This window comes from Anabas testudineus, chromosome 13, assembly GCF_900324465.2.
Source record: "Anabas testudineus chromosome 13, fAnaTes1.2, whole genome shotgun sequence".
NCBI lineage: Eukaryota > Metazoa > Chordata > Actinopteri > Anabantiformes > Anabantidae > Anabas > Anabas testudineus.
Window position 1 is genome coordinate 14,843,379 of NC_046622.1, and position 120,235 is coordinate 14,963,613.

The 120,235-nt window shown below is 38.3% G+C and overlaps 2 protein-coding genes across 8 annotated transcripts; one reads left to right on the forward strand and one right to left on the reverse strand.

Annotated features, from left to right (window-relative positions):
- Positions 1 to 8,858: 8,858 nt before the first annotated feature.
- Positions 8,859 to 18,052, reverse strand: LOC113147748. 3 transcript variants are annotated; one of them, XM_026338969.1, is made up of 8 exons: positions 17,996 to 18,052; positions 15,783 to 15,811; positions 15,041 to 15,093; positions 13,663 to 13,971; positions 13,259 to 13,549; positions 10,433 to 10,564; positions 10,268 to 10,301; positions 8,859 to 10,165 (listed from the first exon to the last, which is right to left on the reverse strand). In XM_026338969.1, the coding sequence occupies exons 1-8, from the start codon at positions 17,996 to 17,998 to the stop codon at positions 10,120 to 10,122; spliced, it is 897 nt and encodes a 298-aa protein (XP_026194754.1). In that variant the 5' UTR covers positions 17,999 to 18,052; the 3' UTR covers positions 8,859 to 10,119. The 3 variants fall into 3 exon arrangements, with proteins under 3 accessions (XP_026194754.1, XP_026194761.1, XP_026194747.1); XM_026338976.1 differs by lacking the exon at positions 17,996 to 18,052 and adding an exon at positions 17,089 to 17,989; XM_026338962.1 differs by lacking the exon at positions 17,996 to 18,052 and having other exon boundaries at positions 15,783 to 16,615.
- Positions 18,053 to 22,152: 4,100 nt separating this feature from the next.
- Positions 22,153 to 117,438, forward strand: LOC113169761 (cytoplasmic dynein 2 heavy chain 1). 5 transcript variants are annotated; one of them, XM_026371444.1, is made up of 97 exons: positions 22,153 to 22,285; positions 23,045 to 23,234; positions 23,320 to 23,493; positions 23,633 to 23,771; positions 24,007 to 24,125; positions 24,505 to 24,649; positions 25,470 to 25,615; positions 25,769 to 25,855; positions 26,548 to 26,682; positions 26,801 to 26,914; positions 27,040 to 27,151; positions 27,959 to 28,083; positions 28,406 to 28,581; positions 29,010 to 29,205; positions 29,472 to 29,567; positions 30,130 to 30,291; positions 30,433 to 30,531; positions 30,669 to 30,808; positions 31,138 to 31,366; positions 31,991 to 32,118; positions 32,701 to 32,816; positions 33,066 to 33,193; positions 33,402 to 33,551; positions 33,695 to 33,900; positions 34,145 to 34,300; positions 34,400 to 34,514; positions 35,054 to 35,224; positions 35,939 to 36,097; positions 37,219 to 37,287; positions 37,546 to 37,700; positions 37,888 to 38,020; positions 38,114 to 38,231; positions 38,490 to 38,602; positions 38,765 to 38,878; positions 39,267 to 39,417; positions 41,715 to 41,920; positions 42,723 to 42,905; positions 43,196 to 43,378; positions 43,589 to 43,812; positions 44,113 to 44,228; positions 45,946 to 46,145; positions 46,278 to 46,409; positions 46,623 to 46,755; positions 47,004 to 47,211; positions 47,308 to 47,437; positions 47,811 to 47,966; positions 48,122 to 48,381; positions 49,484 to 49,730; positions 50,322 to 50,473; positions 50,625 to 50,769; positions 51,619 to 51,721; positions 53,214 to 53,378; positions 54,196 to 54,320; positions 54,707 to 54,955; positions 55,294 to 55,402; positions 55,827 to 55,940; positions 56,213 to 56,355; positions 56,742 to 56,826; positions 58,525 to 58,688; positions 59,036 to 59,173; positions 60,122 to 60,235; positions 61,542 to 61,702; positions 62,355 to 62,478; positions 62,648 to 62,769; positions 62,984 to 63,070; positions 64,573 to 64,699; positions 65,583 to 65,724; positions 66,538 to 66,647; positions 66,936 to 66,956; positions 67,858 to 67,956; positions 68,694 to 68,817; positions 69,742 to 69,905; positions 70,198 to 70,317; positions 71,909 to 72,043; positions 73,117 to 73,260; positions 75,191 to 75,280; positions 80,008 to 80,073; positions 80,154 to 80,204; positions 80,280 to 80,333; positions 80,561 to 80,692; positions 81,444 to 81,516; positions 88,228 to 88,388; positions 89,440 to 89,565; positions 93,939 to 94,049; positions 96,071 to 96,140; positions 96,671 to 96,756; positions 100,076 to 100,151; positions 100,411 to 100,634; positions 101,454 to 101,558; positions 103,966 to 104,082; positions 106,007 to 106,114; positions 106,649 to 106,750; positions 110,896 to 110,985; positions 114,706 to 114,815; positions 114,894 to 114,975; positions 116,132 to 116,248; positions 116,612 to 116,773. In XM_026371444.1, exons 2-97 carry the CDS (start codon positions 23,052 to 23,054, stop codon positions 116,771 to 116,773), a joined length of 12,936 nt encoding a protein of 4,311 aa, XP_026227229.1. In that variant the 5' UTR covers positions 22,153 to 22,285; positions 23,045 to 23,051. The 5 variants fall into 5 exon arrangements, with proteins under 5 accessions (XP_026227229.1, XP_026227238.1, XP_026227247.1 ...); XM_026371453.1 differs by lacking the exon at positions 22,153 to 22,285 and having other exon boundaries at positions 23,052 to 23,234; positions 116,612 to 117,438; XM_026371462.1 differs by lacking the exon at positions 22,153 to 22,285 and having other exon boundaries at positions 23,052 to 23,234; positions 58,528 to 58,688.
- Positions 117,439 to 120,235: the final 2,797 nt, after the last annotated feature.

Consider the following 120,235-nt stretch of genomic DNA (forward strand, 5'->3'; position numbering starts at 1 on the left):
AGAAGGAGGAAGGCAAGGAAGAAAGAGGAGATTTTTAAAAAATGGGGCCCATGTCTGAAAGTCAAAGTAGGCCCCATCTTTCTGTCTCTTTCTCTCTTGCGCTTTCTTTCTCTGGGAGCCGTCAAAATAATGGATTGTCACGCTAAATGGCCGGATACAAGAGGGTAAAGAGGTTGCCTGGGCGGGGGGGCCAGGAAGGAGGGTGTAATTGTAGGAGTTAGGGGGTGGGGGGTAGGGGGTGGGGGTGCAGTTCGGATAGACAGGGGGGTGGACAGGCTGACGAGTCGGGTATGCTTCCAAGTCAATTTATTCCCTATTAGGGAGCATTTCCAACAACAACATGAAAAGACAGATTATCATTTTGATTCTGAGATCATGTTTTCATCAGTTGCGCTCCGCGCTCCATTTGTTTGAGCAAATGACTTTTAGAAACACTGCGGTATCCCACAGAAACCCCACACTGACTGTTCAGGGTTTGGGAAAGTCAGGTTTGTTTTCCAGTTGACGGCAGAGCGAGTTCTGATATTTGACCGTGCATTTTCGGCGGTTTGGCCCGGCCTCTGGGTCATGCAATATTGTCATTATGCCCCAGTGTTACAGTTTAAAAAATGGCATACAGTAAACGGATACACACGTTTTGTTGCAAAACACCAAGACAACCTTTGGTTTCTATCAAAATTCTGGACAGGCCTTTTGTTGTTATGAATATAATTTGGCGTCCTTCTGTAATACTTCTGAACATGTAACAATGGTTCTGAGCTGTTCAGTACTTTCAGCAGATTTTTCCTGGCACTCATTTTGTGTCATTTTGTGGATTTATGAAGCTTCTTGGTAACTCGACTATCTTAAAAAAAAAACGGTGATCAAACGAATATACTGTTTCACAGATAAGCCACGTCCAGCCATGCCATAATTCTCCTTTGTGTACACATTTCTATTTATTATACGTGCTCTAACAGTGCCACTTAATTCACATTCTGGCATTTCTCTTTGTCCGTCTCTGAGCTCCACTGCTCACAATAACATCATGTGGTTATCAGAAATTGGACCATGACACACATTTTTTTTTACATTTTTGAACAATGACTCCTCTAAAAACACTGGTCAGGACACCAAAGCAACATACCACAACAAATTCACCAGCTAGTATTTTAAACTATGATATTTTCTTTAGTTGATTGTGCATGTATTGGTGAACAGTGTCTTAATTTATTGCAAACTATAACTACTGTTCTGGAAACTATAGGTATATCTGCAGAAGAAAATAAAGCCTCATCCTTGTTTATTTTTTGTTTCTCCCTTGCCAAGTCTTCAAATCAATGTGGCCCTTTGATGTATATTTGATGGAACTCAATATCCAAACATCAAGACGTCTCTATTGTTATTCTTACTGACGATGCAGGATCAATAACTGACAAACTGAGGGCCTCAAGGAGAAAAGGTGCTTTGACTTTGTTTGGGGTGTGTGTGTGTGTGTGTGTGTGTGTGTATGTGGAGATGTGCATTATTTACAACAAAAAAATGAACAGAAAACAGAGTAAGTGGATCTATATGAGAGCAATAATGTAAAGCACTAATAAAAACTGAATAAAGATTTCTGCACAACCTGAGCCAACTCAGGCCAACGGAGATGTTAACCTCATTATCACTCAACATTTGATTTGGTGGAAAGGTATGCAGCATATTTTTTCATTTCCCTAACCTCCTCTCACACATGAAAAGAATGAAAACAAAGGGGGAACAGTCGTCGAAAGAGTCAAAATAACACAGTACATGGAAAAGGGAACTTAGAAATATTTGAATACAAAAAACTGAAAGTATAATCAGGACTGTTTCGTGCAAGAGATGATGTAACGTTCATAAACAATTCACGAACGTAGTGACTTTAGCGATCCTGACCAGGATTATAGGGCAAGTAGTGATCTCAGACTTACACAGAGTCACGACACACAGTTCTATTATCTTTCAGTAGCTTTTAACAACGTGTTAACAAACCCAAAAATCTGTTTACACTTACTCCAATATCTGGCTTCATGTTGCTTTTGACTCGTTCGCTTTTTCCAACGTGTAAGCACTTTAACGACTGACGATATGTATTGAGAAAATGAAAAGAACAAGCGCACCTTAGGAACTGTCTGCGGTCTGTGGTGCATCCAAATAAATAAAATTATTGACATCATGTTGTTTTTTCCTTCAGAAAGATTTTGCTGTTCACAGATGTGGGTAGTACTGTCTCACAGGAACAACAAGAAATTCTGATTTAGTGGAGACTCAACTTGTCAGTATTCCCCCTCTGTCTTGTTATAAATTCTCTGTTTGGCTCACAATCCTCCCCATCCTCAGGGCTTCCCATTTCCCCCGGTCTGTTTGCATGTAAGATGCTTTTGATTCACACCCGCTCCCTCGTGAGTACGTGTGTGTGTTCAGTGGTTGTTTTTTTCCTCCGGCTTCAGACTGAACGCCCGCGTGTTTGGGTGCATTTGTCTCTTTGTGAATGTTCCGTGTTGTGAAACAGGAAGGTGAGCCCGATCATGTCCCACGGTGACGCGCTTTAACGGTTTCTATTCTGCTTCCAGATATTGGTCTCACTGGAACTGTTGTGAGAGTCGACCGAGCATGCGTTGCATCCTCCCATGATGCTCTGTTGCGCTGAGCTCTGAGAGAGATGAGATATCGCCATACCTTCATAACGGATTGATGGTGCCTGTGGGCCTCTCGTTGATTTGAAATGCAACCAAACATGGTCTCTGTGCACAGTTTCAAACAAAGATACTCCTTTTTTTCTGGGCATCTATTCAAACAAGCATTTGCTTTTCTGTGTAAGAGCTCCAAAGCAGAACAAAGTCCTCATCAGGCAAAGGTTAGCTCTCTGAAATAACCATGTTTGGTTGAAATCCGAGCAGAACAACCCACCAAGGGAGCATCAATCTAATGAGAGGTTGTTCTTCTCTTTCCCTTTGCCTTGGACCTCATATCTGGTGTAACACCTGGTGACTTGTTGCCTCCACAGAATCCCCTGCTTTATTCAGATTAGGAATCCTCCCAATAGCATCAGAGTCAAAGGCGCGACTGCCAGCACATAAAGATTTGATTGATTTCACTTCAAACACGTACTATCTTTTTTTTTTTTTTAGTAGACAGCTTGTATTTGCCAGTGACAACACAGTCCACTCAGGAGGCCTGGCTGAAGCATTTGTCATTTTGTTTTAATCCCATAAATTGCTGTCCAGTGGCAGCTGGACTTGCTTTAAGGACGTGAAGATGTTTCACCTTTCATCCAAATGGCTTCATCAGTTCTGAACTGTCTTCAAGAACTTAAAGCAAGTCCAGTTACCACTGAACAGCAATTTCAGAGATAACCACGGCCTGGAAATCCTCACAGACATTTTGTGTTAATGTCACGTCATGAGTTTGAGTACTTCCATGACACCTGCTATGATGGAAGGTGACTGAGGACGTAACATCTAGGTAACATACATATTGCATAACAATTTATTGTCTCTCCAGCCGTTTAAACCTGACTGCTGTTTCCTGACTGCTGTTGCCGACCTGATCTGTTTTTGAGCCCTGACTCTTGTTCTGACCTGATACTTGTAGGTCTGATCTTCTGATTCTGACCTGTTTCTGTGTTTTTGGACATCTCTCTTGTAGATTATGGATTTGGATTATGTCTCTGACTGTGTTTACTGGCTTAACCAGCTTATCAGTCCAAATCCCAGAAACCAGTCCATACAAAAGAATCATGGTGCATTGCACAGTTGAAGGTCAGAAACAGAACCAGGTCAGCAACAACATAGATTCAACATGCAGATAAACAAGGCTGAAGAAGGCCTGACACATGTACTGCAAGAAACGATCTGGTCGCAAGTGAGTGAGACAAAACAGGTTAAACAGTCAGGTGCACAGGTATGTGGAATAAGGAGATAATCACAGGAGGATTAAACCACTGCAAAGGGGAAACCACAGGTGCAGAGAGGAAAACCAGCCAAGAGTGCAATTAGCAATCCGGTTTTAAACTGACAGATGCTGTAGTAGATCATATTTTAAGTATAAGTATACACCTCTGAGCATCCCTCAGACTGCCTCTCTCTGCTATAGTGTTTTCTCCAGCAGGGCAGCTCTCAGAATCTGATCTGAGACTCCGGCTTGATGTTTTTTTTTTTGTTTGTTTTTTTTTTCTGGTTTTGACAAGTTAAGAATTTAAACCACAATCACACCTCTTAACATTCGCATGAGTGATCACACACACACACTATCCCCTCTAGGCATTTGCATACATGTGCATGGACACATTCACGCAGCAAATGCAAGCGGCGGCAAACAAAGGTACATGTGCAAATGCGTTAGTGCAGTCATGCAGACACAGGCACTACAAACAAGCACGGATTCCCTGTCAGTCTAGGCTGTAGTCTGTTGGACCCGTGCTCTCCCTCGGCCTCTCTTTTAGTCACTCTCACACACACACACGCACACACACATGGAGGGAGAGTTTGTGCCAATCCTGTCCCTCTCTGGTCTATTTCTGAGGCGACGAGAAAATGATCAAAGCTATGTGATCAGACTCCAGGAATGACCTTCTAACTGTCTCAGGTGTCTCTCACACACATGCAAATACTCCTGTATTTATACAGTCAATCCCCCAAACATACAGTACGACTAATAAGAAGGAAAACATACTAAAAAACATTAGTCCACACAAACCGCCTCTGTCTCATTCCACATTAGCGCCTGTACACCCTGTCCCTCCCCAAATCCCTTATGTCTGGTGTGTAGAGATAAATTTAAGAGGAGCTAGCTGTAGGGACCTGTTGGTGTCAAGTATCCCCAGCTTGCACAGCATGTCAGCAATTCTTCTTCACATCTTTTCTCAGTTTCAGTTGCTAATTGTATCCCCTTCATCTCCAGTGCTTCTGTCCAAACACAAACAACAACATCCCGAACCATTTTTCAGCGTTCTCTTCTCAACACTTGTCTCTTCCCATATAGATTTGTTTGCAGAATAAATACAGAAGGAATGTCACATATCTGTCGCAACAGCCATTGCCAGATGTATTAAGACACACACACACAAACACACACAATTACCTTGACTTGACTCTGATATATGAGAAGAATAAAACAAACATTCAAGCTCGGCCAGTTGTTAGTGAAGTATGGCCCATTATTGTGCACTGGAGTAATTAAACCCTTCCATTTTTACTGTCTCTTCTCTAATAAACCATACGCTGTTGTTAATCTACCAGGGTGCTCTTATTCATGCAGATGACACGAGGAGCAACACGAGCCAAGACTGTGCAATTTATGGCGGTGCAGTTGTCTACAGTGCGCTAGAAAACAACACGGTGGCCAAATAAGGTCACAGCTGTGGAATCTTCACAGTAGTAGGCTGTAAAATGTAAATATCCATCCTCGGTTATCACACAGTGGAAAAATACCGCGGAGAAGCAAGTAGGAAAAAGTGAATTTAGCAAGTAGCAAACATCAGTGTGATGTCTCAGTCTTCGACAACATACGTTACACACACTAACATGGGCTTTGATGTTAGCCTCTGCAGAAACATGAGGCTGCAAACCGTCTGCAGCCAACTGGGCATCTTACCCACCAATTCCTCATGCTGATCTCTGTTCCTGAGTTGGCTCCCTTCATACAGACCCGCTCATCGGACAGTTGGCTTCAGCACCATCACCTGTCTGAGTGTTTCAGGCAGCGGAGCAATGTCTGCAGTACCATTTCCTGAACAGATTCTCCAGACATCTTAAGCAGATCTATAAATATTCAGATGAGATGTCTGCTCTAGTGAATGTCTCAGATTTCACACATGCGCGTGCACGCAAACACACACACCTACACACACGCACATAACTTAAGGTGTTGATTCACACCCTAGTCGAAAAGGCCTTGGTCAAAAACTCCTTTGGTGTATCACCATTACAAAAATGCATTAATAATTTTATTGGGCTCTAAGCTAAAAAGCATCTCTTCCTTACTGTATCTATCTCTTTTTCTATCAACCAGGACCACACACATATCAGAAGTGTTTTCATTTTCAGACCAAAAGAAATATTGTCACTAAAGGATTCTCACAGCCAGCAGCAAGTTTTTAAAGTGCAGTAACTTTCAAATATACAGCGCAGAAATTGATTTGTCTTCTAGAAACACAGAAAGAACTCTCATAAACAGTTTAAATTATTTAATTCAGTACAACCTCACCCATCCCTACCTTTCTTTCTCCTCTCCCCTCTCACCTCTGGTTTATTTGTGTTCTTTTCCCATCTCAGGCCTCAAGTCATGGATCGGGCAGCACACAGGTGATAAATGTTTCCAGGTCACCTCTCCTGTCTCCGGGGGTCAGGGAGAAGGTTTCTGCAGTGACAGCAACAACACGATCACTCAGCTGAAGCCCCAGTGTTGAACCTCCTGACCTGCACGGCCCCTTATTGTCTGTGCTCCATCAGCCTCGTTCTTTCTCTCCAGACAGCACCATCAACAAAAGACATCTAAACTCCTCAAATCTGCACAAAAGAGCCACACAACAACAAGAATCAAAGTGGAAAACCACCTAAATCCAAGATACTGATATTCTGACTTTTCTAATCAGCTGAAAAACACACAAAATGACTCAGTTCGTGTCTTATGCAGGCTAAAAATATAAACGAGACTCTATTTCTGTGGTCTTCTTTTGACCATGTGTTCTCAATTGTTATTGCCCGGTGGGATCGGTTTTCTGAATATGAAGCAAGTATCTGATATTTATACTGTCAGCACATTATTAATCCTTAAAATAAAAAATGCAATGAGTTTCCAGGATTTTTTAAATGAAATGAAACCTTTATTCCAAATTGTTTGCATGGTTACACTTCATAAAGACACGCACAGTCGCACACTTGTCTAATTCAGACGCAGCTAAATGTCTGGTGTCATTCTGAGAACAATACGACCCAATCTCCCTCATGCTGATCAGCTCCCCTCTCCTGCTGGGAATCGGTGCCTTGTGCTCCGGCTGCACTTGAACATATCTAGTTGACTTTCATAACTAGTTTAAGCTGATTATAAATCCTCTGCACGCCACACGGAACAGTGTGGCAGAGGTCACACACCGCTTGCAGAGAAATTGTTACAGGACTGGAAAAGGGTTCAGGAGGTTACACACTGCGTCACTGGATTGTTCATTAGATTGTTCATTATTATCATGACTATCAATACACTTGTTTTTTTTTTTTTTTGCATTGACTCTTATTGTGACTGATTTCAGCTCTCAGATGCACAATTCTGTTTGGAAACAAATAGTAAGTCCAAGTTCAGCGTTAATTTTCAGTAAATTTTAATCTCACATTACACTTTGTCCATATACACTCATTTAAGTCTACTTTTTGTTTATTCCAGTGGTAAATTTTAGCGTTCAAATTTCCTAATAGTAGCTCTATCTCATGTTAAACTAAGCGCCTCATATCCTTTTCCAGTAACTCAAATTGACTGATGTTTATGTTTAAACCAAGTCTGACATGTGCTGTGTTTCTCCTACAGCCACCACAGAGGAAAGTCCTCCCTGGTTTGTTTGGGTTAGACAGCAGAGGAATGAGGGGAGGAAGGACAGAGAGAGGGGGAGGAGTGGGAGGTGAGGGGATGATGACAGGGGAATGGGGGGTGTGAGTGAGCTTGGACAATGCGCTCTGAATTTTAAAGAGGGAATAGAAAAGGCAATGGAGAAGGGGAGTGGAGGTCCACAGGAGAGAAAGGAGAAAGGGTGGCTAAAGGACGGAGGAGAGAAAGGTGGCAGAAGGAGAGAAGGGAGCTTGGTGGAGGGTGGGGGGTTGATGAAGCAGATGGGAGGATAATTACATGGAGGGGAGAAAGAGAAGGGAAATGGTAGAAGTAGGAACAGAAGGAAAGTGAGGAGAAAGGGAAGTGGTGAGTCAGTGCAATGAGGGAATAAAAGAATGAAGGAGGGAAAGAATAAGATGGGGAGGATAGAGGTGGGGAGAAGGGAGGCAGAGGGCAGGGACCTTTGGGTTGCATTCCTGAAGTGCAGCCTCCTCAGTGCTGCTCTGCTGCCCAGTGTAAGCACAGGGCAGCAGAGGTAGACTGACAGCCTGCCACGCTGACTCATGGGATCGAGAGATAGCGAGTGAGACAGAGGGATGGAGGTGTGTTTTGGAAAAATCAACATCGGAAAAAGGACAGAGACATGCGACTAGAGAAATAAAAAGAAGAGAACGACAAAGTGGAAGATGTAGTGTATTTACACAAAGTCAGTTTAATATGATGGTGAACTATAATGTTGACAGAATCCTACAATCTCAAAAGGTTTCTGATAGCAAACAGCCTTACACTTACACACTCGCCTCCAGTTTGACAAAATCTCTCTTCAATCTAATCTTCTGATCTTCCCTGCTCTTATTCCTCTTCTTTTACTTCAACATACCCGTGCTAATTCTCTGAGCAGGGGACCAAGTCAGTGAGACATCATGTGGCCCCTTTATAAGCATAGTTTTCACATTATGCATCATACTGAAAGCACAAACGTTATTTCATCCTCCAGACACGAGGAATTTGACATTGCAGGGCTATATTGCGATAAATGTCATCAGACTCGTGGATGTGCTAGTTCAAAATAATACTCAGACGTTAATGCAGCAGTACTCAGTCATCAGCTAAGGCAATCAATCATGACACCAGAAGATTTCAGTTTCACATGTAGGTGCAAGTACTACATCTAGTGGCTTTCATGTGCATTGCAGCTGACAGAAACATTGGACTTTATATTATTTTACATTACAGTAATAGCTTTTTTCCCCTAATGCTGAATACCTCAATTCAAGTTAAGTGCCAAAGTAAGTATAATTGTTCCCACAACACAATAAAAAATAAATTACACGTTTAATCGATTTTTCACATTTTAGTGGCAAAGACAAATGAGGTACAGACAGGACTGTCAAAAGACACAAGTACAACAGGAATCAGCCAAGACAGTTTTCAATTTTGGGAAATGAAAGCAGCATTTTGAGACTGTTATGCAAGGAGGAAGGAGAAGTACCAGCAGCCTCTTTATCCATAAAGATGATGTGAACAAAGCAAATGAAAAAGAAATAAATACATAGAAAAATAGAATACAAAAAGAATAACGTAATAAAGAATAATAAAGTTTTATCATATGAGAACAATCACCTGAGAAAAACACAGAGTTGGGAAAAAGAAAAAATCACAAGGGTTATAAACGGTAATTCAAATATAATTCTTTTCATCTTTTGCATTCAATATTGCACATTATAGCAAAGTTATGGAAAACTGCAACCTACTGCACGCGTGTACAGAAACGTTTGCTGAAACAGCAAAGTGCAGAGAACAAATTCATGTGCAGTTTTCTGACATTCATATTTGCTATCTTTCCCTGCTACACATTATTTATAACCAAAGAGTAAAACCCTGGACACAAATTAGGGAACTTAAGTACATTTATTCACAGCAAAAATAAATGACTACTCACTGATCAGGACTAACATAGCCTTTATATTATGTCAATTAAATAAACAATACATTTACATCAATATAAATCTGAACACACTAAAACAAATAAAAACTGGCTACCCTAAGAAAATGTGCAGGTCAACTGAGAAGTGCAACAATGCACTGTATTTAAAAAAATGCCACACAGTACAAAGTGACAATTGTGTCAGTTCTGCCCACAGAGGTCAGTGTAACAATGAAATGAGACATTACGTTCCATCCAACTTAAAACACAGTTTTTGATTTTGCTTTTACTGCTCACGTTGCTGAGAGGTGTTTCCTCTTTGGTGTTTTCCAGTTCGCAACGTCACCAAAACCATTAGAAAAGTCCTTTTTTTAGGAAGTAACTTACTCTCGGATGACGCGCTGTACTTCACCAGTAAAACGACTCTAATGATGAATACTTCCTCGAACACGTAAAAGTCACAAGTGTGACTGAAATGTTGACACCATCTATGTGTATCAGTGTCTGGTGAATCACTGACATCCGTGGACCCTGGCTCTTCATGCCTTATATGTAGCCAGACTGTCATAGTTGTAGCATAACTTCAACTGGCGTAGAGCTTTGGTTCCAGTTCAATAAAAAAAAACAAGTCTAATGTTCCTCTTTAGCACTCAAGATGTTTCTTTTCTTGTAAGTTCATTAAGAAACGTTACCTCCCTGGAGAAAAACGTAAAGGAAAAAAGGGGAAAGGTTTTAATTTGCTGAGCTCTTCAGTTTACATGTATTTAAGTTAACTGTGTATAGTATACATTGACTTACTCTGTGCATGTGTTTACTCTTCCCTCTACTGCACCTGGAAACCAACAAAAAGACTGATTTGAATATAATACACATTTCTATAGAGTCATTCATACTGAACTCTTTATATTCTTACAAACATCTATGCAAAAGATACTTTGTGATATATGCAACTTCTTTTCTTACCTGTCTGTCTTTTCTTGTATTTATGACGCAGCCATACCCCCATAACAATGAGGACACCCACCATGAGACAAACAACTACTGCTACTATCACATACGGACTGTATGGCGTAACAGTGTTGTGCACGTGATTACCTACACATGAGAAAAAAATGTAGATCACAGTTACAATCCGGATAAGTTTGTTTATTATTATTAAAGTAAGTGAAATCAACAAAAACTCTACTTCAATATCCATGGTTACTGCAAAAGTAGATCCTAGTGTTGGCTCAGGTTTAAGACGTTTAAATTTAAAAACTCTTCACACAGATTGTGTTTGTATGCCTCTAAGATCCTTTCCACCCAGCTATAATGAGGCTATAACCTGAAGCACCAGTAGTTCATCATTGTGAGATTTTCTGTATCTAGCAAAATATGTGTGATATGAATTTAGTTTGAAGTTTTTTGGCTAAAATACGAAGAAGCTAATCCACTGTAACATCAGCCACATTTTCATACAGATTTTTGGGGAGGCCAGATGCTGAATATCTTTTTTCTCATTAGGGTCATCATTAGGTCAATATCTTAAGCTGTCTATTATTTTGGTTTAAAACCAGATACAATTAGAGATAATTTGTAATTGATAGCAAGCTTAAAAAGCATAACCAACACAGTGAACATGATAAACATAAGTCTGCATCATGAATTTGGTTTTGTATTATGTTTATCATGTTCACCAGCTTAGTTATGTGTCTTCCACCAGCTCCTGTAACTCAAACAATCTTTCAGTACTGAGAGATTATAAAAAGAGGTCCATTTAGACTTTCTGAGAAAATACATGTTTCTGTGGTTTATTTAGCAGAAGCACATGCGCTAAAATTAGATTGCAACATACAGTAGCAAGCAAAATTATGTGAAGCCTTTGGCATTTCATGGTTTTCTACATTAATTTGTCATGAAATGTGATCTGATCTCATCTAAGTCAAGTGTATTAACAAATAATAATAATAACACAAAAAAATTCAGATCCTTTATATCTGTATTGAGAACAACCATAAAAATCAGTTCTGTAGTTGTGGATCAGAGGAATTTTAGGTCATTCTTCCAGACAAAACTGCTTTAGCTCTGTCATATTCTTTAGATGTCTCATGTGTGGCCGTCTTTAAGTTGTTCCATAGCATCTCTATTGGTTTGAGGTCTAGGATCTGACTTGGTCACTCAAAAGGTGAATTTAGTTTTTCTGAGGCCATTCTGTTGTAGCCTTGGTCTGGTGTTTTGGATCATTGTCCCGCAGCATCACCCAACTTGTACAGAGTTTCAGCTGATATACAGACATTCTCACATTATCCTGAAGAACGTTTTGATTACACTTGGGAATTCATCTTTCCCCCTAATCCATGTAAGCTGGCCAGGTTCTTATGCAGCAAAGCAAAGCAGGCCCTAATCATGATGTTTCCTCCACCTTACTGCCGTTGGTATGAAGTTTTAATAATGATGTGCAGTGACTTTTCTTATGCCAAATGTAGTGTTTCTTATTCTTTTCAAATTGTTGAAAAAAATAAGCAACTGTTCCATGTGGCATGCAGAGGATTTTTAATCAGCTTAAACTAGTTATGAAAGTCAACTACATATGTTCAAGTCCAGCTGAAGCACAAGGCACCGATTCCCAGCACGAGAGGCGAGCTAATCAGCATGAGGGAGATTGGCCGTTATTGTTCTCAAAATTACACCAGACATTTAGCTGCGTCTGAATTAGACGACTGTGCGACAGTGCATAATTACTCTTAGTTTTGTCTGTCCACAAAACATTTTGCCAATACTGCTGTGCAGTGTCAATTTGGCAAACTTCGGGTGTGCAGCAATGTTCTTTTTTAGTAAGCAGCAGCTTCCTTCGAGGTGTCCTGCTGTAGCTCCAATTAGCTTTTTTGAGGTCATTTTATGCCAAATGAATGCAAAAAAAACATACATTTCCAGAAGGTTCACATACTTTTTCTTGCCTATGTAAATGTGCAAGTCTAGTAAAGATTTTTAAATGAACTTTCAAAGGCAAATATTGTGCAGAGAAAATGCATATTAATTATTTAGTTATTTTAGCATCTTGGTATACAACAAACATCACTGGAATGGGTGGAACTCATTTTAACCAGTTCATGTCCTGACAGTTGCAAAAAAGTAACCAGTGACTAAAGCTGTAAAATAAATATGGCAAAGTAAAAGTATGTTTCTATGCAAATACAAGTGACAATAACATATAATGGAAATACCCCAGTATTGTACAAGTTTTGAGTAATAGTATTTGAGTAAATGTGCAGTGATATTAGATTAATATTTTAATTGCTACTATCCTTATTTAAAGAGATGAGGCTAAATGTACAGCTGAGAAAACTCTGTTTCAGATCTTAAGTTCTTAACATTGTCCCAGACATCAACAAGCTTTTGAAAAAGGTTTTTTTCTTTCCTGGAAGACTGGGGAATTTGACTGAACTGACTACACCTACTTAAAATCAGGATTTTGGTATTTGTTGTTACCATTCTGCCATTAGCAACATCCTCACAGAGCATGTGCAAGTATTAGTCATTTGTATGACCTCTAAGTCTCTTTTTAGAAATACACAAACAAACTCTTTACAAGAAAAGCCAACATTCAAGATGTAAAGAATAGGGACAATGTGTAAAAGGATGCAAAATTTCCCTCTCTTATTCCTTTAAAAATAGTCACCAAAGCGGATCTATGCCAAGGGGTTTCCATTGCCTTTCACACTTCCCAAAACTTGCCCAGCTGTTGAAAACGTAAAGCACATTCTGGAAAAGATAGCATTAGGAGTGGTGTTTTTTGAGTTCACTACTCACAGACTGAGAATGTGTCTGAGATGATTTCTCCCACAGAGCAGCTAAGAAACTTCAGTTCTCCATTGGAGCAGTTGAACTGTGCTGTGCTGGAGCTATTGAACATCTTGTTGGCTGGATCAGGCACTTCACTGTTGTTCAAAACCCTCCACATCCGACTGCTTGAATTCCTGTTCACGTTTACATCAAACTTCATCTTGGTCTGTGGGTACCCGCCATGTGAGGCACATGTCACCAGGCAACTCAAGCCACCGTCTTCACAGGACGTGATAACTGTAGGTTTGCTGTAGTTGGCTAGAAGAAGGAGAGACATGAAGAGAGAGATGAAGTTAGACTCTTACAGGATGATGTTTTGTTTAACAGTTTAGACAATCAAATAGTTAAAATATTATTTAACATACTCATACCTGTGACACTTAGGCGTATGTCAATTGTAACAGTATTTTTAGTGTCACTGTACTGGATATGGCACTGATAGTCCCCACTGTGTGAGGTGTTCAGTCTGTACATGTGCACCATGTTCTCACTGCGGTTCACTTCTGTGTTTTCCCATGGTTTGGTATCGTGTGGCATATCTTTGAATGCATGGTAGCCATTCACAAATGTGCTGCCCCTTTGAAAGTAGAATAAACGAACTGTCCTTTGATTGTCAACAGAGCAAGGAAAAGTCACATTTCCACCAATCTCCCCATGGATTTGAATGGGAGCAGCACTTTCTAGAAAAGAAATGTAAGCAAAGGTTGTGGGTTAGAGCATCCTGAGAAGTCTTTCATAAAACAGAAGGAAAGTGGAACACAATCTGAATGTTTGATTTGGCAGCATTTTCATGAAATAGACAACATTTAGGTAACTGAATGGGAGTGTGTAGAGAAAAACTAACCATCTTTGCAGTGTAATTAAAACGACAAAAAGTTGGGACAACATTTGGTTGCTTTATTACTGAGTCAAGCAAGAACGCTGATTGTTGATTGATGCTGCATGTCAGACTGTTAAATCAAAATGGTTTACTATCTTGAAGCAAAGTATGATTACAGTTCTTACTTTATAAAGTGAGTGAATGCGAAGGTCAAGGGTTTAGTGTTTTGGTGAGAGTCCCGCTTTGTGACGCATTAGACTAATTTCAGTTCCCTTTTAGCCAAGCTGCCCTTTACTTTTGTGTAAAATGCACAACTAGTAGTGTCCCTTTCATGTCATGTCTGGCCTAATCTAAAGGTCACAATTTAAACGGGATGTTACGGTAAGCTTAAGGTGTTTTACAGTTGTTTTAAATTTTTCTCCAACACTTGAGAAAAAGGTCTATGTCTTGAGCTTTCTAGATAATCAGTGTCTTTACCAGAGAGTTACCAACTTTTGCCTGAAGTTTGACGATGAGCAATTGACTTATTTTCATGCATCACATCTATCCTACTGATAACAGAAATGGGGTAGGTGAAGACAATGGGGATGTGATAGTAAACTTATTGAGGAATTATTAGAAAAGGTCCAGGTAATACACTTAGCTGACTTCTTGCTGAGGGTTAGAAGATGGATACCACTTACAAACAAACTCTACAATTAGCTCAGCACAAAGTCTGTATGCCAGGGAAACAGTCTGTCTGGCTCAGTTTCCAGGAAAGCGGTTGCCTTGTCTTACTGGTTACTGTGACAGTCAGTAGTTGGCACTGATATTTTCATGTTCAGAGCAAGTTTAGTGATGACACTAGTCTGTGTTCCTATAATCTCCTTAGATAAACAATTGTTTTTGTAAGTATGTTATTGATGAACCGACGAGACAGAACTGCTCACCTGAGCTAGAAAAGGTCCCCATTCCAGTCGAAACCAGAACCAGCAGCCAGAGCCTTGGGAAGACAGGAGCATAACATCACTACAATGACTGTTTACATGGCACAGACTAAACCACAAATATGTCCTTATGGTTCTGTTCCAAGATATAGCCTACTTGAGAAATAGTTGAGCTCACTCTGGAGCCAAATGAGCTCATAATGACTAAGACCTGACTAGACTTACTTCTTTCCCTGTCATGTCATGTAAACACATTTCTGTCTGGATACATATGGTGCATATCATGTCAATAGTTCCTCCACAAGGAGAATCCAACTTAGAGAAAACAGCTAACAACTTCCAGAGTTAAAAACAGTGATTCTTATGGTGTGTGTCTGTGAGACCATGAGTAATAGATTGATGAGCTGTTCAGTGTACCCCTAGTCTCACTCTGGAAAAAAGACTTAAGAGTATAGCTAATGTACAGATTGATGTTTGGAGGATGTTCTCAGTGTCGATAATGGTAATAGTAATAATCTGGCTGCATGTTCAGTGATTTTCATCTCTACTACTACTACTAATGTCAATAACAGGATTATATCAGTATTACTCCATCCAAGGTCAAGCTGGTTCCTTTACTAACATATTTCTTTAGAGCTACTAAGAGGGTGCAGACAATTTGCAAATACTTAACAAGCAGTTCATATCATTGTAATGTATACTGCCAACATTTCAAAAGAATGATAAGAAAAGGAGCGGTACTCACTGAAAATACTTCAGGTTGCAATTGGATGCCTGTTCAAAGAAAAAACAAATGTGTATTTTCATGCAATTTATTATTAATTAAATCAGTGAACAATAGCATTAATCAGACAGAAATCCACTGGAGTGGCACGTTCATGGTAGAGCACTCATGCAGCAAACAATAGTGTCCTGTGATGCAGAGACAATGCCCTGTGGTGCAGAGACATGTTTCATTTGTATCATTTGTCTGTGCATCAGATTTGATTTTGGGTGATTTTTAGCATTTTTTTAGCAAATGAGCAGCTGATTTGGTGATTGTTCTTTTTTTCATTACGTAGTAGAACCCATGGATTTATACACAAATAAAAAATGATCCTATCTGAAATATATTGACTATCCACAGTGAGACTTGTGTGGGAAATAAGTTCTCTCATCCTGGAAGAACACACCCAAAAGTGTTTTTAACAGATAGCAAACTCTAGGAAAGTCCCAGTGAGTAGTATGAGAGACTGGTTGTTTCTGTTGTGTAGGGGGGTGTATTCCTGTTCCTGCATGGGGAATAACTTCAGACTTGAGACAGGACTTCAAGTTTTAAATCGTTTTTATGTGGTGTCATAGAACGCAAGTTCTAAAAGTCTCAGATAATGTATAGATTCAGATAATATATATTTATAAAAACAATTTCTTACTTTTTAATTAGATAATTTAATTTAAAAAGTATCTAAAAGGTCTGCTGAGTGACCTAGAACTTCAGGAAATTCCCAGGTCAAAAACAATATCTGAATTGTTTCAGTTGGGATAGACATTGGCATTACAGGACAATTACAAACAACATTTAAAATGTATGACACATTTTGACTCCTTGGATAACCCCAGCCCATCCACCCCCCCCCCCCCCACACACACACACACCCACACCCACACCCCCACACACACACCCACCACCACCCCCAATCATACACTCAAATTAACTGTAGAAATTACATAGACTGATTTTAGACCATGGAGAAAAGTTCTTTGTACTAAATCTTTGCACTGAAAACACCAGTTAACTGAATTTAAGTTAAAAGAAATCACTGGAGAAGAAGCGAGGACGTCAGGGAAAACACCTTTTTATAGAGCACGTGTCGTGATGAATGGCCTTACCACTTGTGTCCTAAACCGAAACTACAACAGAGGGAATTCCCAAAGGCAAAGTAATTACCTAAACTCTTGTACATGTTTTAGTTTCAGGAAAAGTGATACCAAGTAGATTAAGTAAGTGATTTTAATAAAGTGGAATTATTGATCATCATCATGAGATAGATATAATAATAAAAACAACTTACATCACGCCTTTTACAGTAACTGAGCAATCAAAACAGTAACTTATTTATTTTTGTCACTGCTGTCACTTTGCTCATCTGCCTGTTAGACCTATGAATATTAATTATCCAATCTAATAATATTACAACTGTGCATTAAGTGCCACTTTTGTAAAAACTATGTGTTAATGTACTTTGTTGAGACAGGTGACAGGTGTTAGGAGGTGTCAGTGTTGCAGCTACATTTTGATGTATCATACTGCATTATATCAAAAGATAGTCCTACTTTTTGTCACTTTATATAGGGGTGAGAGGTGAATTTAAGAAACTGCATGCATCCCCTATAAGTAACTAAACTTAACAGGCTGTTCAAACAATGAGAACAATAAGTAGTAGTGTGGGGAATCCCACGTGGTGTAACCTAATTTATAACATCTGTATTGACCTGTACTGTTTCACTCCATGTGCATGTTCTTGTACGAAAGCAAATACCTTCCTCACACACTTAGTTAGGCTTGTCTCACGCGAGTTTCGCATCTGTTTGCTGTGGGAGTTCTGTGATTCTTCATGCAGAAAACAGGACTGCAAATAATCATGTAGTGTGAAAATACTCAAACTGAGACAACAACACAACCTGACTGTCATGACTTCTGCTAAACGACATGTTCCAGGAACTCAAAAACAACTGTAGCACAATTAAAAATCAGGCTTTTTCCGGTTTGGATTGACACAAATAAATGCCAGAGGTTCGCCTTTCTCTGTGTTCAATAGTCAATCAAGTATTTCTTCTACACAGAACATATAGTTAATACAGAACTATCTTCCTTGGTGAAATTACATGAACAATTACATTACAAGTTACTTGTCAAAGTGACAAAAATAATGTTTTCTAATCAGGCTTATGGAAATATAGGAGGCAAAACAAACTTACCATGTCGCTGTCTTACCCACTGTTGCTGCTGTGAAAGTATGAAGGCATGGACTTCCTCTTCAAGCTAACAAGCTCATGGGTGGAGCTACAGTATGAGTCATTTGTCTTTTTTATCTTTTTTTTTTTTTTTAAACACCCATGATTAAAAGGCTGACGTCAGTCTGAGCTTTAGTTAAAAGCTTTATTTTATACATAATGCAATACAATAATGTGTATAACTGATTTTGAATGTATTCCCATTTAACCAGTACAACCATTGTAACTTACCGTAGAGCACTTTGAATTGAAGTTTTACACAGCATTATGTTACTATTAGAATTGTACATGTGTGGGTGTGTATCAGTGTGGGCGCGCGCATGTATTTTAACGTTCGCCACATTTATAGTGTCGTCACACAAGACACCAGTTAGCTTTAAAAACTTCCCGTTTGCTTACCAACTCAGACTTGCCTACCCATGTGGTCTGTGTTCTTTGGAAGTTATTGCAATAATTTCCCTTGACAGCAACAATCGTGTTGACTCCTAATTGCGGGGGAAGAAAAAACTGAAGTTCAGAATTGGCCATAGTTGAATGACCCAGTCAACAATCACCAAGCAGTTTTTCTATGGACCCGACTTAAGTTGTTGTAAAATAAGCCACAAGCAAGGAAACAGTCTTTGCTCATTTTCCAAACTACGGGTAAAGTTTGCTTCAGTCTAGCTGTAAAAAGCTGTAATCTTAAGATGTTTGCTCACTACACGACACCTTCAATAAATTCACAACAGCAAATGGGGCATAGTTAGTTGAGATGTGAAACCAGTGTATTTCCTTACTGTGAGAAGTTTTTGGTTTTCAGTTCAGATGTGTCTGACAACATGTGTACTCTTGTAATTTCTCTACTGTAAAAGGAGAAAAATCAATCCACTGATACAGGGCAGTAGTAAACCTGCCATCTAGTCTGTTTTGGGGTCTTAATTTGTCAATATATATTTAACCTTTTTAGCTGTAACACTAACCTCTTTCGAAACAGTGGCACCAAAGTGGCCACTGCTGCCATTTAACTAATTTATTTTTCCTCACTGTTGTTGTTTTTTTTATTTTAACAATCTCATCCTTCACATGATGGTTTATCCGTAGAGGTCAGTGTGTTGTGATTTTGTGTGTGGTTTGGAGTAAGATAGGTGCTTGTGACCTGTGGCTTTGGTTACAAAGTGATGTCTTTTACGGTTTGTTGCAGGTGTTTAGCCATTTTCTCAGAGACTTACAGTATACTCCTACATGTGGTTTGATCAAAACAGCTTTGCTGCTAACCACAGAGCGTTTCATATTCATGTTTTGATCTTCGTTCTTCTGTTGCATTGTACAGAGCATCATTTCACTTCTGTTTTTCAATTTGCTTTGCTGTCTGTCTGATGACTGTACCTGTAAATGATCAATTTTCATTACCCACTTTCATTCCCCTCAATCACATTCAGAAAGTTTATATTTTAAAGGTTATAGTCTTCATGACTCACTACGCAAAAGAATTTTATCCATTGTCAACTCACAGAGGTTGTCTATGAACTCTGGTTCACAGCTCACAAGTTCTTCTTTTTAACTTTCATTGACCTCACAACACTTTCCACTGAAGTAAAGGAAAAGTGTCTACAACCAAAAAGTATATTTCATCAGTAAACACCCATATCTACATTTTGGAAGGGATCTATGACAGCTGGGTGGACAGCAGGAAAAATGTTATGGGGGGTTAGTAGTCAGCATAAAGCAGTGGCTGAGAGTAGTAATCCCCCAGGAGGAGTGTAAATAATGAACTACTGTTTTTCTGGGAAACATCCACATAACTTAGGGAAGATCCACAAAATGGATTTCGTGGGATTCCTGGGCACCCCTTACGATAAAAAAGAAAAATATAATTTCTCACACACACGCACACTGACCAATATGTGGGATAATAATAAGAAAAAGAAATTGCGGTTGGACAGCTGCTACGGGGTTCCTGTGTCTTGTCCGAGGACACCTCAGCAAGTAGCCAGGAGGAATCGGGACTCGAACCACTCCCCCTGGGATGACTGACTCTGAGATCATGATGAAATCATCACCACATGTTCAAAAATAGTTAATATCGAAATCAGTTCTTATAATTGTGAATGATTCTGAAACTGAAAAGCAAATGTGAAAATGCTTCCCTAAACCAAAGCACATGCACAATACCAATGCTAAAATTAAAATATGAGGCATACAGTATATGATGCTAAAGAACTGCTGTTGACTACTGCCTAACAACTCACACCTTATAATTATGTATCTTAGGACTAGGACATTACATTATCATGTGTGTTGCTCCCAAAATGGGCTTGTAACCAGATGATTGTTGCAGCTATAGCTATAGCATGTAGCTATAGTAAGGAAGTGACCCACAGGCTGATAAATTCAAGGAATAGGAAATAGAGTGTAGAGTGTTGTAGTTTAGTAACACTGGTCAACTATAAACACCATCATACCTACTGGGGCAGAAAAGGTATGTGAACCTTCTAATATTTCATGGTTTTCTGCATTAATGTGTAATAAAATGTGATCTGATCTCCATCTAAGTCAAGAGTATGAACAAATACAATACATACATGTTTTTATTGAGAAAACCACAAAAACCTTTGGAATAATGATCTCAAAAAAAGCTACTTGGAGTCAGGTGTTGGCATATCTGAAGTCTTCTTAAGATAATTAGTTTGTAGTTATCTTAAGTGTGTTTGTTCTGAAGATCTGAAGGCATCATTGAAACTGGCTAACATCTGTGTTAATGAGTCTACAATAAGTAAAACATTTAACTAGCAGGGTGTCTATAGTAGGACAGTTTGCCACAGAGCACATTGATACTCAGCAATAACATTGGCAAATGTTTTATGGACTGATGAAACTAAGACTGTACTATATAGAAAGAACACACAGCACTACATCTAGTGTAAAAAGGTCACTGCATATCATCATGAAAACATCCTCCCAACTGTAAAGTATGGTGGAGGAAACATCATGATTTGGGCCTGCTTTGCTGCATCAGGACCTGGCCAACTTGCAGTGATTGGGGGGAAGATGAATTCTCAAGTGTAAAAAAAAAAAAAAAAAAAATCAGGATAATGTGAGAATGTCTGTACGTCAGCTGAAGATGATGCTACAGAACAATAACCATTCTCAGGGATACTACACACCCTGGACACTCTCTCTTTGAACTGTTGCCATCAGGGAGAAGGTTCAGGTCCATCAAAACTAGGACTGACAGATTTAAGAAAAGCTTTTATCCAGTAGCAATAACTACATTAAACACCATAAAGAACGGACCATAGTGACAGTATGCTCACTTGTGGGAGTGAGAGCTGGTCTGGAGCACAATGTGATGTGACCTCTTTGATTACTTGAAGGGTTGTTTGTGTCTTATTTTGTCTTTTGACTGTCTCTGATTATTTATTCTGTTTTTTTGTTTGTTTTTTTATTCCTTTCATTCTATATATATATGGCACAGACTGGTTGGCACCTTAATCTCGTTGTACGATGTTGCAATGACAATAAAGTTTATCTTTATCTTTATCTTTATCTTTCTTCTTTAACCCAAAACACACAACAGAATGGCTTCAGAAAAACAATATCTGCCTTTTGGAGTGGGAATCATATTTTATGACAAATTAATGCAGAAAATGCATGAAATGCAAAAGGTTTACATACCTTTTCTTGACACTGATCTCTGTGTTTTTAACTTACCATTCAAGATTGCCTGTGAATACTGATACCAGGTCTGTAATGAGGAAATTTGCAATGATGTGCAATGTTGCGCAATGCAAACATCACTGTGATGTTTACCTTAACAGTTTTGTGAGGTTTCTATTTTTGATTACAAAGGTGAGCAATATAGATCTAATCTATTCAGCTTTCTGTTAAAAAGGTGCCTTTTATTTTAAATATGTTTGTGCTCCCTATGTTTTTGAAAGTCATGTCTACAGATGAATAATGCTGATTAGAAAATTAGAGAGCAATGAATTTTGACATTTAATTTTAGATTTAGAAGTTACGTTTTCTTATCAAATAAAAAAAAATAATTTAGTTTTCACAGCTTCCAGTCTGTGCGTAAGTAATGGCGTAAGTAATGGCGTAAGTAATTGCGTAGGACTCTTGTTGCTCTGTGTCACGTGGTACACGAGGTCGTAGTTGCTACGTGGTAACCACGAAGCGTAATCTTGGAGAATATGCACAGACACGAACGACTGAAAGCTAAAGCTTCTGTATATGGATTAAGTTACAGCAAGATCTGACTGTGTTGGCAAATCGGTATGGAACCAAAGTTTCATTTAGTTTGTCACCATACTGAACTCAAGCTGGGCAGCTAAAGGGCTTCACTTGAATTTTCAGAGGCAGTAAGCTAACTTTAGCTTGCTAGTTGATGCTTTTTCTTCTCTCCCATAGCCACTGATAAAGATGCCTTGAATGGTGCACCATATCGTTGCTAACTTGTTGCAGTATTGCTCACAGAAATAGGAGAAGCTCTGTGAACAAATAAGACTAAAGGCTAAACCCATCCTAGTTCGGTTAGCGGTAGCGGTAACGTTAACGTTTGTTAAGCGTTAGCTCATTTACCATCGTAGCTAGGCTAAGTTATCGTTTAGTAGCGATATCGGCTCTGATAATACTGGTCAAGTAGTCGTATTAGGACAGACACAATGAGCCAGGGATTGAGTTTGACTAAAGCTGATTTACTTTAAAGCTGGTCTACTCTTTTGCTTTGGGGTCGGCAGAAATTATGTCAGGTTAAAAAAGTGAACGACGCCAGGTGGGGGTAAGTGAAGTTATGCTGCATTTGATGCAACGTCCGAGCTCTGATATTAGTGAAGCTATAATAAGATCCAGTAGTTAGTATGAACAAGTCAGATTGTTTGATGCTGCAACATCTTAAACAGATTGTAGGGATATATATCTATATAGATAGATTTGAGTATATTTTTACATAATTACTGCCATGTCTCTACCATGTTGTAAGGTTCATTGTAGTTTTTTTTTTTTTATTAAGTTTTCTCAATTAAACTGTTTCAGCTGAAAGATGTCACACAGTTCCGAAGATGCTCGCAAGAAGTTTATCCTGACTACAACTGGGAACTTCCATGGGATAAAGCCTTTGCCGTCTTTGACTGACAGCCCAGAGTTGAATAACTTCTTAGACGATGGAAATGAATTTGTTCTGTCCATTAGCCGACACGACAATGACCTTCACATGGCCAACAAGGTATAATGTTAAATGATGAAGGTGTCTTTATGATGTTCTAAAGATTGTTTAAATGAATTTTCATCATTTGATTCTCTTCTGGCAGATTGAAGCTTCAGGGGACAGTAAAGAGAAGGTATTGGTGTTCTTCAAACTGCATCCAACGGTGATCACTGAAGATAACCTTCACCAGAGCCTGCTGGTGTCTTCCATGCTGGAGTCTCCCATCAACACCTTGTACCAGGCTGTCAGACAGGTCTTTGCACCTGTACTACTAAAGGTGAACTTGTTATTTGTTGAAGAATTTCTTAGTGAACACCATTCAGATGCTTTAAATAGTTTCTTCTAATTATTTTATAAATATTTTTGGCTGTCCAAATAATTTTTCAAAACAAGTCTCTGCTTTTTTCTCCCCTAAGGATGAGCACTGGCGTTCAGCATTTGACCCTAAGCTGGCAGACCTGCTAAATGAGCTGGAACGTGGGCTGGGATCAGTAGTCCGCCAATGTGGAGCACAACCTTCGGCCAAGAAGGGCCGCATGGAGGAAGATGTTCTTGGTATGCTTAAATATAGTTTTGCAGGAATTCCACAGGTCAGGACAATAGTAGAAACAGAAAGGTAATACATAGTTTTTCAAACATTTTAATTTGGAGAGAATAAAACATTATGTGCACCACTTGGTAACATATTTTGTTGGTCTGCATGAAATTAAATTGTTATTTGTGGAAAGGTTTATCTTTACTGCCCAGAGATAGATGGATAGGAGAGATGTTGATTTTCTACTCCACACAGGCATCCTGACTCCCAGTGATGAGTTCCTGTACTGGGCTGATCTGTCTGAGTCTGCAGAGAAGAACAATCTGAGAGAAAGGGCGGCGTATTTCAATGAGCAGTTTAAACCCTTACAAAAGGTACCTATGCTGACAAGTTATTATTTATAAGGATGTTTTATGTGTAAAAAAAAAAAAGAATAAGTTGATTTACTGTGTATCATTTCTGTATGAATATATAGTGTTTGATAATTGCAGTACAAGTATTATTGAAATTAATGTGTTACTCTACCAAAACAATAATTCTAAAGAAAAATTGGTGAAAGACAGCTATCATATTGTTTTATCTTGAATCGTTTAAGAACCTTAAAATTGTAAGTATTAATATTCTTTGAAATACTGTTCATATTTACTGTGACAGAGTTGAATAATAATTCTTGAGAATCTGATGTGTGACATTGAAATGAGAAAACATTAAATATGAAACACCAAATGATCTCTTTGCCTATTTTTCCACTAGGAGTATGGTGGTCTTGATGGCTTGTCTATGGTTGATGTTGGGGATCTGGTGGAACAGAGCAGAGACGCGCTGGATGATGTTTGGAGGCAGACTGATTTTGAACCTTATCCAGAGTCACGCATGGTTCGACTCATGGATGTCATCGGTAGGACTGTCTGACAATCAATCAGGACGTTTTTATTATGCTATGTTACTGTGTCTTCACTTACTCTGGCTGTTCATGTCTTTTTGGACTTTTTGTTTTCTTAAGAACCTGTTCGCATTGTATGCATTTACAGAAGCAGCCTTTGAACCTTTTGGAAGTTTCAGTTTCTTCATACATATGATCCAAAACATAGTTGAATTTTAATGTCACAAGAACAAATTAAACATATCAGGCAACCAGCCAGAAAATCTGAAAGCCTAATCTAACATTACTCTCCGTCTATAGTTTGCTCAAAGCCATATGGATAAGCTAAAAGAAAAGTAGAAACATGTTCTGTGGAAGGAGGAAACCAAAGTAGATTTTTTTACTTAAATGAGAAGTGTTATGTCTGGTGAGTGGTCAGGTTCACTTGCTTGTGCCCCACACACATATTTAAGATTGGATAATTTTCTGCATAAATTAATTTATTTTTTTATTTTTCATATGTTAACCTGGCTTGCCTTGGTAGCCCATCTAGTTTTAGGACTTAAATATTTATGTTTTTTGCACAAATAGAGAAACCTTTCTATGGTTCACAAACTTTCAAATGCCAATATACAGTACATGAAAATACTTAAATGTTGACCTGGTGTGACTGATATTCTACACTGACTATAATCTAAAAAAAAAACAAACACAAAAAACAATGCATTTCCACCAACTAAAAGTAATTCGGCAGTCTAGAGTAATGTGTGCATCCATAACCTTTCTATATATGATGTACGCTGCAGTTTTGTTATCCTTTCTTTTGTCGTTGTTTGTTTCTTTATACATGGTCAAGGTGGTGCCCTGGGAAGGTATGTCCAGAGGAAGCTAAGTGATCTTAAAATCTTTGAGGAGCCATTTGTATCAATGAGAGAGAACCTGAGAATGGGTGTTAACATCTGTGAGCAGTGGGTGCTATCTTGTGAGCATCTGACTGGACAGGTACAGTATAGAGGAGATCAGACTGGAGAAATCTTGGTTGGTTCAAAATCAAAATACAAAAAACACCTTTCCTATTAAAGTGCTAATATGCCTCACAAAAGAACAGTCAGTTTGAATTTGATAAACACTGAAATTATATTTACATTTTCTCAGGTGTGGAAGAGACATGCCCCCCACCCATGGAAGGGAAATAAGCACTGCCCGCAAACACTTCATTCTCTTGCAAAGAGACTGGAAGAGGTTGGTTCATGCTTAAGCATTTTATATACAGTAAAAAAAAGAAAATATATATATAAAACAGAAAAAACAGCAAATTTCTAATTTTACACTTTATGCTGTGCTCCAATGGTGACGTGCTAAAAATACATCAGTGTGTATCCTTTTAGTTGTCTTTTTCCTTGTTTCTGCATTTTTCTTGTTTCAGCATTTCACATTTAAGAGAAATTTCCACTTAATTTCCGTTTCTTTTTAGAACAAAATGAGGAAGAAAAAGTAAACCAGAAAACGTCTTTTGCGACACACTTTGTTTCTTTTATATATAGTAACATTGCTCAATTAATAATTCTCCTTGTTAAATACCTTATTGATGTTTGAGTGTAGGTTACACCTGTCCTATCTTTTGACATAACATAAACATAACTAAAAATAACTAAACTTGATGGGTTTGAAGGGGTCAAAAAAACATCCTCCTTGCCAGTTGTATGTTAAGTGTGGTAGTAAAGGATTTTACATGAAGGTGTGTCTGATTGCCACATGTTGGAATTTCTCTGTTGTTTTGAATCTTTAAAATCTTTTGTATTGCATTATCCATATACAGATTAAGCTACAGTAGAAAATGTAAGAAGTTGCAATTCATATCATAAACTGTGAGCCTGATAATCAGATACTATACATACCTGACATGTAAATACAGTGAACTGTCCGTTTACCAGGTGGTGACTATGCGTGTGGTTCATGAGAAACTGCTGCGTTTGCTGCCAGGAGGGAAGCAGCAGGCTCTGACTGCAGATCGTGTATTTGAACCTTTTTCTGGACTCAACCCTCTGCACTATAACCCTTACACTGAGGTTACTAGTTTTACAGACTTGTTCATGTGTACACAAACACCTCTTTTACCTGTTTGCGTCACTGCATCTACATATTTTCTAGGCCTAGTCTATGACTGTCTACTGTATGTTTTTGTAGCCTCTTTGGAGAGCAGCAGTGACTCAGTTTGAGCGCCTATTGGCTCCATCAGAACAGGAAGTCGCTGGCAGACTAAAGAGCTATATTGCTGATGTGCAGGACAACCCACAGCAGGTAATAAAACACACTGTTTCAGCAGGTCAAGTTGTAAAATACTTTGTATGGGTGTGTATGGAATATCATATTTATGGCATATTTTGACTTCTTTTTCCTGTTTATGTGTGTTCATGTCTGTCTAGCTGTTGCAGGTATTTCAAAAGCACAAGGAGTTAATCAAACGTCCCACCATCAACAAAGAACTTCAATCAGAGAGAGAGACGCTACTGGCCAGACTACTGGATTACAACAAGGGTACATACTGCAATTTCGTCGCTTATGTTTTATACGACAGTATATTTTTGTCTTTAGACACAGCAGCAGAATATGGAAAGATAGATAGATAGATCGATAGATAGATAGATAGATAGATTGATTTCAGTTACCCCTCACAAGTAACTTGTTTTAGTTCCATCCAGACTGTTGAATAATGTTGAGTAATTTCTGAAAATTGCTGTATTTACTTGATGATTTGATTGATATGAAAATGCATTAGTGGTATCTGCACAGAGAACATTTCAGTCACATCTTTCAGTCGCTGGTCTCACGCTCATGTGATGGCACCATGGCACTTTTATAATAATACACTGGCTAACAGCTTACATTTTATTTAGGCTTAAAACCCCTAAATGGTTTGCCGGCTTGTAACTCTTCCACTCCTCCTGAAGTTAGAAATAAGTGGAAAACACACTTCATCAGGTGACAGGGAAAGGCAAATACTAATGTTCTAAAAAAAAAAAAGAACAAAGGTTGTACCAGGAAGTTGGTTGTGGTAATTTCACAATTCAACATTGTCATGCGCTGATACAAAGCTTGTGGAGGAAACCGGAATTTAAAACACAATGCCTAAATGGCATAATTTGACCCACAGGCATAATGCACATATATTTAGACATATTTTTTTTTTCTATTTTTATACACAGCTATCTTAATTTTGTTTGAGAGATCCCACCGTGCCATATTCTGAAATAAAAGTTTTTGTCTAACAGAGATCTATAGAAAAAGTCTGACACACTATTGTTCATCGTCTTTGACCCCTCTCTGCTCTATTGATTTTCCCAGGCCTAAAGATTGACTTTGAGAGTCGTTGCCATGGGGGCCCTGGAGAAGAGTCTGGGCCACTTATTGGCAGGAATCTCCCAGAGGTGGTTAACAAAATTGTCTGGGTCCGACAGCTCATACATAAGGTAACTGAGCATGTATGTTTGTCTTATGCACTCATGTGGACACATGCAGTATATCATATGTGGCTGGCCACCAAAAAGCATGTACTGTACTTTGTGGCTTGTTATTGGGAATGAGAATTGTTTTTCATCAGATAATTAGACTGTAGAATTTTACTAATGTTACAAATACACAAATCCATATGACAATGAAAAAAATATAATAATAATAATAATATAATAAGAATAATCAATATTCATAATGAAAAAAATTCCTAATTTCTTCATTACAAATTCAATATTTTAATTTTTCCTTTATATTTCTGTGCATGCATTATTTCTTTAGGTGGAGGACTCTGTCCGCATTGCTGAGGCTCTGCTCCCAGACCTGTCCGGGTTCAAATTATTCCTGCATTTCTGTGATGACCTGCTGGAAGTTCTAAGGGCGTATGAGCAGGAACAGTTTGAGGATTGGTCAAGAGATATACTCTCTGGACTGACTGATTCAAAGTCAGGGATCAGGTTGGAAACACTGCACATTGTAACCATTTACATTTAGTCATTTGGCAGATGTTTTTATCTAAAGTTACTTACAAGGCAAGCAAAATGTCTAATGCAAGGAAAAGAACTTTAAAGTATTTAAAAAGAAGTGTTTCTGCTTAAGGTGTAAGTGCAAAACTTTTTTTTTAAATTTAAGTGCAGATAAAGTTGTTGAGAAGGGAGTGATAAAACATACAGAAATCTTCAGAACACCGAATTGATTGTAATTTAAGAGATGAAAGTAATTTATATTCTATGTCCGAAGAATATCTTAGACAGCCAGATTTATTTTATTGTTAAACTCCTTTTCATTTGTGAATGTACATTTACTTGCCTTATGTACAAAAAGGGGTGATGAGCTGAGTGTAAGCTCTATCCTGTCTAACTGCAGTGTAAATGTCTTCCTCTAGTCTCCAGGCCAGTAATCGTGTGATGGAGCTGGACCACGTGGATGGCAGGCTGAAGATCCAGTACTCAGACAGACTGGTTAGCCTGCTCAGGGAGGTCAGGCAGCTGTCTGCCCTGGGTTTTCCCATCCCCGCCAAGATTCAACAGGCTGTGAATACTGCAGACAAATTCTACAGACAAGCTATTGTGCTAAAACAGGTCACATTTTTTTAAATGCTCTTTTGTACTCACATCTTCACAAATTGCTCTTTTGTACTCACATCTCTTGAAACAGAAACAATTTTTTGATAGCATGTTTTTTCTACTTGACTTAGATTTTATTTGCTTGCCTTGTTCCTCACTTGTAAGTCGCTTTGGATAAAAGCGTCTGCTTAATGATTAAATGTAAATGTAAATTTCATTTATTTCTCTTTATTATAGTTTGTATCATGTTTATATTGTAACAGAGTGTTTCTACATTAAAGGTGGCACATTTCTACAACACCATTGACCAGCAGATGATTCCCTCTCAGAGACCCATGATGCTGGGTCTTGCCCTGGCCTTTGAACAGGTCATCAAGGTACCTTCTATGCTTTACATGTTTATTTCTGTAAAAAAAAAACCTCTTAATTATAATGTGATTATAATTATAATATTTTTGTTTAAATTTTAAATGTTAAAAAAAAGGTAGAACATGTGAGCATGAATCATGCAAAACATAGAAGTATCATCATGTTGTGTACTTTTTTTTTAGTTAGTAGAAGTAGATAAGAGGAAGAAATAGTTAATAGTAATAGCTATTACATTTATTTACCACAACAACATTTGAAATGTGAGACTCTGTTGTTACTAGTCAACTTGATTTATGGATTTACGTAAACATGCAGAGATGTATCATCAGCAAACATTACTACTGGCTTTGCACATTGTGTTTGCTAATGCAAGTTTAATAATTGAAAAGGATAACTGATCATTAGAAAACCCCCTTTGCAATGATGGCAACACAGCTGAAATCGTACCCTTTTTTTTAAAAGAAAAACATAGTAATTACTATGCCTGTTCAAACATTTAATTGTATATCGTATCGATGTGTGGTAGTGTAGATCTCGCACACATATAACCTTTCTGCTTTTCTTTGTCAGAATCCTCGATTTCAGTCAAAGGAACTGGGTAGTAAACTGCAGATCTCTTGGGACAACCCTAAGGAGTTGGATGTTTACATTGCCAAGCTGCAGTCAGTTGCAGAGAAACTCTCTGTTGAGAACAGGAAGTTACGCAAATGGCACACTGACTTCATCGACAAGGTTGTAGCTTGGAGTTATATTCTGACCTCAGAGGCTGTTAGCATGTTGCGAATTTATTTCAAAACACAGTATAAAGTTATATCACTTTAAGTATTGCTATTCTGTGTATTGTGTTCACACATTTGCATCAATTTTTGTCAGGTGGTGACACTGATGAACGTGGACCTACTACGACATCAGCTGCAATGGAAGGATGGCCTGCAGGATCTCCGAACTGGATTTGCCACTTTGGAGGCTCAGGTATGGAATACAGTCAGAACTTTGTGTGTTTGCTGCTTTACTTACACATTTTTTTTTTTTTTACAATTTTTTGACAACATTTGAACAGATCTTAAGTCTCGTTTCTGCAAAGTTCATGAGTTCATGTGTGTGTGTAGGGCATTAGGTCTGATGACATGCGGGCATGGCGACAGCACTGGAACCACCAGTTGTACAAGGCTCTTGAACACCAATACCAGACGGGACTGGAAGCTCTGAACAAAAACCTGCCTGAAATATACGTTGATCTCACTTTCAAGTCAGTCTGCACCCGTTCATTTTTCTAACGTTTCTCTCACTCTTTGCGTCTTTTCACTTTTCAGTCTTTCTTTCTTATTATACTTTTTGCGTGGGTTGTTATCTTTTTCTCTTCCTCTCACACATACTGTAAACAGTGTTTCCCCTCATTTTGAATTACTAACACTGACTTGTCACTGTGTTTTCCCACTGGTTAATTCTCAGAGCTGGCCATGACCACTACTTTTTTGTCTACTTTACTATCAGTTTCTACAAACATTTTACTGATTAGTGTGGATTAAAGAATAAATAAATAAACTTTTTCATCTCTCCTGTCCTTCTTGGGAACAGACAAGGCCGCTTGCAGTTCCGCCCTCCATTTGAGGAGATACGAGCACGCTATTTCAGGGAGATGAAGCGCTTCATCTCAATTCCAAACCAGTTCAAAGGAATCAGTACCCAGGGGGAGGATCCTATCTTCCGTGTCATGATTGATAGAAATGCCTCTGGGTTTGTCACTATCTTCAGCAAAGCGGAGGACCTCTTTAGCCGCCTGAAGGATATACAAAACAAGTTTAAGGTGCCTGAACAGATGAATTTATGTAATTCATTAATATATTCATTATTGTGACAGTGATAATTACTAACCTTCATATAGAAAGGTATATAGTGCAGTATAAGTGGTTAAGCTAGTTAACTTAATTGATTAACTTGCTTTTATAACCCTTATGGCTTTACTGTGATGCTGTATTGCAGTAGTGGTCTATGTTATTTTTTGACTGGTTTACCTTATCTGACTTTTTGCTTATTCAAGCGTTGTAATGTTCCATTGCCCCCAATTACGTCTGAAAGGACTTGGATTGCTAATGCTTTTGTATTTGCATATAGAGACAGTTTTTATTGTCACTAAATCTACACTTCACACTACCCTAACAGTACAGTGAGGTAGCACAGTATATTATCTTTCCCCAATGTGTGCAGCCATGCATGTATAAATTGTTGGGGGAACCCCTCAGCCCACACTAGACTTCTCTTTTATCTCCTTGTTTGTTTAGTTCTGTTTTTATTTAGTCATCAGCTTTTCATTATGTGTGGATTCTGTTACCTCTGACACAGACACATTTAAAATAGGGAAGTGTGTGTTGCATGCAGTCTCACTGTGATTCTGTAGCAACGTGTTTGTGGTTATATATGTATGTTGTAGGTGTGGGTGGTTCTGGGCCAGGTGGATTTAGAGAAGTTAGTGGAAAAGCATTTGAAGTCTGTGCAGGACTGGGAGAGAAACTTCAAGGCCCTGAAAGCCCGGGGGAAAGAGTCAGAACGTCTGCCCAGGTACATATCACACGTACTGTAATAAATACAAATAAATATGACAAATGTATACTTACTCAATCAAATGAACACATTTTATTCTTTCAAAACAGTTTAGAAAAGGTTAGTGACCTTACGTTCATGAAAACATCTTAATTTCCAAAAGGCGAGAAAGATCTGCAACAGCAGGAAAGCTGATATTAGTTGGTTTCAGCTATTTTGACATTTAAAGCAACTTTACTTTTTAAGAGTAAATATTAACAAACCTCTTATGCTGAGACATTTGACAGTTCAGCAGCGGTGTCACTGTAGCTCTAAAGCCAGGCATCAAACTTAAAACTGATAATTTCAAGTTTTTTTTTTTTTTTGTTCTTTGTTCAAATCTAAGGAAACTTGAACAACCCAGGCTTTGTGTTTGTGTCTGTGCTACCAAGCAGTTCTGAATGAAGCAGCTAACCCTTTATTTCCCTTGGCAGGATTAATTAATCTCTTTTATTAGTTTTGAAGGTGGAGGGCATATAATAAATAATATACCAACTACAGAAAACTTGTACATTAACAATTTAGTGATAACCACCAATCTCCTCCCTTTGCCCCTGACAGTCAGGAGAAGGTAGACTGTATCACAGTCAACTGTGAGCCAGTAAAAGCCATCATTGAGGACCTGATTCAGAGACTGTTTGATATGCTGCTGTTATCACTTAGGAAGTCCATACAAGGTAAAGTTAATCTTTTTAATTCCTGTTTTATTTTTTTACTTGTTTTTATTTGCAGTGATACATGAATTTACACCTTTTACTTTTATCAAAATATATAAAGTGATGCTGTATTTTACTCAAATGTTTTGTTCCCCATTTCAATTTCCTTTTCTGTTCTTGTTTGTTTGCCCTATGACAATCCCGTAATCTTAATTTCTCTTTTCTTTTCTGTTTCCTTTCCTCTGTGCATGTAATCTCCCTTGTTTTCAGGCCACATGCATACAATTGACAGTTTTGTGTCAGAGTCAATGGAGACCTTATCCATTCGACCAGAAAACATGGAGGATATTGCTACAGCTGGTGGCACATACAGCCAGATACTAGCCCGCAAGCCTGACGTAAGACAAACACACTGCTAAAGTCTGGCTAAGAACCTATGATGTACTAGTGCCTGAGATTTTGTGCAAACACTAGAGGTCTCTTTTACTCAATTTTTCTTGGTCAGCAAGGTGGTTTTCAGACATATGGGTTAGGTTTCCTGCACTTTGCTAACAAATGAAAATATTTGACAACTAACAACCAGCTATACTGTATGTATGTGTATAGATCCTGCCTCAATTCCAGTATGCTGAGGAGAAGAACCGCTTGCTGCGAGCAGTGGCTGGGGCAGGCTTGGACTCGCTCTCTTCTCTCAGAGCGAGGTGGGACAAACTGGAGCTCGTCATGGAGAGTCACCAGCTCATGATCAAAGAACAGGTGACATAAAATCACAAATACACATATGCAGGATCAATGTTTAAAAAAATCTCCATCTCAGTTGATGGGCAGTTTGTCTTCTTTCTTTCATGTTTTAAACCATTTACTGCAGTTATCTCTTTCTCTGTTTGTTTCACTCTTAGGTGGCAGTAATGCGGAGTAATGCTGCTGGTCGTATTGATGCCTACAGAGCAGATCTCGAGCGGTTTAGGGCTCGCTGGGACCAACTGAAACCAAAAGATGAGGTGCTTGAGAGTGGTAATCATGCTGCCCTTCTCGTGTGCCTCCAGACCATCAGAGACAAGCAGCAAGAGTTTCAGGACCTTGAGCTTGTGCGCAATAAACTCCTGTAAGTTCATTTTAATATATTGAATTTATATGATGTTTATTGCCTTCCTCTTTTTAGAACATGCTGCAGTTATACATAATGTAGTCCTGCTGTGGCCAGGGGAGCATATACTTTATATAGCATTTATATTTTTTTCTGTAGTGATTTTAGTAACCATATTAAATCTAATGTAATAATGTGAGGATTATGGCCTTGTTTCACAAACAACTTAGCTCTCCTCTCCTTTCCATTTTTGTTTCTTCAGTGAGGACTGTGCCTATTTTGACCTAGAAGCACCAGATTTCTCTCTGGCAGAACAAACTAAAAGAGACATGGAGGAGTACAGCCAGATGTGGGGTCTGTATGAAGAGTGGCAACAGGGCTTTACAGAGAAGGCCCAGGAGGATTGGATCACCTTCAGGTAGGGATTCCGGCTTAGGGGTGTCATGGTTTACTTGGAGTTGTATTTATTTTTTGTGTTAATTTGTTTGTTAATATATATGTTTCTGATGTTTTACAGGAGCAAGACATATATGTTTGAGGAGTTTCTGTTTGCCTGGCAGGACAGACTTAGGAAGTTAGAGCAGCCTACTGCCATGTCTGTTAAACTACAAGGAGAAGTGGACAAATACAAGGTAAATAATATTACAATTGAAGAATAGAAGCCTACTTTTAAAATAGTCCCTAGTGCTTGGAGGTTACATTGTTCATTGCAGTCAACAATACAAAGGCTATGGGCTATATACTGACAGTTCAATGTTTCCTTGAGCCTGTCTATGTGGTAAAACTATAGATTAGTCAGTGTACTGTACCACAGGACAAGTTGTGCAATAACCACATTCTAAATGGTTCCTATTTTGGATTGGTAAATATCATGCCAGACAGCCTTTATGAGCCTGCTATTATGCAATGACAGACAGATTTTTGTGTTATATCTGCAAAAAAAAAGGTCATAAGTGGTTTCTTGTTAAATTCAACTGTAAGTTGTGGTACTGCTGATGTGTCGATTAGTGTGAGTATTGCTCTTAAAGTGAGATTTGAATATCATACACATATGTGCAAGAAATAATTGATTCTGATTTAATAGGCCACCATGCTCCAATTCTTCATTGCTCTTTGCAGTTCTTTGTGTTTATGTCCGTGTATTTTCACACATACATATCTATATGCCTAGAACATGGTTCCAGTACTGAAGTATGTGCGTGGGGAGCACCTATCTCAGGACCACTGGTTGGACATGTTCCGTTTACTGGGTCTGCCAAGAGGAACAACCTTAGAGAGACTTACCTTTAATGACCTCCTCAATGTATCAAATACCATCATAGAAAAGGCCTTAGAGCTCAAGGTGTGTACACACACACACACACACACACACACACACACACACACACACACACACACACACACACACACACACACATATCTGTATATATCAGTATATATCTATCCATCTATAAAAAACATACATATGTTATATGTATGTTTTTAACCATACATATTGCAATAACTGTCCAAAGACATAAGGGGGCAGTAACAGGCAAGAAACTGTCATAAGAGAATGGACATTGCAGGCCCTATTTAAAACATTTACAGCCATCTTCACATATAGAATATAATTAAAGCCTGTCGTATGTTGACAATGCTGCTATTTCTGAACTGCTCATAGTTGAAATAAAAAAAATCTTTTCTGTAACTCCTGCAAATATTCCAATATTGAATTTTAACTTTGGGCTATTGGCCAACATTTTAGTTTTAATTTGGATCTTAGGTAATGCTTTTAAAAATGTGTTTGATGTTTGTGTTATGTGGCTATAAGCAATAGTTTACCTTGTAATTTGAATATTTATTTATTATCAGAATTATTTAGTAATTATAATCACTAATAATATTATATATTGAAATCATTTTGACAAAGATGGATTTTAATCCAAATCTATGCAATTTGTAATTGAACCCTCCACCTCAGTGAACAGGCACAGATTGACGTAATCATTCTATAAGATAGCATACTGGTTTTGCATTGTGCACAAATTATTATAGCTGTGTGTGTTGATTGTAGGATCTGAACAGCCGTGCCCAGGCAGAGGTGACAATCAGAGAAGCACTGAGGGAGCTGGATTTGTGGGGAGCGGCAGCTACCTTCAACCTCACAGAGTACACAGACAGCAGCGGGCGCAGTCTCACCCTCATTAAGGACTGGAAGGATATAGTCAACCAGGTAGACATATGGGCACACTGTATATATTCACAACATACATGTCTGTTAAATTAAATAGAATTGACTGTTACTGACTGTATTTGCTGATTATAACAGTACTGTGACTACTTGTACGAACCAGATGGCATCCACCCACACACGAAGGGTGTGTTACTGGTTCTTATTCTATACACCCTTCTCTCAGTCTGACTGTCATGCCGGTACCCAAGGAATTTGTCAGCATCTGTCTAGTGATTTGAGTAACAAAAAAACACACAAACACACACACACACACACACACACACTAGTTTCTTGCTGCTGTATCTCTGTTATCTTAGTGGCAGGTTCCAGTCTACTCGATGCCTTCTTGTACGTTGCACTCTGTTATAAAGTCTAAAATGATCAGTTTTCTAAGTCACTTAATAAATGACTCCTCACAGGATGAGGAACTTGAAAACGTGTCAGCTTTGGTGAAGTAAAGAGAGAAACCCAAACCATGTTTCTTAGTGCCTAAACCTGGGGTTGCTCTTATAATTAATGCATGATATGCAACATAGATGGGCATTTAGGTTGAGGACTTTTTTAACTCTCCAGTGGTAGTGTAGCCAGTTTTGAAGCAACCTTTAAACCCACACAGATGTTTTACTGGACCAAATTCAGTAAAAGAAATTGTATCTAAAGCATCCATGCATTCAGTTTCTTGGGCCACGCCAACTAATGTACTAGACTAGTAGCATCACCAAAATCAACCTTATTCAACACTTTCCTTATATGCTGTGTTGTGTTTAATCTTCATTGAATGCAGATTCCTTGTCAGTTTTATTATATTGTTGTTATTGTGGTGTGTTCCAAGTACCTAATAAACGTAGACCAATGAAAGACAACCAGTGAGCCAGCGACAGAGTCATAGGTGCCTAAGGTTTAGTGATGCATATGGGGAGTCAAGGTTAGCTCTTCTTGTTCGACCTTCGATGCGTCGTATGGGGCTGCCTAGTCACAAAGTGCCCATACCGGTTTTAATGTTGTGGCTGATTGGTGTGGACAAGGCACAAAATGGAGAATGTCTGCTGATACATTAAGACATTAATGAAATCTTAAGAATCTGCAAAGTCTGGCTTTATGACCATCCTTTTCCTATCCAGGTGGGAGATAACCGCTGTCTGCTGCAGTCTCTGAAAGACTCTCCATACTACCGCAGCTTCCAAGACAAGGTCAGGTCAACGAGTTTAGTTTGTAAATACTTTCCTATAATAATATAAATATTATTAAAAATAAAATATTTTATATACCATTTTTAATTTTGGAAATGTCCCTTTTTGTTTATTAGACATTCAACATTTTGTTTAGTAATTAAATTAGCTGATGTAGTCTTTTATTGGTGCATAGTATTGGTATGTGTCTTATACCATATATCAAGGTTTACAAACACTTGTAACCATTGTAACTAGATGTACTTTTTGTATCTGCAGGTCAGTTTGTGGGAGGTTCGTCTGTCAGACTTAGATGAGTACCTGCTGAGCCTGAATGCCATACAGAGACGATGGGTTTATCTGGAGCCCATATTTGGACGAGGGGCGTTGCCCCGGGAAGAGGCCCGCTTCAAACGAGTTGATGAAGATTTTAGGTACTCTGTCTGTGTTTGTGTGCATTGTGGAACTAAAGTTAAACTTAAAGTTGACTTTTAGATTTCAGTCATTATTTGATTTGATTTTTACAGTCAAATTGTATACTATCCTATTTGAATAAAATTCTTTCTCGTGTTCACAGCATATATGTTTACATGTACTACACTTTCTTTGTATATATAACAGGTCCATAATGTCAGACATTCAGAGAGACAACAGAGTTGTTTCTCTGAGCTCAAGAGCTGGCATCAGAAACTCTTTGGTCACCATACTTGATCAGCTACAACGTTGCCAAAAGTCTCTCAATGAGTTCCTGGAGGTATGCACACACCTGCAGTTTTGTTTGCAAAGACAGCTGCACATGTATAACATGGGTTGCAAGCATCAAAGCTTCTTTTAATGTTTCTTTCAGGAGAAGCGTTCTGCCTTCCCACGGTTTTATTTTATAGGAGACGATGATCTGTTAGAGATTCTTGGACAGGCAACCAACCCAACTGTCATCCAGTCACACCTCAAGAAACTCTTTGCAGGTCAGAAACCTATGTTTTATTATTCCGTCCTCTCATATGTTGCATCGTAGCATATTGTGTGACATTCACCATTTGAGCTCCTGAAACTGGAGGTACTAAAATGACTACATGTTAAAAGAAATATTTTTGTGATACCTCTTAAAATAAAACCAAAGGTCTGCACCTTTATTTCAAATCCATTGTAGTGGTGTATAAAATCTAAATCATAAAACCCAATCATTATTCAACACGTCTGAACCTAACTGTGTCATTTCACAGGCATCCACAGTGTTGTATTTGATGACCAGTGCCAGCACATTGTCGCCATGTGTTCTTTGGAGGGAGAAATAGTGCCACTCAGAAACCTTATACGTATCTCCAGTAATGTGGAGGTAAAGTGTTTTTTTTCTTAATATGTAGTCTCTGTTAAGAATTATTATTATGTTGTTTTTTTCAGTGTGTTCAGAGAAGACCATATTGCTTTCATTTAATAGTTTTACATACTGTTTTGATTTGCACGTCTGTGCTTAAACTGTGCTTAAACATCTTTGTAGGTGTGGTTGAGTGAGCTGTCAGCGGAAATGAAGGAGACACTAAAGCACCTATTATATGAATGTGTGTCAGCAGGGAAGAAAGGGAAGGTGGACCCCTCACGCTATCCATCACAGGTCCACACTTTTTCATACTTTATATATATATATATATATATATATGTATATATATTTGTTTGTAAAGCCTAATGATTATCTCATTCACTTGCATAGACACCTCTTTGGACATCTTGTTGAGGGTTTCAGTGATCAACAACCAAATTCAAGCGTAACACTCAGAACCACCTGCAGGCCTTTGCTCAGATCTTGAGTGTTGCATGTTAAATTCAGTGTGGTGGTGCTCAGAAAACAGATTCTAAAAAACTTTTCTTTGTACCATTATTTATGGTATATTTTTATGTATGTATTTATGTATGTCAGTAATGTCTCAGCCTTACTCAAGACTGTGACGCAGATAATTGAATTTTCATGTGTTTGTATTTATTTATTTATTTATTTGTTGTAGATTCTGTGTCTGGCTGAGCAAATTCAGTTTACAGAAGATGTGGAAAGAGCTCTAACAGAACAAAATCTGCAGCAGCTGGAACTGGAGCTTAGTACGAAGTTAGAACACTACACTACAGTGGATACTAGCACTGATGATCACGCTAACACAGGTAGTGCTGTCTAAGTTTGTATGTGTGCTTTGTCATTTCAGACTGTTTATTTGAAATTTTCCAGCCAGTACACTGACTTAGCAGATGTTAAGTGCCTTTTAGTTATCTAAAACATTGCTTCATGCACTTCTTCCAGCTATTGGACTCACCAGCAAAAATAGTAACAGAGATTATTGCCAAATGACCATTCTTATCTTATCTTATCTATACACTATCTTGATAGCCTCTCAAGAAGCGTGTGTTTAATGCTCACAATGACATAGGCCACTTGCGTAGTCCACTGTGTAGACTGTAATCACATTCTTAACAATATTAAACTCTCTGTGACTGCTCCTATAAACAGTTGATTCTAGACACTTTGTTCCACTATCAGTCTGTCGCTTGTGTTGTTAATTATGCATTCTGATCTTGTGTCTTTGCTTGGAACTGAGAGAAAAATGCCAAATCACTGCTTGTCTGTGAATCTCTTTATATCCAGTGAGACACAAGAAGCTGCACAGGGGCAGTACCCTTTAAAGTTACAGATAAGTACAGTAGCTGGCAGGCTAATTTAATGACCTGGGGTTGAATATGTGGCTACATAAATCATGACAGCAGGGCTTTTTTTTCAGAACTTGGATTTGAAAAAAGGACTTTTAAATTTAAATCAAAGTTTCTTATTCATGCATGAGATTAAAAGCTCCTCCATAACCCTGGTAGTGACATAATTTCACGGGACATTGCTACCAAATTCTAAATATCTGTGTCATATAAAAATGTATCTATGAAAGAAATGTTTGTTTTACTTGGCAAATTGTCTTAAATTGCGAGTTCATCAGATTAGATTTAAGACTTTTTGACAATTGTAGAATACCAGAGATTTCTGTATGATACTGTGAGAAAGACAATTATTTATCTATTATAGTATAGATACTGTGGTTCATTTTGTCTCGCAACTCCACTAGTTATACTTGAAATAGAAGTCATTTCCATGATAAGTTCTCATTAAATTACTGGCTTCCTTTAAACAACCACATTACTGAGGAGGCTATACAGTCACAGTACTGATTAAAGGAGCTAAAGTAATGGCAAGAAGGATAATCTAATTACCGAGTCTACATAAACGGGCCATAAACCCAGGCAGGGAGTGGGAGCTATCTCCCCTTTGGCACAGAGACAAGACAGAACGGTGTACATGTGGCAAGGTTCCTTGTAGAGTTATGGGTCAAGGCTGACTTCAGTGATGCATTCATACGTACCTGCAATGCATCTAAAGCACAGAGCAGATGGCATTTCTTCCCTTTATAATTTACAATATCAAATTCCAACTTGTCAGATGTATGTGGTAAAGTAATCTATACAGGTTTATGATTAAAAGATCCAAGCTAAGTTTAAAAAAAATACTTCCACACTATAGCCCTACTGAATTTTCAAGTTTGGCAATAAAAAGAAAAATTGTACTGATTTTATATGTACCCTAACACTCGTGTGCATTAATCAACAAATTTAGTATGCGCTTAAAGCATGGCATCTCAGCCAGTCACATCTTTAGTCTTGCTCTGAAACAGCTGTGTCAGTTAAAGTGTAACATATACTTTCATAAACATCAATGCAATAGACAGCTGTATGTCACTCGCTCTTATGCAGTATTTCTCAAAACGGAGGCTACAGGTTTATCTCTACGTCTCTACGTCTCCTGCTACCTTTAGATGAATACTTGAATTTAATGATTAGATAAACTTCATCAGTACAGTATAAAGCAGCTTATACAGAATGACTCTTACTATTGATTTACTCATGTTCCTGCTTTAAACACAGTTAATTTTATTTTGTATTCTAAAATAGCAGTAACTAACAAGTCATGTGAAGGTCAGGACATTACCGAACTGCTGGAGCGCTGCTTCTATTGGTCATTCTGCTACCATTAGAAGGGCCCATTCTTACTATGTGCTACATAGCTCAGCTGTGATGCTCCTCTACAAATTAGTAACTATGACTAATCTCCTAAATAGCATTGTGCCTTTTTATGCATTTTGTCCAGTCATTTATGACTGTTAAGCCAGTATTGGTTGATACCGATAATGACTTTCTAGGATAGCATTGCATCTGCTTTCTTGTCTGGCACAGGTCTTCTTTCTAAATTGTTTTTATTTTATCTAAGTAACCTCATTCTTTGAAAGAGTGAGTGATCCCATATACAGTATTCTTCTCAGCTGTCAATATTTTACATCTACAAAGATATCATCTTGTACTATTAAGTTTATTTACAGAATTTTACCAATTCAGCCATCTTGTACTGCACATGTCTTTCTGTATAGAGTCCAGTGTCCTGCAGCTGAAGCTAAAGGCTTTAATCCTTGATATCATCCACAACATCAGTGTGGTGAAGCAGCTTAACCATACAGGCGTTACCGGTCCAGATGCCTGGGGATGGAAGAAGCAGCTTCGCTTCTACATGGGACCAGACAAATGCTGCCACATACACATGGTGGATGCGGAGTTCAGCTATACATATGAATACCAGGTGTGCTCTTCTTTTTTGGAATTGGGTTGGGAAACACATACATTTACACTAATGTTTCTAGATCTGCAACTAACCTTTATTTTCAAAATAGATTTTATTCTGATTAATTTAGAATAGGGAATCCAATTCTGAAAAGACTCCAAAGAGATAATTAATAATGCTTACTTACTACTTACCATTAGTGTGTTGAAGCATACATAATGTATTTAAGTTTACTAAAATAACTTAAATAATTTCAAATTTTCAGAACTTGATCAGTAATTGATTTGTACTTCGACTTGAGGGAAGAGTCTGATGGAATCAGCTTCAGTTTATCATTATACTTATGAAACCATGACAGACAGCGTGGCCTGTCTCATCAAACCTTGCTAAATAAATAAACTAAATACATTTACGTACCATCGAATTAAGTAAAAAAGGAAGAAATATAAGGAAAATGTTAAGTTTGAAAAAGCAGGTTTACTCTGACTTTATATTTCTCACCTTTTGGGGGCACTGTTTATGCAGAGATGAAGAGCATTAAGCCGTCCTACATCCCCCTCTTTAGTTCCCTTAAAATCACTCACTCATTTTTATTTTCTTTTGTCTTTCCTATATTTGTTTTTCCATTCTTCCCTCTTTCAATCCATTATCTGTTTGATTTGTCTCCTCTGCTGGATTCTTACACCTCTTTCCCCTCTCTTGTGCCAATCCATCCTTCTACCACTTCCCATATCTTTGCTCGTGCCTGGCCATCTCACTGTGATTTTCAATCTCGTTATCACTCTCTTTTTTTCTCCATCCTACCTTTGCTATCTCACAGGGGAATGCGTCAAAGCTGGTGCACACTCCACTGACTGATAAGTGCTACCTGACCCTGACCCAGGCCATGAAGATGGGACTTGGGGGGAATCCCTATGGGCCTGCTGGCACAGGCAAAACCGAGTCAGTCAAAGCCCTCGGCGGGCTGTTTGGACGCCAAGTGCTGGTGTTTAACTGTGATGAGGTATAAAGATGCTTTTAGAGAGTATTTGAATGGTTTAACATCTATAACTTTGACTCTCTAAATCTAAGACTGTACACATTTTATTAGCCATGACTGTATATGACTGGCCATTACAAACCCAAACACATACGTAGATAATATCTCCATAAAATGTATATCCACAAGCAGACTGACTCTCTTGATTTCTAATCTTTCAGCTGCCACTCACATGCACATTAAACAAGATTAGTAGTTGAGATCGACTGTCATTGAGAGCACATGAGAAGTTCTATTTTGCTTCTGTTTTTCAGGGTATTGATGTGAAGTCAATGGGACGAATCTTTGTGGGCTTGGTGAAGTGTGGAGCATGGGGCTGCTTTGATGAGTTTAACCGTTTAGAGGAAGCAGTGCTATCTGCAGTTTCCATGCAGATTCAAGCCATTCAAGACTCTCTCAAACATCACAAGCACACATGTGAACTGTTGGGGAAGGAGGTCAGAATATAAGAACACACACAGACAAAACCATTTTTCCAAGTACTGATTCCAAAAAGCAATTATTCAATTTCTCAAGCACATTTTATGATATGTTCCTAATTCATATATATACGCACACATAGTTATACACAGCGCAAGTTTTTACCTTTAACCTTCAGAGCTTCCTATTGTGTCAAATTAATCTGTCAATAAATCTTGATCTTCCAGGTGGAATTGGATCCAAACTCTGGGGTGTTCATCACATTAAACCCAGCAGGAAAAGGCTATGGAGGCAGACAGAAGCTTCCAGACAACCTAAAGCAGTTGTTCAGGCCTGTAGCTATGAGCAGACCTGACAATGAGCTCATTGCTGAGGTCATTCTCTACTCTGAGGGCTTTAAAAATGGAGAAATACTAGGACGGAAATTGGTTGCAGTCTTCAACCTGGCCAGGTAAAAACTGTGGGGTAAAGTCTTAGTTCAGTATTACTAGGAGTATGAAGTCTGTTACATTATCCAAAAACATGCCTCTGCACAGTAGTAGTAGTAAGGGGTGTTTTCCTGTTTCAGATTGAATTATTTTGTGAGTTTAATTGAATTTAATTAAATATAAATATTACTCCCACTACAATCTATTATAGTCTGTTGATTTTTGTGGATAAGTTAGCCTTTCTTTCTCACTACCTTGGTTCTGTGACTGCAGTCCACTGATGGTGTATATGTGTGAGAATGTGCCTTTATTTGTCTGTTCAGGGAGCTGTTGACTCCCCAGCAGCACTATGACTGGGGTTTGCGTGCACTGAAGACAGTGCTGAAGGCCTGTGGCAGTCTCCTGCAGCAACAGAGGAGGAGTCATGACAAGGACAAGAGTAAGACCCCTCTGGCTATTTTTTATTTTAAGGAGCACCATTACTCTGAGCATTTTTTTTTTTTGCTTTTCCTGTATTGCTGTGTGACAGGAAAGTTAGGAGAAAGTGGGTGTTTAGTACACAGTACCAGAGCCACAGTAAAACAACATTTATGGTGCAAACATAGAGAAATAGAGTGTACATTTTGACAAATGTGGCAAATATATTTATTGACAGTGTAACATCTCAACATTTATAATCATATGCCATCAAGTGCTGAAAAATGCCAGGCCAGCTCATCACCACCTCTGTGCCCTCCTCCTCGTCTCTGCCTTAAGTTAGCCGCTTGGAGGTTACAGGTTACAGTTTTATTCTCGTCAAGCGTTGCATTACCTTTTCACCAAGATCTTGCATTGATGATGGGAGAGTCAAAGTCAGCACATCCCAAAGATTCTCAAAGTCCGTATTAACATTGAAAGCTGCTAAAAACGACGAGTTAGTTTGATATGTCATTATTTAACAGTATTTGTGTATATATGATGTGTGTTCTGGTGTACTGTGATTAAATGTTTTTTCATTTTAGTTTTTGTCACATAAAGCCATTAATAAGACAGCTGTCTGGTTATTTGGTCAAGGTGTCTACAATGTGTCCCCTGAGAAGTGCTGAAACTGCTGCATTGATAGTAAGCTGCTGACATGAGAGGCACAAAGTTGTAGAGCTGATGAAAAGGATTAGAGGATAAAGTGAAAATTCGACTGGTCTGGAGATGCTTATCCTGCACCCAACAGGGTCACACTCCAAAATGTTTTAACAATCCGCATCTCTATGTGCGGATAGCTCTTAAATTCAGTTTGATAAATACCATGCATGAGTGCACTTGAGCATCTGAAAAGGTCTATTGACAAGTACTTTCTCTGTACTCCTGCTGTTGTCCTTGCTCTCTTAATCCCCTAACACAGACACACCATCAATTGACATTTAGCCCAAATACACCCTTTAAAAACTTTTCTTTCATCAGCTTTTCACTTGTTTGTACTTTTGTCCTTCTCGCTTCTTCCATTCCCAAACACTTGGCCAGAGTTCTATTGTTTGTTTCCTCAGTACCTCTTTCCCCACCTCCCTCCCCCTCCTCCTGACCTCTTGTTAGCTCTCTCCCTCTGATACCTGGCTATCGATGCCACTCTCGTCCCACTCTTTTTCACTCACTGCCCTTTGTTTCTCATCCCCTTCTCCTGTTTATGCCTCTCATTTTCAATACTCTCCCCCTGCCCCCTTGTCATTTTCATCTTTGCCCCTACATGAACAGACCTCTCTCTCTCTTTGAAATCCTTCTATTCCATCACCTGCTTTCATATATAAACACACACACCACACACACCTTCTGTCTGTTGATGAGTCCCCAAGGTTTTGCTGTGTTTGTTTTGGTGTGTAGTCTGGCCAAATGTGTGTCTCTGTTGTGAAAAGCATCTTTGGCCTTCCCTTCACAGAACAAAGTATTGACAAACTCTCAGATCATGACAGGCTTTGTTAATTAGAACCTTTAATGTCTAGCAAACAAGACTAACCAATAATGAGTTGACACGTTAAGTTTCATAAATTACTTTTAGGTGTTCTTCATCAATCCCGTATCATTTTAATGCTTCTCATTAATAATTTGAGTCATATCCTTTAAATGTTTTCTATGTTTCTGCCCTTCTTGTAATAGAAATTAAGCCCATCTTTTTCATCCACATGCAGTTCAAGAGAGTAGCCTGGTTGTACAGGCATTGAGACTGAACACCATGTCCAAGCTGACGTTTGCCGATAGCTCTCGATTTGATGCTCTGGTGAGAGATGTTTTCTCTGGGGTTAATTTCACGGATGTGGAGGACCAGATCCTAATGCATGCACTGGAACATGTCTACAAAGAGGCTCGACTTGAACTTATACCCAGCCAGGTAAATTAAGACATATTCGTATTAGCCAAATACACACTTTGTTGTGATGATACATGTTGTGAAGCTTTATTCAGCCAGTGTTTATCAGTCAAACCACTGATAATGTTTTTCTGTTTTTCCATCTCCATATAGCTGAAGAAGGCATTGGAGCTGAATGAACAGCTCAGACAACGCATGGGTGTAGTCATTGTAGGGCCAAGCGGAGCAGGGAAGTCAACGCTCTGGAAAATGCTGAGGGCAGCACTCAGCAAAACGGGCAAAGTGGTGAGTAAGAGGAGCTGCCTAGTTGGATTGTCAGTCATTGATGTATAAAATTATTGATGTATAAACTGAGTACATTTACGCAGTAAGGCTTGAGTTTTAGGATTTTTTACTGTATTAAGAAGCTCAAAAACATTTACTCAAACGTTAATGGGTCAGTAAAAATATCTTTTTCCCAAGCTAGAGTGCCATTTTTATGATGCTGTATTTTTGTAGGTGAAGCAGTACACGGTGAACCCCAAGGCTATGCCCAGAAAACAGCTACTAGGACATATAGACATGGACACCAGAGAATGGGCTGATGGCGTCCTTACACACAGTGCCAGGAATGTGGTCAGAGAACCACAGGGTAAGAAGACAACACCACTCAAATGGTGCAAAGAGGTCCCTGATAGACTTTTCACAGTTTGGGTGAAATGTGGTGCTACTTTAACTCGTTGATTGCATTTTACAAAGAACCTTACAAAGTCCTCTACATGGACTAGATAAAGTGGCATCCAGTGGTCTACATTCACTTTACACTACTCTGTACTTTATTGAAATAAATTAACTCTGTGCATCTACAGTATGTACTGCAATTACTGTATCTTTTTCTAGAGGTGAGCTCGTGGATTGTGTGTGACGGTGATATTGACCCAGAGTGGATTGAAAGTCTGAACTCTGTGCTTGATGATAATCGGTTGTTGACCATGCCTAGTGGAGAGCGCATCCAGTTTGGACCCAATGTTAACTTCCTATTCGAGACTCATGACCTTAGCTGTGCCTCACCAGCCACTATCTCACGCATGGGCATGATATTTCTAAGGTCAGTCAGCCATGTAGACTGAGTTCAAAGTAGTGTGTCCAAATCCATCTTTCTTGTTTCTTCGTATTCTCCAATTTCTCCCATATGTGTCTTTAGTGATGAGGACATAGATGTGGGTGCCTTGGTGAAGTCATGGTTGAGGGCTCAGCCAGAGGAGTGTTGTGGTAACCTAGAAAACTGGCTGGGAGACTACTTCCAACGAGCTTTGGACTGGGTCATTAAACAGGTAATCTTTCCCCTAGCCTACATCTGAACATTACTCAAAATAAACTGTTTTATTGCACTTTTATTATTCATAAATTATATTTATATATGTTATATATAAATGCTATATATGTTTTTCCAATATATATGATGATAATAATAACAAAAATGTTGTACTCTCTTCACAAATTATGTGTTGTGTGTAATTAATTCTTTAGACTGAAATGATCACTTTTAAAAATCATTAGACTTTGTAGATACTATAGATTCAGTCCTTATATCCCGTTTAACATTTATTGTGGCCCTTGTATGAAAGAAAATTTTCTTTCACACATCTAGGTGCTTTAATACAACTTGTGTTTTTATCCATGTCTCTTGATGTCTGCTTTAATCAGAATGACTTTGTGGTGGAGACTAGTTTGCTGGGAACAGTGTTCAATGGTCTGTCACATCTCAACAATGTGACAGAGAGAGGTCAGTTCATTGTTGGTCTTCTTAGAGGTTTGGGAGGAAACCTCAACCTCAAAACACGACAGGAGTTTGCCAAGGAGGTAAGTACCCCTGTGTTTAGTTTGAGGATGGAAATTTTATTCATGCCCACAGTCTAAAAAATAATGAAGAATGAGTCATTATACAAATGCTAATGGAGGATCTAGATAGGGTGGGAAAATTAATATTGGAATATTATTTCTTTGTCCTTCTGTAGTTGCTGAGTTGGGCCAGAGAAAGCCCACCAGACACCAGAAAACCACTGGATACCTACTATGACTTCAACAGTGGCCATCTAGCAGCTTATACGTTTCAGCGTCCCGAGAGTCTCACACTGGAACAACTCTCTAACACACACACGCTACCTGTTATTGAGACACCTGACATGCAGAGAGGTCTGCACTGTTTCTTCCCATGGCTCACTGCTCAGCATAGGCAGCCCTTCATGGTGGTTGGGCCAGAGGGCTGTGGAAAGGGGTAATGTATACTCATACAGAACACAAACATTTGCTTAGGCCTAAACATAGGTAACAAATAGACGCACTTGAAAATATATACATAAGGAATTGGAGTACTGTGGGAGAATAGAGCAAACTTGGTCATCAAGGTTAAGTAACAAAACAATAAGGTGGGCTTATTTAAGAAGCCACGTAAAGGACAATGAGTAACAGAGTGGACATAGATTGGAAGAATGCTTAAGATCATCATTGCCTGCCTTGTTCCTCACTTGTAAGTCGCCTTGGATAAAAGCGTCTGCTAAATGACTAAATGTAAATGTAATCATTGTTTTATGTTATTTTCCTAAGGTATTGTGTGTAAGCAGGCTCTTTAAAGCTAACCTGATGTTCGTCTACTTGGAGAAAAAGGGTTAGTGGGGTCATGGTGGAAGAAAGTGGATTATTAATTCAGAGGCATTCAAATGTGGACACTGGAAAGGACAAAAGCACTCTATCAACATTAATATCAAAGTATCTTTTATTCAAGACTTGACCTTTAGTGTAAAAGCACTGACAAGTCAGAAGGAGGATCAGATCTTCGTGTGTGTGGTATATGCTTGGGCTTGTGTATGTGTACAGAGTTGTTGCCTCAAAAGTAATTGCTTCACTCCCCAGGGGTTGAAAGAACAAGGGTCACTCGGTTTGCCTTTTACACTCCAGTTGAGTCTCTCTCACTCTTGGCTTTTCTCATTCCCTTGTTTTGCCTCACTTTGCCTGAAAGGTCAATGTGCCATTGAGACAGTGGGTTTGTCAGCTTATTCTTCTGAAAAAAAGAACATCTGATTAATGTACACAAAAATCCAGGGAGGAGCGTACATACACCATACATTTACTTTCCAGTTTGTTCACAGATTGTCTATTGTGTCTAACACTGTTCTTCCAATACAGTAAGCTCTGTTGGTAAATACAGAGTTATCACTCATCTACCCTCTCGCCTTATTACTGTGTTGACATTGTTCTAAACATGAGCTGTGTCTTGTTGAATCTTCGATCCGCTGTGAGATTATGTCTTATTGCATGTACATACTGTAATCACCTGTGTGTTTCTTGACCTGTTTCTACATCTTTTTTTTTTTGTCTAGCATGCTCCTGCGCTATGCCTTCTCTCAGCTACGCTCCACCCAAGTCGCTGTAGTCCATTGCAGTGCACAGACCTCATCTCGCCATGTCCTACAGAAGCTCAGTCAGACCTGCCTGCTGCTCAGCTCGAACACTGGCAGAGTTTTCAGACCCAAGGACTGTGAGAACCTGGTCCTTTACCTAAAAGACATCAACCTACCTAAACCAGACAAATGGGGGACTAGCAACCTCACCGCGTTCCTGCAACAGGTAGAGATTGTATATAGACACAAGGACGGAAACAAAAAAAATGTGAATTGATTGATAATATGGTTACTGATGTGAACTACATATAAAATAAAAACATTCCAATGAGTCAGTGACTTTTCCTGCTCTGTGCTCTGCATTATAAACTTTACAAACATAAATAAACAATAATGTGTTGTCTTTGAATGGCCTTTGACTTTGAGTCCTGGATTTATGACATATAGGTTTAAACTCATCACAGTTACACACACAGAGGACTGCTTTAAAGCATTTTACATGACATCGGGTTCCTCTGACTGTTACTATGGTTTTCCTCAAACAATCAAATTTTACGACATAAGATACAAAAGACATACCATCGCTGTTACCACGGGGATATATTTAATGTACAGTGTTTGCACTTTATGAAGGTTTGATACCAAAACAAGCAGCTGTGGTCGCAGATAAACTGGAATATACGTCCTTTGACAGTTTGTAATGACCTTAGCAAGGGTTCAGGACTGTCTTACTGAAAACTTTTCTTACACAAGCTTTGTGACTTGAATAGTCTTCGAAATGATCACAAATAGACATATCTCTTTCTCACTCCTCCAGGTGTTGACATATAACGGATTTTATGATGAAAACCTGGAGTGGGTGAGTCTTGAGAACGTTCAGGTCGTGGCATCCATGTCAACAGGAGGTGCTGTTGGGAGCCATTCCCTCAACTCTCGCTTTTCCTCGATTGTACGCATCTGCACCATAGAGTAAGTAAGGTGCAAATGCAAAATAAGTTGACATACATAATTTTCATTTCCAACATCTCCCCATTCTTTCTCCTGTTTTTACATTTTGCTTTCTCTCCCTCTAATTCTGCCCCTGACCGGTGTTTCACTACTTCTTTGCATCTGCCTTTAGCTATCCAGACAGGGAGCAGCTGCAGACTATCTACTCAGCATACCTGCAGCCAGTTCTCCAGCATAGCCTGGGCAGCCAGGCAGCCTGGGCTAGCACGGGGAAGACACACCAGCTGGCTGGGTCTCTTGTGCAGCTGTACGAACAGGTATTGAATTGGACAGGCTGCTCAGTCGTGTTCACATTTATATTTGTAGCAGCACATTGTTTCCTGCGACAGTGAAAGCATAAACAACTCACTGGAGACTCTGATTTGTATTTGAGTGATTTCACATTGAATCCAGGGTTGTTCTTCAGCAGAGAGGAGGCTCACACATCCAAACTGATGGTCATTTGAAACAAAATAGCCCAGCTAAAACCCTTACATCCTTTAAAAATGCATTCATTGAATTCTTGGGTTTTATTTGAGTCTTGGCAATTTATGAACAGTCCTTTTAGACCAAGGAGTATTAACAGCACAAGTATATGTCAGGTACATAGATGGATGTTTAAAAAACTTTGTACAGTTGACAGAAATAATTTCCATTATCTTCTCCTTGATTTAACTTACTTAAGTGTTAAGTAATGTCACAATGTTGCATAGCTTATCATATGTGACATTTTCAAGTAAGAAATGATAGACTCTCACTGCAACAAGTTATATGTGTATTTATAGTTTGGGTTACAGGACAAACATTTTTGCTATGTTTTTGACAAAACTGCAACGTATTAATAAAATATACTAATAAAATATTTAGCTAACATTACAGTGGAGTTCTGCAGTAGAGTTGTTTAGTGGTGCTTACAGACAAACAATTGGGACCTGTGTGTTGAATGCATCCCCAAAATGGCCAATTTTTCTATGGATAGAACACATATTGAGCTTATAAATGTAGATTACTTATTGATGCATATTAGTGACAACACTTGAATCAAATTGCTGTAAATCAGCAGAGAAACCAGGATAATATCCTATAGATATGTTATCACCTGTCTTCATGTGTTTCTTTCCTCTCAGGTTAAAGCAAAGTTTACAGTGGATGATCACAGTCATTACCTGTTTACTCCGTGTATTCTTACTGAATGGGTCCTCAGCCTGCTGCGATATGACCTGACTGCAGGTACTTGAACACATGCAAGCACTTTTGTATACATGATTGATGACATTTTGTTTAAGTTAGAGAACAGGTTAGAACTCACAGGGCCCAGATTCATAAATATATAGCTTTTAAAAAAATTATAATGTGGTAAGCCTTAAGTGTCAGATCCAAAACAAAACTATAAAGTAAAGTCAGTGCCCCACTGGCTTTCTGCTGATTCCTTAGACTCCACAGGTAGCATGATCTTTCTGTCGCTGAGGACCATTGAGGTCTTAATAACAGTCAGTAGTGGTGCCAGAATCAGAAAGGAGCACCAGATAGCTTAGTTTGTTTTTTAATATTCTTTAGCTCAGAGCTACTGTCTACAACTCTCACCTTTCTCTTAATTCGATCGCTCTCCCCCGGCCTCTTCTGTCTTTCCTCACGTCTTCTCTGTCACTCGTCTGTCACCCCCTCTTTTACCATCCTCTCCCCTGCCTTTGCTGTACTTTCATCTCTCTCTCTGTCACTCTTTCTTTCCTTCTGCAATGTGTTCCTGCTGTGATAGTGAGTCTAATCATTTATTTTAATTAAACACGTCAGCAGAAAAACTTTTCTTTTCCTACACTCATCATTTTTTAACTTTTACTTCTTCTTCCTTTCCCCCTTTGCTGCACACCTTCATTCTGGTATGTAAAAACTTGCTCTCTTCATCTGTATTCTGTGAGTGAATGTGAATGTGGTGAGTTTGAGTGTGCATGTGACTTTCAATGAATATATTAACAACACTTCATAGCCTGTGTTTTATATGAAATAGTTGTAGTGATAAATTGAATTTCCATTTTTCTCTCTTAACTTAATTTGCAATAATCAAATTCAAATATCAACACCAGTAATTTTCTTTAAAAAATCAGAACTGGTTGACATTTATTGTCTTTTTTTGTGGTTTATTCTGGAGGTGGAGTCACCAGTAAGGACAGGAAAATAATTTATAAACCACCGGTTTCTTAAGACTTTTTGGCATATTATGTGTTTTCTTCTCTCCAGTGGTTTTTAAAGTTTAGTGTCAGGAAAACCCCACAGTGATTCTCTGTTTGATTCCTGTCTTCAGTGCTTTCATTATAATGTGACAGACACTTTTGAAGTCACTGGCCTCCAGAACCATGATTGCACCTCTTGTCTGTTTTGAGCTAAATGCACTTCATTAAATCTTGGGGGAATTTTGTAAAATTAATCTCACCCTGGGTGATGCCTTGTCATGCCATATCTAACCAAAAAAAACAACCATTGACTCATTTTGAGGCCTGACTCATAGCACTTGTGTTTTGAAACTACAAAATGCTGTAAATGTGAAACTGAACATTTCTCTTTGCACACGAATCACTAAAATTTAGTCTGCAGGCTAAGTGAATGCTGAATGTTATATAGACTGTGACACAAACACATTTATAACAAAATCGGTAAATTCCATCTTGTGTGTTAATGACAAACTGAGTATCCATCCAATATGTGTGTATCACATTTGTCTTTTTAGCTCAATCTAATGTGACAGACAGCGTGTTGGAGGTGGTAGCATATGAGGCCAGGAGGCTCTTCAGAGACCGGCTAGTTTCCTCAAAAGACCTTCACACCTTTGACAACATCCTCTTATCCATCATTCGGGGAGACTGGGGCTCTGATGCTATAGACAACATGACTGGTATGAGACAGCTGTACTCTCACTTCATTCCCTTGTTCTTTCACAGTTTTGCATTTATGTCAGTTGGTCTAATTTGCCTAATCAAAAACAGCCGCATTTAAAAAAAACAGTGTCCTATTTTTAATTGGTTTGACTGCTCTGTACTTCAATTGTAAATAAAACTCCTATGCTAAAATCTCTCATTCAGCACATCTACAGGTAGTACCTTTTAAATTCCTAGGTAATATCATAGGTGAGATTTTTAAATCTTGGGTGTATTACGATAAGACTTCAGTGTTCTAGTTGCCTGCCAACTCTTAGTGTGACATAAATAAGAACAAGGTCATACAAGCCTCAATAGTTATACCAGAGTGATGTTTACTATTGTTGCACAGGAGTTCCCCTCGCAACCGTAGGAGAAATGAAAATAAAAGATTCAGAACCTGTTCAGAATCCTTATGTGTAAATGTAAACACAATAGTAAAGGAGTAAATATTGTGCACAGCAGCCTTCCAAAATGCTTGCCAAACGTTGACACCGTGTCATAGCTGGTCCTTTTTATGCAAAGTAAGGTTGGAAGCTACATATAGAGATGTAATGATCAAGAACAGGTCCTGGCTGATGAATAAATACAATGACATATCTATAGCCAAAGCCCTTCAAACTGCTAAACAAAGGCTTACAGTGCTGGCAGCTACAATAGAGACACCAAAGAGACAGAGACAGTTCTGCTGTTGCGATATTCATTGTGTGTTTGTTTTAATCTCATTCGATGTGCACATACTAGTACTGTATGCAGGTGCGTGACTAACAGTGTGTGATACTCCCCTGCGTGCAGATGGTTTCTATGTGACATGGGGAGCCTCTGAAGGGGCTGTAATTGCTCCAGGCCAGTGTCTACCTTCTCATGGTAAACAACTGGGACGTCTGGATTCTGCTGACTTAAAACAAGTCATACAGAAGGTACACAGTGATGAATTATTGTGTGCTGTATAAAATGCACTGTAGTGGGAAGTAACTAAGCATACTGTACTTAAATAACATATTTAAGTTTTTTCTTCCATTGTGTTTTATTTGTTTGCAATTTCAAACTTCTACAGTTTGTAGTTTTTGCTGCACTACACTGAAAAAGAGTATTTTGCAGAAAGGTAAATTTTAAGTACAGGATTTATTTTCCAGTATTTTTGGGAGCTGAGAAAGTTAAGAATCTGAATATGTCTTCTTCTAGTGCTATCTTGACATCTCATTTCAATGGTTTGTTTCCTTATTTTAATTTCTTAGGATTTGGTTAGGTCTCTGAGGTGCACCTCCTTCTCACCTGTGTGTGCCCCTGTCTTCTCTTCCTCTAGGGAGTAGTGCTGTACAGTCGTGATAACAGAGAGTTGGACCTTCTCCTGTTCTGGGAAGTGTGTGACTTTGTGTCTAGAGTTGATCGTGTCTTGAGTCGACCTGGCGGCTCTCTGCTTCTGGCGGGTCGGAGCGGAGTGGGTCGACATACAGCCACGTGCCTGGTGTCACACATGCATGGATACACATTGTTCACACCTAAAATCTCCCGTGGTTATACTCTTAAGCATTTCAACAATGATCTCAAGACGGTAAGAGTGAATTATTGAATCAGTTGGTTAAAATATTATTGAATCAGTTTGTGCGCTGTGGCATGCTCACCACTTTCTGCAGACTGGACAGGTGTAATTACACTTTACTGGTAGGCTATTTAAGTGTCCTTCCATTAACACTCTATCAGATGTTTTGTTTCAGTTTTAAATTGCAAAAATGATTTGTTGAGTAGCACCTGTACCTGTAGTGCATGAGTTCACTGATAGTTACTAAAGAATGTGGTGTCAGTATACCATGGTGTATCATGCTTATATGTATCAACCATATACTGCACAGTTTGTGTATGTATGTAATGTATGTACTTGTGCATGTGCAGGTGATGCAGTTGGCAGGTCTGGAGGGGCAGCAGGTGGTTCTACTGTTGGAGGATTACCAATTTGTTCATTCAGCTTTCTTAGAGATGGTCAACAGTCTGCTTTCATCAGGTGTGTATTGTGTTATTGTCTGTGTGTTTTTTCTTGTTTATGTCTTTATGATATTTTTAAAGGTTATCAACGGATTCATCTTAGGAGTCAGCTCAGAATTCAGATGACCTAGATACAGTTTGTATACAGTATTGTTTATCAGACAGTACCACTGCAGGCCCTATATTGGAGTATATGTGCTCTGTATTTGAATATAACCATGAATGTAATCTGGATCATTTTAGGAAAAGAAATTTTGCACTCCAAATATACTGTAAGATGCAGTTGTAATGCATCCTGGCTCTACTGTCTTTAGTATTTAGCTACTTTTGAGGGATGTTAGTGTTTTAAGGAAACTAACCAATTATCGTGTATACATTATTGCATCATGTGCATAATGCGTGTGTGTGTGTGTGTGTGTGTGTGTGTGTGTGTTATGTTTCAGGTGAGGTTCCAGGTCTGTATACCCCAGAGGAACTGGAGCCCCTCCTCTCCTCCCTTAAAGATGCTGCTTCCCAGGATGGATTCACTGGCCCACTCTACAACTACTTTTCCTACAGTTAGTACTGTGTATTTATTGACAGCACAATCTGCGTGCTTCTTTTTTTTTTTGCATTCTGCTGCCAGCTTTGTAAAACTCTACCACATGTGTTATTCCTACTCACCGGCATGTCTACAGTATGCTCTTCTCTGATTGTATCTGACTTCATTCCTGTATTCACATTGTCACTGTTACTCTCCCCTTTGCTCTCTGTATTTTGTAATAAACTCACCCACTAGTTTTTTCTATTTAAAAACACATTTTGACTTATCTTTGTGTTTTTTACTTAGGAATCCAGCAGAACCTTCACATTGTTCTTATTATGGACTGCTCCAACTCTAACTTCACCATTAACTGTGAAAGCAACCCAGCTTTTTATAGGAAGTGTTCTGTCCAGTGGATGGAAGGATGGTCTGAAAGCAGCATGAAGAAGGTAAGAGGAGCACAACTAGTAGAGGGAAGATGACACCAAAAAGATTTTGGAGATTAAAAGAAAATTAAAGATCTTTATACTGAGTTTTAATAATTGAATGTATATATATCTCCCTGGAAAATTTGAAAGACAGACTTTTGTACCTTGGTCTTGTGAAGATTTTTGGAAAGCTAGCAGTTAATCTGTTATAACTCCAGAATTACTGGTAAACATTACAACAACTGGTTTCAGATCCAATGTTGACTTGTTCACAGTGTGGCTTTCACCTTACCAGTGGTATCTCAGACTTGACACATTACTGTTATGCGAGATTTCTATTTAATACATAAATCAGTGCTTTCTATTTAAATGCCACATTTCGTGTGTGTAAACCTCTATCTTGTCAGATTCCCGAGCTATTGTTGGCAAAGACAGAAGGAGCAGGAGGGGAAGAGAATGAAAGAGAAAAGGGCACCAAGGGGAAAAGCTCAGGTAAGAACACATGCATAATAAGAAACAGTGAGGCCAGTTCCTTTAGTTTTGCTGGGAAAAAAAAAACTAAAAAAAAAATTGGGTTTGACATCAAAAGATGAATATAAAACAAACAATAAACATTTCAGCTTTTTTTTTCCAGATATTTACATCTGGTTCTGATACACAACTTAGAAGATAATACAGTTTGTTTGAATATATTTTTCATGTGAGTAAAAGTTTTGGAAAATATTGACTAAAAATATATTAAACTGAATAAGACTTAATAACTGCTCTATAGGGTTTAAGGCCGGAGGCTGACTTGGCCTAAACCTCTTTGCCGTCAATAAACTCCTTTGTTGTTTTGGCTGTGTGTTTTTTAGTCATTATCTTGCTAAATGATGAAGGATCTCCTGATCAGTTTGCTTGCATCTTTCTTCAAATTGGAAGACAAAATATGTATGTAGCCTTCTGCCTTCTGTTGCCTTCACGTGTAACATCACCAATAAGAATTAATGAACCTGCCCCAGAAGAAGCCATGCAAGCCCAAGCCATGACATTACCTCCACTGTGTCTTTCAGATGAGCTTGTATTTTGGGGCATATGAGCAGATCCTGTCTTTCTCATTCATTTTTAATTTTTGTAAAGGTTTATATTTGTCTCATCAGTACATAAAATGTTTGAATTTGTGAGGCTCTTTTCTGTACTTTTTGGCTAATTCTAGCCTGGCCTTCCTATTCTTCTTGCTTGCTGTCTTCTGGTGTCGCCTGTACTTTTGTTCATGAAGTCTTCTGTGAACAGTAGTTGTGATACCTTCATTCCTGCCATCTGGAGGTTGTTGCTGATGTCACTAACAGTTGTTTTAGGGTCTTTCTTTGCAGCTGTCTCAATACATCTATTATCAACTTCTGTTGTCTTCCTTACTCCACTCATTCCACATTGGTTAGTTTGTACACCAGTGGTTTCCTTCTTCTCCTGACGGGTCTGATTGATTTTCCATCTTCTCTCAGCTTTACAATTGCTTGTTTTTCCACCTGTAGACAGCTCTCTGGTTTTCATGGTTGTTACACCTCTTGACTATGAATGCAGTCTGAACAGCCAAAACCCAAATCCGTATCTGAGTGTAGACATTCAGTGCTATTTATTGTTTGAATAATCAATATAATAGGACACAATTAGGCAACAAAACATACTGACATCTGACATCTGTCAGTCAGGTTCGAACACTTCTGCTTATACAGAAAATGAGTTCAAACAAAAGGTGCTATCTTCTAAGTTGTTTTCTTAAGGAACAGCAAGGAAGCTAGCCCCACTTTTTCAATACTTTTGGAGGGGAAAATATACAATAGTAATTGGTTATTTTAGGTTCACTGTCATTTTCATTTTGCTCCTGGACTTAATACACTGCTCTTCACATGATATACTTATATATATATACTATCATATTTGCAATATTACAAGAGTAATATCATAAGGGTGAAAAGAAGGTTTTGGACAAACATTTTTATCAGTATTTGATAGGTGCTGTATCTTAACCATACATTTTACAATTACAGCAAATTTCGTTTTAATAAGGTAACCATAAGATGATAATTTAGCTTTTTTTATTCATATTTCTGGCTTTATTTTTCTAGTATGTTTCTGTTTAATGTAAAAAAAAAAGACCTCATAACTTCAAGCCAGTTTGTCCTCACAAGCTTCTTCATCTTTTGCTCCCAGCAGGGTCTGGACGAGGAGACCTGTGCCGTTTGTTCCTGATGGTCCATGAGTCATGTAGAGAACATGGCGCAACACCCAGCCAGTACATGGCCTTTCTGCATGTTTACACTGCATTATACAGCCGGAAGCAAAGCCAGCTCACGACAAGACAACAGCATCTTCAGGTAAAATATAACCTGTTCTACATGGCACTACTACTATGGAAATATGTACTTTTACTGGATTTCCCATTTTTGATTATTTTCCACAAATGCAGTTGTTTTTGTGTATCTCTAAAATATAATGTAAATGTTTCTTGTAATTGATGGTAACAAATAAATAGTATGTAGAATAAATGTAATCGTTTGTTAGTGCTAAAGCAGGGATACAAAACTCTATATATTATAGAATATAAGCAGGGGCGTACACATGTATTATACGAAAATTACCAGAATGTTTATTGCTGAAAAACTAAATTTGATTACCTAAACTTTACTTGTTTTTTTTTTTTAATTTATAAATTTGCCTGCAGGCAGGTGTTTCTAAGCTGAACGAAGCCAAGGCATTGGTCGATGAGTTGAAGAGGCGGGCTGCAGAGCAGAGTGCACTGCTGAAGACTAAACAACAGGAGGCAGATTCTGCCCTGCAGGAAATCACCAGCTCCATGCAGGTGTGTGTGTTTGTTTGTAAATGTGTGTATGTCACTGTGTGTAACTTTGACAATAACAGGCGGGGCAGCAGTCCTCCAGGGTTTCATTTGTCCTCCAAGTTACATCTGTCCTCCTTGCAACTCTAACTATGGCCCTCTTCTCTTCTCTTCTCTTCTCTTCTCTTCTCTTCTCTTCTCTTCTCTTCTCTTCTCTTCTCTTCTCTTCTCTTCTCTTCTCTTCTCTTCTCTTCTCTTCTCTTCTCTTCTCTTCTCTTCTCTTCTCTTCTCTTCTCTTCTCTTCTCTTCTCTTCTCTTCTCTTCTCTTCTCTTCTCTTCTCTTCTCTTCTCTTCTCTTCCCCTAGGCTTTGTCATCCTTGCTGTAAAAACACTGTATTTATTTACTTTTTTTGAAATGCACATGTATTTGTTCTGTGGCTTCTAATCCCGTGTTTACTTTCTCCTCATATCCAAGTTTCCTATGCCTCCTGCTTACTCCATCTAGAGGATGCATGGGCATCTGAAATTATTGTGGAGGGAAATCATTAGTTGTGATATTCTTCTGACTTTCTCTCTTTGGGGAATCTGCTTTTACAGTGAGATGGGGAAAAGAGGGAGATAGAACTGTCAATGAAGTCAGCTTGCAGAGTGATAATTAACGAATAGACTGATCCCTTAGGGCGGTTGCAGCTCTGCCTCCTGTAGAGATGGAGACAGCAGGGAAAATTGAGAAAGACTGGGACAAAGAGATAAAAGGTAGCAACAAACTAGGTGGAAGAGTGATAGACTGTGAGCTTCGAAAAGTTGGAGAGAAGGAAGCAGTGGAAGAGCACGCAAATTTACATTTTTGGTAATGAGGAATGACTAAATTGGGGAAACAGTCAATGGAGAGATTTGCTTTTGATTAGTTTTATTTATTCTTTTAATCCAGCACAGTCACTCAAATGTCACATAATCTTTCTGGGTATTTAGAATGCCAGTGACCAGAAGACAGAGATGGAAAAGATAAAAGGGAAGATGGCTCATGAAGTGTCCAAGATTGAAGAGAGAAAGGCCAAAATAGATCATGAGCTGAAGGAAGTACAGGTGAGTTGTTTGATTGACTTATGCAGTCATTATGATGACATGTATAGAAATACATACACTACTGCTCAAAACTTTGGGATCGCTTAGATGTTTCATTTTTTTCCAAGGAAACAAACATAAAATTAGTCTTAATAAGAAATATAGCAAAAGAACAGGACATGCTGACATTGGCAGAGTTATAAATAATGATTTTGATGGAAATGATGACTGTGTTGTACAAACTTTTCCTTTATAAAAAAAACAGCCAGGCAGACCTTAGGCCTCCTAGCTGTGAATTTTGATAGCGTTGCTTCCACTCTGTACAAATCTCTTATTATAATCCTGTTCCTAGCATCTTTTCATTAGTTCTGCGTCTCACAAATGCTTATCTGTTTCATCCAAACACCTCAAACACGGACTCATCTGTAGACAGCACCTTCTCCCAGTCTTCCAGTGTCCAATGTCTGTGCTCTTTTGCCCATCTCAGTCTTTTGTTTAAATTGGCCAGTCTGAGATACGGCTTTTTATTGGCAATTCTGCCATGAAATCTAGCATCCTGAAGTCTCTTCTTCACTGTTGATGCTGACACTGGTGTTTGACATGTACTATTTAGTGCAGCTAAATAGGACCTGTGAGGTGTCGTTGTCTTAAACTACACACAGATAGTTATCTTCTTGCACAGTTGTGCGTTGGTGCCTCCCACTCCTTTTTCTGTGAGAGCCAGTTTGGCCAGCTCTCTAAGGGAAGTAGTTAACAGCAGGAAGACATTGTAAGTGTCTTCACAATTGCTAGCATTTAGTAGCCTTTCTTTCTACAACAAAAATAGACTGATGAATCTCTAATGAAAGGTATTTCTTTCTGGCTATTGGTACCTATTAGAACCTATAAACAAACAACTGCTGATGTTCAGATACTAAATTAACGTAAAGAATGCCATGCTCCCTTGTTTGCTTAGTTTGCATTAGTACTACTGTTCTCAGCTGAGCAACACAATTGCAAAAGGGTTTTCTCATAATCAATGAACATTATAAAATTATTAACTTGAATTAGCAGCAATACCATGAAATTGATGCAGAGGACTGACAATTGGTAATAATGGGCCTCTATGCAAAAATGTAGATGATTCTTTAAAAATCATCTGATTAATTTTATTGTTTGTTTGTGAATTGCATGAAAATGTGTTTTCTTTGGAAAACAAAGAAATTTACAAGTGATCCCAAACTTTTAACTTTTACACTTTGGTACTGTATGTTACATAGACATACAGTATATTTAAAGCTGTACCTATCCATCACTTACTTTCCACCTTATCACTGCTGCCCTGTAGCCTTTGGTAGATGAAGCAAAGCGTGCAGTGGGAAACATCAAGCCTGAAGCTCTGTCTGAGATACGCTCCCTCCGCATGCCCCCTGATGTCATAAGAGACATCCTGGAAGGGGTGCTAAGACTGATGGGCATCTTTGACACCTCTTGGGTCAGCATGAAGAGGTGAGAGGGGAAAAAATGTATTAAAGGAGAGATTGAACAAGGGCGTAAAAGAGGGATGAATATCTACTGTAGATAAGGAGAAAGTTTCCCCGTTGGGAGCAATTAAACTGATGATGATCTTCAACACGTCTAGATTCACAAAAAGAGGTGTGAGGAGGTGATGGGGTGTTAATGGATGGATGTGAACACAGGAAGAAGATGTGGAAAGTGATGACACAGCTAGGAAATGACTGAGATAAGGAAACAGCTTCAGCAATGGTTAGCATGAAGAAACATTAGGTCATGGAAAATATAAAGACAAAAACATCTGATTTACATGACCTCACAAATTTACATAACCTCATAATAATAATAAATTAATATGTCTATGAAAAACTTTGTACAATTTGTGAATTTGTGTGGATTTTCTAAAGATGAGTGGTGTAGAGTATGAGCTGTAAATGATTGTACAATGTGTGATATGCAATATTAAGGTAGAATTAACAGTAATGTCATAATTTCTTGTATTACTTCGACCACTTCTTTAATTTACTAACTTCAGACTTCCATGCCCAGCATCTTTTTTGTTTGGCTCTCTTTTTTTCAGTGCTAATTTGTCAAATGCTCATGTCCAATCCTCTCTTATTCTCCCCTTCATCCCTTCTTTCTGTAGCTTTTTGGCTAAGCGTGGTGTAAGGGAAGACATAGCTACATGCGAAGCCAGGAACATCACCCCTGAGATTCGCCAGAGCGTGGAAGAGCTGCTCAACAGGAATAAGGCATCTTTTGACCCCAAGGTCAGCTGACCATGATAGCAGAGTGAGAATTAGATGTGGGGTTGGTGGATGTTTTTAACGCATGAAGACGTTGAAAACGCCTGAAGTTGCTGTTGTTAAAACTGAGTTGTTTTCTTGTTTGCTTTTTTTTTTTTTTGTTTTGTTTTTTTTTTTTTTTTTTAATGGTCAGAATGCAAAGCGTGCAAGTGCCGCAGCTGCTCCTCTGGCTGCCTGGGTCAAAGCCAACGTCCAGTACTCTCACGTCCTGGAGAGGATAGAGCCACTGGAGAGAGAGCAGGCCGGGCTACTGGAGTAGGAACACACACGCATACACAAACAGACAAACACCAGAAACACCTTAATTGGTGGTAAACACAGCTAGACATAGACCTAATTTATGTTAAGCGATTGTCACAAAGATGCTGTGCTCGTCGGTGAAGTTATGGTCTCTAATTCACAGACATACACTTAAGAATACACACAGACACACATAATATGCCTTTCTGTGTTTTGTGCGTGTGATCAGAAACCTGAAGAAGACAGAAAGCAGAAAGAATAAGCTGGAAGATCAGCTCAACTCTGTTGGCGCCAGAGTCAACGATTTAAAAGAGAAGTATGCCTCCCAAGATTCTGTTCTTCCTGCCTTTGTTCCTTCCAGTGTATTTCACCTTTGAAAAAATATTGTATGCTTGTTACATCATCCTAAATTCATGCTTTAAATGTGTTTATGATAAACCCCATAAGAATGATGAGCATTCTTATGACTAGTTCTAACCTGCAAAAATATGTAGAAACCAAACTCAACAGCTAACAATAGCTTTTCATATTCTCTGCTGCTGTCACAGATGTGGTAAAAATTGTTGGTGCCCTTCTGTTAAAGAAAGAATAAAGAAATAACTTGAAACTGAGAAGAGTAATAATAAAGTTACATTTACTCAAATCAGACATAGATTTTTAGTTGTAGTTCAACAAGTTAAAAAAAAGAAAGAAAGCAAACTACTGAAACTGGCCTGGACAAAAATGCTACCCCTAGAAAAGATGACATGTTTAACAAAAGTGTGTCCTGTATTTAGCATCACATGTGTCTACAAACTTATATTCAGTGAGTCTGCTCATTTAAAGAGTGAAAATTCACTGGACCATATGGTATCATGGTGTGTACCACGCTCAACATAGACCACAGAAAGCTAAAGAGTAGAGAGAGCTAATAGAGTTGTCCCAGGAGTTTAGAAAAATTTGACAAACATGTTAAAGGTAAAGGCTACAAGACCATCTCCGAACAGCTTGATGTTTCTATGACTACAGTTGCACATTTTATTCAGCAGTTTTAGGTTTTACAGGACTGTAGCCAACAATGCTGTACATGGCAGCAAGAGGACAGTCAGTGACAAATTGAAGAGACAGATAATACAAATTATTGGTATTATCTGATAATATAAAGGTCCTCCAACAGGATAATGACCCAAAACACAGCTAAAAAACACCCAAGAATGGCTAAGAACAACTCATTGGACTGTTCTGAGGTGGCCTTGGATGAGTCCTGATCAAAATCCTATTGAACATCTGTGCAAAGAGCTGAAACATGCAGTGTGGAGTAGTATTAGTTTATTTTTTAATAGACTTCTGTTAAACCACAACTCAAAAGCCATGTCTGATTTTCACGAGTTAATTTGTAGTAAGTTTTTTCTAAATTATTACTTTTGTCTATTTCAAGTTTTTTCAGTGACCTCTGTGGGTTTTTCTTTCTTTAACAGAAGGGTACAAGCCATTTTTGCCAAGTCTATATTCTTTGACCATTCAGTTATATAAACAATGGTAAAATCAATACTGCCTGAAAGGCAGGCCTTTTCTACTCCTTTTAAATTGGCTGAACATTGGCCAGTGTCGCTAACAGGTCAAAGTTCAACAAAAGTGAACTTAAACTGCCGCTGTGACCAACCCTTGTGCTTTTTGTCTTGCTCTTTCTTTGAATATCTTCAACCTTTGCCTTAAGCAACCTATATGTCACATGTAGATCTTTCCTACTCTATCCTACTCTACTTTTAATGTCCAATAATCCCATAATGGAAAATGCATATCTTTTATGACCCCATGTCCTCCTCACTCTTTCTTCAGGTTTCAGTGCCATACCACCGAGGCAGCTAAGTTGGAGGCTGAGGTGACAAAAGCTCAGGGCACAATTAATGCTGCCCAGCAGCTCATATCACAACTGGATGGAGAACACACACGGTGGAACGCACAGGTAGTTTGATGTATGGGTCTGTTTATATGTGTATTGGTGTGGGAGGTTATACACATTTACTTAGAAAGGTGCTCATTTACCATGTAAGAGCAACAGGAGGTGTGCATTCAGTTGTGTGTGTGTGTGTCAGGGGGATAGATCCTGCTGTCTTGGGTCCCTTCTGGCTGTTTTTACTCCTCTCCACAGCATCTGTCTGCACCTTAATTAAAACACTCAATCTTTTCCTGAGACACACATATATACACGTTCTCTCACACACTCACACTCATTGCTTCCCTCAAGGCCCGCACCAAAGAGCCAGTTTACTCTCTACTCACGTATTTCCATATACTCACACATACACACACACAAACTTCATCCCGAACTCTTTTGCACACTATGCTGTAGCTGTGGTGGTATGCTAATGCCTCTAAGCTGTTTCAGTGTTTCAAGGGAAGGAAGAGCCACATAGAGAGGGGAACACAACTACAGAGCAAGTGGTGCAGAAATAGACGCAATAATAATAATTAAGTTTTGTCTTGAAGTATAGAAAGTGGCAAGATATTTGACTGCATTAATGCAGTTAGGTAGTGTGGACATTCAAGGTCATGAAGCTTGTCAATGAAATCTGAGGCATAGCTATTTATTAAACATGGACTTTTTCTCATACCCTTGCTTGGAACTAGTCTACTTTAAAAAAATTCAGATCAACTAGAAATCACTGCAGTAATGTCTTTCCCTTTGTGTTTTAACTCAGTCTTTAACTTTTCTAATCCCTTGCTCTTTTTATATTCTCCCCCCAATCCTTGTGATGTTTTTATGTTGCTTTACTTCACCCTAATCACCTACTCTCCTGTTAATCCTCTCTCATCCTTTTTCTTGTGCATATCTCCGTCTAAATAAGATGTCCGAGATAAAGGATGAGTTGGATACGCTGCCCATGAGGGCAATGCTTGCAGCAGCCTTCATCACCTATCTGTCTGCAGCTCCTGAAGACCATAGAAGACACTGTTTGGAAACATGGATGGCTCAATCTGGACTACAGAGTAAATATACTATATAGGCTAAGACAGTAGCATCAGCATATGCCAATTCCAATGCCAAACTGCCTGAAAACACACTTCTACCCACACACACGGCACAATGCAATGTGTTGGTACGTATGGTACTTGTACAGTGTTCCAAGGGTATTAGTGCTGATTAAATAATCCAATCAAGAGGAAAGTTTTAACATTGCTTGATGACAGTTGAACTATTTACCACTACATGCCTGCAATTCACACAAAGTGAACAGCCTATTTCCAATCATGATGAGGTTTTGTCTGTAAACCTTCAGGGAAGTCATCATTTTTAATCATGCGAGTAACCACATAATTAAACTCTTAAAGCTTAATCCTGTTTTGGGATTTTACTTTTTATATAGCAAGCATAGTGACCTTAATTTGTCAGCTCTTGTGTTCAGATATTAACAGTCCATCCACACAAATGAACCTGTAAAACATGGGCAAACTCCCTTTCAGCAGTGTTGAGTCATTATTGGCTCTGACCATATAATTCTGTTGGCAGTCTTTTTCCCTCGGGGCTTCAGATGTGCATGTAAATCCCAAACAGCTGAGTCATCCACTTGACCCACTGTCATTTCTAAATCCCTGTGTTCATCGAATGGCTTCTCCACAAGTTGTCAAGATTACTTAGTGACTCCACTTAAAGTGTAATATAATGTGTTTAGGCACTACTGTTGAATTGGGACTTGTTGTCAAATGGCTGCCGGAATGTCCAATGCGCAGTATCTGAGATTAGATTAAAATGATTTTAGTGTGTATATGTAAAAGCAACAATTTTTACCATGTTTGTACCAGAGTTTGATTTGCGGTCATTCCTGTGCTCGGAGAGTGAGCAGTTGATCTGGAAGAGTCAAGGACTGCCATCTGATGACCTCTCCATGGAGAATGCGTTGGTTATACTACAGGTCAGCTATTCATTTACCTATCTGTCATCCTTCATTTCTATGTTTTTCTTTTCTTCTTTTTGAATTTAATTTCAGTCAGTTGAGATCTTTTTGAAGTTATTATCGTAGTACAGTGCATCTTGTTATATTCATTGTTTGATGTAAAAAGTACATTATTACTGCAACTTTTATTTGTAACAGTCATTCTCCATAGTAATGATCATATCAAGAGTTCTGCCCTTTGTCATTTATCTATCACCCATATGTCTGTATTGTGTTTGTGTGTTGTTTTACCATTGCTGGGTTCAGATCAATGCATTCAATTTACGGGTAAGAAGTTCATCAATCTTTCATCCTTATTTCCCACACCTACTGTAATTTAGTGTAGTATCTCAGTTTCTTTCACTGTGTGCATGTGTTTGTGTATATCTACCCTTTACTGTGTGTTTTATAAATGCTAAACAACACTACTAAAATGCAATGAAATTGGATCATGCATTAATTTTACATTTAAATTTACATTTAGTAATTTGGTACACGCTTTTATCCAAAGCGACTTACAAGTGAGGTACAAGGGAATGGTAAGCGTAAGGAGGTCTTGCCTAAGAACCCATACTGGAGGTAGGTCACAGCCATGGAGGGCAGCGATCTTACCGCTAAACTAGCCAGCTGTTCCAGCTCCGTTATTCAAATTCATATAAACACAAACACACACACACTCACACTTTCCTACTGTTGTTTTTAGTCTAGCTTTGTGTGGTTGGTGGCTGGTTTGTAAGCATCTGAATTCAATATTACATCAGTAATAAATAAAATGCACTTTATTTACAATATGTACTTAGTTAGTTACTGACTTTTAAAGAGATAGATGTAATATTTGTGTAAAGAAGAAACAACTATAACAACAAAAAAAATACACTAGGGTTACTCCTATCAGTACACAGAATAAGAAAAGGGGAATAGACCAATAACAGGTTTGAGATGGTCTGAGAAAAAGAAGACCTGAGCAAGAGACCATGAAATAGAAGTACACAGGGTGAGAGCAGGGTGGTGGACATTCCTTTAGTTGGAAGGGAATGACATTGGTCGATAAGAATGACAGCAGCAAGAGACAACAGAACTACCTACATACATGCCTCCTTTTCCTCAGTAAACAAGCTTCTTTCTAAGTAAAACCTTTCCAAATCAAGTTAAATTGACACACAGTTCTCTGTAATTGCTGTACACACAGAGTGTTGCCTGTCCGTTCCTGATTGACCCGTCGTCCCGAGCTACAGAGTGGCTATGTACTCATCTCAAACAGCACAGACTAGAAGTTATCAACCAGCAGGTAAACACACAAACACACTATCTAAATCTCTCAGTCTATCGCTCTCTTTCTCTTTCAAACACACACACACACACACACACACACACACACACACACACACACACACACACAACAACACACACAACACACACACACACAAGTTAATTAACCGTTCTTTTGGAAACTCATTTTCACACACTGCTGATTGTTCAGATCAGTCAACCTTAAACCTGATGAATCCAAGTCTATTTAAAGTCCATTAGTATGCTGTAGTCATTTAGTTGCCACTTTTACCCTTCTCATCAATTTCTCTAGTTTTTGATTTTAACAAATGATGTGGTAACATTAATCACTGTAGCACTGTATCACTCGTTACTCACTTATTATTATTCACTTATTCATTACTAGCTTGTAATTGAAAAATTTGTGCCATTATTTATTACACCCCTGAAGCAGTAATGTATCAGTATTTGTTTCCTTCATACTACCTTTAACAAGATATAACAACACTTTCCGCTTGTCCTTTGTGTGTCAACTGCACTGTCCTCCATTAACCTGCTGTTATCACAGGTCTGTTCACCAGGAACAGAATAGATGTTGAAGCTGGGCACTTTTATGTATTTAATTTGTGATTTGCTAAGTGTTTTGGGGCATAGTAATAATATTACTAGGATGTGTTACAGAGCACTGTGTCACTAACCCATATTGTTTTTCAATATATTGTTACAAGTCTTTGTCTGATTGCCTGCTCACTGTAGGATAGTAACTTCATGACATCCCTCGAGCTGGCAGTCAGATTTGGAAAAACTCTCATCATTCAAGAGATGGATGGGGTTGAACCTGTGCTCTATCCGCTGCTGAGGAGGGACCTCATAGCACAAGGTATGCATATGCACTCACTATCACAAACACACTCTCCATATAAAGCTTGGGTGGGAAAACTTTTCCATTAAGCTGAATAATCGCCTCTACATGGCAGCAATTGTAGTGAAATTCCATTTTGAGAGATAAATACATTTCTAAGGATAAATAAATAACTAGTCCAGCACACGGGACCAGAACACAGCTTCCCCTACTGACCAGCATTTCTCTGTGTGCCATGAATAACACTGTCACATCTCATAGCCACATACTGTACTGTTCATACTGAGTGAAAGTCATTAGACTTTGAGTTTTGATGAGTGGTATTGATAACAGTTGACTTAGAAAAAGTATAATTTAAGAAGAGGTTGTATGAATAAAGATAAAGATGTATTCAGCTGTAAGCAGTACTTATAGATATTGGGAACTGATGTTTACTATTTAAAATAAGAATGGAGATGCTGTATATTGGACAAATGCTATTTGTATAAAATAACAAATATTTTTTATAAAATCTAATTTTCTTAAAAATTAAAAACATGAAAGCATTTTCACAAAATATATTGTGTTAATTTGCTATTTTTGAAGCTCCTGACATACATTGTGATATTTTAGTTTCTTAGTTCAGATAATCACATACCAATCACTTTAGAAGCATACCTGTGAAAAAAGGGTGATTCATAAAGCTGTGAATCATCCTGGGAGAGGTGGTTGTCTATTGGAAGCTGAATTGGAAGAAGTGGGGGCAGAGAAAGTGTGAGAAAGGGCAAGTCATCCACTTAAAAGTGGTGTTGAACAGGATTGAAAAAAGAAGGAAGACAGGTGTGGCAGTACTGCATTGCAGACCTCTAGAAGACAAGAATTAGGGTTAGAATACTGCAAGTAACTCTAAGTCGTGTTCTCTGTTTCTTCCTTTCCAACATTGGCACGGGTGTCCACACACAGGTCCTAGATATGTGGTTCAGATTGGAGACAAGGTTATTGATTACAATGAGGAATTCCGTCTCTTCCTGGCAACACGGAATCCCGCTCCCTTTATCCCGCCTGATGCTGTATCTGTGGTGACTGAAGTCAACTTCACCACCACTAGGGCGGGCTTGCGAGGACAGGTAACCCACATAACTCATCCTCGAATACACAAGATGCAATCTACCCCGCCATAAATAGTAAAATTGAGAGACTTTGTTCATTTTTGTTGGAGCAGTGTTGAACAAACTCCATTGTATGTAGGCTACAGTCTGTCATAATATTTTGTAAAATAATACAGTAAAGTAAAAGCACTAAAGTCTTTTCCAGTTAAGACTGTAGCTTCAAGTACTGTATGCTGCAGAGTTTCTGCTGTTTCAGCTTTGTCAGAGACTGATTTGCTGATTTGTTTGTGCTTGCATGTCTGGGCATTAGCTGCTAGCCTTGACCATCCAGCAGGAGAAGCCAGAATTGGAGACTGAGAAAACAAGACTGCTACAACAAGAGGAAGACAAGAAGATACAGCTGGCTCAGTTGGAAGAATCATTGTTAGAGGTACACAGTGCAGATATAAAGCAAGCAAACCTGTGCAAGCATATTAATATAATCATTAGACAACCTAATAACAATCAGTGTGTTAGCTGCCTTTTCTTTTAAATTGGAATGCTTAGTTATCCCTTCATTGTAGATCTTATTGTTTCTAACTCCTACTGATGAACTGAGCAGGGCGTAGTAGACAGAATGGAGCAATGTGTACAAAACCAAGCAGGAGGAGTCGCTAGTGCTGCATCAAGGATGTGATGTGTCATTTCACTCCCATGTACAGCCACAATGCCAGATGTGTTTGATCGAGCACTCCACCAAGCTGGAAACACAACTGCTGGGTACTGAAGCTGTGCCTTTGTGGCAGTGGAGGAGCACTTTTTCCTCTGCTCCTCCCAGCTTTCAGCAGTGTCTGGGTGGTTATAGGACTACTTTAAATGTAACCTGTGCTTTTTTTAGTATATACGTTTGAAAGTAAACGAATACATTTGATGTGTTAAAGCAAATCAAGTTATCAAACACAAACTGGACCTGCTGTTGCAGTTACAAAATCCACTATTCCGCCAAACTTTATGGAAAATTGGGTTCAGCTGCACTAAACGCGCTCAGGCTTGATTAGTGTGTGCGCTCTTTTCAACCTACAAATTTGTCAGCAACATGAAATTGGTTAAAAAAGTGCATCAGTGGAAATGCTTTAACGTATGTGCCCAAAATGGCATGTCTGCATGGATCAAGTAGAGAATTTTACATTGTGCCAATGCCAGATTCCTTAAACAAAATCTTTTTGTAACCTTCGTAACAGATGGCAAAACACAACCACAGCAAACTGTCTACCTGAAAATATACAATTAAATCTCCTGTGAGTGTGAGGGGTTGAATAGAAATGTTAGGGAGGAAAATCACAATCTTTACTGCATTCTCTCATTCACACTCTTTATTATTTTTAGATGTAATTTACCATCCATGGTAATGAAAATATGGATACGAAATTTTCAAACAGAATGTTCCTATCTAAATAGTTTGATAGAACTTCCTGTACTTCCAGTAGGAAATGCATAGAGCCTAATGTAGTGACACATTCAAAATCATACACGAAGTTGATGGACATTGTGACACAGACGGTGAACCTAATGCTTATTCTTTTGCACACAGCCTAAGGGAAATTTGGACACACACACACAGACAGATAGTGCCAAGAGCATTATGTCAGTGCTTCAGTGCTACTAGACATGTAATTATTCCAGAATTGTAGGAGAATATGCGACTTGACATTCCCATGCCCCACTGCTTTCTCATCTATTTTATTTGAATTTATTTGAATAAATTTAAAAAGTTCGTTTGAGAGAATAGATTCCACTGGATGAAGTGATTGTGCCATGGCACTCATTGAAAGCCTAAATAAAAAAAATAATTAATTCCACTTATCAAGTTGTTGACTTGAAGATGAGAAATGTTGCTTCTCCAACTTGTGTAAGATCACTGACTTCAGACTCTTGGCAGATATAAACTTTTAGGTCTTGTGATTACCCCACCCCCTTTTTTCTAATTTCATTACTTCTGATATTCTGTCCTGTTTTAACTACCTCTCCTTTTCTTGTGTCAGACCCTGGCTACAGCTCAGGGGAATATTCTGGAAAACAGGGAGCTGATAGACAGTCTGAACCAGACCAAGGCAAGCAGTGCCCTGATCCAGGAGTCACTGCTGGAATCACACAGGCTGCAAGCATCCCTGGACCAGGTACTGTATGTCGGGCGCCCATGCATAGACTGGAATGAACAAGCTTATGTGTATGAATGGTCTAACTTGATCTGATCAATGATGAATTATGAAAAATCTGCTAGTTGATACTAACAAGTACATATGTTACAGTTTTTGTTAGAGGAAAGGCAGGGAAGCATATGACAGAGAAAGACACAGATAATCCCAGTCAGGGGCAGAGTGTTAAACTCCCAGTCTGCGGATGTAAGAAGGCTGTACTTTTGTACTTTTATGTAATTTTTGCAACTATGCATCGCTTGATATTTAGTGCTTTGATGGAAATTGAAAAGTTTAGACTGTTACATACAATGATGCTATATAATCTAGTATTTGAGCACAAACAGTTCAGTGGTCTACAGATGCGTATCCTCATGGCTGCACAAATAGCTGCAAACATCAGATTCCACAAATTTACAAGTAAATGCACTGTGCAATCATCCTCTAGGGTGCAGTGTTACACCAGTACTATTTATGTAGTTTTTATTTATTATCTGTTCTCTGTATCTGTCTTTATTCACTTCTGTTTTTTCTTACATTTCCTGTCTTCACACCTCATGTTGTCTATCCTCCTTTTTATTTCTTTCTCATTCTATCACAATAAATTAAATTTTTTCTGCTTAACCATCTGCATACTGTATAAACTCACTGGCCACTGTATGAGGTATACCTGTAAAATCTAATACAATCTAATACAGTAGAAACAGTTAGAAAGGTGATAATTACTGAAGGCATAGTGGGTTATGGTTTTGTAGTTTAGTGCATTATATTAAGATGTGTTTTTAATACTGTTTTGGTCACCCTATCTGAAAATGAATGAGAAATTATAACCTTACCAAAATAGAATTCACAGGTGAGCTGCTGCATTGGATTGCATTAGATTGTACAGGTATAATAAAGTGTCTAGTGAGTATAAAGCCATTTTCCTGTCATTCAAACATTTGCTGTAGTTTCTGTGACTCTCTAAGAAAGCTGTGGTTCATTGTTTGCTGTCTCTTGGCTACTTTCTTGTTTTTTGTGCCCTTCATTTCTCTCTGTTTTTGATTTTATTTCAGGAGCGGGATGCCTACCTGCCGCTTGCAGAGAGTGCAAGCAAGATGTATTTTGTCATCACAGACCTGTCAAAGATCAACAACATGTATCGCTTCAGCCTTGCTTCTTTTCTGCGCCTCTTCCAAAGGGCTCTTCAAGCCAAGAAGGTGACCGGGTGCCACACAGATCTTATAGTTCTTTCATTTATATCCATCAGAACAGTGTTTTAAATGTTTTTCATTTTGCAAAATAGTTTCAAGTGATATTCTTCTTGACTTGTTCAATAGTAAAACAATAATTGTAATGTGCCCAAATCTCTCAGTTTTCCAGCCTTGGCGTAAAGGAAAATGCAACTTGATGCCACACACCTACACAAAGAAAAGCTCTACTGACACCAAATTTTACATGGTTCACAGCATTAGAAGATTCTCAAGAGAACTGTTAAAGACAATTCGGCTTTGTTGCATTTAGGAATCTTTCTAAAATTGCATTGTTCATCGCCAGACTACTTTAATGGATTTAAAAGTAATTTTGAAGGCTTTGGTGCCATAAAGAACCTCACTGAGAACCTTTGTCATCAAATTAAGACAACTTACTGCATAACAGTCAAAAGTCTGGCAGATCTTCCAATATATCATCAAGACCACAGCAATGGTCTCATTCAGGAAGTTAACTAAGAACCCAGGAACACATATGTACTGTAAATGGTAATACAACATATATATTTGAAGAAATCAAGAAGGAGGCATATTCCTACTGACACATCTGCAAGTTGCAGGTGATATTTGTAATAGTATTTGTATAGTATTTGGTACAAACAGGAATACAGGATTATACATACACATACTGTATTCTTTGGTTTTTATAATATTTATATTTAATACAATTTACTTTATATAGATTTAATTGTTTGAGCTCATGTTTGTTTTCTTCAGTAAGTTTATCTCAATCTGACCTGTGCAGCTGGAAAGCATCATAGATTGTCTATCACACTGCTATTCTCCATCTGAGCCCTAAAAACTCTCTGATAACCACAGTATATACTGTAAACACACACACACACACACACACTGGGTTGAGAGATTTAGCACTAATTCTCCAAATCCTGTATGCGTTGTTAGAGCCAGTGCTGTCGTCCAAAAATGTCACCAGGCAGCATCTGGTCACCTCTCTCTCTCTCTCTCCCTCTGTGTGTGTGTGTGTGTGTGTGTGTGTGTGTGTGTGTGTGTGGGTGTGGACACTTACAGTGTGGTCAGAATACTGCATTGATTCATATACACTCCCTCTTTGTGTCTGTTGGCTGTTTGTTGTATTGAATGAATAAGTTTAATTTACCAAGAGCTGCAGATGGTTCCTGAGATATGGATGAGGGTTTTAACCTCTCTTGTCTGACATACCGAACAGAACAATATTCATTTGCTCACAAACGCAACCCAACAGCTGATACACACATTATGCATACATGAGACACACATGGACAAAATGCTAACTTGTGCTCACCAAAATTCAAGTGTTTACACAAATGCTTCTTTCAAAATACAGCAAACAAAGATTCAGGCAGGAGAAAGAATGGGACAGGCATGCTAAACTGGGAATAGGAGAGAGAAAAAGAGAAATCCTTCTGGAATTTTTGTTTTTCTCACCATTTCTTTTGTAATTCTCCTGTTTCACAGTGTTTATTCTTTCCTGTCCTGCCCTGTCTTTGTATATCCAAAGGATGTCTCCATTCCAGTTTTACTTCTGTCCCACCTAACTCTCAGGTGCTTCAAGTCAGATGTCTCAGTAGTATTTTTTTTGACAGAGATTTAAAAAAAGAAAAAGAACAGAGAGATACAAGTTACATACAAGTACTTTGTATCTGTGGTTCAACTTTACACTAAAAATGTCACTGCTGGTTTTTTAATTCCATCGCCCCTCTCAAATGTAGTTAGAATGAAACACAAAAACACAGACACATACTGTTTCATATTAGTAAAGACTGAGAAATAAACCATTTGAATCTCTTTAGTGGCACGACATTCTCTACATTTCGCCTAGTTTAAAGCCCCCTGGCCATTTTTATCTTTCAATAATCAATAATTTTGTTTATTTTTTCAGGAAACAGACAGTACTGAAGCCAGGATCGCTGCTTTGGAGGCCAGTTTGAAGAATATGGTGTATGAGTATGTCTGCCGGTCACTGTTTAAGGTAATGCATAAACTTACTCACAGTAAAATTTGTTTGGAACATCTCTAAAAAAAATAAAAATCCTGTGACACCAAGTGCTTGATATAAACCATCAGATAGGTTTGCTTTGCAAAATGGGATTAGCTTGTTTTGAAACGGTCCCTAGCAGTTGTATTTTCTCCCTGTAGCTCCTTACTATGTTGATTTAAAAGAAGGGATTTTAAAACAAAAACTGGCCATGAACACATCATTCACCATAAGCCAAAAATCTATCCATTTTCTCTGCTCACAGTCACAGAGAAGTTCCTTTGCCAAGCTACTTACATTTGTTATGAATAAGTAGAGCACTGACCTCAACTAACCAGTGAAAAAAGGTACATTCTGCAAGCTACAATTAGACTGAATTACACTTTTTTCAAACAATTAGTATAGCATAGCAGTGTTCCTACTGAGCATTTTAACTAAATGCACAATCAAAGAAACACATACTCACATATACTTTCAAACCCTCACCATTAACAACTCTAATGAAGTGTCAAATATTGAACAACACAGCAATCATTGCATCGATCAGGCTGTAAATGGTAAATGTAATTTCTCTGTTGTGTGTGGGTGTGTATGTGTGTGTGTATGTGTGTGTGTGTGTGTCTGTGTGTGTGTGTGTGTCTGTGTGTCTGTGGGTGTGGGTGAGACAGAGAGAGTGGTAATGGAAGCTGCAGGCAGGCTCAGTGTAACTGTAAACTGCTGATCATGTCTATTGGCTATCTACTCAACACTTGCACACAGACACAAACATACCTAGACACGTCTTTAGACAGCTGCAGCCTAGGTATTAGCAGAGAGGAAACACTGGACTGCATTATCTGTGCTCCTGTCAACACCAGCACATCTTTGTTGCCAAAGAGATAACCCCACAGAGGAGAGGACAGAGGTGGGAGAAGACCTCCAATGCAAAGATAAAGATAGATAATAGAGAGTGAGAGAGGATAAAAAATGAGGGCATGATGATGTGAGAGAAAAAAGAAGAAGATAATTAGAGACGAAAGGGGAATCGACATCAGAAAACGTTGGGATGTAAATAACAAACCACACTATGTTCTGGAATATCTGTATTTTTATGCAGTGGTAGGCACTCGGATAATGTTGTATTTGTGTTAAATTCCCCCACAAACACAACAGACTCAGCTTAATAAGGTATTGATTTACTATGGCTAGGTACATCGAAAGCTGTGATAAAGATGAAGGGCTACTCTACCAAATATTGATTGGTAAACCTCTCATGGGCAAAGATTGTTTTGTAGTTTTAATTTTTTTCTGCAGGGTTGGTGTAAATGCATCAAGTTCATGTTATGTAACCTAGTTTATGTTTTGAACAACTTACATTTTCTCAAAATAAATGTGATGGCTGAGAATATTTTCATTTAAAATTAAAATGTTGTAAAAGCTGAATGTTTTAACTTCACAGGCTGAATTTGTTAGTTTTCTATTAGTTGAAGCGTGACAGCATCCTCTAAAGAAGCACTACACACTGCATTTCACTAGACATGGCGAGTAGAGCAATGGTTGTGAGCATGCAGCTGCTCCAGCAGGAGGACTGCTGTTACAGACACAGGACAGAACATGTAAAGTAAAAAGCCATTGTTGAGCTTTTTAAACATTAAACATGACATGATCTAGAGAAATTATGCTAATGGTCTTTTCAAATCAACCTACTAACAAAGATGTAATATTAGCTTCCTTGGTGATTGTTGCTATAGGCGTCACCACAAATGTAACACAGCCTTAAGTCAGGTCTGTGCTGTCACAATGTCATGGTCATAGGAATTGGCTTGGTTTTTACCAAAACTTTCAAATTCAAACTGAGGAAAAACTGATAACTTATTGAAAAGTTGTGTTGCATACTGTTTTGTGGAAATCACATCTTAATACATCATATTGAATAATGTATTTGAAATTAATTTTAATTCAGTTTATTTATATAGCGCCAAATAACAACAAAAATCAAAAGGTCAAGATGCAACAGGATTATAAATAAAACCCAGCAAATCACCCTTGAACAGCACCAGATGACAGTGGAGAAAACTGCAACTACTGGTTGTTATCAGTGGGAAGTGGAGAGAGAAAAGAGGAGCAACAAGAACTAATTGTATAATTATGTACACAGTGAAATAATTATTTGGGGTGTGATGCCCCTTCAACAAATATGCTAGCACTCTTAAAATAAAAGGTAAGCAATTCATTATTATTGTTTTCACTGAACAAGAAAACACACATGGCATTCAGAATTTTTTAGTGTGCCATTACAATATTTTGAACTGGTTTAGCCTCATTTAATATGATATCAAATTATATATATTAATTAGATGTTAATTGTCAAGCATTGTTCATATACACTTCTGCAATGACCTGGAGATGTAACTTTTCTGTTAGAAAATGTGTACTTCAGATGCAGCCATATCTAGGCCTTCTCAATGTCTCATCTATGCATAGCACCTTTGCAAATCTTCCTGTTTTTGTCAAAAATCCATAGAGAACATGCAACAATAACAATATCAAAGTTTGTCTTTTTGGCACACTGGTGTACACTGGAGGGGTGTACACTGAGGGGGATTATATTTTTAGAGGAGTAACATGGTAAAACACAATGAAAACAAAAGGATTGTGAGTCTGTGTGTACACACACTTGTCAAATTTGGTATTCACGTGTGCCTGTGTGTAGGGGGGGTGGCAGGCATACGCATTCAGGAGGTTAACTATATGTGTGAGAATGTGAATGCATCTCTTATGTACATGGAGGAGTGTGAGTTGTTGTGATGTGCTGAAGTGTGACATATTCCAGTTTGGACTGTCTACTGAGGTTCCTGGCCTGTCAGAGAGCTAGCGTGACAGCAATTCAGACACACACACACACACACACACTCTCAAACATACTCCCATCATCACTGAGCTCTTTTTGCTTAATTCGTCCTGGCACTTACATTCAGACAGTAAGAAAACACAGACACATACATCCACAGATCCACATATATCTACAAAAAACAGTGACATGCAATTGTTTGGTCACTCGTGTCATATTGTTCGGCTCTCTCGGTTCAGCTGTATCCACTGTCGCTTCAGCAGATTAAGCAAGTGTAGAAGTCTAGTCCTAATGTAACCTGAATGTTAGCCCCACTGTACCTCAAGCTGTTTTTTTTTCTTTTCTTTTTTTTTTTTCAAACTCCACCACAGAATAGAATACATTTATTAGAAACTACCAACAGGAGAGAAAGAGAGAAGGATAAAAAGCTAGGGAAGCATTGTAATGTAATGCTGAAATCTAGTATATTCATTGGAAATCAAAAACTGTGTCTGTGAATCTTTGTGTGGATGCTGAGTATTTACTCGAGATCCTAACTGACCCCTTGTCCACTGCTTTCGTGTGTAAACAGCTTGACACTGTTGAGTCATGTGGTTTGGTATATAAGAATCCCAAAGGATACGGTCCTGTGTTCTGAAATATAGGTTGAGCTCAAGATTGAATTACATTGCCAACAATTGTGAAGTAGTGCTTTAATATTCTATTAATTTAAGCACTTTAAGATAAATAAAAAAAAAAAAAGTGGAGTCAAAATTATCCCATTGAATCATTTGATGATTATTCCTTTTGCTTTTTATCTCTTTACTGGGCTTAATATTATACAGTGATGCTGTATATCACTAACAATCGAGTAAGCACATTGTAGCCACCGTGACTGCTAACAAATTGTTCTTAGATCGACTGCCATCTGATTTTTCAGTAACAATGCCTCCATCTGGTAGCAGTGATAGCAGCTCCTGTGAACAGCCAAACTTATCTCCACTGTACTTGAATTACATGCTACTTCTAATTTGTTTGTCCGTGCCAGACAGTTTTAAACTGCATAAAATGAGCTTTGCATAAATATGCACGGTCAGCATTGAAGGAGTGGTGCAATGTCTGTTATTAGCTTTGCTGAATAAGTACTGTTGCATTGTTTTTTGAAAGAATATTGTCAGATAACAGCTGTATATACTGTAGGTGTATATATAAATATAATTCTTTCAGAAGCCATTCACACCGCTGAATCTAATTTAGGAAGCCATCAATATAGTTGACATAACAATACCAATGTGAAAAGTACATTTAGTGTTTTACAGAAACTGTTACAAACAGTTATCTCTATTAGCTCTGTCATTATCACCATCAATCACAAAAATATTAGAAGCAAATATGTTTATGGGATAAAATCGAGAACCACATCAGACAAACTGCATAGCATGGCTGTGTTTTGAGTTTTTGCATTCTCTCTCACTGCTTTCTCGTTTTCGTTTTCTTCTAGAGTTCCTTGCTCATTGTCTTTGCTTGCTTTTGATTAGTGGCTGTTTCTGTTGTCAAACTTGACAAGCGTTTTTCACCAGATGTGAAAAAGAGAAAAAAACACACAGAGAGATGAGCACATTGAGTGTGTGTAGACATGATACAACAGTCAGTGTAGTTCCTGAAGTCCCTGGGGTTTTTGTTTTTTTTGCTGCACCAGCCTTTTGCGAGCCCTTCAGTTAGGCAGCCTGAGGGTACTTATCATGCAGTGGGAATATAGTTTGTCTGCCCTCGGTCTGGATGAGATGCTACAGTAATGTGCTCTACCATGACTTTTTACTGTTTGTAGCTGAGACTTGAGCAGACCATGAAATCTCGACAGGTGACATATATCATCTATTTATCAGTCTCTCTGTCTGTCTCTTCATGTCAGGCTGACCAGTTGATGTTTGCTATGCACTTTGTGAAAGGCATGTACCCCAAACTCTTCCAGGAGAATGTGAGTATTTTTAGTGAATCATAGCTGTTGCATACAGTGGCTTTATTAAATGTCAACCTTAACACTAATTTGTGCTGTAGGAATGGGATGTATTCACTGGATCCATTGTGGGAGAAATGTTTAAGAAAGAGGTAAGGCCAAAGCTTTGTTTTCTCAAGAAAATGACTATGATAGTACTTTGACTTACACCTGTCCTCTTTCTGCAGGAGTTCCCTTCTTGGATTGATCAGGAGAGGCATGGAGCAGTGGCCATTTTCAAAGTAAACTGTTAACATCATGCAGAGTTACAGATTAATTTTAATAATGTGAAACATTTTGACAGTTTTATACTTTTTTTCTCCAGCCAGTAGACACTGTAAACCAACAATTAACATAAATAGAATTTCAGTAAAGATCTCCTCAGTAAATTAAAGATATATCAAACACTACATCTATCTTTCACAAGATGAAGACAAGATGAATAACTTTTACCACTCTTTTCTCACAGGCTACATTCCCAGCGCTCTACCAGTCACTGTGTTTGAGTGACTCAGACCTTTGGCTGTCCTTCTCACAGAGCTCACAGTGTGAACAGGAAATCCCATCCACCATTGCCAAGAAGATTACTCCCTTCCAGCAGGTCAGCTTTCAATCAAAAACCAGTCATTTCATCGGCTAAATGGAACACCTTATCATTATGTACAGACCATATCAAAAGTCTACATGCATTTAAAAATCCTAAGCATTTGTTAGCTCTGCCAAGAAAGATTTGTTTGTTTGCAGATTTCAGTACATTTCTGTGAAGTTAGTTCCTGGGTCAGCATGGAACTGTTTAGACTTTAGTGTGCTTATTAGGCACATAATTTTTGTGATGACTCTTAAACCTTTTGGTATAAATTACTTTGTTTAGAGTTTTTGTTGTTGGTTCGAAGTGAAACAAATCTAAACTTAGATGAGCCCCAGAATATAGTATTATATAGATTTTCATATATGTCAGATCTGGAAATCTGAATTATTGCAAATGCCTAATTTTATATGGACGTAAATCCAAATTTGGGTTAAAACATTTTAACAAATGCATTTTGGTTATTACTTTGATGGCTGTAAGGGCAGTCAATGAATATCTATTACTATGTAGACAGGGTGATACTGGTGTTTTTGAGCACTAGTATCTCTTTTAATGTGGTTATCATGTTCTTTTTAATATATCTTCAGAAGAAGCATCAGTGAATGTTATGAATTCAAGTTAAACTATATACATTTTAAGCCTGGATGAATATGAAATATCATATCATATCCACTAAATGTGATTGACCTTCCAACAGTTTATAAGCAATGCCTGTTGTTTTTCCTCAGTTCATCTGTCTCTCTTTGCTCTCTGCTCTCCTCAGCTGTTGCTAGTTCAGGCAGTCAGACCAGATCGACTGCAGAGTGCTATGGCAGCCTTTGCCTCCCAGGCCCTGGGTAAGTGGCTCATATAAGGGCTTTTCATTTATTTTAGTATGTTGCCTAGATGGACTACACATAAAATTGCATTTATTATTCACAGTTTCCCACTGAAGAGGCACAAAAAACAAATACAGCATAATCATGCTGCCTACTGGGCACTAACCCAATCTTGAAATGGGGCTTATCTGTATTGATAGGTTAGAAGGTTTCTTCTCTTTTCCTGTTTAGACTCATACTAAGACACTATCACATGAATGAATTATGAGGACCTTAAGAAGGTGTTGAAGGTTAACAAACTAACAAATAGAAGCCTTAAATTGACTTAATTAAAATTTGTGTTTGTTCTGATAACGTTTCAGTAATTCCCTTCCCCTTTTGAATTTGAGTGTGATTTCTCTTTAATCATGCATGCTAAGCCACTGTACCTTTGCGAGATGCTACAAAGATGAAAGAAAAAGGCTTTTCTTTTAACAAGCACCTTCAGCCCTCACTCTTCACTCAAGCAAAATATTATCAGACAAATCTTTTATGCAGGACCTCTGAGCCATACATGTCCACTTCTCATCAATGGTGACATTTGTTTTCATGGTAGTTTTCTTTAACACAGATATCCCCATTCATACACAAACACTCACTTCTCCCTGTCTGTTCTCTTGACTTCTCTCGCTCACCCACACCGGCACACACACACACACACACACACACACACACACACACACACACACACACACACACACACACACACACACACACACACACACACACACACACACACACACACACACAGTTCTAATGTTGCTAGAGAGTGGTTAGTTTATTGTGCTTAATGAGCCCATTCATTCAGCCCAGATAATCCTAATGGTGTGTTGGCTCCTGACTGCACTATCTGGGATGCTGCTAATTGGTGTCAGGTGAAACTTATATGCAGGTTCATGTATGTGTATAATATTCAGTTTATATATGTTGTGTGCGTAGATGTGCTAGTTCACGTTTGTTCTTTTTTAAGATCATAGGTTGTTGTGTGAACAAGAGCATGTAAATTCACCTTTTTACCGATATGTCCACATTCTTGTGTGTCTGTTTTGATTTGCTCACAATCTAGTTAATCGCTAATGTCCAAAGTAATTTTCTAGACAATTACACTTAAAAGTCAAAATCTGTAAAATAAGCTACTCTGATTAGTTTTAGAAAAAAAAAATCAGAATTTGACAGTGTGAGACAAATTTAAAACACACAATCCCTGATGACCATTATGAAGCTTGTCTTGCATTGTAAATTGTCTGCTGTTCAAATTTAGACCTATGCCTGTGACTCTAATCATCTCATCTGGAAATAGCCATAATGTCCACCTTTATAGTAGCTTGCACAGCTTGGTTCAGTTTTCTACCATGACCACAGAGGTCCTGTACCTGACTTTGCAGCCAGTTATACAGTATAACAAATGCGCACACACACACATTTTAAAAAGCCTTACTTGCTGTGTTAACCTTGGGGGAATCTATGTGCTTGGGGACATCAGCATCTTTGTCATATGAATATTCATTAATGAATAAATAAAATCTCAAGGCCAAACATTTCTTTCTTTAATGAGACAACCCTCCCCAAATTAGAATTTACAGTACATTGTGCTGTTTAAGTGTTTTTAGATAGGAAAGTCAATCTGTATGTGATGTCATCAGGTGTGTCAATAAGGATAAAAATAAATAGTGGTAGTCTGCTGCCAAATTATGTATTCAGCTTTGAACGGCAAAACAAACCCCTGCATCCCATTGAAATTGCAGTGGTGCCACTGTAGTCACCCATGATTGATCCCATCATTCATTTTCTACAAAGTAGCTTCAGGAAGTTGTTTTGACTTTTTCAATTTTTTATTTACTATTTTAAACTACCTTAGAGAGTAGTTAAGTTCATCATTTTATTTAACATTTTAGCATACTGAAACATTTACTAAATATTATCAAATTTTAAAATATATATAAGGCTGATGCAATTGTCATTGCTGTGTTTTAATTATAATTAATTATAATATTTTGTTGAACTGCCTTTAGCTCTGATTAATGCACGCTTTGTGGCATCGTTTTGACATTTATTTTACAACGTTTATTTCCGTCCAGAGTTGCATTTATTTTTCGCCAAGATCTTGTATTGAGGATGGAAGAGTCAGGCCACTGCGCAAAGTCTTCTCTAGCACATCCCAAAGATTCTAAATCTTTAGTCTGGTCATTGCAATGATCAATCTATGTGTGAAAAGACCAACTGCAGCAACCCCAGATCATAGTAGTGCCCCCACAGGCTTACAGGACGGTATGGTACGGTATGCAATAGACATGATGGGTACATCACTTCACCCTCTTCCTACCCACCACTACAGGTTAAATCTGGTTCCCCACTATCCTTCCAGTTTCAGTAATGTTTTGGACAGTTCTTAACCCAATTTTAGTAGTTTTAGCAACCTCATTAGATGTTTCTTTGCTTGATTCATGCCAATAATTTGACCCTTCTGAAATTACCATTTTTTCCACAACCACAAGATGTGACTTCTAATATGGTTGTTTAAGAAATGAGAAGCTACTCGCTGCATCAGTTAGGATTAAAAAACATGGTGCTAGCTGAAACATAATCATCCATGCTGTAATTATCCAATGGGAGGCTCTTACCTATTTGCCTAGTTAAATCCAGGTGGTGCTTTTTTTATTTTTGGACTGTCAGTGTATTTACTAGGTAAAGCCGTAAATTGTAAAGTCATATTGTGACTGTGAGTGGCATCACATCTGCTGCAGATTCTTGCTTTGGTAGTATTAACAGCTGAAAACCCAGCCATCCACCATGGAACGGGCAGCAGTGCCTCCAGTTGTGGAGTTCAGTGCCAGTGAGTGTTGTGCCTCAAGTTTAATCCAGGATGTTGGTACAAACAGTGATACCAATGATGTCCTTGTACGTTAAAAAATATAAATAATAAATTTTACGTAAAAAAGAAAAGTAAATTAAACTACATCACAAAAGACATGAAAACACTGTGGTGTGCAGCAGTCTGTTTAGTCAGTGATCAGTATGTGGATGAATGAGAAGTATGTTTCAGTGTGCTTAATAATGTAAAACAAGCAAAAATGAGTGTGGGAGGCAATTTATGGGGAGACTAAACCTATAACCTGTTTGTCACAACCTTCAGATTATGAAACTGACACACCACTTACTGCATCAACAAGGCTGAATGCTTTCATTTTCTATGGAATACACTGCCACTGAACATACAAACGACCTTGTAATATTACACTGTTATTTCACACAAAATGTAAACAAATATATAAGATTTGAAACAATATCCAGCCCTAGCATTTAGTTTAGCTCCAACTTAGCTTTGGTTAAGAATAAAACACCTGCCCTGTGTCTTGAGGGGATCATGTTGGATTCCTGGGTTTCAGCATCAGGGAGGTATGTGTCTCATTCAAATGCAAATGTTCCTGTATTTCTAATGTTTGAGGTATATCTATCATCTTATGTTAAGACACTTCTTTGACTTTGAGTCTGAATTTGAATGTGTGAACACATGTCCCGAAGGGTGATAGTTTCAGCAAAAGGGTGGGGCGAATATTTCTTATTCATTCATTAGACAAATGTACTGACACTGTAATTCTTTTTCATTGTTTTATGGCCAATTTATTTTTTGAAAACCAGCTCCATGTGAGGCTTGAACTCACAACCTTTAGATTATGAGACTGACATGCTGCCTACTATGCTGAGGATGAGGTTACATCAGTGCTTGCATATAGCCTAAAACAACATCTCTGCTCACAAAACTCGTAACATTAAGGTTACAGTCACTTATTATTGTCTCTAAATCTGGATTCAGGATTTAAACAAAATGGAGGAAAAAATGACCATTGCCATCACCAATTTCCCAGTTCTCTATGGTGTGTCTGTTTAATCAGTTAATGAGGATGTAAAAAATGAAGAATTATCTGTGTGTCTGGCAGCAGCAGACATCACAGAAAATAACTGTCCAGCTGGAATAGACGTACTGTATGTATGTAAATTACGTGCTCAGCATTAAACACGCCCGTGGAACTTCATACTGTATTTATGAGGGGCCAAACACTGCCAACTTGAACACATCATCACAGTATGTACCTTGCAACACCCCTTGGGTTCTGTTGTCATTTCATTTTAGGGCTCAAACTCTACCTTCATTGTATGATACTGACATTCTGTCTACTGTGCCAGTAAATCCTGGAGAGTAGAGATAATTCAGTAGCAACTAACTCTACTTCTTTTCTTGAAAATCTCCCATATTTCTCTGAAAAAGATTACTGTAATTTTAGCACATTATTGTTCTCAACTCTCAAATAGGTTCACAAATGTTGTAAATAGGACACTCAAGAGCAGCAGAAAAGATGTGGTTTCAAAAGGGGATGGAGAGGAGGAGTCATAGACAGAGAGGGAGAGAGCAATTGGTGCTCTGATTGCCTTGCTTCCTACTGATAGCAATAGCCCTATTGACTGAAACTCAGTGTCAGCTGTTGTGCAGCTGCTCCAGAGTGCTAATAATAGTAATACTGGCTAATCGAGGGGGACACTCTAGACTTGTATGTTTGTTTCTTTGTGCAGAAATTTATACGGGTGTCCATCAGCCCAACTCTTCACATTTGAAGTTGTAAATTTTAGCCTTGCAAGTGTTTGTTTGGCTGTGTTATACATGTGTATCTTTAGCTCTGAGTTTGTGGGTGGCTTAGAACCAATTTTTCTTTGCTCTTTTATTCTGTAAATGTGTCCATGTTTCCACTTCAGCTAACTTCTCAAAAGCACGTTGTGCCACATTTTATTTTATTTTTTTTCGCTCTTGTTTATTTGTGGGCTATTACTGTAAAACACATACACTTTATCATGACAGAGACATAGCCTTCTTGCTCCTTGAATGGGATGTGAACCCACCGTTGATGGTGTTGTGTGCTTATAAGTGTATGAGGTGGGTAAGAGTGCATGTGTGAATGGAACAGTGAGACAGACAGACAGATTAGAAAAAAAGAACAGGAGAGAAGAAGATTTTGTGTGTATGTGTATGTGTTTTTGGCAGTAAATCAGTATGCTAATGAGGCATGGTCTGTAATCCTCTTACAGCTAATCTCACTCAATCCCTCCAGTCCAGGCCTGGGCATTGCTCACACACACAGGCATGGCTGGGTGAACACAACCTCACACACACACACACACACACACACACACACACACAACCTATAAAGTGCTTGCTCACTGGTTTGTTCACTCTGCTTCACCAAATACAAACCTTCTTTTAGGTATGCATAAAAAACCTCACTCTTTACTTTTTTTGTCATTAACCATCCAGCCAAGTGGGAATCTTTTTTTCTGATCAGGCAATCAGCTTTTAAATGCAGTTACCTTGACCGTTACAGTTATTGTATTAGAAATATGGTGATAGGAAAAAAAAAGGAGGCTTAAAGTGTCAAGTGCAGTTTGCAACATTCCTAGCCGTTCAGTGTTTCCTCCAATAAAAAAACATTTAAACCATAGGGGGACTGTGGCACTGTCTTTTTCTAGCCTCGACTTTGCCCTGATTGTGTGTCATAAAAGCCAAGGTGAACTTTGCTATTCACAAACAGACGATGCTAGTCTCCAGCATGAATACTGATTACCTGTCCATGTCAAAGATAGTTGAGTATGCATCTGTGCATGTGCACTTGCTGTAAATGTTCCCTTTTTTTTTTGCAGTCAGACATCATAAGCCATGTGGTCAGACGACTGTTTTTCTTAGCGTTGCCATGGTGATGCAGCAAAAGGTCGCTTTGAAATGTTCTCTACCAAGACCTTGTGTGCGTGCATGTATGTGTATTTCGTTGCAGCAGATTGCATTTGGCAGCAGACACCAAAAGAATGTTCAGGCTGGGGCAGTTGTCTCAACTAGAAAAGACAGCACTCTCTCTCTCTCTTTCTCTGTTTGTTTGTGTGTGTGTGTGTGTGTGTGTACGTGTACGAATGGAAGAGAGAGACAAAGCTTGTGTGTGCGCTAGTTTGAAAGAGATATCTGCTGATCCGTGCATGAATAACGTCACAGCGGAATTTCTAACACAGCCACTCACTCTGTGTGCGCCTGCTTGTGTGTCACTATTAACTCAAATCTGATATGCAATTCAATATATTACAGCAGGATTATAGCCTAATGCTCAGTGAGGAAACACACACATGCAGACACACACTTAAATGCACTAAGACGCATACACAAAAAGCCTGGCTTCTCAACACCAGGGGGCTGACAAGGTATTCTTCTGCTATATGTGGTAAATACTGCTGCATACCTGGCACTCAGTATGCACAGCACATCATCCTCCTAATCTCTCTCACTCTGTCTCCCAGTGTCTTCCTCTTATGCCTGCTCTCCCTTTCTTCAACATCGCCTCACCTTTCCTCTCTCGTCTACTTTTTTTCTCTTCACCATCATCCCCTTTTTAGGCACTGACTCCCTCCTTCCACTCTCACCCTCATTTATCACCTACCTCGTTCTCCCCTCTTCTTCCTCATCTACCCTCACCAGATGCCTCCTTGCTGCTACTTACTAGTAATCTACCTGCTCTTCTTGTTTCTGTGCCCCCTCCTAAGTGCACTCTCTGTGCAGGATAACCAGTCACTTCGACTTTGAATAGCATCAAATTTAAATGAAACATATTTTGCAGATCTGCTAGTCACACCATTCATCCATTCTTCACTTCTCTGTAGGTATGAAAGAGCTCTCCCCCCCTCCTCTAAACCTGCGGCGTCTCTACACTGAGACGTTAGAACTGGAGCCGGTGTTGATCATCATCTCTCCAGGGGCAGACCCATCTCAGGAGCTTGCAGAACTAGCTGCAGAAACCATTGGAAGGGACAACTATCATGAGGTATAGGATACATTTCTTTTTCAACAGAATACCAAGATGAGAGCCACAGAATATTCTTTTGTACATTTAAATTGGGATAAATTAGTTCTACAGCTTGCTGAATTTTTGGATCTTGATAATGTTCTGCCAGTTGATTTCATCAGTTTTCATACATGTCAAGAGGTCATGAACTCTAAGAAATCTGCCCTTGGAAGAACGTCCTGCAAACCTGTGGCTATTTTGTATTCAGTAGCATTTTTTTTAACAAATACCTAAAGTAAACAAAACAAGAAATGTAATGCACTTAAAACGAGCATGGTCTGTGTAGTCAAAAACTGTTATATGGTAACTTACAGTATACTGTATACCTGTGTTACTGATTGCTGTTATTATCTAGAAAACTGACGCAGCGGGTTTTAGGAGGAAATTCAATCAAGAGGATTTGAAAGTGGAAACAGAAAATGCTAATAATCACTTTGATGAGCTACACAACAAAATAAAGCCTTCTGGCACCATAGGGAAATATCGCTTCTGTAACTCTAACGAAAACATTTGGCAGTATTTGCTAAGCCATTGACCTGTCTTTCAAACATATTAAAGTCAAACTTAATTCCAGCCACCACAAGTCGCTTTCAGGCTTGATAATATATTTGCATTTTCTCCTCTCTGTATTTTGCACACCTGCAAAAACACAAAAAGTGCAAAATCCACAGCATATGCTATTTTGAAAGGCACAGTTCTAAATGTGCACTCAAAGTAGATCAGTTTGTGCCCTGTTTTGCAGATGTTTGCACACAGTTTAGTACACGCACACCATAGAAAACCAGGCCCTTAGTGTTACCTGAAAGCAAACTTGTTTTAGAAGAGCTACATGGTGCAGAGTACCTTGTAACTCTAGTGACAGGTTGATCAAACACATAGGTTGAACACTTGTCCTAAACAAGTTGCATTTTTTTTTTCTGTTTTCTACAACGTTCCAGATTTCAGCCGAAAGAGAGAGATGTTTCCAAAATTTCTATCCTGCTGCTTGTTTCTCACCATGTCCCCTCTCTTCCACTGTATGTCTGTCTAGATCTCTATGGGCCAGGGACAGGCTGATGTGGCCTTAGCTACACTCAGAGAATGTTCCCGAAATGGAGACTGGCTTTGCCTCAAAAACCTTCACCTTGTCACTGCATGGCTACCCCTACTGGAAAAAGTAGGTACTGTGTGTGGGTGTGGGTGGGTGGGTGGTGTAAGGCTTTAGCAAAAGGAGTTAACATTTGCCCACAGTGTGTGTTTGTGGGAGAGAGTTTTATTTTTTATGTTTCTAATTATTAAATAATTGCACCGACAGGACAGGGACTTTTACTGATCAGCTAAGGGGGGAAAGGTCAAATTGTTGCAGGACTTGTGGACTGTATGTTTGGATATCTATCTCTGTCCACACTACTGTACTAATAACAGTTACTGTGACATTATATGTGTGCAACATGTGTGCAGAAATAGGTGTCCATTAGGTATCCTGGGTTGGACAAGGCAGATTACAGAATAAAATAAATAAAAACAAAATAATAAAAAAATAAGCGCTGACAATTATGTGTATGTTAAATGCACTGGATTTTTGTTTGCCCTCACTAAGATGTTGCTGCAATTCTATGCACGCTAATCAGATAAGGTGTGTGAAGCCATTGACTGGATTGTGTTTCACACTGTGTCCGAGTGCATGTGCATGAAACAAATATAAGTGAAACCCATGGTCCATGATCTTACTAAAGGTCCGGAACTTCACTGTGTACAGTGTGATGATAATGGACGTGTTGCTGAAAGCTGTCCTGCCCTTTAAAAAACGCACCAGTTTTGGGTTTACTGGTTTCAAGAAGCACTGCGCAAGTTTTTCTTGCCACTGTAAATTAAAGTGTGCATGTAACTTATAGTTTTACACTGTACTACAGCTTGTTACACATATAAGAGGACATTTTGAAGACTAGCCAGATATCCGTATTTAAAATGACCTTCTGTCTTTTGCCTACGTATATTTTGTATTCTACCTGTCGACCCATATTATCACTATTTTGTGTGTATTTGTCTCCAGGCGTTCATGTATTGAGTGCATATGTTATTATTACTAGTAGCTCATCCTTTATATTTTTACTGTTGTGCACTTGTGCTTATGTGTTAAATGGGTTCATATGTGACTTTTACTTTCTTTGTATTTATTTGTGTCCACATGATTTTCCTGGGGTTTAGTTTAGTACCATCTCATTGTAGCAGGTCATATCTCATTGGGAGGCACAGCTGTTGGCAGTGATTGGTGTGTCTTTGTTGTGTGTGAGTGAATGTTTGTTGTTGTGTGTACATGTGTGTGCATGCCCTGGGGTTATCCAGAGATCCCTCCTGTCCAGAGTTTTCTACGCCCCCAGTGTGGCTTATACCATGGCTTAACACAACTTTCTTTTTCTACTTTTGTCCTTTTCCTTTCCACTTTCCCCACCTCACTTCTTTCCTCTCTCCTCCTATTTCATTTTGCTTTTTTCTCTCCGTTTGTTCCCACCTGTACATCCCTGCTATCTTTTCCTAAAATTTTCACTCCTCCTTTCCTCCTCTCTATTGTATAACTAAAAATCCTTTTCTGTCTTGCTCTCTCTGTTTCTCTGTCTCGCTCTTTACCCAGCAACCGATGAGGTTGAGGTCTTGGCAGTCAAGCTTGAAATGAAAAACTGATGCAACAAGGGGAACGAGGGAGGCAGGGAGCATATTGAAAGTATAAAGAAAGAGTGGATGTGAAAGGAGAGAGGTAGAGGCAAAATGAACTGAGGCTTAGAAGGAAGGGTAGACTCCACCATGAGATGGCTTTGTTTAAGTAGCTGCCTCTGTTTCTGTAGCTGTGTCCATCTGCTCAATTATTCTGTATCTCTGACTGTAGTTTCTAAATTGTCTGGGTTCTTTTTGCCATCTGTCTCTCCAGTCCTTCCTTCCTTCCTTCACTAAACCAGTTGGTCAGTTAGAGAGAGGGAAATGGAGGAAAGAGAGACAGGGAGGGAGAGCGGTCAGTGTTCATAATTGAAGTTGGCAGTACAGATGTCCTTTCATCCCTGTCAGATTCTTCCACTTTCACTTTTTTCTTTCTCTCATTTTTCACATCACCAATTGTGCTTATGGATCCATCCATCTAGCTAGTTAACTAGCATATAGCTTTCAAACTACTGTACAGGGGCAAGAAAACCTATGTGAATTTCATGTTTTTTTGCATTAATTTATCATAAGATGTGATCTAATCTTCAACTAAGCCAAGAGTATCAACAAATACAGTGTGCCTAAAATAATAACAAATAAATAAAAAAACTCCTGAACTTTTATGTCTTTATATAATGTAGTTAACTGTGTTATATATATATATATATATATATATATATATATATATATATATATATATATATATATTTCCAGGCTAGGCAAGATTAATCTAAATTAGTGGAACGCCACCTCTTTTCCAGCTTACGTCATGTCTGCTTTAAGCTACGGATTTGTGAATTCTACCATGGAGCTAGTGTCCTCTGATACACTACCTTCTTTTTCAGAGGGGCTAGAGTATTGAGTGAGTGTTCAGAGTGAGTCTGCAGTATTATCAACAAGATAGTTGACTTGTGTTGGAGTAAAGTTAGGTTCATTGCTCTCCACTGTGTTGGTTTATGGTTCTGAAATAAAAGATGGAATCTTCTTTCTTCATTTTGTCAACAGCGTTTTCAGATATACATCAGATGTTATTAAAATGGTCAGATAAAAGAGGGTTTTGGGGAAAAACTATTAAATAATCAATGAATGAAACAAGATCAAGGGTGTGATTAAAACAATGAATGGGTTTATTTACATACAAAGCCAATGGAGTCTAAAAGTGAATTAAATGCAGTGTTGAGGCAGTTATCATCAACATCTACATGGATGTTAAAGTCACCCACTAAAATTACTTCATCTGCACTAAGAACTAAATCAGATATAAAGTCTGAGAATTCAGTTAAAAACTCATAGTAAGGGACAGGAGGAGGGTACACAGTAACAAACACGTTTTTGACTTTTTCAGTTTGGATCAGAGAGGCTAAGAGTGAGGCTCTCAAATGAATTCAAACTATGTTTAGATCTGGAGTTGATTAATAAGCTTGACTGGAAGTCCTCCACCCCGACCTGTGCTTCTAGGAACATGATAATTAATATGACTTGGGGGGGTTGAGTCATACAGACAAACATATTCCTCCTGCTGCAGCCATGTTTCAGTAAGACAAAATAAGTCTATTTGATGGTCACTTATCAAATCATTCACTAACAGGGATTTAGTCCACATTTGATTGTTTTCTTTTTGATTTGTTCTGTGGGGAGGAGTCGTCTTTATTTTTCTTAAGTTTGTAAGAATCACTCCTTTTGGTTTTTATATAATTTAGGTGGTCGGGGAGCAGACACTGCCTCTATGAGGTTTTGGTAGTTTTGGGGAGCTGACTGCTGTAAGGAAACTGCAGAGAGGCTTGTAAGACTGCATCCCTGCGTCCTGGGCTCCACTAATGTGTGTTTTTATCTCTTGCTCTCTAACATCTTCCTTTTCTCTCATTCTCTATTTATTTCCTTAACTTCTTTCTCAGTGTCTCTGTTATGCATCTTCTCATGATACTGTCATTTGTTTCAGTGGTTTTCCGGTTGACAACACACAGTCACACACACACACACACACACACACACACACACACACACACACACACACACACACACACATACACACCAGCAACAGATACGTAATCACAGATGGAGGCAATTTCTTCGAGGAATGTCGGTTCCTATGTTCTTTGATTTTCACTGATCCTGTCTGCTTCCATGAGAACGAATTAGATTCCAAATGATGCAGAAACACATTGACTACAATTCAGTGTGTGTGCGTGCGTGCGTGCCTCTGTGTGAGTACTCAATCAGATGACACAAGACCTTAAGGTGCCAGCATACTATTTTTAACCATGAGTTTTTGAGAATGATAGGGGGGAGGAATGTAAGCATACAAGTGAGAGAAAGAAAACTGGAAACTGAGATGAAGAGACAGTGATGACAACGATGAGAAGAAAGGGCGAGAAAGACTGGTAGAAATGTATAAAACCGTGGTGTATGGTTTGTGGTCAAATCTGGTGCCATACAATCATTATAGTGAAAAGAAAATGACATGAAACAAAATAAACATTTAAAAGAAGATAGGACGTGTAGAAATGTGTTATTTATTGGCTAGACACTGTATATATGGTAAGGTCAACTTTTCTTTTTCCTATATACAGCACATTATATATGTTTTACATGTACACATGTCGCTTTTCGAAACAGGATAAGACCTTTAGGAAATTCAAGGACCTAAATGATACAATGTCTTTGAATTGTTCCAACTTTTATATTTTGAATTACTGTGTATTCCTGTGTCTCTACATAAATGTGTATGTATACGTGTCAGTAGAAATGTGTGTGCATCTACATCCAGATTCAGTACATGCAATCAGGTTACCTAATACTCCTATATTCCTGTTGAGGTGTCTTAATGTGTCAAATGTGTACACACTGCCTTCACAGGAGCTAAATGTGCTACGTCCCAAAGCTGGCTTTCGACTCTGGCTGACAGCCGAAATTCATCCAAGATTTCCTCCCATCCTGCTGCAGTCTAGCCTCAAGATCACTTATGAGGTAGTCACACACACAAACCCACATCACACAGCACAGGTATCAAAACAATAGCATCATAATTTTTCCATAGAACCTTAAAGTCAACTTTTTTTTTTTACTAACTGCAGTTATAGCCACACATTTTTCAGGCATGGTTCCAGAAATGCTTATAGATCTGTATTGTTTTCAAAGTACACACTAGTGTAGTGATCTCTACAGAATGTCACTGTTTGTGTCTTATACAATACATTATACTGTATAATGCCTATATGCATCATTTAAATACATGTTGGTGTGCTTTACCTGCTTATTATATTTTACATTTAGTCATTTGGGAGATGCTTCTATCCAAACATTTTACAATTGAGGTACAAGGCAAGCAAAAAATCCAAATCAAAGAGCAAACATTAAAGCAACATGCTATAGGAAGAAATGTTTCAATTTCATAAGACACAAGTCCAAGATGGGATGGATAGATTTTTATTGTGTGTATGATCTTTCATCTCTTTATTGAACACACACATTTATCATACAGTAAGTAAGTGAACCAGTGTCTTAAAAACTGGTTGAACCGCCTTTGGCAGCAATACCCTCAAGCAAGTTCTTCGTGTAGCTGTGTATTAGACATGTTCAACATTCAGGTGTAACTTTGGACTATTCTTAGGACCTCTGTGTCTCTCTCTATGTCATCCACCATAATCTCTAATGGGTTGAGATCTGGGCTCTGGCCAGGCCACTACAAAAGGCAAATTGTGTGTCTCTAAATCCACTCTGTAGTAAATTTACTTCAGTGTTTAGGGTTATTGTCTTCCTGCATCACCCAATGTATTTCCATAAAAGCACACAGAATAAAAAAGCAGTAGGTTCATGCGAGAATCCAAAGATAAAAAAGTACAGTTAGCATATTACTTCCATGAGAGTGAATAGAGAGAGCATGGGAAGCTCTGCTGTAGCGAAACAAGTAAAATTTAGACTTAGTGTGTAGTCAAGTAAGCACTTTGCAGCTACATTTAATCTACTCAAACTGGAAACATATGTAGTGAATTACCAGTTCTGGCAAATGTGCATTTCTGGCTCTATGTGTGTTATCAAAACCTCCAGATGGAAGTACCAAATGTTCAGCAGAGCTGATAATTTGTGGACTGATGTCAATGTATGTTCATCACTTTTATGAGTGAGTATTTTGTCTCCGAAGGAATCAAATGTGAATACAACTATTCGGAGACGCAGCATGTGCTGCTCATATGGAGAATGTTCCAACGAAAGTGCAGTGCAGGATACAGTAGAGATACAGCATTTAAATACACAGACAGTATTTACATTTTAAACCAAGATGCACAGTCAGATGGCTGTTTGTTTGAAAGAGAAGACCTTGACAGTGGGCTTCAAGTGACTTAAACAACTGAGATGTTGATGTCTGCAGGAAATATCTTAAACCCTTTTTACACAATCTGTTTTATCTGCCCTTGCTTGTTTAGTGTGTGTCTGTATCTCAGTCTCACAATAATACACATGTCCATGTGCGGTCTATGTGATTTAGCATGTTGTGAGAAGCTGTACTGTATTTATTTTGCATTCTCATGTAGCAGACATTTCAGTCAGATTGACATCCTTTATATTATTTCAAGAAAAAACATAAACCTCTTCTGCTAAATCTATAATAGCATTAATGTCCCTGAGGTGCTGCCTTACCCTTTCTTTAACAAACATCCCGATGTTATCATGAGAGCGCTATTATACATAACCATGCTCGATAAACATGGCATGGATAGAAGGCATTTGGTGTAGTCTAGTGGCTCTCAGCTATAAGTCACTAGGTGCTGTTGCTTAGATGGTCAAAGTACATGTCTAATTCAAATCTGTGCAGTACCTCCTCTCTTTGTGTTAGCATGTCAGATAACATCTCGCCATTCAGCACGTGTATACAAGTGTATTCCTAGTCATTTCCGCATGTGTGCACAACATAAATATGAATGTTGAATAAGACTTATTCACAATAAAATGATTTACTTCCTGTGTGTTTTCACTTTTGCCTTCTGCAGGCTCCTCCTGGGTTGAAGAAGAATCTCCTGAGGACATATGAGTCGTGGACTCCAGAGCAGATTAGTAAAGGTTGTCTTTTCGAAATCTTACTAGCTAACAACAAGATGCTGAAGATTCAGAATGAATATTTTATTCTTTGGTTTCATTTGCAATAAAGGGTTAGTTTAATGTTTTATAGGCATTTTGCCTTTATTTGATCGTGACAATAGTATGGACACAGAGAGAAAACATGGGATGAGATGTAAGTATAATGAATATGATGCTGCAAAGGTCAGACTTGCAGCATGTCACTTGTACTTGCAGACTTGCCAGCCAGACTTGAACCAGGGACACTGTGGTTATGTGGCATACAGCATAATCATTCAATAATTCACATTTTTGAAAGAAGATTATTGGCTATGAGTCCTGTGAACAAGAAAGTCTCAGCAAGCTTGTAGATTCTGGAACAGAGAATCAACACATGGAACTAGAGTACAGCCTTTAACCATCCTCAGAAGAATATATCATGCTTAGTTTTGCTGTTAGCCTTCTGTGTTTCACTTTGTCTGATGAAAAATAGCAATATAACTGTCTGTTGTCATGTTTTTGATTGTGTGTAGGAGGCATTGTAGCCAGAGCTCAGTCTCTGTTCTGTCTGGCGTGGTTCCATGCTGTCTGCCAAGAGAGGCGCAACTACATACCACAGGTAAAATTCACACACCAATTTAGACCAAAGTGCTCACAGTTCTACACAGACACTGATACTCAAACTACTGTAGAATTAAGGTCCCATTTACAGAATGACAAATACATCATCTATATGCTGAAAAAAGACAATATCCCACGAAGGAAGCTAATTTAGACAAAAAAAAAGTAATAGTCTTCTATAGAAAAAATAAAAAACACAACTACCACATCCATTTTCTGTACTTACTGACCCGCATAGCAAATGTGTTTATTTTTTCTAGAAGAGTGTGTGTGTGTATCTGTTTGTGCAACTTTGGATAAAGGCCTTTGCTGTAAACTTGCCTGCTGGTCAACGTACACCAAACATACACATCAAAAAAAAACAAAAGGGAAGTGCCCCTTAACAGATACTTTTCAGTTCTGATAGGCAAAAGTGTTTACATTGTCTTGTCCAGTGAAACAATGGAAAGCACAGACAGACGTCCGTCTTGCTGTATTTCCATATAAAATGAAAATGTTTTTTTTTAAAAACATAATAGACTATTGGGACCCATCTGTCCAAATGTTTTGTAAATACTCCACTTAGATTTCATGTTTGTATTAAAAAGTGTTTAGTTAGTGTTAATTTAATAAGGAAATTAATTGAAACTGAACGTTTTCACTGAACTTATCATTGATGCACAATGAATCACTAAATAAATGGATTTTAGAAAGATTTTCAAAATGTCAAATGCAGTAGCTGTGACCCATAAAAATGGCTGCATGCTGAGACATTGGGTGACTCTGCGTCATTGTCATGCCCCATGGTTAACTGTAGTGTTAACTTTCAACGCTTCAGACATATGTAACTTTCTAAAACTGACAATGCTACATTCACGCCCACTTCACACAGCGTTTAGCCAGGTTCTAACCAAGTTCTTACTTGAGTTCTCTGTTTAGATGTCCATAGAGACATCTGAAAACACTTTTCAACGTGGTCAGGCAACTTCTTATACAAACTACTTTATTTAGAATATAAGCCTGCAATCACAATGTATCTTCTATCTTGCCAAGTCAGGGTATTAGCGAGAGATAGAGACATGTTTTGCCTTGTTTAAATGTCTTGAGCCAGAGTGAGTCACTGATTCAGTTTTTGATGTCTAATGCCTGTTTATCGGTTTAGCTGCCCGCAGATCTACCACAGTTAGAGTGATTAATGAGTGAAGCACTGTCTTCAGGCGAACATTGACATCTGATAGCCATCATTTACTTTCAAAACTCGTCTCGAGTGATAATCACATTGTGCTGTTTGCACATATATTCTTATTGGAGGAACCACAGTTAGGTTTTAAGTAAGAGTCAGAGAATGGGAGAAATTTTCAAACAGGCAAAAGAAGACGTGACTGCACCTGTAATTGCATGATTCTTGCTGCATTTTTCGATGTTATGTTTTCACTTGTCACCCTTAACTGTCACTTTTACATTTTAGTGAAGTGCCAGTGTGGCTGGGACTCATTTGTGCCTGTTTGTACTGAGGTGATGCCTCAGATTGGTCTGTCTAAACAGTACAATCTCTCTTTTTGTCTGCTAAACAACACTCAGCACCAAACACTACAGAGAACTATAGCAAAGAACATGTTTTTAAATAGAAATTTCTGTGTCTTTACTATTCCCTCAGACTTGGTATGCCCCAGCTCCCCTCATTGTGGAGTTGTTTGAGGGGAAAAAGTATTGATTGACCTATAGGTGGACGTAAACCGACATAACTAACATACACCATGCCTGCCTGTGTGCTATACTGGAAGTCTCTTTGGGGGTTTGTCTGTCTGCTTCTCCCTAAATTCTCACTTTTCTTTTAATGGCCAACCTCCCTGGCTGCTGTTACCCTATCCCTCTCTCTCTTTTATGTCTCTGTCACTGAATCTCTGGTGTTTTCATTAGAGATGATAATGTTGTTTCTCATCCAAGAACATGATCTTCTAATTATTGAAACAGTCGCAGCTACTTTTGTCCACTCCACCATCACTTACTCCCGTCACGGTTCATCTAGCATCCTCCCCAGTTTTCTCATTTATTCTCCCCCCTGTTTTCTTACATGCCTGTGCAGAAAACACTTCATTTAAGCAGAGTGGAGAGGAATAGACACATGAGAAATTAAAAGAGCAAAAGAGGCAAAATTAGGAAAGACAAAGGAGGAAGTAGAAACAGATGGTTTTCAGTCTCGCTAAAAGAAAACACATATTATAAACACGGGCCAGTTCGTTTTTCTCGGTTTGTGTGTGTGCTCATGCGTGTGTGTGATCATAGCAGAGCCACTGCATCAGCAGAAGGATACAGGCTGTAAGAGAACAGCAGTGCGATGGGTGGTCATACTGTATATCTGTTTAACTCATGACTAGCACACTTTATGACAGACACACTCACTCACCTTTATTTAGACCCACACACTGAATCATTCAGCGAATAAGCAGCTAAAGCTAAGTAAATGTAACAAATGCACACGTGCATGAGCACAGTCTGCAGTCTCACTCACACACATGTAAGGGCATTTGTCAAACACACTAGAAACATGGCCCCTGCACAGTTTGTGGATGTTCATTCAAGCACAAAATTAGTGAACATACATAACATACATCATTCAAAGAATTACTAGACTTGCCCACGCAGTTTTCCCCACTACTCATGCCATCCATCTACAGTATCACTGGGTTGCTGATTGAATAGCAGGGTGAATAGCAAGTGCAACAAACACACACTCAATTATGTAGAAACAATTCTTTCCAAGTTTTTAATTTTTAATTTTTATTTTTTTAGGCTGGTCGTCAGTGTGTTTTTTTGGTCGTGTGTGGATATCTGATTGCAGCAGCTTGTTTTTTTTCCTCCCTGATGTAACACCGTACGTCAGTGCTAAGAGCTATACTGTCTGTGCTCTAAGGAACAGTGTGCCATATGTTCATATGCACCTGGACTTGTCTTTGTACTTCTTAAACACTAAACTCTTTTGTTAATTTTGTGATTTACCCTCTATCTGTAAGAGAGACCAGACAGCTACAGGACAGATAAAGTAAATGGCAATTCTGTTCTGAATATAGTGCAGCTCTCTCTACCTCTCAGCATTTTTTATTCCATCTCTTGAAAATGTGCTCATACGTTTAACATAAAAAGTGGAATTCTTGTACCTTCCCAAAATCTAACCTAAATCTTAAACACTAAGAGTGTTGTGAGATTTTGAATGATGATGGTTACTTTTTGGTTAACAATTTCTGTAAAACTTTTAAGTGTAACTTATCAGTACTTGATGAATTATGGCTGTTGAAATAAAATACTTTTTATTTTTTCCTTCCCTCTGCTTTATCCAGGGTTGGACTAAGTTCTATGAGTTCTCTTTGTCGGACCTCCGTGCGGGTTTTGAGATCATTGACAGGCTTTTTGAAGGTAGGAGAGCTGGCAAAAAACGCAACACATTAATACCTTACACTGCCTTTGATAGAGCATAACCTAAACAACTCAGCATTTGCACTTTAGTGCACTGTGCTCATACTGTATATACAGTATGTACATTTGCCCTCTCTTGTCTCTTTGCCTTTCCATCCATAATGTATGTATGTGTGCAAATGATCAGAACATTAATATTCTGTGTGCAGTAATTACACACATATATGGCACTTGTGCATGTGTGTGTGATATGTCTAAGGTGGGAAGCCTTTCCAGTGGGAGTTTGTGCACGGCCTGTTGGAGAGTGCCATCTATGGTGGGCGCATCGACAATCCCTCTGACCTCCGTATCTTACGCTCCTACCTGGAGCAGTTCTTCTCTGCGCATCTCCTCTCATCCTCTCTCTCTGGTCAGAGAAAGGGCAGAGGAGGAACACGCTTCTTTCCACCTCAGATCAACCTCCCAAGCTCCTGCTCCATATTGGTAAGTTAACAGGATGAGACAGTGATATAAGTCATAGACTACAGACAAGCACACATTTTAATTCTCATTTGCTTGCGCAGGAGCTTTTTGAAAGACTGCAATCTTAAGAGCACCTATAGATTTTCAAAAAATGTATTGTAATTACAGAGAAATGTAAAAAAGGAGCACATCTATACTTCTGTCTGTACTTAAGTGGAAACAAAGTCTATACACAACCTAATAGTCTCCAGTGCATTGGCAAAGAAAAACAATTGAAAGGAATGGTACTAAATTAAACCCTCCAAGCTTTTCACTGACTAGATTTACTATTTGTGTTAGGTTAGTGTTGAAATTTCAATACTCTGTGTTGTGTTAGCTTCATTTTAACTTTGTGTATACAATAGCCACTACAAACAAATGCAATTTTCCTTAAGGTTTAACCAATTTGTTTTGTTTTTGTATTACTCTTCTCTTTCTGCTGTTTTCATTCTGTGCCTGATGCTTAGTATACACAAAAATAAATGAGGGTATATGCCCAAAAAGTTTTTTACTGGTCTGTTCATTTAAAGTCCTGTTAGTGTTGGTAAGTACATTTACCGAAGAATTAATGAGAGATGTGGTAAGTAAATAAGTCAATAATATGGATTTGGTCAGTCAGAGGTATGAACCATTCAAATTTTGCTAAAAACATGGCAAACCAACATGCTATGAGATTTTTTTTTCTTCTTACATTTCTTACATCTTCTTCTTCTCCTCCGCCTGACTCTTTCTCTGTTTTACTACCCATGTGTATTGGTTCATTTTAGCGTGTGACCTGTATGTGCCTGTGCGTCTTCCCAGGACTACCGCAGCATAATAGAGAATCTCCCAGAGGATGACAGGCCTGCATTCTTTGGTCTGCCTGCCAACATAGAAAGATCCTCCCAGAGAATCGTCAGCTCCCAGGTGCAACCACATACACACACCCGTACATGCTCAGTCGCCTGCTTATATTTCCCCCCACACACGCACACACACGCACACACACACACACACACACACACACACACACACACACACACACACACGCACACACACACCCCATCAGATCTCTGTGTATATGTGTGTGTGTGTGTTAATATATATGTGTTTACACTTCAAACAGAGCTGCAAACTTAACTTTAACTTTAACTTAGGGGCAATTCTTGAGTTCAAAGTTAAAGCTTTACACCAGAGAGCCACATATTTCTGTTTATATCTCTGTGCATATTACTGACCAAAATGTGAAGTTGAACATGTAGTTACAGTATAAAGGTGACAGAGGAGTTCTCTTCTCCTGACTTCACTGAACACTCTTTAATCAAGGAGCTTCACGTGTCTCTAAGTAGAATTCTTGGCCAAAAAAAATGAGTGAAGTTGCAGATGGCTTGCAATGTTTATGGTCATGTTGTCAGGAATAATCATCATTTAGGAATCAGTCATTTTCCATGAGTGTGTTTTGCACATGTACAGTATGAGATGTTGTTGTAGTGGCTGATGGTCACTGTGGATTCTGATGTAAGTCAACAGCAACACAGGCTCACAAATGCACCAAACAAATTTGTCGTTACTGTGTGCATGTGTGCGATACATGTGTGTGCGTGTGTGTTGAGAAGGCGTGGTGGATTTGTCTTTCATCTTTTCTAAGAAAGACAGAACTGCACAAGCACAAACACACACATTAATAATAGACTGCTACTATACAGACTTGCAGCCTAGCAAACTACAAGAAAGGATATGTGTAAAGTCCCCTTTGTGGGTGTTACTGCATTTAAATCCATTCATACTGTTTCACTGGCTGATGACTGGAACCACCAGCCTAGTTTAATTCAACTCTCCCTCTCACAAGAGCACACGTGTGTTTCTTAAGGTGTCTCTCTTTCTTCTCTTTTCTTTCTCCCCTCCTGCTGTCATTTGTCATTGTCTCTTTGATGCGCTCTCTCCCTTTATCGCTCTCTCTTGTTCTCCTTAATTTATGCTCTCTCCTGTCCCTGAAAGGCTCTCATCACTGTCTTTGGGTTGGGCACATAACCACACACACACTGAACAGAGACCAGGGGGCATTCGTGGGGTTTTGGTACTGTAGATGCTACTTAAATCAAATGCATAATTAACTGTGACGACCCCATATAGTAGAGAATCGTTTGAAATAATAACAAGGGATTCCCTTGGCCTTTACAGATACAATGACGTATGATGTGGTGGCATAATGTATTTCCATGTGGTTTTCCAGCTGTTGTATGAGATATTTTTAAAGTTTATAAAGTTTTTCTTGATATGCATCTTTAATATTCATCTAGATTAGGAATATAAACTAAAACTAACCTGATTAAAAGTTCAGGATAACTGTACATGGAAACAAAGTGAAGACCTTGACTAGATGTATTGCACTGTGTGATTGGAGGTGAATTTCCTTAAACATAAACATTGTCTAGTAACTTTTTCTTTGCAGTTGGTTGTGATGGTAAATGCAGTTGCTGTTTGGTAGTCAGTGGTTGAGATAAGGATAAATCTTAATATATTTAAATCCCTATATATTTGAACCCCAATAAATTTCTAATCTCCATCCTGGGCTGCCCTCATTTTTAGCGCTGTCAGGGTGAAGTTCTAGATTAGATATCTGTTTTTTTATCCGTCTCCCTTTCTCTCTCTCTTCCATACAAGCACATACACAAGCACGCACACACACAAACACACACATGCACACCTTTCCTCCTGAGCAGAGAAGATAAAGCAGCTGTTAGTAAAGAGTTCTCCTGGACCAAATGAAAGCCATTTATCAGACACTTTGCCTTCCTCGCAACACACACATACAGAGAGCCACACAACTGCACAAACACACACAGTGAGTCTAGATAAAAGCACTATCCAGGACTCTAAGCCTGAAGCTAAGCATGCTTGATTAGGTGTGTAAGGAGCTGTTAGGAGATGTGTTTGGGTTTTGCCTTTTTTCATATTTTTGTAATATTCCCAGACTGGAAACACCACTGACTGTCACTGCAGAGTGTAGCCAGCACAGATATAGGTGGCAATTTATTATAGGATTTTAAGAACAGTGATTTTATTTTAATCATATGTTACTTTGGGCTGACATGTCTTACTGGATTTTGCCCATCTTACACATAAGACAGGTGTGGTTAAAGCCCATATGCTTTTATGTATTGATAGGGTTTTTATCTTCAGTCAGACTACTTTTTATTATGTGAAAGGCGGTGCAAGCATTGTAGGCTATGATAGTATATTACAATTAAGGAAAACATTACTCAAGCGTTGTTTCTGCAGCACTTTGCTCAGTTGATTCATTTGTTTGTTTTTATAAATGCTTGACACACAGGTGATTTCCCAACTGCGAGTCCTGAGCCGCTCAGTAGCAACTGGGTCAAAGTTCGACAGGGAGCTTTGGTCGAATGGACTGTCACCTGTTCTTAACTTATGGAAGAAACTCAACCAGGTGAGTCCTTTTTTATTCATTTTTCCTTTTACAAGGTTAAGAGGGTCATGCTGCTAATTTTAGATTTGTTGATAAAATCACTTTTCTTTTACAGTACATACCACTGTCAGTGTTGAATTTATCTCAATAAACTTTATTTAAAAAGTTTTTAATTTTTTTTTCCCCACTATTTGAATCTTAAACGTATTCCTTAAAATTAAACTGTCACACTATTCCTAGAGAATAAAAGGTCATTTTAAAATGCTGGCATGCAGTTTTTGCTGTCGATACCTCAAACTCGGTATCTAATCCGATATGTCCTTACATATGTATCTTGTACTATTTTGTCACCAAACCTATAACACCAGAGAGACACTTGAGAGTCCTGAAATCTCTCAAGTTGACTATAACTTCTGTGTATCTGCTGGATGTTAGATCCAGTATTATTCGTAATTTATTGAAAATACTGAATATATATACTGAATAAATAAAATTTTGTCTGATGTAGAATTCTTGCACTTTCAAGTGTCCTCGAGGGTTTGGACATGAGGTGACTTTCTTTGCCCAAATGCTGCTTGTTGGAATAAAGTCTTTGCTGCAAAGCTGTCGGCATCCTTCAGCACTTTTGTTGCTTCCTAAGACCACTTTTTATGTATATAATTTGGTGTCAGATTTTCAAGTTAGTCTCTATTAGTATGCAGAATCATGTTTTATATTGCCCTAGCAGCAGCAACTAGTCTAAATTAAAAGCTAATTGGAAATTAGGAGAATCTAATTGGGAACTGTGTGTGATAGCCACTGCCTTGCCTTGTCAGGCAGCACAGCCGTTGCTTAGAGACCAGAACTGTTAAAAATCTAAAGCAAATCTACCTTACAGTACAATAAATAATTTAATCACCATATCTACCTCTCTTTTATTCACTGCCATGGTGTAAATCGCAAATGCTCTGTGTCTCCTTGGCTCCCATGTCTCCCTCAAGTTATCAGAAGCAGTTATGTTAGTTTTTTGATTTTCGATTGACTTCGTATCGCCATGCTTGTCTCTCATGGATCACAATCTACATCTGACTGCTTTCAATTAACTGGTCTTTGGCATCTGCCAACCCTTGGTATTTAACTGTCATCGATGTGTGCTTTGTGTATGTGCATGCTTTTGTGCAAGTATAGTATACAGTGTATGGTGATGTGCAGTTTTGTGTCGACATTTGCCTCTCTTTGTGTCTGTAAATTGTGTGTGCAGATATGTTTCTATTTATTTTGACATATCTGTTATGTTGTGGGGATCGAGGGGAAGAGCAAAAGATACAGATACAGCTTATTTGGCTGTTTAGTTATTGAATAGAGACAATAGCAGCGCTGTAGACAAGCACAGTCCCATCCTACCAGCTTTTTTTCATTGTCTCGTTTATCTCTCGCTCTCCATTGTCTGCATTCATCCATCCCACACTCCTACCTTCCCTCTCTTTCCCTTTTTCCTCCTCTGCCTCTGACTAAGTAGATGTAAAGAAAACAAAATAATGATGCTGGTATTGTACACAGTGTGATATCTGCAAAAGAACACAACAGAATATTAGTTTATATAAACTATAAATTTGTGCACATTTGTTTCTAATCTGTTTTTATAAGGACTTGATGTACAATCCTACATTATTATAGAGCAGCCTTAGACGCACTACAGCCCAGGTAATAATGTCTATAGGTCTGACGTAATTAGAATGGGGATTATCAAATTATCTAATCTAGTCACCATATGTACAGCAGAAAAAACATATCTCCTTTTACTCCCCTTTTGTGCATGCCTCCTCTTTCTCTTTCTTTATGTGTCTGTCTTAGAAAATCCAAATTATTAAGATGATAGTGACATGTCTATCTCTCTTTTTATCCAGACATGGATCAATTTTTTGTCAACATGCCTTTAACTGCCTGTGTATCATCTATTTATCAGGGTTCTTCATTGATTCATCAAAAGGTGGCCTCACCTACAGAAGGTCACGGCTCACCGGTTCTATCTTTCATCGCTCTGGAGCAGTTCAGTGCCATCCGCCTAGTCCAGGTGTGTCAGATAAACAATGCTCTAATGACCAATGTTCTTACACGTTTGTACAGTTTAATAAAATGCAAAGAGTGTTGATATAGTTTTAAAGCAGTTGCTATCCCTGAAAAAAATGGAAGTAAAAAATGTTGGAGCATTTGCGTTTCAGCACAAAGAGATTAGCACATGGAGAAATCTTAACATCATCAAAACATGCTAAAAATCACGGAGTGTGGTTTTTATCCTTATTGAAGACACACAAAATAAAATGTGAATCATAAACTGTTTGATTTTGAATTTCTTCTTGCAGTGGTCTGTTTTATTTTAGAAATTGGATAAAAACACAGGTAGTATAGTATTTTACAATAACTTCTGTGCTTTTGCATACTGTATGTACTTCAGTGACACTTTTTTCCCCAAACCAATCAAAGGAGAAGTACGTCATCATGACCCAGTTCACTACAATCAAATGGCAAGATGTGAAATCATACTTCAGCTACACATGCTTCATAACTTTGGCACAGTACGTGCACTAAATTCTAAGTGTTGTCACAGAGTATCCACCAATCCCTGGCTGCACTGAGCAAGGTCATCAGAGGGACCCAACTGCTAAATCCTGAAGTCCAAAAACTAGCCACTGCCCTGCTCAATCAAGAGGTAAGAAAGACAGAAATAAATGGACTAAACTTATTAGAGTTATATTTGGGTATGATTTCCTGGTATAAATTGAGTAGTGTACGCAGGCTATGACAGTATACATAACTGACTTGTAGAGATCTGACAAACACGGCAAATATCATTGCATATGGACTGAGGCTAAGGTGTGGGAATTTGATGAGGTAGAGGAGGAGAGATACAATCAATCAACCCTTTACCTCTGTTTTGTTTGTCATTTCCTGTAAACAGTCTTTTCAGCCTTCGGCATAATTAGTTTTTCTCTCCATTCTTAAGTGAATCAGCATTCCTTTACTCAACTCGTTTTGGATCTCCTCCATCCAGCTTTGAATAGTTTGAGTTTAGTTTATTACATGCTGCTCAGAATCTTTATTTATGTCAACAATGTAAAACAATAACACAATGCCATGTTATCATTTTATGATTCCCATGAATATTGATAATGCTTCAACCTAGTAAAAGTTCCAATTAACTCCAATCCAGTCATCTAGTTTCTGTTTCTGCAGGCCTAGAGTATTAAATAAAAATGCCTAGAAGTTATGAATGAAAAATACTTTAGGAGTCATCATGTTTGATGATTAGTGACACAGTCCTTGATACTTACTAAATTTCCTACAATCTGTTTAAAAAGAAAAAGGCATATACTGTTATGATTTACAGCTATTTGAAGGAGAGAACTTCCATTTTCACAGGCTCAATAGTATGTGGACAATTGACTGACAAGACATTGATTGAACAGGTGTGGACCATTCCCTCATTACTTTAAGACAAATGAAGCAAATAAATGCTTTGGATATCATGTATTGACTTGGCATTTGGCAGCTGTTTGACTCAAGCTCTCAATGCAAGTAAAGGAGGTCATCATTTGCCTGAAAACATAAATCTATAAGAGCGATAGCAGAAACCAAATTAGCAGTTATGGTATGTATAGCATGGCTGCCAATGGAACAGGCTCAATGGTGGTTTTTGATGATGTGACTGATGACAGAAATGAACTTTCTGCTCACATTCAGTCAAACGCTACATGGCTAAGTCAGTTACCTAATCTCAACCCTTCAGTTACTGAAGTCAAAGCTGAAGGCAGAAAGACCCTCTAACCCAACAAGCAGTAACTAAAGGTGGCTGAAGTGAAGGGCTGTCCCAAGTTAAAACTCAAAATTTGGCGATGTCCATAGGCTCCAGACTTCAGGCATTCATTGATTGCAAACGACTTTCATCCAAGTATTAAAATGTATGGTTATATGTACAATTATTTCACTTTATCTAGATAAGTTTGAGCCCCTTAAATGAGAATACTTTTTTAAATAGCTGTTTTTCCTAGATGGTATCATTGTCCAAATAGTTTTGGACCTAACAGCACTTGTCAGATAAAATATTAACTGTTTTGCTTTTCTTCTACTCTAGGAGACTTGTTAATTTAACCAACCATTACGGATTAGCCTAGTTTCAGCTAGAGGCGAGGAGCTGAAAGGGCTGGCAATGTGATTTATATATTTTGAAAATTGACTATTTGGGGTTGTAATATTGTAAAAGTATAGCAGCCAGGCACAGTTCTGGAGGGATCAGCTATATTTCCCCTTTTCTCAGCTGTGCAGCAAAAATAATTAGATATTTGGAAACTGCCCAAGCATCAGTGGAGAGTGTCCCACCACTGCAAAACAGAAATAAATATCACTACTGCCTTTGCTCTGGAAAGATCATTATTTTCAAGACATGACAACTGATGCAGAGATGGGTTTTTGATTAAAGGTTAAACAATCTCTGGTATCAGTTCATTTTTCAGTGTCAGTTAAGTAATTACCATGTCAATAGTAACTGTTTTTATGTGACTTAATCTTCACAATTACTTTGCCAGTAAACCCCACTAGCTTCTTTAACATTCAGCAGGTTACCTTGGAGACCTGCTAATTTGCACCAGTTAAATCCTTTGGCAATGAGCTGCAACGCAAAGTTATTATTCCTCATGAGATATAGCATGTGTAATAAGAAGCAATGGTTGAAAACGAATCAGCTTAACACAACCGTTTTGGAGGGAATATTTATTGCTTTTTTGTTGTTATTATATTTTAGGCAAATTAAAAAAAAAAAACTTAATTTGTCCTATACATAAACCTACTGCAATATGTTTAAAGTCTAAAAATATAGATTTTTAGTTTTCTTTAAACAATTCTGAAAAAAGGTTTATTTTATTCTAAATTAGGTGACAGTAGATCTGTCTGTTTCTTGTCTGTCATCATTGATTAGAAGTTAGTATTAACATGTTTTTAATTACACACTGAAATACTGAACGGTTGGCTTGCTGCCGCAATGCATACAATGTCTTTTTTAGTTCAATTATGACTTTTATGCTTGAATAACATAAAACTCTCAGTCCTTAATCTCTCACTGTGCATATTTGTGTGTGTATGTGTGTGTAAAGCTGTTTTTTGAACTCAGTTTAAGCAACATGGACTGTCTAACCTGTTCCAGATTTAACATGTTCCCAAGGGAAGCTTCCTCTTGCTACATCCCCACACACAGTGATTTTGTCAGTGCCTTCAAAAATAAGCTGTTTAAGAATTTCAAAACAACTAATTAGCCAGCATCTGTTATTAAAGTATGAAGTATGTCACTCATTTGTATACAATCAATCACAATATAGCGTGAATACTGTTATATCTACAATAGTGCTGAAATAGACATAGTAATGTCTGTAAGAATAATGGTTTGTTAATTAATAATTTCTTTTATAGTATTAATTAATATTACTGTAGCATTACTCAATGCAACAGATAAGTAATTAACACCACTGATCTAATTATTTATTATTTATAATTATTTTTTATTTAGTATTTATTATACAAATTATTATTAGATATTAATGAATACATTTGTGTTTATAACAACCCTATTAGCCTTACTTAAGGTAGTAATAAGCATTAACAGTTAAGTAATACACTTAGTAGCTGTTTAAAAATGTATCTTGTTAAATGTTTGCTACAGTATTAATTAGCATTAGTGAAATGTTTATAGCTGATAAACAGGTTAGTTGCCATTTATGTTACTGACTTCACAGTCAAGCCCTTTCATTGAGTGTTTGTTTTTATGTTTACTCAAGGCAAACAATTGCCCACTTACTTGTCCTTCCTCAACATATAACTTCTTTTTGATAAAGGTTGAGATCATCTGGTACAACTGATTTTATGTAGGGGTTTGCTTCATTACTCATCCTCATGTACACATGTCTTAACTTGTAAAGCAAAACTTTATAAATGGACAAGAGTGCTGAACGTCTATATATACTATATATAATATCTATATAATACCTTAGTTAACATAAACACTTTTATTAAATGAGTTGTGAACTGTTACTGTAACATTTTGTGAAAACAGCTGCCTTGAACACATGTGAAAGGCTGTTTGTTGCTGAAAAAACAACACCAAAACTGTATTTATTTAAAAAAGAAAAAGAAAAAAAAAAAAGCAAAATTTCCTTCATTACTCAGAGAAAACTGTGCAACATACTGACCGTTCTCTACAAACACTAAGTACAGCTAGTCCTGGAAAAACATCACTGCTAAACTGAGTGGGTGGGTGCGCCTGTGTACTTTGTGGAGAAACAGAGGTAGAAAAAGTCTTGGAGAGTGTTGGGAATGTCTCATGACAGTGTGTACAGAGCAGTCAGTTTCTTGTTTTTGACGTGAACAACATTGTTTAAGATGGACACCCATCATCACAACAGGTTCCAACCATGAAATAATGTAAAAAAACACAATATGACACCTATAAAGGAAATCTGCATGGACTTTTAGAAGGAGATGTACTTTTCTATGTCAATCCTCCACTTCTCAACCAAATGTTTTGTTGAAAGCATCGTTATGTTTGCTGCTTCTGAATCCTTTTTGAAAATGCTGTCCTTAGAGAAGCAACAACATTTATCATTGTTGTCAAATCACTGAGGCATAGCCACTGAGGAGACTCAAAAGGGGCTTATGCTGTAGGTTCACTGTTAGACAAAGCGCTTACTAGCTTACTAATTAAGAATTTTTCATAACAAAGTGAATGTGGTTTGTTTTACCATCTTGTTGACACTTCTTTTTCATTATAGTTCTAAAAATGTTTTTATCTCATCTCTTCCTGTGTCTCAGTGTCCCCTAACATGGCAAAATAAGTGGGATGGACCAGAAGAACCAATGCAGTACCTCAGAGCTGTAGTAACACGAGCCCTCGCCATACAGGTAACATATCTATACTGTATAGAAAGATAAACAGTAGTACTCTCATTCTTCTTCACCAGGTCTGTCTCTTTTTCTTTCTCTATTTCTAATGTAACCCTTTCTTTTACAGTCCCAAATTAAAAAGCATCTACCCAGTAAATATATGGAAATATGATTATTGTACATGTAATTACCACATGTAATAAAGTGATAAATGAAGATCAACAGCTGAGATACTAAGAAAAACCTCCACTTTTACCCTTCAAGTCAATAAAGTATCTTGTAGTTGTGACTGGTTTAGGTTGGTAATACAGTAACTTAGATAGAATAGTGTGCATCCAAAGAAAGTATAAACCAGTTCACCTGCTCTATTACTCATCAGTTGAAGTTACTACTGTAGTTACCCAAGGTTTATGTTGGTAAAAGCCTAGTGTACTAAGAATAAGAGTACTTTCCAATAAAATAATTTTATTACGTAGTTATTGTTAATGGATACATCCATTTATAAAGGGTTTGTTTAATAATTAACCATGTACTTATTTGGTAACAAAACAAAGAATATTTACAACACATACTATAGAGTATATGCAGATAGAGCAAGACAAACACACAGAACCATCTTAAGCTGTGGCTTAAATTTTAGTTTTGGAAAATATCTGAAGAGGTCATTTATTAATATTAACACAGTGTAGAAAAACAAATCAAATATTTCTGAAAATGTTTAATTCAGGTACATTATAGTCATGGTTTATTTTTTATTATTTCTTCAGGAACTGAATGTCATGCAGGCATACTACTCTTGGGTGGGGCTTCATTTTTAGAAAAGAAAATATGTGGTAAAATGTGCACTTTATGTAGTAAAGGCATTTAATGACGACCTCATTGGTTATTATAAAAGCTAAATGCACCTGGGAATCCTCTGTGGTACTGGTCTCATGGGGAAAAGACTTTAGAAGCCAAAGGTTTTCTAATCAGTATAAATATAATGATTAAGGGATCCATTTAAATCATACAGAGCTCTGTCTTCTAGTCATAACTTTTTTTTTAAAATGATTTTAAAAGGACCTTGACTCCCAACATGATACGAGTCTTTTCAGTCCAAGGACCAGACTATGTACTTTAAAGTTATGGCTCAGCTTAAAATTATTTACAACTGATCGAGGCAATGTGTTGACTAAAACTATGCCAATAAAATTCTAATGATGTTTTCAAAAGCACTTCATAAATAAAAGTGAATTATTATGTAAAAGCACGAGGTTCTGAGAAGTGTCAGCCTGAGGTTGGTGCCAGGAAATAAAGGTTCTGGCTGAAACTCCTCTTCATCTCCTCTCTCTGTCTGACTGTACGCCTACCTCAATATGCTTTGGCACATGCACACACACATACATACACACATTTAGAAATAATTTATTTCTTTGTGAATTCGATGCATTTCGTTATTCGTGTGGGCGAACCTCGCTGCCTGTGTCTGTCTGCCGACCGGCCTGCCTGCCCATCTGTTTGTGTGTGTGTCTCCCTGTATGCTTGCCATCTCTCATTTCTCTCTGTCTGTATTCTCCCTGTCTACCTGCACTCCATCTGTCTTCTTGTGTGTCTTATTGAAGGCTGGACTGTCCTTAACTGTCTGTTTCTGCCCATCAGGACTGAGTGATATCTCTGTTAGCAGTTGTCTGTGTCCTGTTAGCTAATCAGTCTAATAAAGGCACATTCGGTCAGAGCTGCTACTGTGCAAAGCTGCTGAAGAATAGAGCACAGCAGTGCACCCAGACACTTAAGATGACCTTGAAAACACTTTCACTCAAATATATGCGTGCAAATGCTACAGTATGCATACCAGCACACACTGACTCATTGTATTATTAATACTCAAAAATCTTCCTTGGTGCACATGCCTGTGTATGCACGATTGTATGCCCAGACGTGCATATGCCTGCAAGTATTTGCATGTGTGTTGGGTGTATGGGTCTGCATTAGTGCATCTTTTTCTTGGAATAATGATCTTCCCAAATTCTCTGCCAGTGCAGAATGATGCTGTGCTAAAAATGGATCCATTTATAACAGATTGGATCAGATTTTTGCTCATTCTGCCTCAATTTGTCAGCAATTTTCTTCAGCTGACCCCCGGATCCACTGGTTTCTATTGCAATTTAGAGAGCTGGCTACCAGTTAAAAAATAAAATGCAGGGCCCAGAATAGATCAAGACTTCAATCTTTAACCTTTAAAGCCTTCAATCTGGCTTCAGCAGGCTTATGGCGTACCACAGTAAACATGACTGTAACTTTGAAGACTGGCAGTGAAAGTAATTCAGACACTCTATAACATTTCTCAAAAGAGAACTTATATTGTGTTGCAAGATGATATATCAGATTAAATCAAGATTGATATGTGCCTTTGACAAAAACAGTTATCATGTCCGAACAGTGGATAAGTGTATCATAGTGATACACATTTGATATGTATGTGGGTGCAGCACTCTCATACTCAAACCCTAGTCTGAAACCATCATCATGAGGACATTGCAAGGACATTTTGGCTCATCGTCACAACTTGAATTGGTAGTTTGATGGTTGAGACTTGGTTCTCTAAAGAGTATTAACAAATATAATGACACAAAAAAAAATCTGATCTTTCATGTCTTTATTAAGAACAACCATAAAAATATTAGAGTGCGAGTGGAAAAAATATGTGAACCCTTAGAATTAATAATTGGTTAACACCCACCCCCTATGCCAGCAATAACATCAAATAAGTGCTTCCTGTAGCCTCCTACAATTTGCATTTTTGTTTTTCTGAAGGGATTCTGTTGTGGACTTTTTCCAGTGTTTTGGGTCATTGTTCTGTAGCATCACCCAACTTCTACAGAGTTTTGTTTGTCTGACTGTATTTGTTAGCTTTTTTAATGGTCATTATTCACATACTTTTTCCACTAACACTATAAGATTTTTTGGCTGTTCTCAATAAAGACATAAAAGATCAGATTTTTTTGTGTTATTATTTTAGGCACAGTATGTATTAGTTAATACTTAGATGAAGATCAGATAACGTGTTATGACAAATTAATGCAGAAAACCACGAAATTCCAAAAGGTCAGATTCTTTTTTTTTTGCTACTGTATGTAATTAGTTGTGATTATTAAATTTAGGGTTAAATGCTAAGACATTGTGTGTGTAGCCTTTCAAGCAACTCAGGTCTAATCACAAAACAGCTGTTTGTGTATGTGTGCACACTGTATTGCCATTAGCTGGTAATTGGACTTCTAATGTTATCAGCCTGTTGGTGTGGTGATAAAAGGACAGGGGGACATTAAATACTCTACTTGCCCCACATTTTTATTGACTTTGTTTTGTTCCCACGAATTGTTCCTTTTGTCTTTAATTAACAAATACGCACCGACCCAGATAGAATTTATGATGGTCTTTATCACAGATCAATCTTCTCCATATAAAAGAGCCAAGCAACACAGACAGTGGGTATATATATTATCAAACTAGTCATGGCAACAGGGTGAATATTTACAGCTACCTCTATTTGTGTTAGATTTCACCACTTGAACTGAAGAAAATAGTTTGTTTTTATTATCTTTCATTGATCCAATAAATGTTTTGCCTGACTCCTGTGTGAAACTGATTTTATGCCTGAATTATGTGTTCTTTTGGAGTGTTCATTTGTTATTTTCTAGGATTTTGGTTCGTTATCTTGCTCGTCTCTGTGTATGTTTATTTTTATGTCTGTGTATACAGGGTTGGGTGGAGCGTGCAGGCAGAAAAGCACTTCTGACAGACAGCCTAGATTTGTCTGAGCTCTTCCACCCTGATACCTTCCTCAACGCTTTGAGACAGGAGACTGCCAGGTATCGCTGAGTGCCTGTCTGTTTATGTAAGACATAAAGAGAATGTGTGCTATGTTACAAAGTCTTTTATGTTTTTAGATCCATGAGTTGTTCTATGGATAGTTTGGTGTTTGTCTCATCGTGGAGGAGCCCCATTGCACAGGCCAAGCTACAAGTCAAGGTAGAGCTACTGAACAACAAGCACATTAATCTACACATCATACATGCAGATAGCAGACACACACTGGCACCATAAACAAGACAGACTGGCTGACAGTAATATAATAACGGTAAAATAATGGAATAAAAGTCTGGAAGTTGAGTCACAACTTCACATAAAAGAAGTCCAGTTGACTCAACTTCCAGATGACCTCACCTTTACCACCAATGGGGTAAAAGATTGTAAAAATAGAATAGAAATGCAGATAGGAAGGCGAAGACTGAGAGAGTATTGACAACAGAGTAAGAAAGAATGCCAAGTAAAATCGCTGCTTGTCCATTAGAGACAAGTATTATCAGGTCTCTTTCCTTTTTGATAAATTTGACAGACAGAAAGTCATGCAATCAAAGGACTGGGAGTATACACACCGCTTTCAGACTTCATTCCTTCCCTTTTATGCTGTGATTTAAGAGTGATATGTAATTGTATTGGCTACATTTAAATAAAAACTTTTTTGACATTTGTTTCTTTTCTGCCATGCCAGTAAAAATTGGCACGGCTTGATGTGCACTCAGTTAAAATACACAAAGAGAAAGGGGAAGGGTGTGGGTGCTTTAAAAGGCTGCAGCTGCAGGGAAGGAAGGGAAACACTCAGACATCTGACAGAGAAAGAGAAAGGAGATAATTGTTGTGAAGCAATGAGCTCTCTTACACACAGACACACACTCAGTGCTGCTTTTTCTGACTTGTCTGTTGCTTGGTCTCCTTCTTTCTTTCTTTCTTTTTTTTTTTCTTGCACAGATTATGGTGATTTAGTAGTTGTCTGTGTATGTTCTGACTTGACGCCAGAGTTCCCTTTATTGTCTTGCCTACTGTGGAAACTCCCTGAGTCACTGGACTGAATTCACTCACATTTTCTCCGTGTCTCTCATGTACGATGTGCATAAAAAGCAAGTTAATCTGGTGACGACATCACACATCTTTCCTGATGTCCAATGTTTCCCTTTGTTTACATGTATCCTTTTGGCCTCATTTCTCTCTCTCCTCTGCTAACCACACTATTTAATATATTTATCTCTTCTCTATCTTCAAACTGCTGCTTTTATGTTATGTCCGTGTCTCCTTTTTCTGCGCCTAGTCTGCTTCTCACTCCAAACCCCTTGTGCTTGACTCATAGGTTGGAGGTCTACAGTTGGAGGGCTGTAGTTTTGATGGTGTCCATCTGTGTGAGAACCAGCATGACTCTCCGAGTGTGTCAGCGGTGCCTCCCTGCTACATGGCCTGGGTTCCACAGGTGTGTATTTGTGTTGTACTGTTATCTTTAGAGTAGCAACTAACAGTTATCATAATAATAACTTTTTCTGTAAGATTTTTAATCCATATCTTTTGCACAATGCAATTTCTCTGTGCTCTAACGTAACATATTCATATTACTTGTTTTCCAAAACCCTAAAGATAACCTGCTTATAATATATAAGATATAAGATAGTTAAAGCTGCTATCAGCAGTTGTTTGGTCTGTTTGAAAAGTGAAATAATAATGATTAACAAAAAAGGTGTCACATGATTTTCTGTTAACTGTTCAGTTAATTAACCAGTAAATATACTGTAATTGTGCAAACTGTGCGTTTGTTTGTGTTTTGTGTGTCCAATCCTAGAACACTGCTCCCGACTCCGCTGCATCAGAAGAGAGTATCTGGCTGCCTCTCTATACCAGCTCAGAGAGGGTGAAGGTGGTTACGCACATCTGCCTGCCCTGTGGAGCGAACCCTAGCCAGTGGATACAGAGCGGGGCTGCGCTTTTTCTCAAACAACAGTGACAAAGCCTTTTCCGAGCACATTCAGATTTAGGTGAAGATTTAAGTTTTGTTAGAAAAGGCACAAAGTACACAGAACAAATTCTTAACACTCAAAAATGTCAGACCGTGATACTGACACCATCATTTTCTTATAACATACCTTTGCTTACTTCATGTCCAGAGTGAAAGAAATAAGAATGAATGCAGTCATCTGTTTTTTGCAGTGTAACAACACAAACACATGAATGAAAACTCCTTTCTCCAGTTATTAAATTGAAACAATCTTTAATGATATATATGAATATAATTTTATCTGCATTTCAGCTTCTAAATAGCTTTGATACCTCAGACCTCTATTATAGTTGTCCTCATAAAACTATACCCCTCTTTCATTCCATACAATACTGTAAAACTGTACATTAGTATTCTACAATTCTTGTTAGTTTGCTTAAAGCTCTTGTAAAGAAAACACCACTATCCACTATCTGTATGTTTTATCCATGGGTGTTTAACAGGTATTCTGTTGCCTGGACCATATTTATTTAAAATAAAGATGAATTAAATGTCATTATTTCTACATTTTTAGCAGTAGTGATATCTCATGATTTAATTTCACTTTAGTGTATATTAGAGCTGGGCCAACCCTCCATCACACCCTACTCACAACTGTTCAACAATAAACAGTACAGATCACAGTTCACTCTGCTCGCTCTGTCACTGACTCTGATCCACTGAAATAGCCTTTGCAGACATGAAACGCCTCACTGTGTGTTCCCAAAGCACATGGTGGTTCTTTACCTCTCCCACACACATTCACCAGCACTTGGTTAGTCCTTAACCTCTGTGTGATTGGCTCTGAGCTGAGGTTGAGCAGAGCCACTGAAGCTGTGATGGATGTGCACAGAGCTGCAAGGGAGGGTGTTAAATTTGAGGGTGTTTTGTGTGTGTGAATTCAGTCGGATCAACTTTGATTGATGTTTTAATTAAGCTTTTTTTTTCTGTATTGGCCTATTTTTTGCTCACTTTTATGCCGTCGTGCAAATGTTCAAGAGTGCGTGCGAGTGTGTTGTATTCTGTTAATGTGTGTGTGTGTCTTGGACAGTTCCCTCACCTGTTTTAATGTTATGATTCTAGGGTTTGTAAGGATTGTGGTTAGTTGTGATGGTTAAGGTGAAGGGCTAGGGAACGCATTATCTGAATGAGTGTCCTGACAACTATAGAGAGACAAGTGAGCGTGTGTGTTTGTGGAAACGGAGAAAAAGGTTTGAAACGAGGGAGGAGCGGGTATTGTGTGTGCACTGCAGTGTGACCAAAAGGGAGTGAAATGGAACAGCAGGTTTAAAAAAAAAAAAAAAAAAAGAGAGAGAGGGGATTGGATTTCGGCGAAACACGGCCCTCCGGGTCAGAGAGCGAAAAAGAGATGGAGGGATGGAGGCAAAGAGACAGAGATGATGCAGCGAGCGAGGGACAAAGAGAAAACGGCTGTGAAACCTGTTTGTGAAAATTGGAGATAAACGGGAACAGGAAAAATGAGGTTGATTGAGATTGGGAGGTGAGCAGGGGTTAAAGAGAAAGAGATGGATGGAGGAGGTTAGGGCAGGTGGTGAGAGAGTTATGGAAAAATGAAGAGGAGGGCAGGGTGTGAAAGAGAGGGAGCAGAAAATACAGTATGTATGCAGGATACTCCAGGGTTTATACTGTAACTACTCCAATAGTGCAATGTTAAGTAACATCCCCAGCTGTCACTCTGACCTTCACTATTATTGTACATGTTCCCACACAAGTACACTTCAAGTTGTTTTACATGCTTTTAATTTCTATACATGCTTTGTATATTTTGAACCGCAGCATAGCAGCAAACAGAAAGTGTTTTACTGAGAGTGCGTTTCCAAGGTAATTTGTTTACAGCGTTTATATTTATCACAAATTAGCATGCCAGTTTTGAGAAAGGATTGTGATAAAATACTGACTGACTGCATTCTGTCACTGCTTTGGTGGAAATATTTGTTCGGATTTTGATCACGGAACCCACACATTTATGAGTCACCTTTCTGAATAATGCTTTCGGTGCGGCACACGTCACATACCTGCAACTGACGAAGGTGTAAACAGCCACAGAGCCCACACTGAAAGTGAGTGACGGTAGATTTTTAAAAAAAAAGTTATGTTTCTGTATTTTATTGAGTCATTCTCTTTACAATCCTCTTCTCTCCTTTTGTTTCCCTAAGACTTTTTCGACCCTCCCTCCATTCTTCCACTGCTTCCTCTGCTCATTCTCCTATGACGTCCACCATTCACTGTGTTTGGCTCTGGCCTAGGCTGTTTAACAAACAATACAGGGCAGAGCTTATTTGAGGCTTGCCTATGTGAGACATAAACATTTAATATTCTATCTGATAATCCTTGTACGATACGCATTTGTAAAAATTTAGTCAAAATAAATACAAAAAAAAAACTATAAGGATATAAACAGAAAAGCATACAAGCTCAACCTTTTCATTTGCTTTCCTATCCTGTTGATATGTAATCGCTCCATCGCAGAGTGGGGTCAGATTTGTTCGTGCAGCAGCGTTTAGTCTGTCCCGGCACAACCTGTCTCATGCAGCTGACCCTGGTATGTTGACTTTTGTCACACAGCATGCTAAATGCACAAACATCTGGTGAGTCCTTATAAAACAAGAAGGAACATTTTCGAATTGTCACCACAGAAAACTGTAAAATGATCACTGTTGGAATAATATTGAATATTATGTTATATATTAGGATTTGTTCAGTTCCAGAAATGGAGTCTGGTCTTTGAAGTACAAGCTGATGATATTACTGGTCTCCTCCACCGCTTCCATCAGCCTCACCGTGAACACCGTCTGATTCCGACATTTCAACTGTGCTGCTTTTCCCCAGTAAACGCCCTGCATCGCAAAAAGATGTCACAGCTCAGCAGAAGGTTTTCAGGGGTGGGAAGTGAGAGGAAAAGCTAACACCACCCACAGGATGGCAGGAAGATGGAAAAGTGCTGAAAATGCACGGCAGGGAAGCAGCGTGCAGGAGGGTGTCGAGTGAAATAGGGGGAACATCCCTGGCAGGAGGGCCAAATATTAGAAGGGACAAATGGGATCTACCTGGTTTCCAGCAGGTTTGACTGACGAGTACTCATACTACTAACCACATTTGCTCAGTAGATATTCTATTTAAATGCACCCGTCTTCATGGTTAGATTCTACATAAAATGTTTAACCATCTACATAATCACATCTCTACATTTAAATATAATCTGCAAATCTGCAGCTGAAAATGGTCCCCAACAAATGTGTACAACAAACCCCTGCAGCCTTTATCCTCAAATTCTGCATTAAGAAACAGTGGTGGTCTAGACAAACTATACATACAAACAACATACTGTTTGTATTAGCAAGTTAGATTACTACTAATATAATCATTTCTTTGCTGGGTCTGTTTGTTTTAATGTTTTAATGTTTCAAACAT

Bases quoted from the DNA above. Each gene is read 5' to 3' on its own strand.
- LOC113147748 (XM_026338962.1), bottom strand. From the start codon at position 15,844: ATGAAAATACACATTTGTTTTTTCTTTGAACAGGCATCCAATTGCAAC. The intron at 10,565-13,258 runs GTGAGTAGTGAA...TCTCATGTGTAG, and splicing joins CTCAGACACATTCTCAGTCT to GTAATCACGTGCACAACACT. The intron at 10,166-10,267 runs GTAAGTCAATGT...GTTTTTCTCCAG, and splicing joins AGAGTAAACACATGCACAGA to GGAGGTAACGTTTCTTAATG.
- LOC113169761 (XM_026371444.1), top strand. From the start codon at position 23,052: ATGTCACACAGTTCCGAAGATGCTCGCAAGAAGTTTATCCTGACTACA. The intron at 30,532-30,668 runs GTATGGAATACA...GTGTGTGTGTAG, and splicing joins TTGCCACTTTGGAGGCTCAG to GGCATTAGGTCTGATGACAT. The intron at 32,817-33,065 runs GTAAAGTTAATC...CCTTGTTTTCAG, and splicing joins ACTTAGGAAGTCCATACAAG to GCCACATGCATACAATTGAC.